At 42.8% G+C, this 144,179-nt stretch overlaps 3 protein-coding genes across 8 annotated transcripts; 1 reads left to right on the top strand and 2 right to left on the bottom strand.

The window, feature by feature from the left end:
- Positions 1 to 3,167: 3,167 nt before the first annotated feature.
- LEO1 (LEO1 component of Paf1/RNA polymerase II complex) lies at positions 3,168 to 20,509 on the bottom strand. 2 transcript variants are annotated; one of them, XM_078620947.1, is made up of 12 exons: positions 20,315 to 20,509; positions 18,255 to 19,016; positions 17,632 to 17,745; positions 12,798 to 12,895; positions 11,651 to 11,793; positions 9,746 to 9,830; positions 8,795 to 8,889; positions 8,031 to 8,165; positions 7,094 to 7,229; positions 6,794 to 6,983; positions 4,388 to 4,485; positions 3,168 to 3,376 (listed from the first exon to the last, which is right to left on the bottom strand). In XM_078620947.1, the coding sequence occupies exons 1-12, from the start codon at positions 20,376 to 20,378 to the stop codon at positions 3,260 to 3,262; spliced, it is 2,037 nt and encodes a 678-aa protein (XP_078477073.1). In that variant the 5' UTR covers positions 20,379 to 20,509; the 3' UTR covers positions 3,168 to 3,259. The 2 variants fall into 2 exon arrangements, with proteins under 2 accessions (XP_078477073.1, XP_078477081.1); XM_078620955.1 differs by having other exon boundaries at positions 17,632 to 17,739.
- Positions 20,510 to 26,249: 5,740 nt separating this feature from the next.
- Positions 26,250 to 56,868, bottom strand: LOC144737997 (secretory carrier-associated membrane protein 5B-like). Of its 2 annotated transcripts, none has more exons than XM_078620934.1 (7): positions 56,706 to 56,868; positions 43,495 to 43,557; positions 41,765 to 41,893; positions 40,864 to 41,020; positions 39,626 to 39,727; positions 34,478 to 34,595; positions 26,250 to 33,430 (listed from the first exon to the last, which is right to left on the bottom strand). In XM_078620934.1, exons 2-7 carry the CDS (start codon positions 43,499 to 43,501, stop codon positions 33,293 to 33,295), a joined length of 651 nt encoding a protein of 216 aa, XP_078477060.1. In that variant the 5' UTR covers positions 43,502 to 43,557; positions 56,706 to 56,868; the 3' UTR covers positions 26,250 to 33,292. The 2 variants fall into 2 exon arrangements, with proteins under 2 accessions (XP_078477060.1, XP_078477061.1); XM_078620935.1 differs by lacking the exon at positions 56,706 to 56,868 and adding an exon at positions 48,008 to 48,026.
- Positions 56,869 to 64,148: 7,280 nt separating this feature from the next.
- On the top strand, positions 64,149 to 132,629 carry TP53BP1 (tumor protein p53 binding protein 1). Of its 4 annotated transcripts, XM_078620910.1 has the most exons (31): positions 64,159 to 64,253; positions 66,048 to 66,131; positions 68,091 to 68,160; positions 69,613 to 69,794; positions 71,384 to 71,516; positions 72,117 to 72,222; positions 73,174 to 73,364; positions 75,183 to 75,303; positions 76,561 to 76,641; positions 77,807 to 77,910; positions 78,480 to 78,596; positions 81,638 to 82,278; positions 91,650 to 93,240; positions 94,602 to 94,718; positions 95,415 to 95,789; positions 97,827 to 97,869; positions 100,379 to 100,462; positions 104,607 to 105,103; positions 105,314 to 105,438; positions 108,203 to 108,349; positions 109,665 to 110,263; positions 111,041 to 111,301; positions 112,978 to 113,119; positions 114,519 to 114,789; positions 116,258 to 116,449; positions 117,902 to 118,102; positions 120,185 to 120,397; positions 122,366 to 122,457; positions 124,386 to 124,585; positions 126,422 to 126,564; positions 127,259 to 132,629. In XM_078620910.1, the coding sequence occupies exons 4-31, from the start codon at positions 69,621 to 69,623 to the stop codon at positions 127,444 to 127,446; spliced, it is 7,149 nt and encodes a 2,382-aa protein (XP_078477036.1). In that variant the 5' UTR covers positions 64,159 to 64,253; positions 66,048 to 66,131; positions 68,091 to 68,160; positions 69,613 to 69,620; the 3' UTR covers positions 127,447 to 132,629. The 4 variants fall into 4 exon arrangements, 3 of the variants coding, with proteins under 3 accessions (XP_078477028.1, XP_078477046.1, XP_078477036.1); XM_078620902.1 differs by lacking the exon at positions 68,091 to 68,160 and having other exon boundaries at positions 64,149 to 64,253; XM_078620920.1 differs by lacking the exons at positions 68,091 to 68,160; positions 76,561 to 76,641 and having other exon boundaries at positions 64,149 to 64,253.
- The last annotated feature ends 11,550 nt before the right edge of the window (positions 132,630 to 144,179 follow it).

Raw genomic sequence — 144,179 nt, 5'->3', positions numbered from 1 at the left:
TCTGGCTACACCGTATGCATACTCGGCTCGTGTAGACCTTCCTCTCTCGCTGGCTACACCGTATGCATACTCGGCTCGTGTAGACCGTTCTCTCTCGCTGGCTACACACTATACATTACTCAGCTCGTGTAGACCGTTCTCTCTCGCTGGCTACACACTATACATTACTCAGCTCGTGTAGACCGTTCTCTCTCGCTGGCTACACACTATACATTACTCAGCTCGCGTAGACCGTTCTCTCTCGCTGGCTACACACTATACATTACTCAGCTCGTGTAGACCGTTCTCTCTCGCTGGCTACACACTTATACCTTACTCTCCTCTACTCTCCATTACTCTCCTCTCCGGGCTCTATCTCTGCACCTTCGTCTTCATTCTTAGATGGTTCCACTTCTGCCCCCTGCTCCTCTGTGCATCACCTTATATACCCCTTCTTCCCGGGAGACGGAGCGGATGCGGACCTCAACGTCGGCACCGCTCCTCAGTTACCCAATCCCCACGCGCTATCCCTACGATCCGGTTCCGCTCAGCGCGTGTTTCCACTCCCCGATCAATCACACCGCGCTGCTACCCGATCACTCCCTCTGGGCGCGTCACCGGCACACAGCCAATCAGCAGCACTACCCCCCACCCGCGCACTGACGCCTGCTCCTCCCCGTCAGCGCGCGTCACCACACACACACCCGTACATACGCGCTGGCACACGACATATACACCCAGCGCGTATCACCACTACACTTGTACTGTTTGCCTTTTGGTGTCCTTTGGTCTAGCACTGGTGAGACCAAGCCATAATTAAAGAGGTTATCGAGGCCAATCAGTTTCATGGACAATGAACACAAAGCATATTTTGCATGTTTTACCACAAGTATGTGGTTAATGCAGAATTGATGCCTTGTCATAGGTGTCTATTTAATGTTTGAACTTAACACCTGTCTTTATTAAAGCCTCTCTTCAATCAAAATTTAACACTATTTTAGTCACATCTGATTACATTTCAGCACAAGTTGAGAATGATTTCCACATTTGGCACGAGGATTGAAACACTTGGAAGTGCTGCAGGTGATTTTGCAGCTCGTAGAATTCCTACCCCGAACACGAAACTAAAGTATCGTAAAACCATCATTCGTGACCTACCTGACAGGCAATTTAAACGCATTGTGCTTCAGCATGAATGACCAAGGCTGAGGAAATCATAGCAATGTATCTGTAAGATGTTTTTGGTTTCCGGAAACTTCTTCAGGAGCCGAATTCAGTTCCACATCGTGGCTGAACAACATGGTTCCAATCGTCGATACCTGAGACTGGAAACCATAAGGAAAATTATTCACAGTTCAATATGCTCAAGGCTTTAAAGGCCTCAACACAAATGTGCTATGTAATTTGGTTCCATGCATTGTTTATACTATAAATTAATAAGAATGTAATCATATGCATATCGTATGCGCTCCATAACTAATCTCACATTGTGCCGAGTCTGAAAACACTAGAGGTTTAAATTCTGGAAAGGCCAAGTGGCACTGGTTAGAGCACATTGTGAGCACTGGGTCATTCCAGTCACCTACATACTTTAAACGACATCCACAACTTGGCCAGGGGACAGCCCCAGACACACCAAGACTCCCACACCAGCACCCTTTTCAAAAATGAAACAACCATCAGAATTCAAAAGCACAAGAACAGTTAAGTTGTAAACCAGAATGTGGAACATTTTTTAATCAGTGTATAACAATACACACCCTACACTATTACATACTGTATGTCACTTATACGCAACTCTACACTGGTTGCTCGCCTACACACAACGCTAGCTGTCTGACACTGACGGCGCTGAACTAAGACAGCCAACTATGTCTAGCAGCGGAATTATCAAGTGGAGACGACAGCGGCGATGGCGACGATCTTCAGCAGCAGCGACGACAGGGATCCCACTCCAATCGACAGCCCAGAGCTCCCGCTCTGGGTCCCCTTTAATCCTGTTAGCGTGGCCTCGCTCCGCCCTGGCCACGCCCCCCTTCTGGAACCTACTATCGGGCTCTCGACGTGTCCCTTCCATAACCTGCTGTCAGGGCTGTTACAAGCTGCAGATTCCCTTCCCTACCAACAGCCAGAGATATGCTACTTTAGTGACCAATTCTATGTCACTACAAACGTAATAAATGAGACGGTGCTAAATACATGTATATCAATTAGAAAATTATTCAATTTCCATAATGGACATTTATATTCCAAAGTATTTCTTTAACTTATGGGTGCAGGCATTTGAGATAAAAAGGATCAAGATGGAAACAATTTATACCAAGGTGAATATTTATTAAGATTCATGTTTGCATGGTACACCATAGTTATAAAAGAAAAAACATTTTTACATAGTGGATCATTTTAGAAATGTTTTATTTGAACTGTGAATGCTTTAATGTGCTGTTCTCTTGGAAATTGTCTAATTTATAACTGTTTTTTATTCTATGGAGAAATTACTGAGTGTTCTGGAAATCGACCTGCCCACATCATGGAAACTGACCTGGTCAGCAAGATAAATACAAAGCTGTTCAACTACCCTGAGAAAGAAGAAATATGCTAGAGAACATACACAGGAAGCGTCTTCAACATCACCTGGCCACCAATTACACGGGTTGCACATAATATTGCCATTTCGCTAGTCTTTAATTCTAGATTTGAAGTTTTCGTGACTGCAAGGATTCATACTCTGTTTTTAAATCCTTTATATTAAGTTCGCTTGCTTGCGTGCTTGCTTGCTTGCGTGCTTGCTTGCTTGCTTACGACCGTGCAAATCTTTCGGTCGTTTTTTAACCCACTTCCCGTGATCCAATCGAGCTGACATTTTCCACACAGACTCGTTGTGCGCGACAATTAATGTTCGTGAAAATTTTTTTCCAAAATTTTACACTGTTTAGGGAAAACAAATTCAATATTTAATTACCAATTGCTTAATACTGGCAGACAATCATCTGACCCATAGGTGGCAGCCATCTCAAGCCAGAGGACGAGAAGACTCTAGCCGCCACGCATATAAAGGATTTATAGTGAAAAACTTTGTTTTTACGGGTTTACTTGTTTTTCGGTAAAGTCACGTAGGTACAAAAATTAAAATAAATTAAATCACGACGTTTCGGAGGCAACCACAAGCTTCCGTCTTCAGGTGGACGGAAGCTTTGTGTTGCCTCCGAAATGTCGTGATTTAATTTACTTACATTTTTTACCTACGTGACTTTACCGACAAAAAACAAGGAGTAGCTTGCTAGTCCTCTTCATCCTCCTCCTCCTCGTCGCTGATAATATATCTCTTCTGCTTTTTGTTGGCCTTTTCCTCTTCCTCTGCTTTACGCTTTCCCGATGTTCCCTCTTCCGTACCCTCCTGTGAAACGGTAAGGAACAAAATCATTGTTTTCACCCAACTGTAAAAACACAGCTCTCTCGGCACTTTCAGGGTCATCTTGAGTGAAGCGCACGTGTCAGCCTCGAAACAGGTTTGCGTGTACGCAGTTGTAATTGACATTGGTGATTGATGACGGGAAACATTCACTCGATGACAATGGATAGTTATTATAACCACATTTAACAAAGCACGGGCTCTATTTTATCAATGGTTCATGGTATACGTTTATACTTGCATAATGCACTTTCTATCAGAATAATTATTCATGTGGATCATTGCAGCACTTAAGCATTTTACATTAGTCTCTAAATGTCAGAGAATCAAGTGTTTCACACATTATTATAAATGATCTTCAAAGCTGCTCTTTTGGGATAGCCATAAGAAAGCACTGGTCCTTTCTCCTTCGCAATGTTTCACCTCCCACATTGGAGGCATCTTCAGGCAGTATGATCCAGCTATGGTTTTACTACTGCTTATATACAAGTCCTGGTGGCTTAAGGAATGTGCGATAATGATTGATTCATACTCTTCAATTGTATAGAATACACATCTACACAATAGATTACAAATCAATGATTATCACATTCTTGTGAGTCGCCAGGACTTATACATGCAGTAACAAAACCTCAGCTGGATCATACTGCTTTAAGAGATCTCCAATGTGAGAGGCAAAATGTTTCAGAGGAGAAAGGAGCAGCACTTGCCATGGCTATCCTAACAGAGCAGCTTTTAAGAGCATTTATCAAACATCAAGCCATGAAAACCTACATCAATGTTTTACATTACTTCAAACATACCTTGAAAAAACAAATGTAAAACATTCACATCAAACAGTATAATTAGAAAAATTACATGAAATGGATAACACCGAGTTATGCGATGTCATAGATTATATATTTTCTGTAACAATACAAGGATAATCTGGAGAAATGCTTTAATTATATAGATTTTTGACACGAGACATACAAGCTGTAAGCATGCAAGGCTAACCTCATCACTTTCAATTTTCTTGGCCTTGGCTGCACGAGCATTCTTATCATCTTCAGAGCCCTCATCACTGTCGGATGAGTAAATCCTTGCTCGCTCCTCTGCAATCACATACACGCAATGCAATGTCCTTTAATAACAAAAAGTCCGCGATCCGAAAACTCAAAGGTATGTGGATAGATAAGATTTGGTTCATGGTTGATAATTATAATACGACACTCCTTTTGTTTTATGTTACTCTACATTTACCCACACATGAAATATAACTTGTACAGTAAATGTGTAGTGTCTTCAAAAATCACTCAGACTGACACGTTGTAACAAGTCACCTGCTTACACTTTGACCTATTCTTGCACCAGTCGTAGGCACTCCTAAAGCTATCTGTACGGTCACTTAGATCTAACTATTATTTGGTTCTTTCGGTTAAGTCACGTCTAAAGATAAAATAATAAATTAAATTAAATAATAGAATACGACGTTTCGATTGCAACACAAGCAATCATCATCAGGTACAATGAAATAGCGACACAAAATCCAACCAGAAAACTATAGACAGACATATTAGCAGACAGATATCACCAAGATACATAGAGAGAGCAACACAGGTAACAGAGAGAGGTGGTCGTCTCTGTGGGGTGGCCTTAAATAGACATAGTTTTCTGGTTAGATTCCATGTCGCCACCCCATCACACCCGATGATGACCGCCCGTGTTGCAATCGAAACCGCCCGTGTTGCAATCGAAACGTCGTATTCTTCGAAGTCGAAGAATACGACGTTTCGATTGCAACACGAAACGTCGTATTCTTCGAAGTCGAAGAATACGACGTTTCGATTGCAACACGGGCGGTCATCATCGGGTGTGATGGGGTGGCGACATGGAATCTAACCAGAAAACTATGTCTATTTAAGGCCACCCCACAGAGACGACCACCTCTATCTGTTACCTGTGTTGCCCTCTCTATGTATCTTGGTGATATCTGTCTGCTAATATGTCTGTCTATAGTTTTCTGGTTGGATTCTGTGTCGCTATTTCATTGTACCTGATGATGATTGCTTGTGTTGCAATCGAAACGTCGTATTCTATTATTTAATTTAATTTATTATTTTATCTTTAGACGTGACTTAACCGAAAGAACCAAATAATAATTCCTGCAGTCACGAAAGTTCTAAAATTAAGATTAGATCTAACTACTTCCCACTCGTATCTACGTTACACCTAACTTATCCTGCCCTCGGCAGGTCTGCTCTCAGCGACTCCGCACACAGCGTCTCCGCACACAGTGTCTCCATACACAGCAGCTTCTACAACTCCACTGCTGCACTCACCTACGCTACCTCAGACCCGCTCACCCGTCGCGACCCACCAGAAATCCTCTCGTTCTTCACCAAGCACCCGTCGTTGCCAAAATTGCCGTAGTCATAAACAAAACGTTGAAACGTTGATCAGCACATATAGTGTAGAGCTCGTCGAGAGGAATACATTGCTGTATCGTTCGCCCTCAACAGACATAAAATGACGTCACAACGCAGTTCATGCTTATGGGACCTCAGGGTCCTGCCATAAGGTTCATATGTACAGTATTAGTAATTCGCCATGAGCTGAATTGCCGCACTGAATGGTCCAATTTCAGCATACACGTGGAGCGAGGCCGTACACCACAACCAAAACAATGACTCAGCCTAGTGGTGGCATGCGTGATGAGCGTTAGTACAGACCTGCTGCTTTGGACTTTACTTTGTTTATGCGCTCTGTGCAAGCCAACCCTCTCAGAAATGTCATTTACACCTACATCAAATAGTAATAGAAAGGGACTGAAGCATACATCCCTTAGTCTGCGAGACAAACCCAATATTTTGGATACAATTGATGCAGATGTGTCAATGCATATAGTGTGTGAAGAGTTTGGAAAACAAAACATTTTGGGGCAGGAGGCACTGGGAAGTACCATTGTACATAATTCGGAATATTGGATAATTCGGCAAGGCCAGAGCCCCATAATTGTCTAATTAACAAGGGTTTACTGTATCTGCGTGCAGTATTTTCACTATTTAAATAGTTGTATGCAGTGTATAACGTACTGTAACATTTGACACTGAAATCAAGCATAGCTACTTTTTTTGTCAAGCACATGGTTCCAAATGTCCAGACTGGTACAGCCTTTGGAGCGGTTTTGCTGGTTTTGCCAGATCGGATGTTGGAAGCCGGATAATCGCGCGCTGCGCTGGATAATCGATAATCAGCTGTAGTACATATGCACCGGCCATACATTTCGATGCCAATTATTGTAGATATAGGGCTGCCTGGAATTTATCCCAATGCCGGCCAGATGGAATCGACTATGACCAGAATGGCCAATGGAACGTAAAGCAATGAAACTGTTTATTAAAATGTGCACACACTACTGACCACGCATGTTGCCCTTGAAACGGTTCTTGATAGCAGCTAGGCTTATGGCCTCCTCCCCTTCCTCCTCCTCCTCTTCGAAGCGGTCCGACTCCAGGTAGTTGGAGCTCAGGCCCCGCATGTGTTGCTTTTCGCGCTGCCGCCGCTGCTGAGATTCACGTCGGATCGACGCCCGTAGACGCTCTTCTTCTTTCTGTATCAACACCAGTCAAGAATTTACATTAAGAGTATAAAGATACACCAGCTCATTAGCATTGATCCTTATACGCACAATGCACGCAAAAATATACACGTGTGGGTCACCTTAATCATCTCAGTCCGTTGGGACTCGGGGTCCTTCCCAGCGATGGGCAGAATTCTGATCTTCTGTGTTTTAGAGCAGCGGTCTGCCAGGGACAGCGTCATCTTTCTGTGCGTGGCGCTGTCTGTTGAATGAGGTCTGCGGTGCACAAATACAAATTACACATCAGTATTAAACATCACACCTCATTCAGTTTAACACGTAGGCTTTCGCGACCAATATTATTAATAAAAAGATTTTTGAGTTATTTATAAATGTGTCGCAAACCTCCACCACCCGACACGACCAATCAATACTACACCACACCAACAAGAATGGAGTTTGCAAAGAGTAGGTCCAGAATTGGTCTACATACCACTCGTCACTGATGTTAGCCGTGGCTAATAACCAAACTCGTTAATCCACAATTATACCGCTGTGCGCGAACCACTGTACAAACACACCCACCCTACAGTGCCATTAGATTATTAGACATAGATGTCAAGTTGAACACAAATTTTCTTGTTCAAGCAACCATTGCACCTATCTTCATAAATAAAGAAGTCCTCATCATCAGAACGCGTAAGTGACAAAGGCCGATTGTGCCAACCAATGTCCACGTTCCACTGTATATGAAACCTCGGCGAACCGCAGGGGTTACGTTCCTGAAAAATGCTATGTTGGGCAAAACCGGGTTCGGCAAATCATAGACCTTATGGGAAAAACAGGGTTGCGTTCGTGGGTTGGAAATTGTCTCAGTCTCAATGCTGCCTGTAGGTCACATTTCCTCAAATTAATTCAAGGGTGTCCTTCGACAAGAGAATGGCAATGTAGTTATTCAGGAACTGTTGATGAATTTGCATATTGTATGAGGTTGAGTGCTTTTTATATATAATGCATGATAACATACTTAATGTAGATTCACACCTCTGTGAAGAGTGGTAATTAAACAGTTCATACCGGAAGGTGAGTTTGGTCCGGAAGACTGCCTGCCCCTGCAGCCCAGTGCCCTGGCGAATGAAGAGATGGTTGTGGTCGCCTTGCAACGGGGCCTTGTGGACATCAAACACCTCATTTCCCAGATGCAGTGACATGCTGTTCACAACAGTGGATATTACACAGTTAAGCAGCAGACCATTATCCACATAACACAGATAAGTACTGAATCTCGTAATCAAATCCTTGACAAAAATGCTGAAAATCTGATTCTAAATAAAGAAAACCAAATAATATAAATGGCAATAAATTAACCATTGGATACCTAATTAATTTTTAAACCTCTGCTATAGTAGGACTAATAAATTATAATGAAATAAATGTCACACGCAAAGTAATTAGAGTAAGACCTCGGTTTATGACGGGGATGCGTTCCTGAAAAGTGCGACGAATATCAAAATGACGTAAATCAAAGCAATTTACAGGTAGATGGAGACGAAGGCTGAGGTCACAGATACGAGAAAATTTCACATCTAGGCCTGATTTAAAAATAGTTTTCTTTAACCTGAAAAATTAGAGCACATCCGTAAAGTATAGATAAGTGACTGGGCATAAGAATGTTAATCGATGCCAATTTCCCAAGTAAAGTTTGTTTACAAAAGTGGGAACATAGATTTAAACTGTATGAATAAATGGAACAAGGCTAGTTTAGTAAGGATGGGGCTGCTCTATGGCAGTCATCTCGGAAGACAAGTATAAGCAGTGTGACGTTTGTGCGGATCCAGTACCTGCCATCGGACCAGCGGATGAAGCGTGCATTACTTTCCTTCACCTCGTTTCCATCATCATCCCGTATCGTACGCCACCTTATTGTGTTTTCAACCTGTGGTATAAGAAATGAGGCACTCCGAAATGCAGATCATGTTTATAATTTCTTAATTTAACTAATTTAACTCTCATTCCACTATGGGCATGGCATGTGAATGGAGTAATTTAGCCTGGTATGGGCAGGATGTGGGTTCGATCCAGACCCTGATGCCTGTATATTTGTAGTCTGCATATAAATGCATATTAAGAAACATGCATTATATGTATTTGACAACTCTAAATTCCCACATATGAGGAGCCAGTTCGTTGAACTACCATGTGTGGCCAGGTCATCTCTGAAAAATAATAACTCAGAAGAATCTACCTGATCAAATAAAAAAAATGTAGTCTACAATAAATCCTATGTGACGGATCTTACACAAAGTTCAAGTAATAAAAGATGGGTGCCAGATGCAAAATAGATCCACAAATATTGTTTAATCACCTCAATAGTTCCCCTGCTACAGTGTTTACAGCTTCACAGATGATGAAAGTATCATGTCACGCATGTGATAGGTCCAAGGTAAAGAAACAAAATCAGTATAGTGGTATTCATTAAGTTTCTCCCATTGGAGGAAAGTACTGATTTCGGTCATGCACACACACACATATTTTCCTCTGTATCCCTATCTCCTCTTCAAGCAAGCCTCGCATACTTGAAAATCATGAGATTTGTATGTAGAGCTACAGGTTCAATGATATAGGCTCACCCAAATTAATTTAAGAATATCGTTATGGCATTAGGTATAATTGTGCAACAGGAAAAACCTTTCGCATGAATGAAATTGGTCAAACTAATTTTTTTTAAATTTTTAGTTTATTGTGACGAAGAACAAATAACAAACTAGATTAACGATCAAAACACCATTTACCTTCAATTTCAATCTCGTGCGTCCCTCTTCGTCCATTGTCTCATCATCTTCGAACTCATCTTCATAATATTGGGGATCAAATGGCCTGTTGAAAGGGATAAACATTAAATACACTGAGACCTGCATGCAATATGTACGCCATGGTGGAAAGATGTTAATTACGTCGCCTGGTATACAGGAGGTCGTGGGTTTGATCCAGACCCTGACGCCTGCTGTATATTTGAAGTTTACATATTCTCCTCGTAGTCGGGTGGATTTTTCTCCAGGTCCTCCGGTTTTTTCCTCCATATTTAGAAACGCGTTTAGAGTATTTAGCTGGTATAAACTGACCACGTGATAAGCCACTTTGTTGAGCTATCACAGGTCACTTCTGAAAAACAGCAATGTAGCTCAGTGGGCCTTACCTGGTAAAATAAATCTTTTTTTTAAGTTTAGTTTTTAATGGAGCATATGCTGTCCAGCAAGTACATTTCCATCAAATGTTTAGGTCATAAAAATGTAAAATACATGTTACAGTCATGAGAATGCACACATAAGAAATTATGTCCTGGATCCACCTAATATGATCCAAGGCAAAGTGCTGGAATTAAAAAACTAAATAAATAATGTATTCATGTTTAAGACAGCAGTACTGTCTGTGTTACTGTACGGGTCAAAGAGCTATACCAAATACATGATAAAAATAACTCCTTTATTTTCATACAAGGATGGGGTAAGTAATTTAGATGTACATTGAGAACATGGGGGAAGGAAACATGCATAGGTAAATAGAAAGTGTATGTTACGATGCATAGGGAACATGTGCAACAATGCAACGAGCTGATTTTCAAGTGAGGTATTATCAAGAAAAGACCTTGAGTTAAATGGTAGGATACTCTAGGATCGAACATTAAGGTTCAATGTTAACTGTGTATCAGTTTCAGGTTCTAGTAAAAGGGAGCGACGGGTGAGGCGTGGTGGATTAAACAGAATTATGATGCATTTGTGATGTTGGGTGCAGCTACTGACAGTTAACATGGAGACTAGTTAATTGAATTTTCATGAAACTCAATTCACATTAAAGAGGACTTCATGCCTTGATGGAGTAAAGTGCTAAATGCAATGAATACATTATTCAGAGGTTGTGAAGGATGCTTGGAATTTCATGGCAGGATAATTTAATTTCGAAGCCCAAGACAGAACGTGGTAGAAAAACATTGCAGACATAATGAAGAAAGGGAGATTACAACGATATATTTGTGGAATGGAGGGTTGGTTACCAAGGTAAAGACTCCGGGAGCCAGAGGATAGGCTACTGCAAGGGAGAATCTCGTAATTTTAGCAACATATGCAACCATTGCAACATTTCTCTCAAGGGTGAAATATTGTAATGGTTTTTTGGCAACATGTGTTGCGTGGCATCCATGGCATTACATAACTTCCTTGGTTCTGCCATGTGAAGAAAAAATATAAATATCCCTGTATATTGTAAATTTGACTAAAATTAGAACTTTGCAAAGTATATAAGTGCACGTTTCGCTAAAAATAGATGGCATCTAATGATTTAGGTTCAAACATTACTTTGCATCCAAAAAATAATTTAGTGAAATGTTTAACATGGTAATTTTAAATGAAGTGTTACCTCCTTGCCTATTCTTATTTCATAACATACTGCCTCAATACCATGGATGCCACGAAGTCATATTTAGGCTACCTACATAAAATATTTTAAGTAAAAATATTATCTACCCAAACATATTCAGAGATTAGCCTTCAGAGTAGATGCACTAGCTACATCATCACCAAGGCAGAACATTTTCGGAAGAAATAAATGCGACTTCGAATTAGTGCCAAACATAATTTAATAGCATGTCAATGATTGCTCGACGAGACAACATAACAGCAAGGCCCCAAGAAATCACGCACCTTGTTTCCACGCTGAGGAAGTTGGGAAGCTTGACAAAGTATAGCTCGTTGCCAAGGTCTGTGTTCACTTTGGGGATCTCTACCTCGATGCGAGTCTCTGGAGGAGGTGCCTCAGTTGGCTCTTGTTCACCATCTTCTCCATCCTACACACCAGCAGAAAGTGTGTAACACGTAGGTAGCACACACGAAACACACATGCAACCCTATTTCACATAAACACATAATAATGTATATGTAGTGACATAGCTGGATGTCAACATGCTGGGTGCAGTGCCAGCCCTAGAGGGGCCCGGTGAACGCCGAATATAATAGCGCTAGATGGCACCATGCTTTGCGTGCAGTTCCGCCCCGACAAGACAGAGTGTGTGGGTGCCGGCTGAAGGATGAGGTTACGTGAGGCTATGGCACTCTGGTTGACCTGGGAAGACACGTGACCAGTTAAGTTGACAAAGGGGCCCCAAGAGGGGGCTAGGGGTGGTCACGTGATTGGGACCCAGATCCTTCCCGAGGATTCTGGAAGATGGACGTGGCCAAGGGCGGAGCCGGCCATGCCACAGAGAATATATGCCGGGTCCCCGGGAGGGACCAGGGTTGTTGTTCATCCTGGAAGAACCCTTCATCAACGATCTCTGTTCAACGAGTCTCCAACACGTGGACCCGGGCCGAAGCTGTTGGTCCCGGTCCGTAGTAGCAATTTCGTTGTAATTAGTGTAGTTAACCTGGTGGTCACGACTATAGGTTGTTATTCTGTTAAGGGGAAAGTTACCCCGTGTGTTGGAACTGAATAAATGTGTTGCCTCCAGGTCGACGTCTGCGACTTAGTTGAACCCATTACATATGTAGTTTTAACTTAAATGTTTTTACTTTAAAATGTAATACTTTATATTTCAGAAAAATAAATCTCACATTTTGTTTAATTAAAACAACGGTAGAAAGTTGATAAATAATTCAACTATACACTGATCTGCAGGAAATAAGACAAATGCAGATTGTACATACCAGGAGCACACAGTGAGGAACACAAATACATCAGAAATTTGTGTTCTACCTTAAGACATCATTTGCAATAACGATTTCACCACAACTTTGCCATAAGTTGGCTCGGAGACAACTGTATTACACCGAATTTGCAGTTTTTGTTACTCACCAGTGGCCGACCAGGTGTAGCAGGCTTTCTTTCCTCATCGCTGTCTGACGAGATGTCATCCGCATCACCAAACAGGGTGTCCACTGTGGCTTTCTTATCTGAGGCAGGAGATGGGTGTTCAACAAGTACAGAAACATAATGTTGTGCACTGCAGTTCAATGGACAAGTATAATAATTAATATTTAACACTAACACGCAAGACACTTAAATGTATGAGAAACACTGCTTTTCCACATATATGCAAGCCCTAATATATGCTAAAGTATGGAAATCTATATATATAAAATCGCAAATCTGTCTGTCTGTCTGTGTGTCTGTGTGTCGCCGGACCATACGCAGTTTCATTGGACGGCGGTTGCCCCTGGCAACGGGTAGCGACGCATTCGCTGCCGGGTGGACGCCATTTTTAATTCCCGTTAAAAATATGCGCACGCATTTGTGGTATAAACTCGATATACCCAGCGTTGCCCGGGGGGGAAATACATTTAAAATCTTATGAAAACTTTCAAACATTACATACCAATGAAAAAAACAACTGTGTAATTACTTTTAAACCCGACGCGCCAAGAATCGATTCTCTGAATCGCGCAAAAGAATCGAAGGTTGTAGATTCCTTTAGATTCGGACGATTCCCGTTTACTATAAGTTGCTTAAAGTCGATATAAACTGCTACGAACGGGAAATATCCGGCGTTGACCGGGGCAAAAATGTAATTAAAAACTCCTGAAAAAATTAAAAAATAAAATAACAATGAAAATGAAACTCTATCATTCAAAATGTAAACCCCCAACATGCCAGGAATCGATTCTTTGAATCGCACAAAGGACTAATCGAAGATTGTAAATTACTTTAGGATCATGCTTCCTGTTTAATATAAGTTGCTTCTAGAGTTGATATAAACTGCTACGAATGGGAAATATCCGGCGTTGACTGGGGCAAACATATAATGGTGAGGGCGGTTGTGAGTGGCGATTGTGAGTGGTGATTAGTGAGTGGTGAGGGGAGGTTGAGTGGTGAGGGTGAGTGGTGAGGGTGAGTGGTGAGGGTGAGTGTTGAGGGTGAGTGGTGAGTGGTGAGGGTGTGATTGGTGAGGATGAGTCGTGAGGGAGAGTGGTGAGGGAGAGTGGTGAGGGTGAGTGGTGAGGGTGAGTGTTGAGGGTGAGTGGTGATTGGTGAGCGTGTCATTGGTGAGGATGAGTGGTGAGGGAGAGTGGTGAGGGAGAGTGGTGAGGGTGAATGGTGAGGGTGAGTGGTGAGTGGTGAGGGTGAGTGTTGAGGGTGAGTGGTGAGTGGTGATTGGTGAGGGTGTGATTGGTGAGGATGAGTGGTGAGGGAGAGTGGTGAGGGAGAGTGGTCAGGGTGAATGGTGAGGGTGAGTGGTGAGGGTGAGTGTTGAGGGTGAGTGGTGATTGGTGAGGGTGTGATTGGTGAGGATGAGTGGTGAGGGAGAGTGGTGAGGGAGAGTGGTGAGGGTGTGATTGGTGAGGATGAGTGGTGAGGGAGAGTGGTGAGGGTGAATGGTGAGGGTGAGTGGTGAGTGGTGAGGGTGAGTGTTGAGGGTCAGTGGTGAGTGGTGATTGGTGAGGGTGTGATTGGTGAGGATGAGTGGTGAGGGAGAGTGGTGAGGGAGAGTGGTGAGGGTGAATGGTGAGGGTGAGTGGTGAATGGTGAGGGTGTGTATATATGTAAGGTTATTAAGAAATATATTTTTCACCCGGGCAACGCCGGGTACTTATGCTAGTGTTTAAATAAAGGTATCTCCATACTCAATGAGTCTGAGAAAATGTTTGCAGTTCAAAGCGTTTTTTTTAGAAAGTCCACATTATACTGGTAGGAACGAAGTGGACCAGACCACCAATAGATTAATGTGTCCGTCCGTCCGTCCGTCCGTCCGCGTCCATCCGTCCGCGTTTGTCCGTCCGTCCGCGTCCGTCCGTCCGTGTATCAACATCGCCCCCTACTGCAAACACTTGGCATGACCCTGTCCGACAAGATGGCCGCCCGCTCCCCCTGCGATCTGTGAATTAAACAAGATGGCCGTCGCTTCCGGCGCATCACGGCAAAACTTTAAACTTCACTTCAAAATTACTTTACTGAAACGCAGCACGTTTATTTAAAAAATTACTTTACTGAAACGCAGCACGTTTTTTTAACACAGAGACAAGAAACATTTATTAACACAGAGACGAGATACATTTAATCGCCTTATTTGTGCACGAAAAGCACGGCGCGAGGCCTAGTGCGGCAGGCTTCGCGAGGCCTAGTGCGGCAGGCTTCGCGAGGCCTAGTGCAGAAGGTGGTGGTGGGGGGTGGTGGGGGGTGGTGGTGGGGGGTGGGAGGGCTGGTGGGAGGGGTGGTGTTGAGGGTGGTGTTGGGGGGTCTTTAAATCTCACAGCGTTTCTTGTCAAAACAAACACTTTTAATTAACGTTACACTAGAATACAGTAATTTTTTCTTTAACTCCTCTATACCCGGTCGATATCCCTGTACCGGTACTAAGTATTATTCCTACCAGCCCACCCCGCAGGGTCCTGTTTCACAGGATAATTTAACTGTAAACAGCTATTAAGCAAGCTGAAACTGTCATTTATCTACGGGAGGAGTAATGCATGTAAACATCAGTTCAATTACCAACCGCAAGAAAAAAAAATCCTGTTAAAACATGAGATGTGAAATCCTTATTAAACTCTAACATGAACACAATGATAACCAAACAAACGGCATGAGTGCAGTACATGGCAAACTTAATTAACTTCTCAAAAGATGTGTACACGTGAATATTGGAACAGAGCTGTTCATAAGTATAACCCGTAAAAACAAAGTTTTTCACTATAAATCCTTTATATGCGTGGCAGCGAACTTAATATAAAGGATTTAAAAATATATTCGCCTGTGGAGGACGCGGGGATCGATCCCGCGACCTTTGGCATGGGAAGCGAGGGCGCTACCAACTGCGCTACTCCGCCACGGCCTGTGGAGGGGTTACGCTCTGGGCTCTTATACTGTGACGTTCAGCCAAAGCGATGAATGAGTTCTATTTGAATATATGTAAAATATATTTTTTGTGCCTAAAAAGTGTAAAATTTTGGGAATTTTTTTTCACGAACATTAATTGTCTGTCACAACGAGTCTGTGTGGAAAATGTCAGCTCGATTGGATCACGGGAAGTGGGTTAAAAAACGAGCGAAAGATTTGCACGGTCCTAAGCAAGCACGCAAGCACGCAAGCAAGCAAGCAAGCGAACTTAATATAAAGGATTTAAAAATATATTCGCCTGTGGAGGACGCGGGGATCGATCCCGCGACCTTTGGCATGGGAAGCGAGGGCGCTACCAACTGCGCTACTCCGCCACGGCCTGTGGAGGGATTACGCTCTGGGCTCTTACACTCTGACGTTCAGCCAAAGCCATGAATGCGTTCTATTTGAATATATGTAAAATACATTTTTTTTGCCTAAAAAGTGTAAAATTTTGGGAATTTTTTTTCACGAACATTAATTGTCTGTCACAACGAGTCTGTGTGGAAAATGTCAGCTCGATTGGATCACGGGAAGTGGGTTAAAAAACGAGCGAAAGATTTGCACGGTCCTAAGCAAGCACGCAAGCACGCAAGCAAGCAAGCAAGCGAACTTAATATAAAGGATTTAAAAATATATTCGCCTGTGGAGGACGCGGGGATCGATCCCGCGACCTTTGGCATGGGAAGCGAGGGCGCTACCAACTGCGCTACTCCGCCACGGCCTGTGGAGGGATTACGCTCTGGGCTCTTACACTCACACGTTCAGCCAAAGCCATGAATGCGTTCTATTTGAATATATGTAAAATACATTTTTTTTGCCTAAAAAGTGTAAAATTTTGGGAATTTTTTTTCACGAACAATAATTGTCTGGCACAACGAGTCTGTGTGGAAAATGTCAGCTCGATTGGATCACGGGAAGTGGGTTAAAAAACGACCGAAAGATTTGCACGGTCCTAAGCAAGCAAGCAAGCACGCAAGCAAGCAAGCAAGCACGCAAACTTAATATAAAGGATTTAAAAAGACAATGCTGAAACTGTGCTTTATTAGCCATGTTACAATGGCTTGGGTTCTACCTTATTCATCAGCAGACATGATCAATCTGTGATGCAACAATTTACCCAGCACCTGGATGAGTGGACTATCTCCATGGTAAACGTACTTTCAGATGCATTTCTGCCCTTGAATTCCATGTCGTTATTCTCGAGAGACATGTCTTGCCAAAACCCACTTACTTTTCTTATTTTTCTCTCTCTCTCTCAATGTCATTCCGAGCATATCTCCATACTTTTTCATGCCCCTTTAAGATTTTATTATATTTTCCTCATTAATGTCCACATTTCGGATCCATATTTCACAAGTAAAATGCACCGAATCAACAGTTTCTTCTTTGGTCACTTGATACGTTGCTTCGCACTATTAAGTTCAGCTTATAAAATAACTTTTATCAGCTCTGTCCACCTCCCTTTTTCATCATTTTGATTCCAGTACACTTCAATAACTGTCCTAGGTACACGTTATTATTTTCCAGTTTAATCCTTCCAAACAATATCTAATTATCATGATCTTTATTTTCCTCAAATTATTCATGAGCACAACTTTGCAGTTGTCTTTATTGATATTTTCAACTTTTAACACACATTATTTGCTCGCTCCCAAAGGGAAACCACAGACAAGCCGGAGGCAGTAGTTTCTAAAGTTTTGTGTAGTTAATTTTCTCTAATGCCTTACCAGTGGATGTGTTCTACTCCACTCCTTAAAATATGATGTACTCAATGCTAGTGGCCAATGTGGTGACATCGAGATGTTTAGGAATGTACCTGCTGCTGTGTCAGAGTCGCTGTCAGAGCCGGAGTGCGTGGCCACGGTCCTCCTGGGCTTCCGTCCAATTTCATCTTCACTGTCACTACCACGCGCTGAGTGTTGCTCTGTATCTGCAAGTATGTGCGCATATGTACACAGGTGTATATATACAAGTCAAATAATATCGAGCAAGGTCGTAATTCGGTTGATATCACAATGCTAACAGCGTTATTATTTTCCATACCATGTGTGCTTTATTTAGGGCAAGCGGAGACAATGTAAAATTTGATAGAATGGGCACTGAGGGTATGAAACGTCCTCCAAATATTGTACAGTACTTTATAACTTGCTAATGAAATAAGTGTCTAAAAGCTGTGTCATGAAAAAGCTTCACAATTATATTTAACCACGTCATTACATTTTAATATTTGATGTTAAACTAAATGTTATTACATTATGAATTACATATTGTTTAGCAACAATTCGATTTTAAATATCCTCATTACGGTAATATGCATGGGTATATAAAGCATGGCTTTAAAGGCCAATAACTGTGAATATAGTAAGAATGTTAAACAGTTTTCAGTTAAAATCCTAAGAAACATATCACTCCATCAATAAGTCGTGGTGGCCAGTTTACCAGATATACGCCGACTGTCTTCATGTTCATTGTCAGAATGAGCCCTCTCCTCGTCAGACTCCTGGGCTTTCTCATCCTCCCCTGCAGAGCGGGGGCTCGCGTGCTCCCTGTCCGAGCCCTCGGCTGCTGATCTGGGGCTTGAGGGACCCCACAGGTCGCCCTCATCCACATCTGTATTCTGGCCCCCCTCACTGTGCCTGTCCTCCACATCCGAGGGACGGCCGTCCTCAGAGCGGCCGCTCTGTGGTTCTTCTGCATCAGAATGGTGGCCCTCGGACACGCTGTGCTGCTCCTCTGCGTCCGAGTGGTGGGTTTCCGAGCCGCTGTGATGCTCCTCCGCATCAGATTGATGGGCCTCGGAGCCGCTGTGGTGCTCCTCCACGTCTGAGTGGTGGCCCTCCGATCCACTGCGGTGCTCCTCCACGTCCGAGTGGTGGGCCTCTGAGCCACTGTGGTGGTCCTCTGCATCAGAGTGGTAATTGTCATCATTGTGTGCAGACGCGACTGACGCGGCTGACACGGCAGAGTGCTCGGAGTGGTTGTCACTGTGCCGGGAGGCAGCGTCTTCGTCACTGTCATCACCAAACAGCTCCTTGTTGCTGGGCTGGGCTGCTTGCCTCTCATCATCCTCGTCGTCTTCCTCCTCTTCACCAGCACCCTCCCGCTCACTCCCGCTCGCTGATCTCCCGCTCAGAGACTCCGCCCGTTCATGCTGTTGCTGCTGCTGCTGCTCATGCTCAGACTCCGAATCGGAGCCAAATACTAGGAGGGCATAAACAAAAACGAGTGACAGATGCTCGTGTTAATTATTTGTCATGTTTTTTTATGATTACATTCAAATTATTCACGTACTACAACTCTACTTGGCTATAATTATGGGAAGAAACATGCTACTTATAATTGTTAACTGCGATCATATCGCATGATGGTGATAAAGTTATATTTGTGTGTACAGCTCATCAACGATTATCCGGCGCGCGATTATCCCAGCTGCTTCCAACATTATCCGGCGGTCCTGGACCGATCCGGTGAAATCGGCACTACGTGTGTGGTAAAACAAGTAGCTATGCTTGATTTCACTGTCAAATACATTATACACTACATAACTGAAACAATGAAAATAATGCACGTATGTTTTCATGACTAATGACTACAGTAATACAAAAATGAAAATATAGAATGCGATCTGGCGTTCGCCGGAGCACCGGTCTAAAGGCTGCAGCAGTCCTGCGATCGTCAAACACACAAAGTTGTTGAAACAAGAGCGTCGTAATTCTAGATTTGAAGTTTTCTTTTTTTAACCTACGTGACTTTACCGAAAAAACCCAAGAGTAAAGAGCGTAGTAGTACATACATCATTACATGCAGTCTTGGAGTGGTACGGTACAAGTCACTTTTACCGGATATTTTTCTCTATTTACGTATATTTAATGTTATTCAAGAATGTGCAAAAGTAATCTATTTTAAATAACTTTGTGATTATCAGGCGTTTGTGTAAATTCCGGCGCCCCCTTCCCCACGAATAACTGATGACCTCCTGAACTCGTGTCCAGCGGTTATAGCGCTCCCCACCGACCCGAGTTCGAATTCCGCTCACGGCCAACACCGGTGATGATTATCTGAAGCGGTCCTTGGCCCTCCCCCAGGGAGACTCGGCCTCAAACGAGTACCCGGTGCGATGTGTAGTAAAACGTCGCCACGAGGGAGACAAAGGCGGTCGGGCGTGGTGCTGGCGTCTTGTGTGCCCGTGCCGGCCTTCATAGGCACTTGCCCCAACAGTCTATTAAAGATACCCGGGTGGGTGGGTGGGTCTTTGTCTTGTTTAGGACTATTTATTGTTCATCTCGAGGAGATTGTTTACATCTAGGACATTGTTTATTGTTTATCTCGAACACTGCTCCACGCGTCCCGCGAGGCCTGTCCGAGCACGGGCCCCGAACCCCGCCTTGCCTAGCCGCGCTACCGGGAGAAGCGCGGGTTCCCCGGCCGCGCGTCGCGATCCGAGGCGGGGGGGGGGGGGTCGGAGGGGGTCGGATGGGGTGGGGAGTCGTGGTGGTCACCATGGGACGCGCGCTCCGCCTCGCTGTCGTCGTCGCTGCCGAAGAGGCCGTGCATGTCCGCCATGGCGAGCCGTGCTCGTGCGACGCGCGGTGGGGAGGTTGTCGAGGCGGGAGCTTTCAGTGGTCTAGGCCACAGCGGCGCGGGATGAACGTCGCAGTACGCGACTCCTCGATTCTATGGCGATCGATTCTCGTGCGTCGACTACGGCTGCATCAATTACCGTAGTCGATCCATTATACTGGTAGGAGCCTCCTGGTTACACCAGCCCACAGGAGATTATTGTGTCTGTCGTGCAGGGAGGGGAGAGTGGGGAGGGGCTGGGTGGGGAGGGTGGGGCTGGGAGGGGAGAGTGGGGAGGGGCTGGGAGGGGCTGGGTGGGGCTGGGTGGGGAGGGTGGAGCTGGGTGGGGCTGGGTGGGGAGGGGCTGGGTGGGGAGGGACACTGGGGTTACAAATTAAGATTGGACACTGGGGTATTGCATGTCAGGGATTACATCCTTCACAGATAGGATCAGATCACATATTTGATGTACTGTATTGAATCGAACCTGGATCTTGTGTTTGCTCATGATTTTGGAAATCTTTTTGGTGACCCCTGCTATATATTTGATTTGGTCCTCATGTGGTTCTCTCCCAACGGTTGGGGTGACAGCTTTACGTATTGTGCAATCCGAATATCCATTCATCTTGAGGGCTTGGTGTACGTGCTCCAGTTCATTGAGGGATTTGTTTCCGTGCTCCAGTTCTTGTTATTTTATTATTTATTTGAAACAATACGCTTGAGTAGTCGCCCCCCTGCTGCTGCAATTTACACTGCTCCCAAGACAACCATGAGTCATCATCACCCCCTATGTCGCTACGAACATTTGCTCCCACAATTCTTCTCCATTCAAATATCCCACAACTTAACCGTCCTAATGCACATTTATAGCGGCACTCACTGCCGCCCCACGGCTGTAGCCTTGACAGCGCATCGGCATTGTTATGTCTAACAACCTGCCCTACGCTGTACAATAAACTGAAATTCTTGCAGCCTCTCAATCCAATGGGCCAATTGGCCAGATAGTTGGTCCATCGTTCGGGCATATTGTAAGGCCGCATGGTCTGTATGCACAATTAACGACGTCCCGTATAAGTAAAGTCTAAACGCTGTCACAAAATTCATGACTAGAAAAAGTTCCTGATGAGTCATGCAATAATTGTTCTCCGTGTTTGATAATGCTCTGCTACTATATACAACCACAAACTTCCTACCGTATTACTTCTGCAACAACACTCAAATCCGTGTCCAGAATAAATATTTGTTTAAATCAGGGGAATGCAATTATAGGTGCCAAAATGAGCCAATGTTTACCATCTGCTCCCCATTCTCCCACTTGAATTTACAGTTTTTGGCAGTCAAAACATGACATGGTCGTGCAATCGAGGTAAATGCCAGCACACATTGTATGTACTTGGATGTCAGACCTATAAATTGTCAAACCTCCATCGATGATTTTGGTACTTTAATTTTGATGGTTGCTTATTTAAGGTGCTGAAAACCCAATGTCAACCTGCTTAGGACCGAGTTCCTCAAGTGCTGCTAAACACGACATCGTCCAAATTTATTAAACACGTCTCCCACTGCAAATCCATCAAAACCAACTTCATTAACCTCTGAAAGGTAGCCGTGCCAAATTCAGGCTCATTGGCAAAACATTAAATGCGAACACTCCAGCTAGTGTCATACATGCCATGTTTGTACTTTGTTAACAGAAAGCCAATTGTAAATATCCTGATAACAAATCCAGTGCGGTAAAATATCTGGCTCCAGCCAGCGCATCAAGCGATCATGGGCAACAGATATGCATCCCCTGTCACCTAATTAACGACTGATAGTCAATGCAAAACTTAGTGGAGCCTTTTATTACGAGAATAACCGGGGCCCCCCACGGACTTGTGGATGGGAAAATAATGTCTGCCAGTAGCACCTCCTTTAACACATTGCAAAATGTTTTCCTTTTTAAGTACGGCTGTCCTGTATGCCTTCTGGCGTACCGGCCTTACAGCACCTGTATCATATGTAATGAACTGAGTTCTATCTAAATCAAATGTTGTCTGCCTTAACACATCCTGATTATCTTCCAAGTCTCGTAATTAACGATTCTGAACATCTGTGATCCCCTCCCTGGGCATTCATTAATGTATTCCCCCAGTTATTTCCTTAACCTTGCTTCTGCCCATTAACCGTGGCATTAACATCTCCCGACATATCACTCACATCCAATAAACAAACTCTTGCAAAAATTGACTCAGGCCCAATCCAATTCCAGAAATAACATAAATTCCATGAGAACATAGGGGTGATCTAGACTACCCGTAAGTTTGCCATTACTCACGTCCACACAAAGTCAAAGACCCCACCATATAGCCTTCAACAGACTGTTGGGGAAAGTGCCATTAGCGAACACCTATGAAGGCCGGCATGATGCATGACGGGTGGGTGGTCAGCACCATACTCGGCCATCCTTGGCTCCCGAGTGGCGATGTTTACACATCACACCAGGTACTCAGTTGAGGCTAAGTCGATTTATGGGAGGCCTAGGACTGGCTTAATCATCACTTGTATTGGCTGTGAGAATAGAACTCACCATCATGGAGGACCTTAATTATTGTGAGCAGAGAGTCAGGGATTCTGAAAGCATGAAGAACAACCCAGAGCCCAGGCCTACTGATGGTATCATAGGCCTTGACCAGGTCAATAAAGCAAAGATGTAGATCTTGTTGGAATTCCCTACACCTACGGATTGAAAATATGGCATCTGTGCAGGATCGTCCTTTCCTGGAACCACATTGGGGCTCCGCAAGCCTCTCCTCAGTGAGCTTGGCAAGACGATGTTGAATAATCCTTGCCAGGACCTTTCCCAGCACACTGAGGAGTGAGATGCCTCTGTAGTTGTTACAGTCTGTGCGGTCTCCCTTCTTAAAGAGGGGACCACTAGGGCATCCTTCCAATCCTACAGAACCCATCCAGTGGTCTAAACTGTTATTATTACGTCATGTAGAGCAGTTTGTGGACAAACGCCACCCTCCCTCAGCATTTCGCTTGGGAAATCATTTCTGCCCGGTGCCTTTCCTGGTCTCAAACTCTGGATCGCCATCTATACTTCCTCAACAGATGGCACCTCAGCCAGCCACTCACAGGGGGTCCCTACTTACAATAGTTGAGGCACCACAGCCTCAGCAGCATCATCCCCACTTTGCCCCATGATGTTTTCTAGGCTGATGCTCAGAAAATCTGCAAAACTGTTCCTTGGGGTGGGAGATTGGATCACCTTTCTTTCCCCTCAGGATGGTGATCGGTGTGGTGATGCAAGTTACTTTTTTGATGGAGTTAAAGAGTGATGTATGATCATGGGCCACTGAGCCAGACTCCATCTCCTCAGCAACCCACGACCACCACCCATTCTTGCAGCGCCTCACGGCTCTTTGAACCACCGAGCGAAGGCTGCGGTAAGCCTCCTCATTCTCTGACGTGGGATGCTGTAGACGATGAGGGTGGGCCTGTCGCCTTTTCTCTGCCAGCCTGAACACCTCCTGTGAGCCAGGGTGTCTGGCAGAGGCGGTTTCTTCATTAGGGCGATTGGGCAACGCACCACCAATGTCATTCAACCACAGAGTCACGCTAGCCGTCACTGTGCCTCTGGATATAGTCCAATCAGCGTCATGCTACGTTCTGTGGAGTACCGCCTCTTTTTGGGCGATTTCCCTCCAGCTGAGAATCGCCCCGAGTGGTCCCATAGACTTACATTCAAAGATGTTTTTTTTCGAACGGGGACGCTGCAATGCATTCTCTATGGCTTCCGGGAGGGCTCGCCCTAACGTGCTTACGTCATCATACGTGCTTACGTCATCATACGTAAGCACGTTTCATCCAACAATATAATTTGTCGCCACCTAGTGGAATCTTTAATAAAATAAACTTGAGTGGTTTGTTTTAATAGTGAGTATAGAAACAAACAAGATGTATTGTAAGAGACACTTTATTTTTCATTAATATTAAAGAAGTGAAGTTGCCTTTACATGCTTAAGCTGTTAATTTATCCATTGCATGGGTGGACCTTATCCTTATCAATCATCCAGACATTTGCCCCCCCTGAGAGATTTTGTAAGAGCCGCCACTGGTGTCTGGGGAGGTTTGGACCATGTACCTAAAGCAGCCACTGCAGCTGCATGAGCGACAGGCTTAAACCTCACCGATTTCCCCTTGACATCAGGAGTGGGGGACGATGCCAACCCCAACTGCAAGCATTGATGAAATTCTCACTTACAACTTTCATCAGCTAGCTGAGACCAGGCCACTGTGGAATTAGGGGGTTGTTTTGCCGGATCCATCACAAACATACACCAAAGCACACGCGTGCACAACCCCATACAAATCCTCCCCCCACACAGACACGCACTGTCAAATATCCCCCATATAACCTTTTAACACTGTTAGCAAGCACCTGGTAAGGTTAGCACCGCCCCAACTGGACATCTGTGAAAAAGAGCGTCATAGCTGATAAGATTCCTTCAGTGTAGATACATGGTATTCTGATTAAATACAAAGAAAACACACAAAACACTCTCACACACCTAGCACGTAGACATCCCCATGCAAATAACACTCAAACCATTACATACACACACTCATACACCTCGCACAAATAAATGCACACAATTAACACTCCAATTACTTTAAAAAGCATGTCTAAGATACACTTATACTCTTTGGGTCTTTTTGTAAAGTCACGACAGCTTTAAGTCAAGCTAAACTTACCTCAGCTATAGACTGACTGAATGAAGAGCGATGATTTTACAACATCTATCTTGATTTTAGGCTTTCGTGACTGCAAGAATCCATCCTCTTTGGTTCTTTCGGTAAAGTCACGTAGGTATAGCATCTGTTGCATCAAGATTGTCTTCATGACAGCTGATTGGCTGGTGTAACGGGTGTGATGATGTCATCTCTAGCAATCACTGCAGTGAGCCAATTTCCACAATCTTGCTAGGACGTGCAGTGGTACTCTGCATTTTCCACAACGCTGTTTCGGAGCCGACGAAACTCACTGCCTGGAGGATTCTGTGGATATCTTGCATACTCGTGTCCCAGGTCACTCAACCTTCTATTTGACATTCAATGTCTCTTTATATAGTCCCCAAGTACGAAATCCCTCTAGATCCTAAAATGTATAAATCTCGCAAGGGAAAAGTCTCTCTTTCCCACTATTCGCTCTCTTCTTCCCAATTGGTTCTCCTATGATCCCACCCCGGCAGATTTTCCAAGATTGGCTCCCTCTTGATGCGACTCCCTCTCCCCAGTGTAAGATGAACTCATGGCTAACTACATCCCCCCACTTCATTATCACCAACAACAATATCAATGACATCGGCCTTCAAGCCCCTCAATCGCAGTCGCTACACTATGGGTTATACAGTAATCAGTTTAAAATAGCAGTTGGGCAGAACTTTCAGAGGTGGGGAAGTACTGAGATATGAAAATCTGTCTGTAGCTATGTTCTTAATTAAATGAAATCATAAGGCAGGACTAATTGAGAAACGTTGAACAGGACATTTTGCAAAGACAAATTCTAGAGGTGGATAAGTAGTCAAAGAAGAGATTGAAAAACATATATAAAACTAAATATTTAATTGTACTTGATAAAAAAACGAGTCTGGTTTAATCAGGCATACGATCATAAAACGAGACGTTAGAAAATTGTCGAAGCACATCTTAGAAATCAGGTTATGCAACAGCTGGAGGATCTGGCAGGTCAAAAGAGGCGGAAATGTGTGGCGGCATTGCCATTAGCTAGGACTTGTTGACCTTGATCTTTATTCCATAAAGAAACAAACTTCAACATTTAATGTACCATGAAGAGGGTTATAGGTAAAAAAGAACACTTCAACTTCACACTATTCTGAAGCATTTATTACCACACCGTACAATACACCACACAACCCACGTCCATACACTTTCACAATGTGGAGAACGTGCAGGCTCGGGAAAAATAAAATCTAGGGAACACATTTTTTTAATCTACAGTTACATTTATTCTGCCAAAAATGTTTTTTAGAAAGGGTTTCTGGAAACAATATCATCGTATTTCAATGTGTAAGTGAGTATCTTTGTTATCACATAGCATCAGATGTTGTGCCAACAGTCTTTTTTATCCACCACCGATCACAATAAAGTATGAAAGAATTTACAATGGGTATAAATACATTATGTTCTTTATGGTCTAAAACAGCTGTAATTTATGAGTCAGAAAATGTAAATGTGTTTTGGTTTGACAGAAACTATCAACAAGTTGTACAGATATGTAAAAAACACTTATTAATATTCATACAATTTCCAAACTTCATATTTGGCAGTTTAAAAGAATGGGAAAATAATTTCACCTAGTAAGAATGTTTTTGTTTGGCAATTAAATGAAGGCAAATAAAGACTTAAAACTGAATTATCTTGCTGGCTTCCACGTGTAAATCCAAAAATTATCTAAATATAGAACTCCACAAGGCACGTAACATAACAGTATTAAACCCTTAACATGTTACTCACAGCATCTGCCGAAGATAAATTGTGTTTAAAACAGAAATAAAAACTATATAACATAAGCTGACAACAAATTTACCAGCTGTGGTTAGCATTCTTGTACTTGGGTCTTTCTAAACGATGCTGCAAGCCCTAGGTGTCAGGCAACCCTGGATACTACCCACCCCTAATTTAACTTAAAAACAGCGATGGTATTTCCATCCAGAGGTCATACAAAAAAAATGTGCCACCTGTAAGAAAAACATTCCTCAAATGCGGTGTTGTGGAATATTAATTCCCATTGGGTTTGTTTGTGGAATGGTTAGAAAATGACGTAGCACATTTCTGAGGTGTACGCTTATAGTATATAAGAAAATGTGTTTCCTTATTGTGTTCCAAGGTTTACGTTTCATACAAATTGAGATGACTCAGCACTGTAAACATGATATAAAAATGGCTCCTGCTTGAGTACAGTACTGCAACTGTTCTTACCATGCGTTGCCATACAAAGTCCTAGGCTAATGAATCAGACACCACCGTACTGTGCTGACATGATTCACGTTGAATGGCAAACATATTACTGTATTTCGATTTAAAGCTTTCGTGACTGCAGGGATTCATCTTCTTGGTTCTTTTGGTAAAGTCACGTAGAAGGGAAATAATAAAATAAAACAATAAAATAATTCTCACGACGTTTCGGCCACAACGCAAGCAACCGTCCTCAGGTGAAGAAAAGGTCTGTCGGAAAGACAGCGTCCGACAGACCTGTTCTTCACCTGAGGACGTGACTTTACCGAAAGAACCAAGAAGATAATACTGTATATGCACCAGCAGTTACACATCCTAATTATGGTCATGTAGGAGCACCTACAGATTCACACATTACAGAAACCTATTCAACCTTTGCAGTTGTACAATCATGGAGTAGGTTTAGAGTTGTCTTTTAGTTTGCTACGGTCCAAATTTGATCGAAGTTCCTGACCAGGTGTGCAAGATTCTTGCTTTCCTATGCTTTACCAAAGGCTTACAAAGTATAACGGGTGTAGTTACACAATCGAAAGTAGCAATTTTTAAAAAAAAAATATATATAAATGAAAACACATTTGACCATACCATCAGACAATCAATGCACGAGCGTCAGAAAACGTGTTCTCCAACCCGCGGGTTTCCCTGAACTGAAAAAATCCAAGAGCTGCAGTTGTTGACGAAGGAACACCATTAATGAACAACCAATTACACAGAATCTAAACTTGTTAGAAGAGCAAATTTGTAACTCTGAAAATCGCAATGTTAGGGTCTTTAAACTTTAACAACCAAACACAACAGCGAGACCGTATTCAATCTTACCAGTTGGACCACAATATAATCACATCAAACCTTACATAAGGACTATTCAATGTATTATCTCTAAACACCTATCACAATATGCTATACAAAATATGTATTGAAGACCTGTTACAATTAGCATTATTGATTTTTTATTAAAGTGTGTCATGATCAAACATGTATTGCATGTCCACACCATCTCACGTGGATTAACATTTTCCCAACAGAATGATAATTATTGTAGAACGTTGAAATATCCATAACTTCACAGCGTGCCATCACATTTACGCCAATATTTAACAATGCCATATTTACCAAGATGCACAGAACTTGTATAATTTTAGTAATATGTTAAGGAAAATAAATAGCAACCAAAAGATCGTACTCAAACATATATCAAAATAAGTTTTAAAGTAAAAAACTGATTTAGTCATGATATTCTTGAGATAGTGACTGCTGAACCAGAGCTATAAGGGTAGTTATCTTGTCTCAAAACTGGGAAAATTCTGCTGCATTGGGACTTCAAATATTGTTGGAATAACCTCATCTCATGAAATGCTTCTGTGCAAGCACAAGCATTGTATAGAGAATGGCAAGAATTTGCTTTCACACATTGCACTAAAAAACGTTTTCAGAATTTTTTTTTATCAGATGAGATTTTATAATGCAATAATTATTTTTGTTCCTTAAACTGACATTAATCAATGGGAAATTGTATTATGTAATATCTGTGCATAATATAATCAATGCACTTTCTACACATATGTGCACGTTACACTCCGGCAATGAGATTCAATTGTCAGGGTCTGCCTGAAATGGGTTAAATACAAGTTCACGTTTAAAAAAATAGGGTAGTTGAATGCTTACGTCCTCTGAACTGATGAAGTTGGTTTCAGGAGAATAATAACGTATTTTTTTACATTTTTATAACACAAAAGATTGAAATGAAAAGAACTATAAATTAAATTTCGATTTAAAGCTTTCGTGACTGCAGGAATTCATCTTCTTGGTTTTTTCGGTAAAGTCACGTAGAAGGGAAGTAATAAAATAATAAAAATAAAACATCAAACAATTCTCACGACGTTTCGGCCACAACGCAAACAGCCTGAAGACGGCTGCTTGCGTTGTGGCCGAAACGTCGCGAGAATTGTTTTATGTTTTATTTTTATTATTTTATTACTTCCCTTCTACGTGACTTTACCGAAAAAACCAAGAAGAACTATAAATTAAGTTGCACTGGATTTCTGGGATATATGCTGCATTCTACAATAAATTTAGCATATGCATGATGTGCATGAAAACAAGATTTTATATCTATGCAGGTTATATTAAAACAAATCCTAGATGGAAAAATCCTAGATGGACTTAAAAAAAAAACATGTTTTTATCAAAATAACTCGTTACCTTATAAGATTTAGACAACTTTATATGCAAATGGTACCATGCACTGTCATGCTTCCTACCTGACTAACCTACCCTAGATCAAAGATCTGGGACAAAGGTCCTGCTTGCCCATGCTTTAAATCAGAGGCTGGCAAGTGATGGAGACAATGCACATCTATGATGCGGTTATGACAATCATGCTCATACCCATGGTTGTCTTGCATTCAGCTGTCCTGTCAGTTTGTCCATGTCCACATCATAAAACTCATCCCTTTAGTTTGTTTTATTACAATATGCCGACTCTTCACAGAAATAGGTCAGTGTAAGCATTTGTATGTGTATTGTTGATGGTTTCAGTACACTCTACTTTACTTTACATACCGTATGCCTTCCTTGAAACTCAATGGACACTTTGACCAAAACAAATCCTGGCACCAAGCTATACTGAAAATGTTAATGTTTAAGATCTCTCGTTTCATTATTTATTTTTGATGAAATTAGAAAATGTTACCTTTTGTATTGATCCAGTTCAGTATACAGTTATACTCTATGGCAGCTGTAGAAAGGCAAAGGAATGATAGCGTTACCACCTGCGTCACATTACACACGTTCAGGCTCATGACTAAATATCAATTCGGCCCTCATCTTTGTCTATTTGTGAATACAGTACAGTGCATATAAATGTGCAAACATACAGTTTGTCTTTTTGACATACATTTATATGAGGATATTGTTTCATCATGCCTCGGGGTCAGATCACTCATACACATGTAATGTGATTTGCAATCATGCAAAATTACATTTGCAGGTAGGAATTTGGAACCAATTGTGGAATGGAACAAATGAGCATTCAAACACAAATTAAGTTCAAAGAAGAATCCAAGAAAACAAAAACTTAAGTCAGAATAAAAACAAATCTGAAAATATTAGAAACCTAAATATATTTTGGTAGAATGTTATTTTGGAATATTACAATGGGAACTGGAAAATATACAAACCAAAAATCCACATCAAACTGGAAATTAAACTGGGTTTCAAACCTCTCAGGACATGAAGTTAGCAGGACTACGTTTTCTATAAATTGGTGTAGTTGGTAAAAATAATATATTGTAGTTAACAAGCTGGTAACCCAGTTTATGAAGGCTCTCTATTTTTTGGAGGAAATAGAACGATATACTTTAAATAATTCAGATTCCTAAGAATCAGAAGGGAATTCCGAGCAATCAAAAGTTGGTCACCAGGTTTCAATGTTCATGTTTCTTATGTTGGGTGTGGCATGGCAACTGCTAATTTCCAAAAGTTTTTTTTCCCAATTGTAGCCTAATTATGCTATCAGTATCATGTCAATGGTATACAAAGTATCCATTTGAATTTCTCATACAACAGTGCAACCCTTCATGGTAGAGAAGGGTCCAGAGCAGCAGGTAACCAGAGCTACATCTGAATACATTTCAAGTGACCTGGTCCACACAGCAGCAGACAGCACTTTCCCACCCACTGTCACACAAGAGTAATTCATATTCGTTGCGTGACAGTCACACCGTTTTTTTAAATGTCAGAGCTGTAGTGTATCCAAATGAAGTTAATAACCTAATTTGATGGTTGTTTTCAGTAGTCATTCGTCTGATAGCATTAACGAATTGCACCTGAGAACCCAGATTATATACAGGTGATTATCTGTAAGTGAACCCAGAACCTCAGCAGAACTCAGGCCTCTGAACTACCCAGCCTACCTCAAACAATGCTAAACTTTAATCGCCATGTCCCACACCTCACATCCTTTCCAATAAAATACTACAAATGCTTATATACTTAATCATGTTATTTCAATAGTGATGACATGTATGTATGCTTTCTCGCCACAATAGAATCAGCAATGTGTGCTCTAGCAGCACACGTTAAAGAAAAGAAAGATTAAATGTTCGTGGCCGAGTTGGTTGTTTAATGTAACAATTACAGAAATGAAAGAAACAAATATGTATTCTCAACTATATTTCGATGTTGTATATTTCATTGCATAAAACTTGGGGCAAAAAATACAGAGTATGTTACCAGAAAGGATCACAGGTGGACAGTGGCCAAATCATATTTCTACAACAGCAGCAGCACCACATCAAATATGGGGAGATAAATTCACCATGTAATGGGATTTGTACCTAGAGATGTATAATTCACTCCTCCACAAGCTGTATTAAAACCAGAGCTGGGATAATCCCAATGACTTTCCAGATGGAATGCCCATCGCTTTCAAATTGTTGGCAATACATATATGCACAAGCTGTGCAATTTGCAGCAGAAGACATAGTAATCTAAACCAATCCAAGCACTTTGGATATTTGCAACAAACTAATATCTTTGCATGTTCTTACACAAAGACAAGGCTCTAATTTCTGTTAATTCATAGTCCCTATATATTGCAATGGAATGGTGTGCCAAAACCAGTATGTGCTTAAATTTGGCTTTACTTTAACCTGACAGCAGGTATCAAGAATGCCATTGTAAACTGTGACTATCTGTATAGAAGGCACATTACTGTTGCCATGCAGTTTCATGTGGACTCTGCAAATGTTATAAGATGTTGGCGTTGCCATTAAAACAGTGCAATTGTAAGTACTATACTGTATTGTTTATGAGTACATGGGTAATATGCGAAAATATTGTAATGGAAGGCTAAACTGCATCAGGATTTCTTTTTACAAATGATTTCAATGTGAACTGCAGCCATTTCAATCAGTAATAAGCCTTTTAATCTGTAAGCTATGCCCAGTGAATTCTTTTGAAGTGAATGGGACATGACCCTGGTACTTATTGTGCAATTATTTTTCAAGAGGTTGCTAGGTGGCAGACATCACATGCTGCTCTGGTACCTTCCCTACCATGTTGTGAGAGATTCAAATGGATAATTTGTATCCCATTGACGTGATACTGATAGCACTACTGCACAACAGAAATGCAGTCAGCTGTTATCCATTTTTCATTCCGAGGGTAGAAATATTCATACAATTTCTACATTTCATGACATTTGTTGATAAATTTCCCTATTTACACCCTCAAAGGATAAAATATAGAACTGTAATAACTTGCTGCAACTCTAATCTGCGGTTACACATGGATGCCACTATCTTTAATCAAGTAATATGTCTGCCATATAGTGGCAAATCTGACATATATTGTACATGAGTAGCAGGGTCATGCCCTTTTCACAAGCAATTTCCATTCAAATAGCACTGTTTTAGGTTACAAAGTTACTAAACATATATTTACTGTTGAAATAACATTGTTGTACTATGGCTCGCCAGATGAATAATGTATACATTTGAATATCAAAATCCCATCAATTAATTATATTTATTCCATTGGTCATTGGTGAGGTAAAAATACAAAAATACTTCCTAATTGCCTATTTCCAGTTAGATTAAGATATTTCGAAGGTGATGTTGGTTATAAAATTGGTCCAGTAGTTTAAATGACAATTAAAAATACATTTTAATTCAACATAAATTTAAGTATGCATTTTGAGATTCCATCACGAAGGATTACTTAACACCTACACAAGAGGATCTAATTAACGTCTTTATTGGGGAGGAAGAGGGTGGTTGGGGAGGGAATTAAATGTCACATCAATTTTAACATTTAAATAGGGGAGGACCACAGGACCAGCACATGTGGAACTCGGGACTGCGGCAACGATGGCCGAGTAGAGACCACTGCCATCAGAAGGCCTCAGGAATGGCTCCTGCAGCTGCATTGCGCGCCGACTGCTGCACGTATGGGTTCTTCCAGGCACCAGTGGAGAACTCTTGCTGTGCCTTGCCCACGCTGCCGCCACCCCCACGGTAGAAGGTGTGCACCTGCAATTGTGTGCAACAAGACAAAGCATCAGGCCTGCAAATGCATTTGGTAGCTTGGTCAAGACAAGCTCAACTTTTAGGGTTTTAATGATTTAACCAAAACATGGCTTTAGTGCGTGCATGACTTACATTGAAATAGTTACTCTAAAATTGGCGTTTTGTAATATTTCTAAAAATAGATATAACCAAATAGTATTTTATACAAAGCTGCAGTTATTCATTTATGTGCGTTTAGTCAGAATTTGTAGTCATATTTTTTCTTATGGCAAATTAAAATGACATAAAACAAATAATCAGAGGGCAGTTTAGAAAACTCCAAATGTTGTACTGTGATTATATGTTGTACTGTGATTATATGCTTCTGACTTCTCTGCTCCCCACCTTCACAATCCCACATCGCCCACATGGTGCGAGGATGCCCTCTTTCAGCAGTGGATTGATAAAATGTATGTATATATATCCATGTAGACTGATATAAAAACAATTTGATTCTATCCTGATTGCACTGTTGGAAGAGCACTGAAGGCAAAACTAGAGGGCTGTGACATGATATCCTGGTTCCTGCTTGGGATGGTGACTCAACCTATCATTTTTCCAGGGTCAAAGACACGAATACCACGTTGCTGGAAGTAAATCGTGGTTATCCTTGGGAGAGAATGACCCCTGCCATGAGAATGTGGAATTGGCATTTCCGGCTCAAGATCAACAGCATAGGCGAGTGCTGCCACATGTCTTTTTTGAGCGGATACTTTGACTTCTGAGATGCATTGGAAAATACTACCGTACGAAAAGGCAAAATAATTTAACATATCACTCAACTATTTTTCCACACACATACATTTTGAAAATCATCCAAACTTACAAAATAAAATATTCACTCCAGAGGATTGTTTTTGCATCATGAATAAGCATTGAGAGTACTTTAGACATTTTTTTTACAAACTCTGCAGTTGTAAAGTCACGATCACGAGACATTTGAATAAGCATACTGTTCATCAGAAGACATTAATCAAATACCTAGTATTCAAAAATATAACTGTGTCTCACCTTAATTAGAGCTAAAAGGGAGATTACAGCCAGCCCCGTGAACATGATTGTGGGAAACAGCATCACCACTCCTACACCTATGTTGGTGCCAAAGTAGGTGATGGTAGCTATCCATCCACTGCAGGGGCAAAAACAAATCACAACATTACAACACAATTCATTACACCAATACCCATTATGCTCTCCAGTTCTTTAGTATTTTGGTCATCACTCCATATTGTGCTGTAGCTTGAATGGCAATTACTATTATGTGAGATTAATGCTGTAAATCAGGAAAGTCACTCATTTAATTCCAAAAGGTGTAATGTTAAAGTTACATAACTGTGACAATTTTAATATCTCTTATACTAATGGATATGTATATATATATTCTCGGTATGAAGAGGAAAGTATCAATCATATACAGTCCTACTTTTATTTTTTAAATAAACAGTTCTGGGTATTTGTTGCATATCCTATACGAGAAAATAAACATTCAACCAGGTGAATTGAAATTTGCCATCATCTGTTTTGGGTTATTACATTTATATACCAATTTGTAGGAAATCAACAGTGGATGTCCTGTGAATAGGCTGGAACCCGTGAAAGAAATCTGGAAGTTTGTAGAGACCTCAACAATTTTTTCTCACAAAAACCAAAAGCTTAACAACATTCTACCACCTATATTTGAAAAATACATGAAAAATGGAATAATAAGCCAAATTAATGTAATGCCATAGTTTCATAATCAAGCACAGTGGGAATATTCTTCTGCATCCAATGCTGTGCAGACAAATAAAGCAAATTCCAATTCTGTGAATACATTTGGACCATACAGAACACTAGTCTTATCCATGTTAATGTGGGGGAATCATATCATAGATCCTATTAATCATGGGGTTATTCTAAGATTGCACTCCTCTTATTTGGGGGGTAAAACATGAAAGCCCACGGGTAAAATGTACTTGCTGCACACGACTCCTTTTAACCAAGAAAACATAATGAATAGGATTCGCATTTAAATAGCTGTGGGAGGTCTTTGATGTGTTTCTGTGCTTCTATGTCTCTAGCTCTCTCTGTCTTTATAATGTACACAAAAAAGTTGTGAATAAGATGCCATTCCGCAAAGATTTATGTGAAAAGTGATGGATAATAGTTGTGTGGATGCTTCAGCTACCAGGAGAAAAGAGGTCGATGATAAGACCATGGATAAGAGGTGTTTCTCCTGTATTTGATTATTGGAAATGCATTAAATTGGTTCCATAATTTCTACCGGGGTGAACATTAACTGTTCTCCAAGTCATCAATAAAAGAAATTAAATTCATAAAAACTGCATGTGGCCAACACTATTAAGGAAATTATTTAAATTGTTGCCATAGCTTGTACTGACTAGTCACATCTGCCACTGGAAATCTAAAACCCCAAACTATCTCATTTAATAAATCAGAGAAATATAAACATGCATATTAAGGGGTGCGTGGGGAGCAGTGGTACAGTGATGAGTGCACTGCACTAAGAACCCAGTGATACAAATTTGATTCCCACTCACGACCAATAACAGCAGAACATTTGAGAACCAGACTTGGGCTTGCCCCTCGGTCAACTCAGCCTTAAATTAGTACATAGTGCAGTGTGTAAACATCAGCACTGGGGGGAGGAAGGCAGCTGGGCATGGTTCTGACCAATGACCGCACCGTGTGTCGTGCCGGCCTAAATAGGTGCGTGCTCACAGCACTAGCTCAAACAGTCTAAGGTTAGATAGAGGATCTTTGTATTTTAATACAGCACCTACATGCATTACTTTTGAGATACTGTACATATACGAAAAATGGTATGCTTGTAAAGCGCAACATGTATAATAATGTGTTATTCTGAGACATTGTCTCTAACAATTATATTGGAGTTGGCATTACAAGGTACAATTTCACCTTAGGCTTGTACTTGAAAAAAAATGGAGGTTAACACAAAACAGCATTATAATGAGCTGCACGTTTCCTAATTACAACAAATTGCGCTGAACAAGAATACATCAATATCCCCTTGTATTGCTAAGTTGCACTGCTCCTTATTAAAACATCTTTGTTGTTGAAATAAAAACAATAATGCATAAATGCATTACTACATAGTTATTAAATAATGCTAATTATATATGCACCAATACATGGCCATTTCCATAAAACTTTTTTTATCCTAAATACTGACAAGCACTTCTATACTTTTATGGAAGTGAGATAATTTAGGCTTTGAAATAAGCAACATAATTAACACAAATGGTTGTTATTCATTTAAAAAATGTTGGTGCCATTTCAACTATAACAAACTCACAACCAAACAGTGTCAAGGGGTTGAACATAATTACCATCATTTAACGAGCATACAAAAATAAGATTTATTCCAAACTACATTCTGAGTGAAGTAAAACTAATATTTTACACGATTATATTTTTTTTTATTACAAGTCATAAATCTGTGAAGTGTATCATCTCGGCCAATCTTAAGAACACTGCTCGTATGCTCATTAGTGATAAGTTATGGTTTACCCCAGAGCTCAGGTCATGCACACCACACTGCAAAGTTGCCTAGGACCTCACCCGCACATATACTTTACCAATAGCCACATCCATTAAGTGCCAGTATGCTCAGGAAGAAAGCATCGGCCATCCTCGTTTGCTTGAGTGGAAAAATAAGTTACCGTCTTTGTTTCAATAAACACACGAATGCAGTCCTCAGGTAACAAATGTCTATACTCTTTGGTTCTTTCGGTAAAGTCACGTAGGTATAAAATAAAATAAATTGAATCACGTTTCGATTGCAACACAAGCAATCATCGTCATGTCCTCATCATAATACTACTGAGCCAACAATTCTGAAATCCAGAATTGAAATTTCGCAATGGCACTAGTGGTAGAATGATTAATCTCTCTGGCAATGTATGGATGGTAACGATTCAGTGATCAGATTGAATTGAATAATGTACTGTACATTGCACAATTATGGCGAATGGTAGGACCTCTAGTGGCAGCAGATCTCACGTGAACAAATATATAAATAAGACCTGAATCTGTACGTCTCAAAAACCTCAAGCGTACTCCTGACAAGGTAGGAAGCTGAAATGTGGGTACATAAGTAGCTTTTCGGACACAAACAGCAAGAACATCTGAAAATCCGAGATTTTTCATTTTAAGGCCCTCAAATCTCGATTTGAAGTTCCAGTGCTTATTTTTCAATGGGCTGCGATCACCATGCCATTAGCAAGTGTAACTGGTAAATAGGGGAAAACCTCGCCGAATGCAGGGGTTACATTCTTGGAAAATGCCATGTTGGGCAAAATCGTATTTGACAAATAATAGACCTTATGAGGAAAATAGGGCTTACAATCATTACCATGAAGGTGGGCAGGCCTGTGTAAATCTGTGTAGCCGAGAGAGCCATTCTCTGTTTACTTTGGGGTACGACAGGAATGCCCTCTTGCGCCTCCAATATTTAACATTTGTTTGGACCACATAGTTCTAAAAGCTTTCCATGGCTGTACCAGAGGAATTTATATCTGGTACAGGTACAATGGGAAGCTGATCGATGCCTGGATACAGTCAAGGGATGGATCTTTATTTGTCAATCAAATGATGATGCTGATGACCTGTTAATTACTGCTCAATCTGAGTAGTTGGGAGTCTCTGCTGCTGAACCTTGAACGGCTACTAAGAGGTGGGGCCTTACCATCAGCCCCACAACTAAGCACATGCCTGGGTATTCTATATAATCAAACACTCCACACCCCTCAACTCCCCATGAGTGATGGAGCAGTTGTGGAGAGAATTAAGGAATTCCCATACTTGAGGAAGTATGCTTAAGATTCGTTCTGGTTTGGCAGCAGAGGTGTTGCTCCAAATCAGTCTTTTTATGAGTTGCATAACACTGTGCAAAAGCTACCAGCCACAGTTATGCCCTCCCTTCTCTAAACGTTTCACATGGCCTCAAAGTGCATCTAGCCTGACACAAGCACTATGGTAATGTCACCACCACTCCTTGGCAAAGGACAATTGTTTTAAGGCTAGCCAGTCAAATTGTCTAAGTAACAAATTTATAGCCAAAGTAATTGGAAGTAAACGTAAGCTTATACATACATTATTTTTCATATGAGTTACAAAAACTATGCTAAGATAAAGTCATAAGTCTGTAGTAACGTAACTATGAGAATAAAAAAAGAAAGGAAACTATTTACAAAAACTTTGTCAACAAAATGTTATGGGTCTGACACACAGGCTCATCCATGTGGGATTGATAACGTAACACTTCTCAAGGTAGAGGGTTCCAGAACCATTGCCCATAAGAAATACCACTGGGCAATGGTTTATGACACAAATATGCTGTCTAATAAAGAAACGACCGTTTTTTTTCCCCAAAATCAACTGACTACACTAAAGTTTTATGTAGACTTAACACAAATTAAACGAAAGACACCAATATAATTTGCCCACATCCTCTGTTATATTATATTTATTATAGATGTGAATTGTAGAACTCCGGTTGTCACGCATGACCATATGACCATATAGCTATTAAAGCATTAATAGTCTACTTTTCAATTTTCACTGTATTAAGATATCCTATAAAGTTGGTGATATTTTTTTAATAAAGATTTAATATAATATAGAACGCAGCTTCACACTGATGTCAATGGAATGACTCAGAGTAGAGTCCAATTAGACGTTGAATCAGTCTGAATCAATTTGCAAGGTATTGCTTTGCATTCCCTTATCACATCAAGTGTTAAAAAATAATTGTCAGTACATTTTTCTTGTAATGCTTATCGTGTCGTTTATTTTCACGATTTATAGGGTTATTTCTGTGTTATAATATCTATTGACATTGACGCTCATTGTTGTAGCAACTGGCTGGACTTTTCAGCTTGCCAGATCAGGCTAGCATAGGTTTTACTGAGTTTACACACTTAAAGTGCTGTTATTACACACTCAGACTGGCTCTTGTATTTTAAATAAATCCAAAACGCATCATAAATTGGTGCAATGAAGTCATCGAATATCTGGTAAAAGAAACATAACCTCTTCTGACATTCACAAATATGTATTGACCCAATGAATCAGGGTTGGCAATGTTATATGAACCACTAATGTCCCTGGAAAATGAGTAATGAATGCTGCCCTTACCATACTCCCCAACCAGGGATGCCCACTGCCTGGATGATGTTCAGTACCACTTGCCCAGAGAAGGTGAAGAAGAACAGCATGTAGTTGAAGGAGCTGTCACTCCTGAAAAGCAACCAGACAATTAACATATTGACATATTAAGGCAATTTCAATTACTGTTGAGGGTAAAAAAAACGACAATTGAGCCAAGGTTGTCTGAGGGGTCATAGCATTGAACTGACAATGCTGAGATCTTGGGTTCAAATCTGGGAAGCCGACTGTAATTAAATAAGGTTCTCAAGTGTAGCAATTTGGCAGTCTTGTTCCAATTACATATTTACAGATGTTTTTGCTTAATTGCCAAAATTCAACCTCTGAAAATTAAAAAAATATTACATTTTGATTTGACTTCCAAAATATCTTGAGCAAGGCACACACTGAGGACAAGTGGAGAATTGAAGCAACGATATCACCTTCTGCAGGCCGTTCTCTAACAGATTCATGCACTACTCTGGGAGAGTTCAGAATGGACATGTCTTACGCCATGACACTGAGAGCACAATTGAAATACAGTTAGGAAAAATAATAAACAATGTAAAAGGGTTTAATTTACAGTTTTCCCTTTTGCGTGTATAGAGAGTATGGCATTCAAGAAAGACTTTTATCAAGGAAAAATACATTATTTCATAAGCCACAAATGTACATATCAGTCCTGATAATTATATTTTGAGGCGACAGTATAGGAAAATGTCAGATTGAATAAAGTATAAATATAATAAATATAAACGTCTTACGTGTCATAAATACAATATATCACATTATTATAATGTATCTAGTAACTATACTGCATTCAAAAAAGTTAATAAAAACCACCAATTCTACATAAAATGTGTACATCTATTGTATTGAACCAATGATGGTTTAAGTCTGAAATCTTGCAATGGTGTCGTATTGATGCAGCTGGGTTGTGCTGTGATAAAGTGCTTGAATAACAATCAGAAAGTTTTGGAATAAAAACCTCGGTGCAGGTCAACTTTGCTCATCACCTTTTCACAGTGGATAATATAAAGTACGAGTTTGTGTAAAGTAAAACGTGGATGTCTCATAGAGAATCTGGCCCTAATCATAGAAATATTGAATTTCCACCATGGGTTCGGAACTACCAAAGGAGATTAACAATACCCAAGTCCCATTTAAGAAGAGCAACACATCGTGTTTGTAATGAGGGTCTAAATTGTGAAGTTAAACTACTGTTTTACCTGAAGCCTTTGTAGACAGCTCTAAACCAGCACACGTAGGAGCAGGGAGTGAAAAGGATCAGCCACAGGATGGCCAGTCCGAAGTTGACTGCACTCCCTCCACCGATTAGCCAAGCCAGACATCCAATCAAATTCACCACCAGGGTAATACCATGCACTAGAGAAAACAACAGAGAAGATCTTTTAAAGACATAGCATAGTTTGTACAGTGGCTATTTTGTAAGCGTTTAATGTTTAGATATATGTAGTGGTTGAAGTATTATAAAGGGCATCAGATGGAGGTGTCAAGATGACATTCAATGTTTGAAATATAGGGGTACACCACAACATATAAGCATGTATCCTATAAGTAACGAAGTACTAGAATCGCTAGATTGCAGCACACGTAGGGGTCTCAGGTGAAAGGCATCACATTATCATTGGTTGCTTTGATTTAAGAGACGTGACAGCTTCACCGGTGCCGAGGGAAAGTTAGATACATTGGGATCTTATTCACCTCTCCTGACATTGTACGTGGGTAGAGAAGGTAATTCAACAAAAATATGTTTTGCACGATAATGTGGACCAGGTAGCACCCCAGTGCTTTAGGGTATTGGTATCAACCATATAGAGCAGACGTGTATCTACCAGACCTCTGTTCTGTCGGATGCAAATTGTCATGGAATTACAGATTATGTAATTCAATAATCTTTCTTCCAAACACTTGGGTCACCACTTACAGTAGGTGTGGGCAAATAAGACCGTGAGAGAGATACTACCATTTTGGGACATAATGATATGGTTATAGTGCCTTACTGTGTGACTGTAAACACACCCTTTACAAAACAATTAACATTCCCCAGTGGACTGCTCGTAAAAGAACTGTTCAAGCGGAAGCATTCAAGATCACAACACCACTTACTGATCCACAGGTAGTACAGCCGTTTGACAGACAGTCTGTGCGGCTCAGGGATATCCTCATTGAAGTCTTGATAAAAGCATGGCTTCAAGCGCACAAACTTTGGCAGTGGAGGAAAGTTGTTCACCCGTTCTAGATGGAGCACAGTTTTAAATGGTCATGTAAAATGGGGTTAGATTGGAAAATCAAGTCAAAGTTTGTAGCCTGCACAGATGAAATGTGTGGTTTCACAGTGGAAGATAAAATGAATAAAGATGAAGGAAAGTGAACATATTTCTTCATTACACTTCCAATTGTAAATAACTACCGCAGTGGTTGGCCAATGAAGTCTGTACATGCTGATGTTCATAGCTGGGTCTCCAGAAAACACCTTTGTTCAAATTTGAATGTGTGTTATGGATTGTACATTTATAATATTAATGTATATGAATACAAATATGAATGTATAGGAATACAAATATTTCCTTGAAGCAGAAAACTGTAGGACTTCCTCTTAATTTATGTAAAGTAACAATTATATAGGACGAGGGTATGAAAGCAAAAGTATTCATATATTATTTATGTTATCATAAATGTAAGTAATTACGATAGAAAATAAACATATCAACTTCTTTGTATCTTTGTAAAATTGTTTAATCATGACCACATTTGAAATATGCGATGTGGTTAGGTTATCAGTCAAATAAAGAGGTAGCAATTTACACTGTCTATTATTTCAAACTTATCACAATATATTTGGTCCCATTACTTCACGGACACAACTATTGTCTGATCACCTATCTTAATATGAATTCACCTGTGAAGTCAGCTGCTTTTGGTGAAGTGAAACACACGTCAAACCATTCCATGCAATGATTTACAGAAATAGACTGTGACCAGGGCCCTGTTTCAGAATGTCTATTTGAGTGGTTCTCAACATGTGCCCTGCAGACCACTGCGACCTGCAAGGCGGTGGGATGTGGTCCACGGAACTGTTGCACATTTTTTTTCACAAAACACCAGATATTTATTTTAATATACAAAAAAAGTGCTTTACATTTTACAAAGCTTTTCAAGTAGTTTTTACTTTTTTAAAAAAATGTTATTGGTGGTGCACAGTGGTCTGCAACTTTTTTTGTAAGGCTTGACAGTAATTCATGGGTCCAGACACATTGAGAACCACTGCTATAAAGCCTAGGCCACGAATACAGAGGGTAGATGTTTACCTTGTCATAAATTCACCTATATTGAAAATTTCATTAAATCTACCGCAGCTAAACTAATGTACAAGCATCATTCACATGCAATTTTGGATCTCCATTCCAACACAAACTGCACACAAAAGCAAATGTCTTCACCTGAAAATGTGGCCTATTGCAATGCATAATTTTATTATTAAAGGTACGAGGCAATCTTCCCTCATTTGACAGACATGTAGATTAAGTCAGATACATAGTCTGTTGTACCATATTTTCACAAATTAAAAAAACATGTTCATATATGATTAATAATTCACGTTTTTACGAGAAAAGGTTGCATTTTGCTGTAATTGCTGTTTTATGATGACCAATATGATTGATGAAAATAATCTGGAAGTTAGTATTGAGTAGACATTTTATTAAAGTCATTATATGTAAAACAAAATCTCTAGAATTTCACAAAAGGCAATTTTAAGATACTAGAACTCAAAACCCAGCATCAATGTGAGTGCTATGCAGCCCAATACATCACAGTTGACAAAAAAACATCCTCACCTGTCATGATGATCTCATAACCTGGTTACACCCAAAGTAGAAACGGTTGCAGTAAGGTTATACCTATAAAAAGACACACACACACATATTTAAGTTTGGTCATTGTTTAGTTGGTTGACATATGTACCTTTACTCATGCAATGAAAACATCTATATTATAAGCCATACAGTAAAGGTATCCCTCGATTTACAAACGTTCGGTTTGTACATGAGAGATGCAGCCATGTTTAGGAGGCATTCAATAAGAAACAATTGTAATTACTTGGACAAGAGTAAACATAACAAACACTAAAACAGCCATTAAATAATAAGGCAGATGAGTGGAAATTTACATTTGCAGGTTGGACCTATTTTTGGCACGAAAATGAGCTCAATGCACAAACTGCAAAGGTGCAAACATGTGCAACCACCAAGGGAAAATGATGACAGTACAGTGAACTAGCTACGGGGTGAGACATTACCAGCAATTAGTTTTAAATGGAACTACCATATATTACAAATAATTATAAAACACATAATTATAAAACACATTTAAACAAATAATAATTATCATCAATGATAATTACCATTTGTTTAAATGTGCCTGGTTGTAGATTATAATCTAGTTACATTGTAAATGTTTTTACGGCAGCGTAATACTATTTATTGTATTATTGAAAAGCTCCAAGAGGTTCAATTGTGTCCATTGTCCTGTCTATACCTTTCACCTCCAAGGGGCAAGTGGTGAATCAGTGCAAATGAATAATTAAATACTTTGATTACAGTACTATGAATGTACACAGTGCTTTTCAAATAATGAATCATTCCTACACGATAATCTACAAAGTTAAGTATTCAGGCCCCTCTCCACCACTACCGATTTCAAGAAGAACCCACGAAGCTCCAAAACACAATCTTCTAGTATCCTATATTAGACGTTAGGATCCTTCAAACAGTCATAGGATGCTTTTTCTTTCCAAGAGAACAATTCATCAATGAACAGTTCTAAATGTTGAGTTGTGATGGCATGCATTGCACATTTGCTCATGCAGTAGGCCAGTCTGGATACAATTTGGATATTAATTTGCCATTTCCAACCTCTCCCATATCATCTTCATTTAAATCCCATTTCTGTGCCCCCTGCTCCAGCAACCAAGCTCTTTCTGTCGATATCCACTCAACCTCCACTCAAGAGGTCACTCCCTTTCTTATGTTTCTATATCACTCCCGCTGTTTAAAATCCCTCTTCCTCACACCTGAATTCATCTCCATGTTCAAGGCCAGACTTAAGATCTTCATCTTCTCCCCCGCCTTTCATTGTTTCCCTCTATCCAGAAGTGTAATTTGCCACTCGCTTCTATTCTCTCTCCCCCCAGCCACATGTCTCTTAACCCACCTACAAAACAACCATTGTCATCGCAAAAATCCCTTTCCCTGATCTACCCTCCTTCCAAGCAAATAATGATTCACATGTCAACTCTGCTTGTAGAGCATCTTGAGAATCATAAAGATGTTTTATGAATCATACTGTTTTGTAAATATATTACAAAAATCATTGTGAAATATTTGTAATGATTTTTTTTAAACAGAAACAGTCTACTAACTAGCATATGCTAGTTACTGCAATTACATAAGACAACATTAGCACATTAAGATTTCCAAAACCTCATAGGGAAGGTGACTTATTTATAATATGGCTCTAAATGCGTTAGTTATCAGTGTTTCAGATCTGCTCCCATCTGTGAAGGATGTGATCCCTGACATGCAATACCCCGGCATCTACAAACTAAGCTGTGTCTTCAGCAGTAGTTACATTGGGAAAACTAAGCGAAATGTCTCGGACCGTATTCGTAAACATAAGGCAGATCTGAAACACGGTAGGACCAATATTGCAGCCCTGGCTGATCATTGTTTTAATGCGGTGGGCTCACACGAAATTGATTTCTCCAAGACGAAGGTATTCTGCAAACCCAATGGCTATCAACAAAGATTCGTAATGAAGCCATCCAGATATATAAACACAGACACAATTTCAACCGAGAAGATGGGTACAAACTGAGCAATCATTAGAAGGACGTTATTAAGCAGTTTAAGTCCTAACTTGCTGTGATGTTTCCATCCTACCTTCCGATGTTAGCAGTTGTTTTCGACTCTCTGATTTTACATTAACAGGTTCACACTAACACAGCCGCCGTTGCTCGTGTGCTCGATGTGGTGACGGCGGCTATGCGATCTTACATTGACATGCTAATCTCTCACAATACAATGGCCACCTCCGTGCCCTTATCGTGGAGGTAGCTCACAGATCTTACATTTACATGCAAATTTCTTACTTTAACATCACGAGCCCCGCCCATTTCGTTTATGACCCTTGAGCTACACCCATTTCAAACCTTTAAAACAGCTTTCCTCAGCAGCTTTCCCCCATCTATTTACACGCTTTCTATTAACTCACTCTATCTGTTGTTGTTCTCGTATCCTCAAATCTTGTAACTCAATTTTAACCCACTTCCCAATGTGGTATCGACTGAAAACTTGTTTTTTATATGTTGTGTTTCGGCTTAGGTCTAATTGTCTATGCTCAACTGACGTTGGCTGTAAATCACCACGGCCCCTTGCGTTATGCCAAGCGTTGCGGCCACTTCCTAGAGTCGTGGAGTTCTGCCATTACGAGTACGGTACATTTCATTGAAGTGTGTTTTTAAAAAAGTATTTTTAAATATTACTTATTTCTCCTGATGATGATTGCTTGTGTTGCGATCGAAACGTCGTGATATTTTTATAATTTTTTATTCACTTTATTTTCATTTTCATTTTATATTTATAATTTTATTGTTATTATTTTTTCTATCTATGTGACTTTACCGAAAGACCCAAAGAATAGTGACAAGGTTACACGGCAACACAGAGATAATAATATGAAGCTATCTGCTTCCAAAATCTGTGATGTTTACATTACATTGCACACGAGATGGTTATCAGTATATAAGCTTATCCAAAATTGGCAGTAGCCTAGATGCTAAAACTAAATATAGCATTTCGTGATTTCTTATCACCTATAATGAGTTGTCAGAAAATTAATTATCTTTGAGAACACACTTCTGTATTACATCAGTCTCTTTCCATAAACGGCCATCATTCTATCAAGGAGGTCAATGAGGTTATCACAGCTTGGTATTACGTTTTACTTTCATTGACGCTTTGGCAAAATGTTAACTAGCTCGCTTGGTATACTGGAGGTTGTGGGTTCGATCCTGCCTGTTTATTTGGAGTTTTCATGGTCTCCCCGTGGTTGCATACATTTTTCTCCGGGTCATCTGGTTTTTCTCTCCACATTCAGACACATACGTTGGAAAGTATTTGGCTGCTATAATTTCCACATGATAAGCCACTTCATTTGGCTATTATTTGTGACCAGGTCGCTTCTGAAAAAGAGCTATATATCTCATGAAGCCTTACCTGGTAAATAAAAAAACGTAGTTAAATACATTTTACCTACTATAATCACCCAGAAATGTCTGTCCGTCCCGCGCGTGACGTCACTTCACATAAGGCCCCCCCCCCCACGCGTGACGTCCCTCCACATGAGGCCCACCCCCCTCATTCATATTCATGAGTGGGTGGATTTTTACACTAATGCAGAGGAAGGTCGAGCTGAATTAAATAATTTATTACGCAAAGTTGCTTGAAATATGACGTTTCTTTACAGAAAGTGATGGTAAAAAAAAAAATCTATGCAGCACAGTGCTACATCCGTGCGTGACGTCACTGCAAAAGAAACCCCCCCCCCTTCATTAATATTCATGCCTGCGTGGAAATTTACACTAATGCACAAGAAGGTCGCCAACTCCACATGCCGCACCCCTCCCCAATAACCATTAGCAGGTGACGTCATTCCACATGGGGCAACGCCCCCCTCATTAATAATGATAAGCTGAACAATTTTTCTATTGAATATTTCAGATTTACTGCAATATATACCCGTCCTTGGACAGGCAAAAAAGCTAGTAGTTATATAGTTGACACCAGACTATAATATCACTTTATCCTACAAATGGTCTCAGGTCTTATTCAGGATTCATCACGGGGTGTCCACTTTAATGCCTATCAAAATAAACTGTCACCTTCAAATTACCTGCCCTTAACGGCCATCCTACCCATGACTGTCTTTCTACAAGGCCAATACTTTACTCTCTTCCCATGAGCTTTCGTCCAGACACATTTATCAAATGCCAACAGATTATTTTATGCCTGACTTATATGATGTAAATAACGTATAGAATGTAAATAATAACTACGTATATTCCTATTTAAATGCTTATATAGTAGCTAACCAACGGTCGCCCTCAACATCACCACCCCTAGATGCCCTCCCCCCACCTTCTGCGTGACAACCCCCATCTCCCCCTCCCGCCTTTCATACCCTTCCCTTGGCCCCCCTAGCTGAGCCCCCCCCACACACACCCGTGCGTGACCCCCTATGGCTCCTCAACAACAACCGCCACTGGCGGTGACGTCACCACGGTGCTTATACCATGCTAAGTGCACTTTGAAGTCAAGTGAAGTGTTGAAGGCCCGCTGGCAGGAGGTCGAGGAACAAACCCAGGTTCCATGGGTTGACTGACTGAGATGACTGGCAAATGCAGCAACTGTGCTCCCACTGTGCCAACTGTATGCATTTTTGCAGGCCAGGCACTCTGCTCATTGTTGCTCCTCTGCCCTCCACTGTTGTTGGAGAGCGACTGCCTCCACCTCCCCAGCAGCATCCTTCACGGACCTCCTCCATAGAGGCCGATCTTGACACTGCTGGTAACAGTCATCGGAAAATATAATCAACTCCACATCCTTCTGTATCACATCAGTCAATATCTTCTCTAACCCATGGCATGCCTATTTAGCACCATCTATCCAGCCAAACAGATGTTGCTTGGGCACGCCGTGGCTGGGCATGTGGCTACATGACCCATGGCCTCTCGAACACACCCCCACCTGTGAGGCCTCCTATGCCCCAACCTGCGTGCAGGTCACCCGCACGCCTCCGCGTGCCTCTTCCTTCCTGCTGACGTGACCGCACGGGTCAGGTTGAGGAACCATGTCCCTCCTGCTTACAGATGCCACACATGCGAGGTTTTTATGGCAATGGGGAGTCCACAGCAATGTGCCTCAACTGACACAAACACCAAGCCACAATGACGGCACATGCAGACCGTACGCTAATAGTGACGTAGCATGGAGACGCAGCACAAAGACAGTGCGCTAATTGCAGATTCGGCATGGCTCTCTGAAAGTAGGACTTACTCTTTAACTTCTTTACTCAGACCTGAGTGTATCCAATTTTTCTAAAGTGTTGTCTATTTTTCTTTCATTGTCGACACCTTATGAAGAAGTCTAAGGCAATTACTTTTAGGGTGGTCTCATAACAATAAATAAGCCTTTATGAAACAATTTAAGACTGTATTAAATAACTTCAGGAGTACCATTACAACCTTATAGTAACTGTAACAATCTTCTTTCCACTGTCAAAGGCTCATGCTACTAAGCGCCATCCCCATTTACATCACACACATGTGAAAGTTGTCTACAACTCTTGGCAGTAATGTACTGCTCATCAGTACTACCCACTGAAAATAGTGACCGTATAGCAAAAAAAGTGATATTTGCTCTTTTGTCCTGGGCCTTATTTTGGCTTTATGTGAACAACCTTCACGATAAAAAAAATTCGAATACATGTGATATTGCTACATTAAATACAATATAAAGGAACAATACTTAAAAGTAAAAACTCTTCTGCACAAACCTGGTTGTGACAGATTCTTCCTTTTACTATTCCCATGACTGGAGCGATGTTTCACTTCCTCGTAAAATAATTGTAAAAGTTTACTCTTTCTACTAAAAACTATACTGACCGAATGCCTTTTATTACAGTTCTCACACATTTTGTAATAGGTCTGTTTTTTATAGTCGTGTGGGCACCTGCTTCTGTCACTTTCGGACACTCTACCTGCAACTAAACTTTAACCAAGAAAACAGGCACTCCTAAAGGCTAAGGACATCTCTCTTATGAGATGTCTTATAAGCACACCCATCACTCTAATTACTGACCTAACTTAGGTTGTGCAATAACAATAATTGATATTGACCACTAATAACACATATGTAGTGAGTCCAACTGAGTCCACAGATGTTGTCTTGGGAGCAACACTATTTATTACACCAACTCAACACAACATAACGTAACCTACACTTTGGTGTTGAACGGCCATCTAACCATGCTACGGCAGAACTAGACACGGTTCGCTATCCCGGTGCAGACCATGAGCTGGGTCCCGGACCGCGTGGCTAGAGGCTTCTTCAACCCGACGTGGATCTTCTTCACCAACAACCCGAAGAACCCCGAGCCCCTCACGGGGCCCCGTTATATCGGCCTGGGCTGGGGTTGGCTCCGCCCCTCGCCACGCCCACCTTCTAGATCTCTCGAGCTCTTTCCCGAAGACTCCCGAGAGCTCCTTTATACCACGTGACCGCCCAGCGGCCCCCATGCACCGGTGGCCCCCCTCCAATATCATCCGGTCACGTGTCGGCAGGTCAACCAGCGTATCATGCCCCAATGTAACCCTGGCTGGCTGACACTCCCTCTCGCTCCCTCACTGGGAGCCCGCACCGCACACTGTACGTGGTGCCTCCGCGCTGACCAGTGCTCACCCAAGCCCCGCTAGGGCTGGTACTATGCCCACATAATGACAACCTATTATCCGCTATGGCTTCGCAAGCTCGGCACCACACAGTGACATTCACAGTCACTACACATATATAATTATCCATTTACTCCTTAATGAAAAGCATCCATCTCAATACTTATGTAATGACAGTAGAGTCAACCTACGGTGTGAGTGGACTAATATATTTCAATAAAATCGAATCTACTGTAATATGGACTCAACAACAACAAAGCAGTGGAATAGCTGAAGAGATTTCCACATAAAACACATGGCATTGCATCAATTAGGCACTGTAACTCAGACATGTAAGCTGCAAGGTTACCAAAATGTGAACATATTTCTCCATTAATGATTTCCTCTTGCAATATATAATGCAAGTCAGATTAAGTGTAATTTAATATAGATATAACTTCTACACAGACAACAGGATGTTTGACCCCATTGCAAAGTTTCTACAGTTGGTGTTGTTTAGGAAGCCTGGATAATGCCAACAATGCAGTTACTGTATACATGTGGGGGGAGCCAAAGTTGTCAGCTTCATTTATATCTTCAAAATTATTGACGGTGCAGTGGTTAGCACACTGCTCTATGAGTCATTGCCCCGAGTTTGATTCCCAGCCATGGAAAAAAAAAGCATTGGCAAGTAATATCTGAAGTCCTGGACCTCCCTTCACTACATGGATAAGTATGCTTGTGTGTACATGTGTTACGAGACAATACACATAAATGCTTGCATGTGTTAAGAATGAGGGCCTGATTGGTTAGCTCCATCTGCAGCAAAATGTAAACGTTGATGCCAGTGATACTCGGGTAAAAATCCCAAACCTGCACAACCTTTCCTGCATCAGGATTCGCTGCCGTGAGTGCAGGAAAGAAGCGCTCCAACTATTTGGCCCCATGGCACTGTGCGCCATATGCAACTTGAATTCGGACTTCGGAGACAGGTCACTTGATGGAAAGACTGTCACAAAAAAACAAATTAAACAAACTCATTTGTAATGATATGTGCCATCTTAAATTGACTGAAAGTGAAACATGTCAAGAACCCTACAAAAAAAGTATCCAGACTCAATAGGGCATGAATGCGTAAATAAATTATTACACAGTGTGGATGGAATCTATTACCATTTCAATTGACATCATTGGAATTGTTCGTAACCTAAATTTTGTTCATGAACTCGACTTGCTCATTTGGATGAGCATGTATTTTCTAGATTCTGGTCATAGTTTTTTTTAAGTGGGCAGGGCCATGTGGTTGAGTGATGCGAGTTACGCCATGGTGAGTCTTGTTGCTGTGGTGACCCCATGTCATCACCACTAGGGACGGCTGAGTGAATCGGGTCAGCACTCTATCACCACTCATTGATGGAGGCACAGTCTCACTATGAAGACTGAGGGGATACAAGAGCATGAGAATGACCTGAGAAAACCCCACACATATGGCACACGATTAACACACTGTACCTAATACAGAAGAATGCCATGACCAGGTGTGTAAAACTGCTGTGGTGTGCACAGCTGAAATAGCAATTGTCTGTTTGGGTTGATTCAGCTATTTGTTTGCCAATTCCATTGTGCCCAAAAATCCTGCATAACAAGCATGTTAACCATATTGTTTCGTGTCCTCTGAGGCCTTTAAAGACTTTTGGTTTCAATAAGCTTTCATCTCGTTTAAAAGATACATATACGTGTAGATAATACATATCATATCACTTATAATTTCTAGCTCTCTCTTATTCCACAACTGGATGAAGGCCTTCCCACAATGTGTTGGTTCTGAGGTTTGGTTGATCATACTTCACCATGTATGCCAGTGCAGATTGGATGGCAGGGGGGCAGCAGGACAAGTTCAGATATAACTCACCACTGATATTAGCCGTAGCTGTGATTCAAACAAGTTCATAGTGCAATGCGCGAACCACTATGCCATCACTCCATCGCATATACTGGGAGTCCTCACATAACATCGTAGTTGCGTTCCCAAAAAGTGTGACTTTAAGCGGAACATAAAGTGAACATATTTTCCCCAAAGGGAATAAAGTAAAGTCTGAGGTTACGTTCCAGTGTACATTTTCTAAGTTGAAATACAGCAACATAATAGAAAATAAGTACAAATAAAATAAATACAAATCGAGGTACAATTTTATAAGATAACACTCACCAATGATGGATGTGAAACGGGCGTATGGCCGTTTAAGACTCATAGTTCGAAGCGATTATATTACAACAGCACAATATAATGTTATCACTCTCAGTTCACACGCAACAATATCGCATAGTGTACCAAAGAGAGATGCCGGACCTATGCCGCATTGTGCTGCACATGACGATGCTCTCTGCCCCACAAAGTAGTTCGCGTTGCTAGCAGTGACGACGTAAACGCAAACATCATGACGTTATAAGGGAATATGTTCCCTATTGTATTGACAATAGTATCATGAAGAAACATTGATCAAATCGACATAAACGAGGCCTCCCTGTATACACATAAGGTTCATACAAAATGTCCATACTGGTCCGTCCAAGAGGTGGTCAATGAGGTACAATGGATTTTTGTATGCATCTCGGACATAAACAGATGGCGTTTATTCTTTGCACCCCTTGTAAATGTCGGTCTACTGGAAAAAGCAACCTTGTGCTTTTCTGTGCAAAAAGAAAAAGTGTCTCCTCACTAAAAAGAGTTTTGGTTGGAAATCACACATTCCCATGGCAGGGGGCAGTTAATTCAACCACTGCTGGCCTTCCATAAAGTGATACCTATTTAATAATCCGTGGAGGGATGAATAGATAAGTCACGCCCTGACTGGGATGTGAACTGACAATTGCCAATTCATGAGTGAAGCTCTTTAACCAGAGCCAATGGTATTGTTTAAAAGCAAGTTTTTAATACCCTCTCAGGTGGCCAATATTTATTTAAATAATAATTATTATTTTTCTATCTATGTGACTTTACCGAAAGACCCAAAGAGTATTTCTAGATTTGAAGCTTTCGTGACTCCAAGGATTCATACTCTTAGTTCTTTCGGTAAAGTCACGTAGGTAAAATTAATAACAATAAAAATAAAACAATAAAAATGGTATTGTTTTATTTTTATTAATTTTACCTACGTGACTTTACCGAAAGAACTAAGAGTATGAACCCAAAGAGTATGAATGCCTGCAGTCACGAAAGCTTTAAATCAAGATGGACAATAGTGATGCTGTAGAGTACTCCGGGTTCACCACAACACCAGAGGCTATAAATTGTGTTTGAGCTTTGATGCCCATTCTAAGCACGTTATCTTGACTTAATAGAGTAGCCCATTTTTCTAAAGCATTTACGTGTATCCTTTAAAAATTGTAGTGTCGCCCTTTATTGTAACTCCACATATGCCTGTCTGTCATAGCGACATAAATCCTCTCGTATACTGCGGGGCCCTCATAAACATAGGAATCATCTCTGCCTAAAAACAAGCCCAACGTGCTTTCTAGACAATGAAAATTAAAGCCAAATTTTTTGAGATTGCATACTGTAGGCCATGCATCACGCAATACATTATTAAATATGCTGTACAAGCTGATTTAGAATTTTTCCTCAGCGAGTACATTGCACAGCACTGATCGTGTGCATTACAGAACCTGCAAGCCACCATCATGGCATGCGTAATTCCATCGATACAATTATGCCCTGGTCAAGAGTTGGGTGGGGAGGTCACAGGTCATTGGTATGTTAGTTTTCATTGATTCAATTTTAGAAAAGCAGTCCAACCTGCTCTAGTTTACCTCTTTAACAGTGTTCATTGCGGTATGATTTCAATAGTCATCCTAGGTGAACTTTTTTGCAGTTTTTCAAGTTGTCATTGACATATATCTACAATTGCTTAGCAATGTATTTATGTGCTCAATACTCCCTGTCAATAACATCGCCAACCATATATAAAAGTCCATTCACTTTCAGGTCTGTTGTTGGCGACATCCACGCACCGTATTAAATACAAAGGTGACTTCCACTTTCATATGGCCTTTTTATGGCGACCTCAATATTTCGTGAATTTTACTCCAGCGATAAAAACAACCTTAATGCACCTCGTGAAACACACCAGTCCCACCAGCCACCCTGCTACTGCTGCTGCTATACCGCCACCAGGATGCACGTAGCCCTCGAAGGAGAGAGAGAGCGGCCTCCAACATCACGGGGTTCGGGGTGGGGGGAGCTGGTGCACGTCACAGAGAAATCCGCGTGAGCTCCGCACTCGATCTGGAAGTTTTCGAGCATTCAAACCCAGGTCTGGGGGGGGGGTCGACTTAGCGGGTTTATCGAATTCGAAATAAATGGTTGTTAGGGGCCATCCATAAATGACGTCACGCGATTGTGGACGATTTTTTACCCCCCCCCCCTTCGTCACATAGCGTCACAAAAAGTCAGACCCCCCCCCCCTCAAATGACGTCACAAAGCTCTGCCGCCCCACCCCCCCCAAAAATAAAACATGCTTCAAATCGCTTTAAACTATTGTCATTGTAGTGCGTATTTAATGTGGCGCTGCACTCTGATGTTGTAGGAGAAAACATTTATTAAAAAGTCTATTTAATAAAGTAGAACGTGTTGTCTATATTTATTTAAAGTTGTGCATTTTGATGTGAGTCACATTTCTCAACCCCCCCCCCCCCCATCGTCACAAATGTCTGATACCCCCCCCCCCCTAGGTGCGTGACGTCATTTATGAACGGCCCCTTATTTTGGTTGCAGACCCCTGACTTAGCCCAATTCAATAGTAGTTGTGGCGTGCGATGGATGCCCCCCAGCAAAAGGAATGTGGAATTTTCACCAAAGCTTTCCGCCCGTGGGAAGAAACAATTGCCGATTACAATCGGTACCAATTTAGCTGGAATTGTGCAAAGCTCCGAATTGGCAGTTTTGTCGCTTAACGTCGCATCGATTCAAGAGCCGAATGGCTCACAGGGTTATCTCCATATATAAAAGGCAAAGTTGTGATTGTGTGTCTGTTCAAAATATTTAGCGTATTTCCCGACATGCAACCAACTTGATATTTGCCATGTGGGTACTTTCCAGACTGTACACCATGCAAAATTATAAAAATACACTTGAGTTTTTTTTTGGGGGGGGGGGGGAGCTTAATAATGCATTTATTTTTTGCACAGCAAATGAGCTGTGACGTCACATCTGTCACGTGACCCACGCACGTGGAAGCGCAACGCATTGTAATGTAGTGGTGAGCGCGCTGCGCTACGAACCCGTGACGATTATTTTAATCTGTCCTGGGCCTCCCCTAGGTCGACTCAGCCTTAAACGAGTAACTGGTGTGGTGTGTGAACATCGCCACTGGGGAGACAAAGGCGGCCGGGCGTGGTGAATCCAAGTCCCGGGCGAAGCCGGGTAGTACAGCCAGTACCAAATAAATGAAACGGACCCGTTTCCCTTCATTGATATCTATTCTTGCGATCTCGACACGTGTATCGAATCGTCCACGAGAGAATCATCGAGGGTACGGTGTTATTTACACTATACACTTCGATAAAGGTGAATTATTAACTCGTGACGAACGCGACAGTTTCGAAAGCGGCGAAGCGGAGGGCTGGCGACGAGACAGGCCTCACACAACGTGGCAAAAAATAACATCTTACAATCAGAACACAGGCTTCGAATCGTGTCTAAACATCTTATTGAGAGATTATACCAATTGTTATGCCGACTCCCTTAAGCAACGAAGAGTTCTAATGAAGCCAAACTCGCCTCCCCCTGTCCCGTCACTTCTGCACGGTGGTCCAGATGTCTTGTGACCCACATTTAATTATCTAAAACCTATATAGTTTTTTCAAGATCTATTTAAAGCAAAAGTTGATTTGCAAAGAGGGGTAAAAAAACGTTAGGGGGTCAATTAATTTGGGGGGGGGTGTCACAAGACATCTGGACCACCCTGCTGTAGTCTGATGGAGGCCGTTAACAAGAGGGGACCACAATGCCCTTCCACAGGAACCTGTTGACGTTGCCTTTGCATGATGCACAGAACACAGCACACAGGATTTGCGTCTTGTCTTTAAACCTACGGTGGTGGGTGGAGTTTGTGTGTTCAGACCTACGCCGTGTCACATACGGGCGAATCTCCGTAATTTTCTACAGACGAATCGCATCCCTGCCACCGTGAACGACACGGGCAGCAACAAAGGCGACACACGAGACGCAACATTTATCGATTACAGCGGCTAATGGCTGGGGCCGAAGAGCCGAGTCGAGCCTAGACGCTCAACCGGACTGCGCTCGATGTAAACAGCGGCACCCCGTGCCAGGCTAGGTGCACGTTGAGGCTCGCTGGCAGGTCACGACACAGGGACGGGTCCAGGCGTTGCGGGTTAACAGACGGACAATCACCGTCGGATCTTACCCCCCCCCCATCACTCGCGTTCCACAACCCCAGACATCCCCGCGGGGCGTAAGGCGCGGCGCCTCCCTTCCCCACCCCACATCGCCGCCGTCTCTCCGTCACCGCGGGACTCTCGTCGTCTTCCGCTCTTACCCGAGCAGCAGCAGCGGCGATAGCGGTCGGGATCCTGTTCCCCGCGCGGTGTGCGCGGACGGCTCCTTCTACCACGAGCAGCAGCAACAAGTCCGGCTCCTCCAACAGCGAGCGCTGAGAAACTGCTCAGTGGTGGTGGCGCGTCACGTGAAAGACATCCGCGGAAGCGGCGGCCGATCCCCCCCCCCCCGCCGTCCCTACACCCCCCCGCCCCTCTCTACGCCCCCCCCCCGCCCTCCCTACGCCCCCCCCCGCCCTCCCTACGCCCCCCCCCGCCCTCCCTACGCCCCCCCCGCCCTCCCTACGCCCCCCCGCCCTCCCTACGCCCCCCCCCCGCCCTCCCTACGCCCCCCCCGCCCTCCCTACGCCCCCCCCCCGCCCTCCCTACGCCCCCCCCCCGCCCTCCCTACGCCCCCCCCCCGCCCTCCCTACGCCCCCCCCCCGCCCTCCCTACACCCCCCCCCGCCCTCCCTACATCCCCCCCCCCGCCCTCCCTACACACCCCCCCCCGCCCTCCCTACACACCCCCCGCCCTCCCTACACACCCCCCCGCCCTCCCTACACCCCCCCGCCCTCCCTACACCCCCCCGCCCTCCCTACACCCCCCCCGCCCTCCCTACACCCCCCCCCGCCCTCCCTACACACCCCCCCGCCCTCCCTACACACCCCCCCGCCCTCCCTACACCCCCCCGCCCTCCCTACCCCCCGCCCGCGGTCGCCGCTGTGTAGCCGTTCGGAATGCTCTGTTTGTTGGACTTTAAACGCGAGGACGGCGGTGGTGTTATAAAGCTGGCGGGCATGAACTATTTTGAGTACAATAGGGGCGTTTTTTTTTTAAAGCTGTTGTGTAATGTGATTTGCACAGTATATTTTACAAACGTGTTATATCATATTATTTTGGTCTTTCGGTAAAGCCACGTACATTTTTAATTTTTATTTTATTCTATCTCCGTGATTTTACCGAAAGACCCAAAGAATATGAATTCCTGCAGTCACGAAAGCTTTAAGTAAACTTTTATATCATGGTTAACGTTTTTGAAGTAACCAGAATGTAAAATGCTATTTTCAACCACAAGTCAATCAATCAATTAATAGCATGTTTAGAATGCGGTTGCCAGAACACCTTTTCACATCATATTACAACCGTTTTGGCATCCCTCCACTGGCTTCCAGTTTCATATAGAATATAGTTTCAAATCATATTGTTAACTTACAAAGCAGCGAACCATCTTTCCCCAGCCTACATCATTGACATGCTGCCCCCATATATCCCCTCAAGGTCCCTAAGATCTGGGGAGGCAGATATTATCTTCATCCCCATTGACTCCCATGTTAAAAGCCGAGTTACGTTTCAGTCACAAAATGTTCCACTCTTGAACAGCTTTTTTTACGAGAATAAAAAAACGGAACAAAACTTCAAATGTAACACCTAATGAAGAACCACAGTGCAAGATCCCCTATTATATCACCTCCTCTCTCCATTCAATCGAACAGCCCTCTCGCGCTCTCTGTGTTGTGTAGTGCACGACGACTCGGAGGAAGATCTTCTGGTTTGGGCTTACGCCGGTTTATTAAACACAGGTTAACACTACACATCAGAGATAGGTGTCCCTATACTTGGCCCTTCACTCGGACCTCTTGGTCCCTAGCTCGGATATCTCTAGGCCCAACACAGCCCGACCGAGGAGAGCAGCACTTCACGCAAACTTAGCCGGCTCTTGCAGACCCTTATCTGTCCAACCCCTGGCTGTCTCTTCGGCTCCCCTTCAGCCGCTCACCATCCCCGGCTCCCACAACAACCCCACTTTCATCACGGGGTCCCCCTTAAGTATCCCCCTTGGCATGACCTCATCGCGCTTCACCGCGCGTATGACGTCACGTCGCCAACTACTCCTCTACACATGTGTAAGGACAGTACAGGGCCTCGTGGCCGTAAATAATAATTGACGCGACGGGAACAGACAGGGTCAAGTAAGGCTAGTACGGGACCTAAGTGGTCGTAAATAATAATTGAGGATACAGGGACAGACAGGGCCAAATGAGGTGAGACAGAGCTCGGGAAAAGGGGCGTGGTCGAGTCCGAAAGGGGGATAAAAGGCAGCGTGGAGCAGGGTTCTGGGCTGCTGCTATGGGGGTTCGAAGAGACCGTCGTTGCCGTCGTCATCTTGAAGTGGGTTGTCTTCATCATCTTGGAATGGGGCACCTTATAGTTTTGGAAGGCTAGGGAAGGTTTATATATTCTCTCCGTGGCTGCTACACCTTCGCTCCTATCTAATCAGCCAACTACATAGGGAACGTCGTGTAGCAGTTACATAAGTTACCCAGCTGTACATAGTCACTTGCGGTAATCCATTAAAATATCAGTAAGTCGGGCGGACCTTAATAGATAGTAAATATATATAATTCAACAAGACAGTGTCTCTGAGTGCTATATTACACATGTGTAATGACTGAAATTAAGAGACACCCCAAAGCAATGTTCAGCCAAACAATCGTTCAAAAGATAGGCCAGGGCCTCCTATTAGTGGAAAGAGGCCCCCACAATGATTGATCAGGAGGCGGGGTTTGAAGAGATTGGAGGATGTATTTCAACGGGAAAAAGTGGGAAACGGTGGAATTCGGAGGCGACAGTTGTGAACCGTTGGAGGAGAAGGAAAGGGATTCGCTGCGGTAAAAACAGTGAGGGAAAGTTCGAGAAAGGGGGTTCAAGAAGGATAAAAGGGGAGAGCAAGAGGAGAGGGGATGTGGGAGGGAAGGGACGAGTTTCAAGAGCAAGAACGAAGCCGGGCATAGCGTTGTGGTTGTGTCTAAATAAAGAGCCTCTTAGTAGACAGTCGTAGGTGTCATTTCACATTCACACATATCTCTGCCCCCCCCCCCCTCCTCTTCTAGACCAAGATCTCCCGTATAGCCTTAACAGACTATTGGGCCAAGTGTTGTTAGCGAGCACCTATGAAGGCCAGTATGGCACACGAGGGGTGCTTTGCCAGCACCATGCGCGGCTGCCTTTGTCTCACTAGTGGCGATGTTTACACACCGCACTCGGTACTCATTTGGGGCTGGGTCGACCTAGGGGAGGCCTAGGACCGGTTCAGATAATCATCACTGGTATTGGCCGTGAGCTGGAATCGATCTGGGGTCGCCGGGTTCATAGAACAATGCGCCATAATGTTAGCCATGGCCTAGAATCAAACTCATGTGGTCAGGTGTAATAGTGGAATGTTCTAACCATACCGCGACCGCTCCCCTGCACGTGACAAAGGAATTTTCAGTCATATGTGCTATACGTGTACAGTGCAATATTACATCTCAAAATAGTCCATTTAACTGTGTGTGTTCCTAGTTTAATTGTTGCGCAAACATTTTTTGGCACATTTTTTAAAAAGAACGCATATACAATATAGAACAGTAGCCAACAGGGAATGGAGACAGGTGGTAGGGGCTGGTAACCCCTCCACTGTCAACTGAATCACCACAAACCCACGAATATAGATCATAATAAGCTTGTGCTGGAGGCCCAGCGGCACAGGCATCTATGACATCTCCTGGCAAAACCACATTTGGTGGAGCAAGGAGACTGACCTCCACCCTCGGTGTTCCTCTAGAAACAGCATAAAACCACTGCGGGTAGCCACATAGAACGTTCAAAAGCTCACAGTGGAGGAGAGGCTGCCAATCCTCTGTCAGAGGCTGGACCGTTACCGCCTGGACCTTTGTAGAATACAGGTGTGGTGGACTGGCTCTGGCTCCAGTCATCACAAGGGGATGGACTTTCCTGCTTCTGAAAAAAAAAATGAAGGGTGTGTGGGAACGTGGAAGTGAGGTCTGGGAAGCTGAGTCTCATGCTATTGTCGGCTCGCCTCCCCACCAAAGATGAACATCAGTTAAGAGATGCAGGCAAGGTTGATGACTGAGATACCTTTTTTGACCTCCTATCACAGATACTGGCTGAAGTGGCCCCTCGTAATAGAGTCATCCTGTTGGGTGACTTTAATGCCTGATTGAGTCATGACACAGGCACTTAGGCTGGAGTGATTGGAAAGCATGGGCCAGATCAGCTCAATAACAACAGTAGCATTCTGCTTGACTTCTGTACAGCCCATGGCCTTGTAATTACAAACACGCTGTTCTGGCATCGACACATCCACACAACATTATGAATGCATGCTGTGTCCAAGCAAGAACATCTGCTGGACTACATATTGATTCCACATCGGATGCGGGGGGCATGTTCTTGACACCAGGACCTACCATGAAGCTGATCTGTCCACCGACCATTGCCTTGTCATTTGTAAGATGTGCCTGCCATTATTCCACTGCATTGGATATCCACCTAGGACTCCATTCAAACGCATAATAGCCTGGTATCAACTGATGAAAATTGTAAGCGAGAATTTGATAATCGCTTGCAGTTGGTGTTGGCATCGTTCCGCTATCTGCCTGATGCCAGAGGGAAATGGATGAGGTTCAGAACTGTGGCTAATGCATCTGCAATGGCTGCATTGGGTAAACAGTTTAGATATTTTCAGAAACCCTGGCTGATGGGGGAGGTGTTTCGGCTAGTTGAGACAAAGCGAGAGGCTCGCTTTCACCATCTACAATATCCCACGTTGAAAATTAGGCGTACCACAGCCTTCGCTGGGAGGTTCTGAGATATGTGTGGCACTGCAAAGATGAGTGGTGGTCTTGGGTTGCTGATGAAAATGAAAATGGCTCAGTAGCTCATGATCACAAATCATTCTTTCATTCCATGAAAAGTAACTTCCAACGCCACACATATTACCATTCTTAAGTGAAAGAACATGTTTGCAGGTTTGCTGAGCATATTTGTGAGGTTTTGAGGGATGGGAAATCCCTAAGCTAAGATAACATCATGGGGCAACTATCGATGACCCTGCTGGGGCTGCTATGCCTCAAATATTTGAAAAAGTAGTCACCCCCTGCGAGTGGCTGGCTGATGTGTCATCTGTTGAGGAAGGACGAATGGTCTGAGACCAGGAAAAGCACTGGGTAGAGATGATTTTCCCTATAGGATAATCACAACTGTCTGGATCACAGGAAAGGGTTCCACATGATTAAAAGGATTCCTTGGTGAACCCCGTCTTTAAGAAGGGGGGCCATACTGATTGTAACAACTACTTGGGCTTCTCCCTCTTCAGTGTGCCATGAAAGGTCCTGGCAAGAATTATTCATCATCTCCTTGCCGGGCATGCTGAGAAGCCACAGGATATGTCTGTCGCACCCCAATAAGCTGAATTGAATTGGTCAATTTATCGTCGCCGTCAGTCCATTCCGTGCAATCTCATCAATGTTCTTCCCCCACTGGCGCCTCTCCTCACTTCCTCCTTGAGCTCCCTCCTCCCCTCTTCCACTTCAAACTCGGTCTCTGGAACTCATGGTCTGTTTGCAATAAAACTGCTGCCACTCTGGATGCCTTATCCTTGATGATCTGGTTCTCACCGAACTTGCATTTTCCCCATCAATACTGCTATCCTTGCTGCTCTCCTATTCACTGTTTGGTTGTTCACTCTTATCACACTACTGGCAAGAAAGGTAGTGGTGTTGGCCTCCTCATACCCTCTTTCAGGTCTCCTACCCCCTTCTCTCTGTGTTATCCCTTCCTTTTCGTCTTTCGAGTATAAATTCTCTCCTTTCATCTTCCCTAATTAAATTTCTATCCTTATAAATTATCGCTCTCCCTGTCCCCCCTTCATCCTTTAACCATCTTGACTGCCTGCTTTCTTCTATTCTAACTGTCCCCCATTCCCTCATTCTCTTGAGTGAATTTAATCTCCATCTCAATTCGCCCTCCATCTCAGCAGTTATTTTCCCTTTAACCAGCTCCTTTAATATACACTTTTTTAAACTCCCCCCCGACCCATACATCAGGCAACATTCTAGACTTATTATTTCGTTCTTTCGGAAAAGTCACGTAGATAGAAAAATAATTAAACAAAGAAGGTGAATTAACAAAAATATTGATTAAAAAAACACTAATGTAGACTGTAGCCTGGTTCTTAATCGGAGTGAGTGTTCTGGTAGTCTATAATGTAGACTCTAGCCTGGTTATTAAGTTTGATGAGTGTACTGGCAGTCTATAATGTAGACTGTAGCAATGGATATTAAGCTGGGTGAGTGTACTGTTAGTCTATAATGTAGACTGTAGCCTAGTTCTTAACCTTGGTGAACATACTGGCAACCTATAATGTAGACTGTAGCCTGGTTTTTAACCTCGGTGAGTGTACTGGCAGTCTATAATGTAGACTGTAGCCTGTTTTTTAAGCTGGTGAGCGTATTGGCAGTCTATGATGTAGACTGTAGCAATGGTTATTAAACTGAGTGAGCATACTGGCAGTGTATAATGTAAACTGTAGTCTGGTTATTAACCTGAGTGAGCGTACTGGCAGTCTATAATGTAGACTTATTCTGGTTCTTTCAGTAATAAAAATAAAATAAAAAATAAAACCCACGACGTTTCGATCGCAACACAAGCGGTCGTCATCAGGAAAAGGAGGGTTAACCTCTAAAGGCAAACTGTTTATAAAGGTTTAGAGATGGGCGTAGCCCAAGTGTGTTCGCAGTATGGGCTGGGCAGCTAATGTTAATTATTACTGCACCACCGCTCTCCACATACACACATTAGTTTTTTTGTGGTTCGAATATTGCCTTGTTGTTTAAGGGGCCGTCCATAAATGACGTCACGCACCTAGGGGGTGGGGGGAGGGGGTCAGACATTTGTGACGATGTGTGACGAGGGGGGAAGATTTGAGAAATGTGACGTCACATCAAAATGCGCAACTTTAAATAAATATAGACAACACGTTCTACTTAATTAAATAGACTTTTTAATACATGTTTTCTCCTACAACATCAGAGTGCATCGCTACATTAAATACGCACTACAATGACAATAGTTTAAAGCGATTTGAAGCATGTTTTTTTTTGGGGGGGAGCAGAGCTTTGTAACGTCATATTTGAGGGGGGGGGGTCTGACTTTTTGTGACGCCGTGTGACGAAGGGGGGGGGGTCAAAAATCGTCCAAAATCGCGTGACGTCATTTATGGACGGCCCCTCTTGAGCGCTAAACGAGGTCTCGCCCGTGACCCGCAAGTGAAAGAGCCACGCCCCTCTGCCGGAGGTGGGGGGGGGGTCGCACTGCGCCTGACCGAACCCCCGGCCCGTCGCCATGACCACCGCAGGAGATGACCACGTGTGAGCAACGGCGCGCGTGGATTGGCGTCGCGCGACCCCCCCCCCCCGCGTCAGTGGGCGGGAATCTTCACCACATCCCCCCCCCCCCCCCATTGACCCAGTATAGACCGCTGCGATTGGTTGTGTGGATGACCGCGCGCCAGTCTCAACCAATGAAACGTCGACTCTTGAGAGATTTGACCAATCGCAGTCGTCGTGACCTCGAGGAGCGAGTGGGGTTGTCTTGGGGAGGGGAGGGGGGGCGGTGTCACGCCGAGTCGAGCCGCATTGCATGGCGACCGCACGCACGAATTGCCGCGAACGTAACATGCCAGGCAGCCGGCGACAAAAGGCGCGGTAAGGCGACCGAGGCGGCGCACCGCGTCCGATGATTTAATCGTCCGTGTCTTTCGACGTGAGCCGGAGCGTGTGCGTAAATACGACGCCGGGGGTGGGGGGTGGTGCGCGCAGCCTCGATCCGCATGGGAGCTCAGTAGTTTAGCGCCCATTGTGAGGCAATGTTGTGAGGCAATGTTGTGGCTGACGAGGCGCCGAGCAGAGGTCGCCAAGGCAGCCGGCGTGGGGTTCGGCAAGCTTCACCCCCTTAGCCAGGTCACAGCGCACGCCTGCTGACATCGTGAATACTAATGCATGTGCAGTGTGCAGTCTTAGTGTATTATGCGCTGCTTGCTAATTGCGTGCTCGTTGTTAGCTCTTATGTGTGCAGGGTGACGGCACGATTGTAATTAACCTGTCCGTTACACCGTTCGTGATGATAAATGACGTCACGCACCTAGGGGTGGGGGGGGGGTCAGACATTTGTGACGAGGGGGGGGGGTTGAGAAATGTGACGTCACATCAAAATGCGCAACTTTAAATAAATATAGACAACACGTTTTACTTAATTAAATCGACTTTTTAAATGTTTTCTCCTTCAACATCAGAGTGCAGCGGGACATTAAATACGCACTACAATGACAATAGTTTAAAGCGATTTGAAGCATGTTTTATTGGGGGGGGGGGGGGGCATAGCTTTGTGACGTCATATTTGAAGGGGGGGGAGTCTGACTTTTTGTGACGCCGTGTGACGAGGGGGGGGTCAAAAATCGTCCAAAATCGCGTGACGTCATTTATGGACGGCCCCTTACGGCCTGGAGTGTGAAGAGGCGTGTCCACCTGGGCTCCAGGCGAGGCGCTTCGTGCAAATCGTGGAGCACTGAAGCCAAGCAGTGATCTCACCACCTTAAAAAATAACATTCGACCTTACTTTAGGATGCACTTCATAGGAGTCATCGGTGATATGTGAAAGCATTTTCACGCCACGCTTCAGATGATCCACTTTAAGCCTTGACATCCTGACCTCGTCTGAGAGGTGCAGCCGGTGCCAACGCACGCAAGGGCAGTGCAAATATTCAGCTGCCAATCAATACTGTTCATGTACACGCCTTAGACGAAAGGCACGTCATCTTAGACGCTTCCACAAGCATTGAGGGTTACTTTAAAAAACACAGCAATACCAAACAAAATGTATCTGCATGAATGTGATTTAGACATTATTGGAATAAAATATTTGGCATCGCCTTTGTTCAGTGGTGTGGTCGCAATTATACTTGCGAGTATACGATGATAGGTTTATTATTTAAGGCCATGGTTGTGGCCTTGGAGATTTTTTTTGCATCTTATAACTGCCTAAAGGCTGCACGCTGGGGATTAAAGGTGAAGTCTAAAAAGCTAAGTTCATGGCAGTAATGAAAAGGGGTGGTCACCTTTACAGTTAAGATGTCAAATATATGGTGCAAAATATATTGGAATTGTGATGAGGCGGCCAAGGGATTTGTTGCGTTTATCATAAACCTGGTATACACTTGTATAGGGAGTGGTGTTTTAATGGCCGGTGTGACATCACGCAATTTGCGTGGCAGCCAATGATCAGATGAAAATATTCTCAGTTTTGTCCTTTCTAATTTGTGAATTTTAAGTGTAGAAGATGAAGTGAGATGACCTCGTCCCTTGCTTGGGCGTGGGTTTAATTAGGATTCAGTTTTATTTACCGTGCAGCAGGCAGAATAAGTAAACAAGGTCAGTCTTATCATGTATACATTAAAAAAAATGTGTTTTACATTGCTTCTGGATGTCATTGTCTATTTGCAGGCGGGAACACGCATACTAGTGGAGGCACAACAGAAAAGTCGTCTTCAAAGTGCATCTAACAAGTTTTGCCGTTCACAATTTTAGGTCAGTAAAAAATTTCCTATTAAATTACACTTTTACTTTTATTTGTGAAACAATACTGAATGAAGTGCATATGGCACACTATTCACGTATCAAGAGTTACAAAATATCTCAACAGAGATAGTGAAAGGCTTCCCTGCTTGGGTCATTATCGTGTATTCCTTTTCATCTGCAGATTATGGTGAAAATACCAGTATACACAGTGACGTACTTAAGATTAGAGTGGGACTGCAATTATTGAAAATAAAAATTTCACTGATACAGCTTACAGAACTAGAAAACGTTTCTCATTAAAATACATTTGTAAATGTAATACTACAAAGTAGAACCTCCAATCTGTGAATATGTGCTGGTCAGCTGATAATTCTAAGTGGAATCTAAGTAAAGAATGAGTTATCTAATGGGCCTTAATGTTTTTCAAGAAGATCTTTAAGGTGTCAGCTACCTTGTAGAGTCAGTGGTGGGGCAATGTTTGGCCTCTTTAACCGAAGTATTAGTAGTAGTGTTGCAACCAATAATTTACCATTTTTCATTAAGTTATCCTGCCCCTTGAAGTGCAACATAAATAGTGGGCGAAGACTTTGTCGGAGAGGTTTTATAATGGTGGTTGAATGAACAACTAACTGCACAATGCAGCATATAATATTCTCCCACAATATACAACGACAAGGTTGGCCATACACTTGCTGTATATGACGAAAACATTATCAGATGGAAAATTGTGTGCAGTGTGGAAAGAAATACGATTAATAACAAATGCAAAATTGAATTTCTAGATGGTCAAATGGCTTGATTGTTTCAATAAGATCAGTCCTCCCATCATGCCTTCCATGTTACATGACATCACCATAATTCGACACAGCCTTGTTTTAGATCATCAACCAGAAAGGGTGAACATTTTATCCAGCAGCAGGACAACGAGGCAACTATATACTGTACCGATTTAATAATTTGTAACACTTTCTCTTATGGCTATATACAAGATTTAAGCTTTTTGGCAGTCTATAACTCACATTTTGCGTATATAATTACTCATTATTTTCAGCTTGAATGCACTTATATGATGAGTTTCTCATTATTTACAGAAAGTCTTCAACTTGGTTTATTGTCGCACATTGTCCCCACAGTGCTGAGTAAGGAATTGATCACTAAAGGGTCTTGATGTATAAGGTAGCAGAAGACAATAATGGCTATATGGGAGACCCTTGAATATCGCAGGTTTATCGTTCGTTGTTTTGACCTTTCCAAATTAGGTATCATGGGGATTAGTTTTAGCCTTTCGCGGGTATATACTGTACATGTAAGTACCGTATCATTGGCTAAAACCGTGGTGCGGGGCGGCCGAGGAATTCGAGGAAGTGACTCCTCAACCTACGTCGTGCAAGCATCTTGCGGACAAAGACCCCGCTATAGCCTATTAACAGTGCTGTTAGCAAGCACATATGAAGGCTGGCACGGCACACGGGGTTGGTGGCCAGCACCACGCCTAGCCGCCTTTGTCTCCCTTGTGTCGACATTTAGACATCGCACTAGGTACTCATTTAAGGCTGAGTCGACCTAGGGGAGGCCCCCCGTGACTGGTTCAGATAATCATCACTGGTGTTGGCAGTGAGGGGAAATCGAACTTGGATCACTGAGTTCGTAGCGCGGCACGCTGACTGCTACACTACCGCTCCTCTAAGCATCTCGTGGACAAAGATCCCCTGTATAGGCTTAACAGACTGTTGGGGCAAGTGCTATTAGCGAGCACCTATGAAGGCCGGCACAGCACACGAGGGGGTGGGTAGCCAGCACCATGCCTGGCCACCTTTGTCTCCCCAGTGCTGGTGTTTACACATTGCACCAGGTACTTATTTGAAGCTGAGTCCATCTAGGGGAGTCCCAGGACTGGTTCAAATAATCATCACTGGTGTTGGACGTGAGCGAGAATTGAACTCTGTGGTTGCCGGTTTCGTATTGCAGCGCCCTCATCCTTTGCACTACCGCTCCCGACTCAGACAAACGCGCACACACCCACTTTGGATCATCATCCGTAAGTACAGTATTTATACTATTGTCTAGGAATGTTTTTTTGGAATGAGGTGGTGAGCAATTGAGCCCATGTGATAATGACCAATACAAAATACTTTAATAAAAAATGCGATTAGCCTGTATTTTACGGTGATTGGTAGCATTGATGTTTCCATGACCCTTCATATATTTAATAAGTTATTATTACAGGGTTTTTCAAACTCCAGTCCTCGCAACCATCCATGCAACCATCCATGCTGCATCTTTCCGCGTTTACCAATTTACTCCTCAGATTTATATACAAATTAACTTGTTCCACACTGCACACGTCCGGTGATTGTTTAAACACTCTAAGCAATTAACACTGTCTTTTAATAGATCCGATTGAAATCTCGATGCGTGAGCATATACGTGTTCCGTGTGGGTGTACACGTGTTACACATGACGCAGACTGCATTAATTGTGTTGCGCATCAAATGGGATGTGTTTTACTATTTTGTAAAAAAAATTATTTTACCATTTAAGACCCACTCAATTAGCTATATAGCTTTTTTTAGAAGCGTCCTGGCCACAAATTGTAGCTCAACGAAGTGGCTTAACATGTGGAAATTTATAGCAGCCAAAAGCTCTAAACAGCATGTATCTAAATGTGGAGAGAAAACCTGGAGGACCCGGAGAAAAATCCATGCAACCACGGGAAGAAACATGAAAGCTCCAAATATATAGGCATCATGAACCCACAGCCTCCTTCATGCCAGGCGACAGAATTAACATCTCGCCACTTGGGAGCATTCAGAATAGAATCAGTTAATTGGTATTTGAATAGGAAGTAAATTGGTCACCGCAGATATGTTGTGTGGTGCGTCACGAGGACTGGAGTTTGGGAAACCCTGTATAAGTGCATTCCATCTGAATTCTGCTCACATCTTTAGAAAACTTGTACATGACGTCGGCAGGGGTTGGATTTCTTAGCATGCACTTTTGACCGTCGAGAGTAAAAGATGGTTATTGTTGCTATTATTCGTAATAAAGGTTTTTTTTGGGTTAGATCATGTAAATATAAATGTGTCATTAACTCACCACCACCCGACACAGCCAATGAGTCAGGTTTGTCACATGAAGAAAACGTGGCAATTATTTACTGCTTCAGCACACCAGTGTGTTGGAGAGTAAAAGCACAATATTTACAACATTGGATTGGAGAGTAAACCCACAATATTTACGTCTTCCATAAACACTTGTATGCTTAGCCAGATATTTACCTTGGCTTGCAATATTACAATGTAATGCACTTACCATTATAGTATCTAGGATTGGTGTTCCTAAACCAAGAGTAGAGTGAATCCGTCATTTTTTTCCGGAATATATTTCATTTGCTTTTCTTTTGAATGATTTGCGTTTATAAGTACCTATGATAGGGGTTTACACGAAACATGTCGCACTCCCTGTCATCTGCTCGGCTTGTTGGCTGCAGGGGACGGCATGGATCAAAGTGGGAACCCGGCCGACGATGATTTTTCTGAGAAGGAGGTGCCATGTCTTATTGTGGAAGACTCGCAGGAGATGCTAACATCAGGAGAAGCTGCATCTAGCTACCAAACACTCATAACGCACAAGCTTACAGCTCTACGAGAACAGCCAGTCAGCCCTGAACTGGTGACTATTATTTGGACTCCTGCACACAATAAATGCTTTTGACTTTAAGTTCTGTTTAATGTCAACTGGTGCTATGTATTGTATTTTAATGTGCTGATATATATTCTTTCCAGTGGAATTTTGGGTTCTGCTGAATGCATTGTGTGTTTAAAATGTGAACCTGACCTTAAATATTGTCCAGCTGCCTTGTAATGTATAGGGCATAAGTGATGTTATTCATAAATATGAAAATAAAATGGCTCCCCGCTAACGTCTCATTTAAGTTAATTGCTGCCTTGAACTTTTGATATGAATACTAATGACAAGTTATTAATTGCAACTCCCTTTTTCTGTGTTATCTACAAAATATCTTTGTAATGCGGTCACCTACATATTCAGAAGTTGGGAAAGGATTCGATTTTTTTTTGCTGTCAAAAATATATGCCACATTTACATATGCAGGGCCTTTCATTTAGTATGTACGCATGGAGGGGAAGGGGGGGTTAACCCCGGCAGACCTGGTCTTCACCTGAGGACGGCTGCTTGCGTTGTGGCCGAAACGTGAGAATTATTTTATAATGTTTTATTTTTATTATTTTATTATTTTATTATTTCCCTTCGACGTGACTTTACCGAAAGAACCAAGAAGATGACAAGTCCTTGTTTTTGCTGCTCATACCTGTATTTAATATTTGTAGTCTTTGTGCAGGTTTCTACTATTACAGAAAATCAAGATTGAAAACGTATTTCATTGCAACTTGAATGATTGTTAGAAAGTTACTGGAGAATAATATTAGATGGGAATAGGTTTTCCCCTTTTTTTGGCAACAAACAGGTGTTAAAATGTTAGAACACCAAACTTAAACCTTTTACAAGGAATCATGTCTGCATTAACCGCAATGCTTGTGGTCAGAATGCAAAAAAACATACTCTGATAATATATGCATTGTCTTTGAAACTGATTGGTCCACACCAGAGACAGCTTTCTTTTGAGCCACAAGTTCGTGTGGTTAATGCAGACAGGATTCCTTGAATAAGAATTGTTTGGTTTTTTAACATCTTGACACCTGTTTTATTGCCAGAAAGGGTAAAACCTATTGTTATAACGTCTATTTAGTTTAGACTAGGCTGCCCTGTGCTGCATAGTTGAATGTTGCATATTTAGTTTAATGTTGCATATTTGATTAAGCACATGTCAATAATACACCAATTAGATTTAGAAGCCAGATTATTAAGATTGTATTTTTTTTGCACGTGAAACCGAGTGTAAAATAAAAAATGACACAAAAGAGGACAAAGAGAGCAGATACATCGAAACACACTGACAAAGGGAGAAACAAAAATAGACTTAGGGATAAAAAAAACAGACGCATGCAGATTGGGAGAGGAGACAAAAGATAGGGAAACAGGAGACAAAGACAGGGACAGTGAGAGCCAAGGGAGATAGACTTGCTAATTTGTTTACATAATTTCAGTAAACAATGCGATTGTTTTTTTTTAAATGGTCCTAGAAAATAAGTTATGGTGGGTACAACCTCAACAATCAACTTCTCATGAATGTCAGTATTTTTGTTATGGAAATCAAAGCTTTAAGGTTGTATATTTTTCAGGCACTACTGTCCACATCTGGAATGTCTGGACATCAGAAGATAAGCACAGATGTGCTTGATGGAGCACATAGGCCAGACCCTGCACCCTCAGAATCGTGTAGCTTAGAATTAGGCACTACGCCTCATCTTAAAGGTAAGCCTGGACATATAAGCAGATTGCACCTCTGATAATAATAAGTAAATCAGTTTTTAAATGTCATGACCTTGGTCTTCAGCCAAGAATTGTTTTCTGTCCAGTGTTTCTCAGCAGCATCTTTTAAGCAGGTAAATGTTGAAATTGGCTTGAATTGTCAAGTCCAATTATCACAGTGTTGCCTTTTAAACAGATGCTGCTGAGGTTACCTGGTGTTATAGATAAGAGCTCTCTGCACACACTATGGGGATATTCAGCACAATATAGAAACAATTGATAAAACAATCATGCAGTCTTGGCGTGTGGTATTATATGCATGGCAAGGTGTCCGTCATTCACACCATTTCACTTGCGTGACATTCTACAGGGTCAAGGGAGGACTTATTCTGACCAATGAATCCAGGCACTTAAGTTATTGTATTTTAACTTTGTTTAACCTTTTGAAATACAATTCCATCGGCCTATTTTACTTCTGGACATTCTGGACTATTATTTTCCAGCAGCATTTGTTTAAGCTGACAAACTCGACTTTGATTTCAACTCTTGAGTCTCAGCGGCAGAATGTGGCATTTTTAAACAACTGCCTTTGGATTTGTGCAGATAAGCAGACATCTGTTGTTAAAGATGCCTACGAGCAGCCTGCCACTGAGGTGGTGAAACCCAGCAGTGTCGAAGAGGCCTCGTCTGCCGGCTCTACAAAGAAGAGGTACACATTTTAAGTGTATATTGCACTGCTGTTATACAGATTAACGAAATTTTAAACATGAGATACATGACTCTTGAGAAAATTACACTAAATTTAAAATGGGGATATTTAGAAATGTAAAGTTAGTGAAATATAAGCTGGTATATTGTTTTTGTGTAGTATCTTTTCTACGAACAAGTATGGCCTTATTAAATGTTTCCCAAAAGACACTTCAAAGGGTCACACCTGATCTAAATTAACTGAGGAAATTGTTTGCATCACAATAGTGGAGAAGAATAATGAAGACCAGTTAATATTGAGCTGAGTATACTTTCCATATTTCAGCTGTTAGCTTATTCCATTGATGCAATATAAACATCTCAAAGCCAAACATATGCGATTAGGCAGGGGTGAAACAGTAGTGACTTGGTAAAAAAAAGAAATAGGGATTAAAAGATACACTCATGACAAGAGGTAGGGGTAGAATATGGAGAGGTGAATGGTCAAGTAGTAATGGCCATGAAGGATGTTGATGATACTTGATCTACAGGTTGATTTGGAGCCAATAGATCACCTTTTACATGCTTAAGCGAGAATTCTGGCAGGTTAATTTTGTATTTTCTTAATCTCAACATGAAAGCTCAACTGGAAGACATGTCCATAGTAAGAGAAAATATGTGGGTCACAGTAAGGATTAATTAAGGTATTTACAATTGCCAGAGATGTTGCCTAGCTTGTGACATAAAGCGAATATATTAGGGCTAGATACTGTATGTAGCCAACCATGCTAATCTGAGCATGTGTCATTGCCCACTTTTGCCTTTTTTCAAAAGTAAGAGCAACTGAAAGTGTTTTTTTTGATTCACTGAAAAATATAAATCATATGCTGCCTTTTGGGTTCATCTCGCATTTGAAAAAAATGGAAGGTAAACCGTTGTGTGGCTTGTGGCTAATGTAGTTTGTGTGCAAAAGCCTCCGGCCTACCCAGGTCTACCACATGGCAGAGCGGACTGTGCATATGTTGCTGCATGGGGGACTGAGGCTGGAGCCATCGGAGCACGCGCCTTCCACTGGTAACGTGTCGGGAGTAGTGGAGTTGACCATGGCGGGCGATGATGCAGAGAGGGTGGACGAGTCCTGCACACAGGAAGACATGTTTGAATGTTAGTAAAACAAATGTCAGTTCTCATGATTGAATACCATAAGTTGTCTCAAGTACCTGCTTGCTGCATCAATGCACAGACATTGTGAAATAACCTTTGTGGTCCTGTGCATAATGCCACACCTCAGGTGTACACATACTTCATTTTGTATTTGCAGGTACACATTTACAGCAACAACTTTCATATGTTTTATCTGTATAAATTGAATGCATTAGATTCCTCAAAGTGCAGATTGGTTCCTCAAAGTGATGAAGGACACTATTTGCCGAACTCCCTGTGTAACTTGTTTAGGGAGTGCAGAGGGCCGCCAAAGTGGTATAGCTGTGCTTCTGTCGCAAATGTGTATGTGTTCATGCATGCATAAAATGTATGCACATTGTATGCCTACACGTGTGTTTTTTATGTTACATATGTAGTGTGTTCAACTGAGTCACAGACGTACTCTTTGGAGGCAACAAATTTATTAATACCAACACAAGGGGTGATTGCCCCTTAACCAGATAACAACCTATGGTGGTGGACCAGCAGGCTAACTGCACTAATTACACAGTAACTAGCTACAACGGACCGGACCACAGCTCGGGTCCAGGTCCACGTGTTGGAGAGTTTTTTAGGACGTAGAACGTAGAACGTAGATTTTTTCACGATGACAACAGCAGCCGGTCCCTCTCGGGGACCCGGCTTATATCCTTTGTGGCGTGGCTGGCCCCGTCCTTAGCCACGACCACCTTCGAGAACCCTCGAGCAGGATCTTTACCCTGACACGTGACCACCCCTAGCCCCCACCTGGGGGCCCTGTGTAGACTTTACCGGTCACGTGTCCTTCGGGGTAAACCAGAGTGCCATGGCGCTGAGTAACCCCATTCCCATGGCCGGCACTCTCACACCCTATCCTGTCGGGGTCGGCACTGCACACAGAGCGTGGTGCCATCCAGCACTCCCAGTCAGTGCTCACCGAGCCCCTCTAGGGCCGCTACTGCACCCACATATACGTGGTGCCCACGATGTGAATACATCGCACGCTGTGCTTCTATAGGGCCGGCATTACACAGTGACATCCGCGATGTCACTACAGTTGTATTAAAATTGATGTAATATAATTTGTAAGGCTATAGTTATTTTTAAAAAAATCGATTGTCAATTAGGTGCTTTTTAAATTGTTGAGAATTAAACCTAAATTGGAATGTTCCAGCTCTGACATAAATAACGGTGTGGTGGTGTGGCATGCACAGACAATTAATGGCATGTACTAATTGAATGAATATCTTCATTATGAAACATCTGTTATTTCTATGGAGTTGTTATTTTTTGGCTTTATAAGCTTTGTTAACATTTTTCTATGACATTCCACGTATTATGTATAAATATCACTGTGCTTATTAACATTTATAAAACTATATATTTTTAAATGAAATGTAAAGCTGTTGGGATAAGCATAATACAATATAATTTATCAAGGATAGGTCATACATTTAATGTCTTGATATTTTAAGAACATTTTAAATATATTGGTATTGGCCTGCTGAAATAATGTGACTTCATTTTGTGGAAAGTATTGAGCATTATAGACCAAAATTCATTCTCGTTGCATTTTTAAGCATATTTAAACAACTTAGATATGACACCGCACCTTAACGTTTATTGTGATGCTTAAGAACGTATCGTAAAACATGTCCTTAACAATAGGCTTGTGCGTATATTATTGATGTGAGTCATACATGACCAAACTTGCATACAAATTGCATGTGGTGCGTCCTCTATATAAGAACCATTATCACAAGTTGAAATGCACTCATGTGTACCGCATGTTGCTGCCAGGTTCACAGACCCTTGAAAGTCAGGCCAAGCCACTTTCTCCATGCTACACGCCCGTGGACTCCCTGAGAGTGCTTCACCTGTCTGGACACCAGCCCCTGGCCTCTGAGAGCCTGTCGACTGAGTAAGAACTGTATACACAAGGCTTTATTCATGTTGTACATGTTTTGCTGTTAATGTTTACTGGTAAGCAAAATGCATCTAACTTTTTGTTTAGGTTTATATTGTCGGTTTTCAATAATTAATAGTTTTACGGGTATGATATTGTAATAGATAGCATGTGTGTATTTGCACAACGGCATCTTGCCAACTGCTGTAATTCACAATTAGCGAAACATACTTCCAGTTCAACTGTCACAACCGGAATACAGGAATACCTTGCACTTTCGTCTGGTTAGGGACCAGAGCATGGACGAATGTCAAAGCAGAGCTTTTATTTAGCTTGCAAATTTATTATGGCCAGCGAAAACATACTGTGCAAATAACTACAGCAAATATAAAAACGTGCATCCAAATAAAAGAAAAATAAACTTAATAAATAAACAACTAAATACATAAACAAAAAACTAATAAGCAAAACTAAATAAATGCACCTTCAAATATATGTATTGTGTAAGTGGACGATGAATATATTGGTGATTTAGGGGGAATCTAGATTCATAAAATAGGAAGGAGAAAATTGGTGAGGATGAAGTTCATCATCAGAACCGGAAATCAATCTCTTTATTTTGGAGAAGGGGACTTGGATGGAGATCTAACAGGGGCTGGGGCTGATGTTGATGGCTCGGAATCTGAAGGGTTAGGGGGAGGGATGACTGGCGATGGTTGTGGTGGTTGCTTCTTGAAAAAGGAAACCAAGCAACTACATCATGAGGCCTCCTTTGCCAGTACCAAAATATTATAATAGGGTTTTCCCCATTTTTTCTGGCGACAAAACTGAAACCTTTTGCAAGGAATCGTGTTTACATTAACCACAATACTTGCAGTCAGAATGCAAACAAAAAAACAACACTGATAATTTATGCATTGTCCTTGAAACTGATTGGTCCACACCAGAGACAGCTTTCCTTAGAGCCTAGTCTCATACGGTGTTCGACCAGATGACGCCAAAAGGCGCACAGTTCAATGACAACGCACTATCAGAGTAATGAGGGCTCGGGGTAAGCATCTACATCATGAAGCTTCCTTTGCCAGTACCAAAATATAATAATAGGGTAATGTCCTCGTGACTTCGCCAAGAATTTATAGAAAAGTACTAGCCCTTCTGGTGGCAACCTTTGGGTAATGGAGTCTTTATAAATATCCCTATCTGGATGATATTCTCACCAGGGAGTTGTTCAGGTAGGCCCTGTTGCTCATTGCCCAGCATGTTTTTCATCAGCTGGTCAAACACAGGATTTTGGAGGCTGACGCCATCCAGTGGTGCTGGGGGGCTCACGCATAGTGGCTGTTCCATCCCAAGGTCAGTGGGGGCTTACGTCGGACAGTATAACTACACTGGAACTGAGAGCAATTTTGAACACTTACGAGGCTTTTAGTCATTAACCAGGAGGAGGGTCCTTGTGCGCTCTGACAATGTCAAGGCAGTGGCAGTGGTCAACCATCACAGCTCGCTTCACTTTCAGAAGCTGATGCATGTTGCATTGGAAATCTTTTTCTGGGCTCAGCCACTTTGGATATCAATCACTGGCAGCAGTCTACCTCAAGAACATTACCAATCTTGCAGTGGATCAGATGAGTAGGTGGAGGTGAGGCAGCCTTCATAAAAGTCTTCTCTATCTGGCCTGGTGGCAACCGGAGAAGTACAGGTGACCCCGACTTACGATGGCTCGACTTGAGAACCCCCGTTTTTACGACCATTCTTGTAGCAGGTAAGATTCCCACAGTAACGACCAAAACTCATATTTACGACCGCCTAGGGACTGCTACTGACGCTGAGTCGATTGACGACGAGTCTGGCATGTTCTGTATACGTGACAACCCTTACTAGTTGGCTGTGTCGGGTGGTGGCGGGTTTTAATGACACATTTATATATTTACACGATCTAACTCAAAAAACCTGAATTATGGAAGAGGAAATGTGATGCACGTGCAGAACAGTACTTAAGGATTTCAAATGTAAATGTTTGTTTTTGCTTAATAAATGTTTATAAAAGTTACGTTAAGTTACAATAATTTTTTGTTATGGTTATTTTCATTTATTTTCGTGGCCAATTTTGGTATTTTTATGGCATGTAATGGGTTTTCAGGAACGGAACCGGAATGTAAAACATTGCGCATATGGGAGATGAGGGTTCGACTTACAACGGCTCGACCTGCGACTCGTCCAGGAACCAATTAGGTCGTAGGTGCGGGGTCTCCTGTACCTAACAGAAATGACTTGGGTGATGCCAAGTCCTCCAAAAAATTGTCTGATTAATCAATCTGACAAATGATTAACCACTTTTTTTATAGTAGCGCATAATACAGTGTAGCTTTAGATGTGGACGTAGATCAGTAGTTTGTCAGAACTGGTGGTTTCTGAGATGATTACTCGAGAATTTCCATGGAGAAGTGAAATTCTCGGAAGCTCTTTATTGCAGTTTTTCTGTGATTTCCATTGTGTTAATGTGAGATTTGCATTGCAGGTGCTCTGAGGACATGGTAGCTCCCTCTCCCAATGCCTACCGCTCCACACCTATCATTATACCATCCTCCCCAACAGCCCATGATTCTCAAGACAGCAGTCTGGGTAAGGACTTGATTTATATGTCATTGTTCATGAATTTGGTATCTTGAAAAAAGCTCAATTTTTTGTTATTAAACAATGACAATATGGAAGAGGATCACCCTGTACTTTGAGTGCATGGTTTGTTGCATTTATCAAACATTCAAGACTGAAAACCTCTAATTACTACATACAAATGCATTGATAGTGTCCGTTTACAAAGGGTGACATGGTTAAAATACAGGATATTTACCTTCCCCCACAGCTCCAATTAGCACGGTTAGCTATGTATGGTGCGAAATAAATTCAACATACAACATGGCAGCTATATGGAAAACTGAATGAATAAGATGCAATTTTGTACCAAGGTATAACAAAGTTTAAAAAACTTAGAACATTAAAGGTTTACACTAGATAATACATATCTGAATTCGAATAAAATAAATGTGTGATATGATGTCACTTGTCATACCCAACCTATTGTTGAACACTTAAAGTGAGCTCTATGCATGTGCAATGCAGCACATTATTGGCTGTAGTAATACAGGTGGTTGTAGGAATACAGGTGCAATATTGATCATGCCTTTTTGCAGATATGGAGGAGCCCATGGATGTTCTAGCTGCTACATCTCCTCACTGCAAGTCTGATGAGCCTATGGAGACGCAATCCCCAACCTGCACCACTCCTCTTCCGGCCGAAATTCCCAAATGTAAGCAGATATGTTGGTACATTTGATTTATATATGTTTTGAGAAATGTATGGTATTCTGCTTTGGAATAAGTTTACAGCAAAGCTTATTTTCTTCAGAATGTTTGGTAAAGCAATTGATACTTAACAAGGAAGATTGTTGTTTGAAACATTGATCAGGCACTGTTTTCCCTTTCACGGGCACTAACACTAATGTACCCAACCACCTTTAGAGATACATTTTTTACTTTCCTTCATAAATGCCAAGATTCGGAGGCAACATTAACCCAACTTGAACTGTGCGTTATCCAAAAACACTTAATTGGCTTTGGCTTCTATATCCTCGTAATAGATCACATATACATTGTTACCATTGACATTGTTTTTCTTCATTTTCACCAGAATACACCATGAATCACTTTTATATCACTTCCTTTATTTAATTAATCTAAAATACATATTTCTTCTCACGAGTTCGCTATCTCCTGTTTGCATTTCTTTGTTTTTAGCTCTGATGCCTCTCTAACATGCAGTGTTTTTCACACTGCATATCCATCCTCTCAAAGTACCGTCTCATCTGTTGTCTCACTGTAGCTCTGTCTCATCAGATGCAATTTCCTATATTTATCATTTGTTTCTTGTCTTTTCGTTCTGGTATCCCTTCACCTCTCTTTTGTTGTACATGGATTTTTATATACTGTTATGCATAAAAATAAAATATATTATTTGGTTCGAACTGTCAATATTTGGTATTCAACTGAGTTGTAAAAAGTGCTCTTTGGGGAATCCCAAGTTTGCAGGGTGTCACATTGAGACTACTGATACCAGCTCAGGCTTAACACTAGGGGACTACGCAACACAGTTAGATCTACACTTCATTAATGCGGGACACCAGACTAGGATGAAGCAGTTTCTTTGTGAGATCTCGAAGCACATACAGGTGTAGGTAGAATTAGAAACTCAGACAATGCGGAAGTCATCCTGGGAACCAACTGATTTGGAAATGTTGGCTATAGTTTGCATTCACAATCATGTATGGAAAGCATGGACCAGTAAGCTAATTATTCACGAAAAATATACAATCTATGGTATTGCTTTTATGTTACGTAATGTATTTTAATGAATAACAATCGTGTTGTATACACTTAGACTTCGCTTAGCGCTTAACATGCGTTCCTAGAGAAGTTAACTCGAATCATATCAGCACTCAAAGGGGTCATTATACCATTGTATATATATAGGAAGTAAACGCACATCGGCGGGCAGGCATGTTTTATAAAGGACTGGCAAGCGCTGCTTGGCTCAGAGCATTCGTCGTTCTCATTGGCTGAGCGAATGTAAACAAAAATGGCGGGTGCATTTACTTGACGCTGTGTGTTCTCACTCGTAAAAGCTTTTCATATTTTTGGATTTTCTTTTTTTTGTAAAAAAAAATCTCCAGGACAAAGAACGATATAACGAATCGGCGTTCTATGGCGTAGCGCTAAGCGACATCTGTTTGTATTGTGTAATTCAAAGACAAAATTGCGTGACCATGCCCAGAACTGATTATGGAACTTCTGTTGGAAAACAAAATGGAACCGTATTATTTTGTATGCAGTAAAATCCCGGCTTGCCAGATCTCATCTTTCGCTGCACCATTTCTGGATAAATAATTTTAAAAATTCCCTGCAGCATTCAGCACCAATTAGAGCACACGAGTTGCAGTGCACGCACATGTTTTGTAACTGCATGTTGCTCTGTAGCCTCGTCTTGCCTTCTGCTCCTCCGTGTTCTCTTTCATCATCTCACTTTACTTTCATCCTTTTTTGTCTTTTTAAAATTCATTTTCGTGTGTTTTTATTCAATGTTTTTTTACTTATTGGAGGGCACCAACACACCTTAATGGTAGTACAGTGCAGTCGATTTTGATTTGCACTATACATGTGTTTTATAGTCTAAATTATCATTACAATGTTTTATACATTGTAAATATGTAACTTGAATTTTGAATGCTGTCTATGGTTTATAGAGCAATTTAAGTGTAGTATTGATTTTAATTATTTTTGTGGCTAGTCACACTTTTCAGCTAGCCAGACCAGTTCTCCCCCCTGTTAGTCCGGCTAGCCGAGGCTTTACTCGATATAGATTTCTCTAAATGTTATTTTCGGAAATTAGTCACCAGAGAGGTGCAAATGACATGACAGGTAAAACCACTGTGGCTGTGACTGGATGTGAATACTTTTGGCGCTAGATTGAAATTATTAATCCACCCAGAGACATCTTCAGTTTGACATTTGGCATCTTGTTAATTAGCTGTACACGAATATATTTGCCTTAAATTCCCACTTCCAGCAGGAAGATGGCGTGTCAAGACGATTTTGAGCTTCACGCCATTTATCAGCCATTTTGCTTGTGACTAGCAACAGTGAGCACATCATCCAAAGTATACATGATGGTACTGATGTGTGCATTCATCTTGGTGGTGTTGCTTGCATGTCTTGGTCTAATAGTGTCTGCATAAATCATTTGGAGAGTGGTCAAATGCCCTCTCCTCATCTGATGGGGCAACATAAAAAAAACATCGCGAATTCTATTTCACGCGACTTCCCAGTCAAAACACCAGATACATTAACAATATAGAGATAAATAAATAAATGCTATTTGAGTGGACGTCAGCCCACATAGCCACAGAGCCACTTTGCAGCCTCCTCCTCCAGCACTTGCACGGCAACCAGTGCGCCCGGCACTCCCTGATGCACTTTACAGCCAAAGCTGATCTGTGCCATGGTCTCCTGCTCCCCTTGTCACACCAGAAGCGGGTTAACTCCATTATAACGCAAGCTTGCCATGACACAGAGTAACCAGTGGATGTTGCAACCCCATTACAAAGCTCTGAGGTCCCTGGATGATTCAAGGGCATTTTTTCTCTCCAAACCCATATCCTTAACCCCGTTCCTTGCAAAGATAATTAATTCAATATTCCTTCACGGTATCATTGACAATTCTGTATTATAGAGCTTTTTCCATATTTGAAGCTACTTGTGCGATTAATATTAACAGAAGTTTGCCATTGTTTTACAGGCATACCTCATGTACAAGCCACTGCTGCACAGGCAGACAATGAGATCAAGCCTACTGTTCCGTTGTCACCCAAGCCAGCATCTCAACCTGCTCAAGGGGTACTCAAGAATCCTGAGGAGGCACAAATGCAGAGAGAAGTGCAGACACAACATGTGACACAGGCTCGGCAGACATCACATGCTACCCACGAGGCAGACACTCAACATTATACACAACAATTGCAGACACAAAAAAATACCCAAGAGCCACAGACACATAACATGCCACAGCCTCAGCAGGTTACACAGGATGCAGAAATGTTAAAGGTTTCTCAAGATGTACAATTATCGCAAGAATTACAAGAGGCACCACAAGATGAACAGGCTCAGCCACTGCACACTGAGTCTCCTGAAGAGGAACTAACACACCTGAAATCACAGACCAAACAGGCTTCTCAGCAGCCACAGACACACCCAATCACCCAAGAGGCACAAGAACACCACAAATCCCAGGAGGTGAAAACACACCAAGAGGAGACACAAGAGCAAGAGAATACAAAGATACATCAGTCGCATAATGTAGCCCAGGCGGCTCATATTCAGGAGAAACCATCCTCTCCAGTTGCCATCTGTATTCCTCCATCAGAACCCGAGTTCTCTCATGTGAGTATAACATTGCGTTTATATATGTTGGAACTTTTATTATAGCAGTTGTATTATGTGATTGCATCATAACGAACTGTAATTCATAAAATTTTGGTTTGGCCAAATTTATTCTAACATTTTTATTTAAAAAAGCCTTCGTACAACATGCAACCAACTCTACATTAAGTTAGCAATGATATCCCATATTCTGTCAGAATACAATTGATTTTGTATAGTTGATATATAATACATGTAGGCTTCACAGCCAATATGATACGTAATGTTTTTTTTGTTTAGGCAACATGATGATTTGGCCAAAATTATGTTGTATGACCATCCACTGCTCATCATGGTCAAACAAATGAAATTCTCAAATGTGCAAGCATATATTGTGCCAATCATTGTATCAGCTTACCGGTTAGTTGAAAAACTTTTGACTAGAATGTAACATTTTTGATTTAAAGCTTTCGTGACTGCAGGGATTCATATTCTTGGTTCTTTCGGTAAAGTCACGTAGAAGGGAAAAAAATATATATATATATAAAACAATACAATTATCACGACGTTTCGATTGCAACACAAGCAATCATCATCAGGTGTGAAAACCACAGCAATTAGATGTAACTTTTTGCTTGAAACTGTGGAAAACATGTTCAGGACAAAACCCTGCAATTCAAAATAATCATGTCCACTGACCCGAATTAGAAAGTTCGTTCGTTTCTTAATCCGCTTGTCCTGGTGAGGGTCACGGTATTGCCTCCCTCCATAATGTTGTTTAATTTCAATTGTTGGTTCTGATATTCAATTTCCTGTACACGTGAACTTCTCTTCCTGCAAACGTCATGAAGTCATGGCACATTGGTTATTATCGAGACATTCCACATTGCATGATTTTTCTATTGGTGTGTCATATTGACCACCTGAATTAACAGGTTGGAATTTGAAGGAAAAAGATGGGTGTGAAACGTTTGTTGTAAAAAGTTACGTGTCCGAAATTGACTTGCCAAATGCATTACTCCCGTAAGCTTATGAGGCCCGTTTTTTATTCTGATTAATAAATATGCGTGAAAAGTAGTGTGTACAGGAGACCCTTGAATATGCCGGGGGTTACTTTCTTGGAAAGTGCCACGAAAGCCAACACCGCGGTATTCAATACTTAAGCCTTCCCGAAATGATAGGGTTAGGTACAAGGCGACAAAAAATGGACACATTACAACTAAAATAAGTACGAAACTGTATGCCAAAAAAACAAACAAACTTAATATTCGAAATTATTTATACATGTGTAGTGGTGATACGCGCTGGGTGTATATGTCGTGTGCCAGCGCGTATGTACGGGTGTGTGTGTGGTGACGCGCGCTGACGGGGAGGAGCAGGCGTCAGTGCGCGGGTGGGGGTAGTGCTGCTGATTGGCTGTGTGCCGGTGACGCGCCCAGAGGGAGTGATCGGGTAGCAGCGCGGTGTGATTGGTCGGGGAGTGGGAACACGCGCTGAGCGGAACCGGATCGTAGGGATAGCGCGTGGGGATTGGGTAACTGAGGAGCGGTGCCGACGTTGAGGTCCGCATCCGCTCCGTCTCCCGGGAAGAAGGGGTATATAAGGTGATGCACAGAGGAGCAGGGGGCAGAAGTGGAACCATCTAAGAATGAAGACGAAGGTGCAGAGATAGAGCCCGGAGAGGAGAGTAATGGAGAGTAGAGGAGAGTAAGGTATAGTGTGTAGCCAGCGAGAGAGAAAGGTCTACACGAGCTGAGTAAGGTATAGTGTGTAGCCAGCGAGAGAGAAAGGTCTACACGAGCTGAGTAATGTATAGTGTGTAGCCAGCGAGAGAGAAAGGTCTACACGAGCTGAGTAATGTATAGTGTGTAGCCAGCGAGAGAGAAAGGTCTACACGAGCCGAGTATGCATACGGTGTAGCCAGCGAGAGAGAAAGGTCTACACGAGCCGAGTATGCATACGGTGTAGCCAGAGGGAGATGCAAAGTCTACACGAGGCGAGTGGAGAGTGTAGCAGAGGCGCAGAGTCTACACGAGGCGAGAGAGGAGTGTAGCCGAGGCGCGGAGTCTACACGAGGCACAGAGAGCCGGCAGCACAGAATCCAGAGTCAAGAGAAGCGCATTGTGAGAAGAGAGGCCACGCGTTGTATTGTTACGAGTCAAGATTTAATAAAAGAAGTGTGTTCCCGTCAAGGAGTTTCCTGCCGTCATTTTCCAATACTTCATCTGGCGTCAGAAGTGAAACGGGCTTCCAAGTATGGAGACGAGGAAGACCCGTAGGACCCACGGGATTGACCGCGAGGAAGACCTGGACGACTCGGGGCCGCTGGTGGCGGGGGGTGAGGAAGAGGACTTGCCCACGCTGCAGGGTCCGTCGACGGCGCCGGCCGAGCGACCGGGGACAGACGCCGGGCTTCGTGAGGCGCACTCCCGACTGGCGGAGCTGCTGCTCGCCACCGCGTCCATCTTGGCGGAGATCAGCTCGTCGGGAGGAGCGGGGACGGTGGGGGACATTTTACAAGGTCGCCCCGCAGATTCCCGCCAAAACGAATGGGGGATTCCCGCCATTGCGCCTGGGCCTACTTTTGGCGGGAACGGCGAGCGCCACGTGGTGGTGGGTTCCCAAGCGCGCGCATCGACGTCATCAGCGCGCGAGGGGGTCCGCCATCTTACGTCTGCTGCTGGAGCCGCCATCTTAGACACCGACGGACAGGCGGAGAGGAACCACGAGGCGGATGACTTCATTTTTCAGCAGCGCCTGCCCACGTTGTCAGCCTTCAAGGCGGAAGGCGGAGACTGGGGCCAATTTCAGCGAAGGTTTTTGGCCCATCAAGAGATGTCAGCGTGGTCCGATGCTACGGCGCTGCGGGCATTGCCCGCCATGCTGGACGACGATGCGCTCGCGGCCTTCAGGGCTGCACGGAAGTCGGACCGCTCCACGCTGAAGGATGCGCTGGGGTTGTTGGCCAGGGTCTACGGGCCTCCCTCTACGTGCCGCCACCAGTTCTACGCAAGACGGAAAGCGGCCACGGAGACCGCGCTGGCCTATCGCACGGCGTTGCTGGCTCTTGCTGATGCTGCGTTCCCTCGGATGGACGAGGAGGGCCAAGACGCGATGGTTTTGGAGCAGCTGCTCAAGTTGGCGCAGGACCTGGGGGTCCCTATCAACACAGCTGACGAGATTGATATTTCTTCTTTGAGAGTCGCCACGAGTATTCAAGCGCACGAGGCCCTACAACGGAAGCAAGGCGTTGGTTGCAACGCTGCTGTCGTCGCAGCCCCGGGTTTGGTGGTCGCCGAACCCCAAGTCGTCAGCCCACGAGAGGAGGCGTTCGCCACGGGACGACCAGGGGACTGGAGGCCGGGGGCCCGGTCGCCTCTGCGATCGGGCCGAAAGTCGGAGCAACCAAGATCTACTCCGACCCTCGTCACGTGCTATAACTGCGGCCTCCGGGGCCACGTGGCGTCCGGGTGCCGCGCTCCGCGGCAGCGCGCCATGGGAGCTCGGCTGGACGACGACCGAGAGCCCAAGTCATCTCTACAATCCCCGGCAAGTCGCGGCACCTCACACGCTCGGCCTGTTTATTCGGCACACATGGGACGCCGCGTTGCGGCGGAGGAGGGCCGGTTAAGGTTCGGGGATTCGGTTCGGCGAGGGGGGTTCGGCCGGGACCAGGGAGACATTGAATGGGCGGAATTGGGGCATAGAATTGTGGCTGCTTCGGCGGGTTCGTCCGTTGTTACGGGATCTATTGATGGGGTTGAGATTAGGGTGTTAGTGGACACGGGGGCATCGGCAACTATTATATCGGACCTCATTTATAATATTCTTCCGGTCCAATGTCGTCCGCTGCTTCCAGTGGATGTGCCATTTTACGCCGCTAATGGGGGATCGTTGGGCATTATCGGTCAGGTTAGGGCGTCCATTTGCATTGGAGATATCAAATTGTCGGGACCCGTTTTCGTTTCGTCTTCTTTGGCAGTTCCGTGTCTTTTGGGCACTGACTTTTTGGCTAAAATGCCCATTAAAATTCTTATCGATCAACGATGCATTGAACTGCCATCGGGTCGCCGGATTTCATTTTTGACGGGCCCTACTGACATTCGGACGGCGTGCGCTACGATACAAGCGGTGGCGACGCAGACAGTGCAAGTGCCCCCGGGTTCACAGATGTTGATTCCCCTCCGGTTGCGGAAACCATGGGTGAGGGAGGCTTCGGGACAGAGTATGCTTTTGGGTCCTTCTAACAAGGCTGTCGGGGGTCTTGATTTATCGGTGGCTCACACTTTGGTGCGGGCTGACAGGGATCCGTTTGTGATGGTTTTGAACGCGGGGTCGCGACCAGCTGTCATTCCGCAGGGCACCGTGCTGGCTCACGCGGCGCAGGTCCCTGGGGATGATGGGTTGGTTGCGCAGGTGGGCTCGAGCCCCGCGCGGAACGTTGAGCCAAGGGAAGACCTTGAGTGGGTCCATTCGTTATGTGCCGCCTCGGACGATTTGTCGGCGGCGCAGTTGGGTGCGCTGCGCGAGTTGCTCATTGAATTCTCTGATGTATTCAGTAAACATAAGTATGACATTGGGTGCACGGATTTGTTGCACCATCACATTGAAACAGGCGATGCGGCGCCGGTCAGGCAAAATCCCTTCCGACTGAGTCCCGTGGAGAAGGAACATGTTCAGTCGGCTGTTAACGATATGCTAGAAGCCGATATTATTTCGCCCTCCTCTAGCCCGTGGGGAGCGCCTATTGTGCTGGTTAAGAAGCAGGACGGGTCCCTGCGATTCTGCGTTGATTTCCGTCGCCTGAATAAGATCTCTGTGGCTGACGCGTATCCGCTCCCCAGGATGGATGAGTCCCTCGATGCATTGTCTGGTGCGCGATATTTTTCGACTCTTGATTTGTTATCGGGGTTTTGGCAGTTGCCGCTCGACGAAGAGTCGAAACCTAAGACAGCATTTCGGACTCCAGGGGGGCTGTTCCAGTTTAACCGGTTACCCATGGGACTTCACTCCTCTCCAGCGACGTTTCAGCGACTTATGGAGCTGGTTTTGTCGGGCTTGCAGTGGGATACATGCTTGATTTATATGGACGATGTCATTGTTTTCAGTAAAACGTTTGAGGAACACCTCCGGCGATTGAGAGGGGTGTTCTTGCGAATGCGATCGGCTAAGTTGAAATTTAAACCGGCCAAATGTCACCTCCTTCGTAGGTCCGTTAGATACTTGGGTCACATTGTCGATTCTTCGGGGATCTCCACCGATCCCGCGAAGACGGATTGTGTCGGTTCGTGGCCGACACCTACGTCCGTTTCTGACGTGCGTAGTTTCATCGGGTTTGCTTCTTATTATCGGCGGTTCGTTGAGCACTTCGCCACTATTGCAAAACCCTTGCACGCTCTAACGGCGAAGGGAGTGAAGTTCAAATGGGGACCGGAGGAGGAGGCCGCGTTTCGCTCCCTCCGGGACGCCTTGGTGGGTGCCCCACCCTTGTGTTATCCCGATTTTGCCAGTCCCTTTTTGCTGGACACGGATGCTAGCAACACGGGCATTGGGGGGGTGCTATCCCAAGTCGTTGGGGGTGTCGAAAGAGTTGTCGCCTACGGTAGTAGGGTGTTGTCTCCGGCGGAGCAGCGCTACTGTGTCACCCGTCGCGAGCTGCTTGCCATTGTTTTTTTTGTGCAGCAGTTTAGGCCATATCTTTATGGTCGTCACTTTACAGTCCGAACGGACCACGCGGCGCTACAGTATTCATTGAGGGTCGCCCAGCCCTCGGGCCAGTTGTCGCGTTGGTTGGAAGTCCTCCAGGACTATCAGTTTACGACTACGTACCGTAAGGGGTTGCGACACACGAATGCCGATTGCTTGTCGGGGTTGCTGCCTTGTGATGAATGCGCGTGTTTGTCGGGATCGGCGCGCTGTAAACCGACGCTTGCGGGGGAGATGGGGGCACTGGCTGCGACAGCGGGCGCACCGATCGGGGATGATTCCACTGCCTCTCAGGGTCGGGACTCGCTGCTCTCGCTGTCGCTCAGCGAATGGGGCCGCCTCCAGATGGCGGACAGCTCGCTGCTAGCATTGCGCCGCAAGGTTGGGGGTCCCGAGGGGGACCAGGAGCGTACCGGCTCCTATGTACTTGAGCGGGGCGTGTTATTGAAAGGGGACAGTTTGTCCCGGCGGAACGCACTCGTGGTGCCTTCCGCTGTGAGGGGGAGGGTTGTCTTGGCGGCACACGAACGCCTCTTGCACTTGGGGGTTAACAAGACGCTTGCCCTGCTTCAGCGTGACTATTACTGGCCGGGAATGGGAAGTGATGTGGTGCATATTCTGAAGGGGTGCGTTGAGTGCGCCAGGCGTAAACCACCGGCCGTGGCAGCTAATCCACCGCTGCAATCTATTCAGGTCTCGCGTACCAACGAGCTCGTTGCACTCGATATTTTGGGGCCCTTCCCAGTCACGCCGAGAGGGAATAAATATTTGTTAGTGGGGGTCGAATACTTTACCCGATGGCCTATGGCGTGGCCTCTCGCTAACCAGTCGGCAGCGGCTGTGACGGATGCCTTCGTCCAGGGCTATGTCCTGGACAAGGGGGCTCCCGAACGCCTGCTGACCGACCAAGGTAAAAATTTTTCGAGTAAATTGTTGCAAGAGGTGTGCGATCTGTTGGGTACCAAGAAGGTGCGTACCTCCCCGTACCACCCGCAGACTGACGGGATGGTGGAGAGACTCCACAAAACCTTGACTTCCATGCTGTGCCAGCAGGTGTGCGAGGCACATGTAGATTGGGACCTGCAGGTCCCGGGAGTCCTTGCCGCGTATAGAATGGCCCCCCATGCAGCTACGGGGTTTTCCCCATTCTATTTGATGTACGGTCGGGAAGCTGACCCGCCAATAGAAACGCAACTTGGCCTGTCCGCTCCACGAACTAATTCTAATTTGGCAGAACATATTAAGTTTAATATTCACAAGCTGACAGAGGCAAGGGAGGCCGCGCGGCTTAATTCGCGGGCTCGCCAAATTGCTAATGAACGGTTGCGGGCACGGAAGGTGTCCATGCACGAATGGAAACCAGGTGACAGGGCCTGGCTGCATTGCCCTCAGGCACCCTTGGCTACGTCGCCTAAATTGTTGAGACCGTGGAGGGGACCCGTGGAGGTCGTGCGCGTTGCACGGCCCCAGTGCGTTCAGATAAAGTGGGGAAAGCGCCGGTGGTACGTTCACCCCTCCCGACTGAAACCGTTCTCGCCTCCATATGGCCTCCCCTTGTGTCGTGATGGCCGGGCGTGTGACGTGACCGGCGACCCAGAGGGGGAAATGTCTCTGCCTGATCCACACGTATTTTCGCCTGATCTGCTCCCAGGTGTCTCGGAACTGACAGCTGCCGATCACCGGCGGCCGGTTCTCCGCGGCGGGGCCGGCCCTTTCAGGCCCGTTCCGCGCCGTCTGGAGCAGCCGGAACCGCCGGACGGTCGTCAGTGTCCCGCCCCATACGATGGACCAGCCAGACGGACTCGCGCCAGGTCGTGCTACTTTGCATGACCTGCCTCGTGAGGAGTCAGGGCAGTTGGAGCGCCTCGTCACTGCGTGTAGTCGCAGGGACGTGGGGCGCGTTCGTTTCGAATTTGCTCGTATCGTGTTATTGTTGACTTTTCGGGTTCATTGTCAATCTGTACATAGTTATTCTTGTTGTTGTTGTTGTTGTGTTATGTTACGGGGCACACTCGGGGGGTTACGGGGTTTTTTTTTGTTGGTTGTCGTTTTATCGTCGCGGTTGGTTGTTGTTAGCAGCCGGGCCGGCTGCGAGCTATGTGGGAGGGGGTGATGTAGTGGTGATACGCGCTGGGTGTATATGTCGTGTGCCAGCGCGTATGTACGGGTGTGTGTGTGGTGACGCGCGCTGACGGGGAGGAGCAGGCGTCAGTGCGCGGGTGGGGGTAGTGCTGCTGATTGGCTGTGTGCCGGTGACGCGCCCAGAGGGAGTGATCGGGTAGCAGCGCGGTGTGATTGGTCGGGGAGTGGGAACACGCGCTGAGCGGAACCGGATCGTAGGGATAGCGCGTGGGGATTGGGTAACTGAGGAGCGGTGCCGACGTTGAGGTCCGCATCCGCTCCGTCTCCCGGGAAGAAGGGGTATATAAGGTGATGCACAGAGGAGCAGGGGGCAGAAGTGGAACCATCTAAGAATGAAGACGAAGGTGCAGAGATAGAGCCCGGAGAGGAGAGTAATGGAGAGTAGAGGAGAGTAAGGTATAGTGTGTAGCCAGCGAGAGAGAAAGGTCTACACGAGCTGAGTAAGGTATAGTGTGTAGCCAGCGAGAGAGAAAGGTCTACACGAGCTGAGTAATGTATAGTGTGTAGCCAGCGAGAGAGAAAGGTCTACACGAGCTGAGTAATGTATAGTGTGTAGCCAGCGAGAGAGAAAGGTCTACACGAGCCGAGTATGCATACGGTGTAGCCAGCGAGAGAGAAAGGTCTACACGAGCCGAGTATGCATACGGTGTAGCCAGAGGGAGATGCAAAGTCTACACGAGGCGAGTGGAGAGTGTAGCAGAGGCGCAGAGTCTACACGAGGCGAGAGAGGAGTGTAGCCGAGGCGCGGAGTCTACACGAGGCACAGAGAGCCGGCAGCACAGAATCCAGAGTCAAGAGAAGCGCATTGTGAGAAGAGAGGCCACGCGTTGTATTGTTACGAGTCAAGATTTAATAAAAGAAGTGTGTTCCCGTCAAGGAGTTTCCTGCCGTCATTTTCCAATACTTCACATGTAAAAATCCGAGACAAACATTTCTAGACAATAAATAGTACAAATACTCATTAAATACTGTACTTACTGATGATGATCATGATGATCCAAGGCAGGTGTGTATGTATGTGTTTGTGCGCGAGTGGAAAGTGGTAGTGCTATCATTAACGTGTTGCGCTACGAACTGGCGACCCGAGTTCCATTCCCGCTCACACCCAACACCAGTGGTGATTATCTGAATTGGTCCTGGGCCTCCACGAGGTCGACTCGTACTCAAATGAGTACCTTGTGCAATGTGGAAACATCGCCACTGGGGAGACAAAGGCGGCCGGGCGTGGTGCTGACCACCCACCCCCTCATGTGCTGTGCCGGCCTTCATAGGTGATCGCTAACAGCACTTGCTCCAACAGTCTGTTAAGGCTACACTGGGAATCATTGTCTTTGCCCGTGAGGATGCTTGTACGGCTAAGGTAGAGGTGCCAATCCATGTCTTTCCCCACAGTTTTAATTTTAATATCGAGGTAAATGACCTGAAAGATTTAGTATAGTGGTCTTGAAGAACAAGCAGATCTTAGTTTTTTCTAATCATATATTTTTATTGCTAAAGTCTTGTAATCGTACCTTGATGTTAATTCTCACGAATTCACTTTCCAGGACATTTTTATCCCAACACCTGCAGATGGTATCAATCCCCCAGCCTCCAATGTTCTAAAGCCTGTGGACACACCATTGAAAACGGAGCCAATAACTACAGTGCGAAGTGTATCGGATGGCAATCTGAATACCAGTGAAGGAGGAGACGCGTCTTTCCACTTGCAGCTTTTCAGTGAAGAACACACGGAGTCGGACCACCTAGCATCCCTGCAGCAGTTTATATCTATGCAGGAGTCTCAAAATTTGCAAACCAGCCAAATACCATCAGACAAGCTGGACACAGACACCAAACACGTCAGCCAGTCCGATGTAGTTGAAGATAAAAACAACCAACCAGAAGCAACAACCAACCCTCTGAATAAATCTGAAATGGCTCTAAAGCATGGGCGAGGTGATCCATCCAAATTGGCCAGTGACACGAAGGAAATACAAATTGAATCTGGGCCATCTGTTAATTTGCATTTATGCTCAACTGCAAAAGAGGACACTTCCGAGGATCAGGACAGTGAACCAAATGAAGAAACACAGATTGATGAGGAAATGGAGGAGGCTCTGGATTTCGCTGGGAATAATTCATCATTACTGGAAAAGAATACTGATTCTCCGTTACAGGTGATGGAATCTAAGGTTAATGAGCCTCAAATTAGTTGTCCCCCAAATAAGAGCGAAGATGCTTTAGGAAAACATGGTATTGATAAAGAAACAAAGGTAATTGCCATTATTCCTGCATTAGAGCCTAGCCATAGTGATTGTGTTTCTTTAGAACCTAGTAATGTAAAAATGGATCAACCTGAACAAAATAAAAATTCACAAACGGAGCTTACAAAAAGTTCAGAAGCAGTTGAAGCCATGCAAGTTGAAAAAGTTATCGATACCAACACAAGTTTGTCATCACAACCAAAATTTAAATGTCTAGAAGTTATTGATGAGGCTACTGTCAAAAATCAAGAGCCTCGTAGCCCACTGGAGGTGGAGGTAGATGGTTCATCAGGGGATTGTGAAGATGACACAGGAGCTGATGTGGCTCTCCACCTGTCACTTTCAGAATCCCAAGCTGAATCACAAATAACCGATTCATCAGTCATCGTGGACAACAGTGTCGGCAACTTGTCAGGCAAAAGCATCCAAAATGGGAACTCCACGGCACCAGTCGATCCCCTAACAAGGTCACTGATTTTAAATGAAAGCGGAACGTCTGAAAAATGTAGTTTGAAGATAATTGACAACGAAACCCAAAATACAGAAGAAGCCGTAGTGCTTGAAAAGCACGCTGCAGAAAGTCAGCATTTCCAAAGCGAACCTATAACAGCACAGCCTAAAGGGTCTGATCAAGATGTCTGCTCACAAAGTAAAGCTGTGAACAAGGATGCAGAAGAGATGCAGATATCACAAAACAAACCAAGGTTGGAAGAATCTGAAGGTGGCTTTCAGGGTAGAGCTGTGGAGGCTGAAGTAAGAAATGTCCTGGAACATGAAACATCACAACAACAAGCAGCAGGGACAGCCAAGCTGTCCTCGTCTGAAGATGATGCTGATAACTCAGTAGTAGAAGAGACCAATAAGACTAACCTATCCTGTTCATCATCTAATGGTATGCGAATACATTCACAGACATACAGGTGTGCATTTCAGTTTTGTGTGTGGATGTGGGTATGCACATGCATAGAACAGGCGTTTAATAACTGAAAATAATACATTGCAATCTAATCAATTAAAAAAAGGGGAAATATAAATATACCCATATTAGCACTTTCATTGCCTCTTTATTTTTTTTACATTGCTTAACATTTTCATTTGGTTACTGGCACAATCTTGTCCACAACTGTATAAGCAACAATAAAGAGGGTTTTCAGAGCAATATTAAGAGCTATATTTCCCACAGTTGGATTGGAGAATGAGGTTATAAACAAATTAGGAAAAAAAATAGTCGTCTCTTTATTTCTTCATAGCATAGTCAACATAAAATGAACATTAATTCTAGAAATAATTGAAGAGCATAACAAATAAGGCTACAAAGGTGTATTTAAGATGTATGAGGAAAACAGTCACATACAAGCGATTTTCTATAAAATAATTGTTGGAGGGACACATCTGGAAAACAAAGCAGTTTGGGGCCCAAACGATGAACTAAATAGGCAGATGACGAGGTGTTGTGGAGGCTTTCTAAATTGGGGTTAAATATTGTAGTTATCAAAATTTCTTGTCGGTTTTTCTACTTCATTCCTTATGTGGAGAGACATGATTATGTATATTCTGCGTATCTCTTTGGTTACTTACATTCTCCAGAACACATTGTGAAATGCATATGCATGCAACTTCATAGCCACCCACAGCCACTGACTTGTATGTCGTCTAAATTATGGGACCTGGGGCCTAACTTAATTTTGGAACAAGGGCTGGTGGATTCAATGAGTATTGCTGACGTGACCCACATGGGTGTACAATTGGATGAAACAAAAGTAGACGCTGTCTTGATGTTTTCATCTTCTCTATATGAATGCAATTTACAAAGGTGCCAAAAGGGAAGTGGCTTAATTGCCAATTTCAAAATCATCCCTACACATGGAATTCTCAGCAATGACAACGCTGTAATGCTAACACATATTCTGTTTCCTCCTCTCAGATGGGACTGCTGATTTGTCTGTAATGAGACTTCTCCCAAGTTATAAATTCATAGTTTCTGAGAAATGAAGGGAACAAGTGTGAAAGGAAATTGTGTGACCTTTCAGTGGGGCGTTTCTTTAATTTAAGAATCAGGCTTATTAATTCTGAATAATTTTTTTTTGGAAAAACCTGTTTTGCTAAATTATTAATATATTTTTTTTAAGTTTCGTGTCTCTACTTTCAACATGAATAGTTTTGTCATACATGTCAGCTTTTTTGTTTAATTATAATTTCTGCATGATCACTATTGCATGTGCTTCTTCACAAGTTTTGTTTTATTGTGTACAGAAGTGCAGTTCCACTTTACTTTGCCAAAAGAGGGTGAAGTTATCCGGCTGCAGGCCAACATCACCCCACCTCTTATCCGGCAGATGCGACTTGCTCCCCGACACAGCACACCCATTGGTGGGTTACTGCTTCTAATAACGTGTGATATGATCACTAACATTGACTGGTGTTGGGTAACCGATGTGCCTAATAGTTGTACATTGAGAAAGATAAGCAAAAATACTATCTTTTAGGCTTGTATGGGCAATTGTAGAGCGATATTTCAACACAGATTTGACGAACACAAGTTGTAATTTCTGCATACCGAAGACACTGTTGAGGCTAGCATACCAAGGAATCAAATTACTGGTTGACATTTACTGTCCAGCAAAGATGTTAAAAATAATGAAACAGGATAGACATGGCAATTAAAGATTGAGGGCAGTGCCTATGCTTGGTAAGGCAGGATACCATGTAAAACAAACCTTGATTCCGGTGACAATGATGAATTGTATAAGTTATATATTATAATGAGCCATGAAACTTATCTAGTTTTTCTAGCAAACAAAATAATTAAATAACCATTCCCCGATTATATATCACTTTTAACACAAGCACTAAAATTATTGATGACTAATTAATTTGCATATAACCAACCAAATTACCTATTTGATAACATTTAGCTCCCTTTAAAAAAAAAAATGTCTGCACACACCAAGGAGATGAAGAATAACATACACTTATTTAAATCAAATTACCTTTCTCCAAGGCAAGAATTGGGCCAAATATATCTCCCAGAAAAGACTAACGATGATAATTTATTTTTTGCCGCAGGTGGTTCAGAGCCTCCGCGGGCCCCCTCCGCAGCAAGCGACGTAGTGGCCGGAGATGACAGCAAGAGAAACCTTTCACAGGAGGGAGCCCAGCCTAGCCCTTCCTCTCAGCGGAGCCAGGGTGCGCGAGGGGACCTCACCAGCCAGGGCGGGGTACCTGAAAGCCCTTTAACCCCGCAGATACAGGGTAACCAAGAGGACGTGAGCTTTCCAGAAATGCAAGGAATCCAGCAAGAGGAGAACCGGTGTGTAAGGGAAGAGAAGACGAGAGAGCAAATAAAGGGGAATGAGCATGAGAAGACTTCCCTAGAACCAGCACAGATAATCACTTCAACACCCATTGACAATGAGGAACAGCCCCACTTCAGCCTGAAAAGTAAGTCGTTGAGAAATATAGACGATAAGCGATAGCTTTATATAAGCTTATACTTGGTCATACAGTTCTGGCAATGTACATTTTATCAAAATAAAAATCTCACCATATTCTTCATTAACACTGCATCATAACAGGAAAATGTATAATAGGCTGATTGTTTTGGGCACTGGCCATTCAAATCATATAAAGGGCAGAAAAACTTGATGGTTGGAGATTGCACCCTCAGAAAACTGGAAAGTGTTAAGAAAGTTTACAAATGAAGCTTTTTTTACTAGCATAAACAGCTTGGCATGAGTAAACATTCCATCGTAAATAAACCCTCTACATCTAACAAATAGTGTATCTTGCATCACGTACTCTAAAAAAGCAGCATTGTTAGATGTCATTAAAGAATTGCATCGTGCGAAAGCCATGTCCACCAGACACTCGGCAATCTACATTGACTTGACAATCACTCAACAGATATACCAGTCACCTATAACCAAGTACATTCATCAGACGCTACCCACACTCAACAGTTACCTACTCAACTGATGCCTGAAAAAAAATCAAGACACTCAACTTACCCGACATCACTCACACAATACTCATAACTCAACGAGAGCAGACATTCACCAGACACCCCTCACCTGGCACTCACCTGACTCACACCTCTCATCAGACTGTAACCCACTCACCAATTACAAGGCACTTTTACCGGGTACTCACCACTTGTACCTGATATTCACCGCACACCGCACACCACTCATACACCACTCACTCATACACCACACTCCAGACATTTATTATACACCACTTGCTCGACACCCGACTCTCACTAGACACTCGCCTGACATCTCTCACCATAGGCATTTCTCAGACAGTCATCACTCTCCTATTACATTTTGTAAAAGAGGTTGACTCCACATTCAAAGGTTTCATAAGCATATGCAGTAGTGTGTTTTAGCCAGCAGGTGGCGTACCACTCATTCTAGATGTGTCAAGACCATAGACCTCTGGTTTCTGCTCACATTGAGCTCATTTGATTATGCATGACTAAAATGCTAATGTGAATGTTGTGACAGCTCGTCCTATGGACACATCCAGATAATGAGGATAAGCATTGTGCATCCACCTCTTCTTCCCTTGGCCCAGCCCCCTCACTTGTGAGCTCCATCCCTTCCTCACTGTGACTCAGCCTCTTCTCCATTCACCCTGTCCCTCTCCATTGCCCCCACATTTCCCCAGGGTCGTCCACCACCAGGGTCACAATTTTTTCACCTAATCTCGTGGTAAATTTTATGTATCGTCAAAAACACGAGCTAAATTTGTGTATAGTCTTAAATTATGCCTTCAAATTATTAAATATTTTCTGTTTACCTGAAGTAAAAAAAAAGCAGCACCAGGGCCAGCAGAGATTATCATGGGACCCAGAATTTGGAGAACTTGAATAGCTTAGCTAGACATGGCAGACTTTTCTTTCACTCTCTTACCTTCTATTGTCTTTTTCGCTGTTTCACAAAAAAAATACTTGTTTACGACACATGCAGAGGTCATCAGATTCATTGTCAGGTATAACATCACCCCTGTGATCCCTTTATGCACTGTGGTCTCGAACACAAATGTGCAGACGCAAATCCTTAATAATATACACTGACTGTGAAAGGAATGTTTCTGTAATATATAATGTTTTTAATACATCGCCATCAGCCATAACCAGCCCACGACTAGATGAAGTCATCCCAAAGCCTGCGCCATCTCCAATGGGCCTACAATGCAAACATCCACCTCGCACCAGCAAGGGAGTGGATTTTATTGCTCCATTTTTGCGATGACCATCCCCTCGGAAGCATTCCCCCCAGTGGATGCAAATTCAATGTTATGCTTGCGCACAGGCCAAAATCCCTTCCAGGCCAAGCCCAATTACTGGACAGCAAAAAATGCCTTCAATCTGTGTATGTTCTCAAATATGTTTGTTAAAGAAGACATTATTCAGTACCTGCGTACACTTTTATTACGTAATGTTTATAATGTTATGTAATGCTTTTTTTTTTTCAGAACCAGAAATACAAATGGAAGAGTTCATAGAAGATGAATCGAGGCGAGTATTTCAAAGTTTGTTGTTCAACCTTAGACTTGCTATAAATGTTATTCTCATTATATTAATCAATTAACTATTTTAAACCTTGTTTGAAAGCATCGCATTAGCATTGTAATCTGCTTGGCACAATGAATCGAAAAGATGACGCAATATAAATAATGCATTGGAACGTATATGGCAAGTCCTCTGTTTACTTTGGGAATGCGTCCCTGGAAAATGGGACATTCGTCACGACAATGTAAATCGAAATCTATTTTACTATTGACATATACATTTTGGGTACATTCCTGGGGGTAATTTTTTTGTCAATTTGCAGAAAAAATATGAAATAAGTAGGAAAAAAGATAACAAAAGATACCCAAATTGATGTTATAACACGTTTAAATAAGTGATGTAAGGGTATACAAAGCACTCACCAGAGATGGCGGAGATTGTAGGGGCTAGTCCTGTATAGAGAGGCTAGTAATGCTTGGGTGCCCGTGTGGGGGCACTGTACCAAGTCATCACGTACGCTGCCCAAACAACTGCGTTGTTTGAAATGTAAAAAAAAGTGAATTATGCATTTTAAATCAAATTACGTTCCCTATTTCGTTGGCGATGTTTGGAGTGAAACAATATAAATAGCAACGTAAATATAGGCTTTACTGTAATAAATTAATCCCAACCATGCGGTCACCAGTGTAATTTTGTAAGAAAGCATATGCAGGTAAAATTACCCACAACCAACTGCCCGCATAACCATACCACAAAATAAAAATCACACCGAATCCATAAAAAAGTCTAAAGGCATTATGTTTTACTTGAAAGATTTGTGTAGAAATACATTTATGTCTCACATTACTGTACCCATGTTTAAACTGCAAATAGCCAAACAATATACCTGGCCATGTATGCAAAACTTAGGAGCACATGTGAGGCTCCAAATCGAATCACCAGGCCATCCTTTCTACATAAGTTTCTTATAGCAGCTAGATTCAGTACATACACATCAAAGAAGGTCTGGACCAATCGGAATGGCACCCATCCATTGACAAAGATGTGGAACAAAACCCATTTTTGCATATTTTTCTCAAACCCCACAGTTTGCAATTTTATGTGCTAGTCATCTACACACCGGCTTACACTCAGGATAAATAAAAATAGATATATAAAAATGTGTTCTTAATGAATATATAAGTACGAATAACTGGTGGTGGTGCATGCCTATAATCCAGCACTGGAGACAAGGGTTGGTTGATTGCACAAATGTTGCAAAATTCCCTTCCTGTGAGCATCGAGGTAACATACCCTGGCTTGTCAGAAGGTGGTACAGTAAAGTGCTAATATAATCTCTCCTATATAGGATACATTGTTGCACCCTTACATGTGTGGATTTTCTCCAGCTGATTTTATTTCCTCCCACATGTATAAACGCATTCATTGACTGAAAACATTTTAAGATCTAAAGAGTCTTCGGCCGTTTTTTGGTGCCAGCTCACCACCTGGTTGCCTTCCAGCTTGTCTGGTTCTTCAGAAATTGTGAGATGCAATTTACATGTACAATAATATCTAAACGTAAACCATTATGAATCAGAAGGCATCATTTTTACCATAATTGTGTAGTCCACGAATTTATCACAGATTAATTTAGCCGCTAGTCACGTACCGTGCCTGTCCTCAAATCCGCAAATATTTAATGAATTAATGGCATCACGCAGCTAATTCCTCACAATCCGCAGCACACCGCATCTCCATGAACATATTTCTCCGGATTATAAATCTAACTTACCACTTTTGACAACTTTGACGCTGGCATTTGGTGTTGAAAAATTGGCAATTTGTACTTATATACTTTATTTTTTTGCATTTTAAACGACTTGCTTACATTTTTCTCCATCTTGCACTTATCTTTTTTGTATTGTTGATGTAACTTGCTGACCTGCCCCTACTGAACATCGGTGAAACAGAGCTTCATAGCTCATTGTATTCCTCCAGGATAAATAAACATTCCGATTCTGAACCTCCAGGGTGTGCCGTTGATTACAGGATCTGTGTTGTGATCCCCCAATATCACCACATTACTGGAGGACTGCTGTAGTTTTGAGCTTTGATATCTTTTCCATGATTAAGTTACCAAATTTTGTGCAAAACACGTGAAATTTGAGGTTATTAATATGGGCTTTCTTGAAAAATATTAATAACTGACTTTTTCTAAAGTTGAAATGATTGATAGTGTTGATTAAAAAGTTCTGCCATTTCAGGAGAAATCACTTTGTGACCATCATACCATTCAAATGTTCACAAAGGCATAACATGATATTAAGTAGTATATTTATCCATTTGAGCCTATCTACCTAAATACTACCCACATTTGCTCATTATAATGAAGTCTCATTTGCTCATTATAATTATGTCTGATGCTGTGCCCTCGTCTCAATCGTACAATTGTTTGACATCAACTTTCAAAGGGTCTGTACTATATACCTTTTGAGGCTTGCTTTTTATATGCTATTGGCGAATGCTGTTGCAGGCCACCTATGGTGCAATCTGCGGCCCGTAAGGGTGGTGAAGATGGTACTGTCATTGAAACAACCAACAATGCTACATCTTCTAGGTATGGTCTTGCAAAATCCAAGTAAAAATCTATTGTGTTGGTGAGAAAAATGTGGTGTGTGGAAATTGGTTTGCATCATAACCCTATCATTGTGTACCATAATATGGTTGCATTTTAAGACTTGAATACCATTGACCGATAATCACTTTAACACATTTATAAATAACAAGCTCAGTATATTCGTAAATAACACTCTTAAAATGTAAACATAATAGATTATGTTTTGGGGAATGTCCTGTCTTCACAACACATAAAGAGGCCAGACTGGAGGTAGATAACGGCTGGAAACAGAACTTTATACCATAGGGCCTGATAAGAAGCCTAGGGTTTGGAAGACTCTACAGGGGAGGAATGTGCCAGACACTGAGAACTCCCCCGAGACATTCTGTACTTGCTTCTCAAGAGGGTTTGCTGCAGTCTCAAGCTGGAGTCGTTGGAGGAGTCCCTGGAGGATGAGCCTCTATTCTAGAGACAAGCCCTATAAGCACTCCTCACTTTCTTTTCTGGTGTCGTTCGTCTTCAGACCAAGAGAAAATAGGCCAAGCCTTCCAAGTTGACGATTTGCACACCTTTGCATTTATGCCATCCGTGGATGCAGCCATGGTGTCCAAGGTCTTAACTGGCCACCCCACCCTGTAGGATGAGAGATTACAGATCATTCCTGATCCTATTGAAGGCCTTTTGAGTGTCTACGCCCCAACACTCTACTCACCTCCAGAGATTCATGACCAGTTCTATGAAGATCTTCACAATATTATTCACAAAATCCCCAGCTCTGAGCACATGTTTCTGTTGGGAGACTTCAATGCAAGGGTTGGGGCTGACCACGACGCGTGACCCACATGCCTTGGCTATCATGGCATCGGAAAGATGAATGCCAGTGGCCAAAGACTACTGGAGCTTTGCTCATACCACAATTTCTGTATCACAAACTCATTTTTTCTCACAAAATCATGCAATAAAGTATCATGGAGACATCCAAGGTCTCTTAATTGGCACCAACTGGACCTCGTCATCACCCGACGAGCCCTCCTCAACTTAGTTCTCATCACACACAGCTACCGCAATGCAGTCTGTGACACCGATCACTCGCTGGTATCCAGCAATATCAGACCACGCCCCAAAAAGATACACCAGCTCAAACAAAAGCGCTACCTACTCATCAACTCTGCCAAGACCTCCCTCCCACAACTCACTCAATCATTCCAACACAGCCTTGAGCAGTCCCTACACGACACACCAAATGGAAGCGTTGAGACAAAGTGGGCGTATATCAGAGACGCCATCTTCAATGCAGCCATCAATACCTTCGGCAAGCAGACAAGGCAGAACACAGACTGGTTTAAGGAACACCTGGCTATATTGGAACCCATCCAAGCCAAGCGCATTGCGCTCCTGAAGTACAAGCAAGTTCCAAGTACAGGATCATTAAGGGCTCTGAAAGCTGCCCGCAGTGCAGCTCAAACAGCCGCCAGCCGCTGCGCCAACAACTCCTGGCTGAACCTCGGCAGTAGGATCCAACTCGCCTCTGACACTGGTAATATCCGTGCCATGTATGAAGGAATCAAGACAGTCTTTAGTCCAACCATCAGGAGGACTGCCCCCCTGAAATCCAGCACAGGGGCCATCATCCCTGATAAACAAAAGCAAATGGCCAGGTGGGTAGAACACTACTCAGAGCTCTACTCACGAGACCAAGGTGTGTCAGAAGTTGCCCTTGCTGCTGTAAAGCCCCTACCAACGATACACGAACTGGACAATGTTCCAACCTTGAATGAACTTGACAACGCCATCAACTCACTAGCCAGTGGCAAGTCCCCGGGACAGAACGGCATCACACCTGAGGTACTGAAATGTGCGAAACCCGCCATCCTCACAAAACTCAATGAACGTATCTGCCAGTGCTGAGAAGAAGGAGCAGTGCCGCAAGACATGAGAGACTCCAACATCATCACCCTATATAAAAAGAAGGGTGACCGTGGGGACTGCAATAACTACCACGGCATCTCCCTGCTGAGCATCGTGGGGAAAACCTTTGCCCGTGTGGTCCTCAGCAGGTTACAGATACTAGCTGAGAGGACGTATCCTGAAGCTCAGTGTGGCTTGAAGGTCCACAATTGACATGCTCTACTCCTTGCGTCAGCTACAGGAGAAATGTCGAGAACAGAGAATACCCCTCTACTTGGCATTCATTGATCTTACAAAAGCCTTTGACCTCATCAGTAGGGAAGGCCTCTTCAAACTCCTCAAAGTGATCGGCTGCCCACCGAAGCTGCTGGCAGTCATCTCCTCTTTCTATGATAATATGAAAGGAACAATACAGTGCAGCGGCACCACCTCAGAGGAATTACTCATACTCAGCGGTGTAAAGCAGGGTTGCGTGCTTGCCCCAAAAGTATTTGCCATCTTTTTCTCACTTATGCTCACACATGCCTTTGGGACAGCAGAAGAGGGAGTCTTTCTCCATACAAGATCTGATGGCAAACTCTTCAACCTTGGCCGTTTCCGATCCAAAACCAAAGTACGCAAAGGCCTCATCAGAGAACTCCTATTCGCTGATGATGCTGCGCTGACAGCTCACACAGACCAAGGTCTGCAGACACTCATCAACCACCTTGCCAATGCCTGCAACAACTTTGGCCTGACAATCAGTCTGAAAAAGACCAATGTCATGGGCCAGGATGTCAGAGACACCCCTTCCATAAACATTGGCAGCTACACCCTGGAAGCCGTTCAGGACTTCACCTACTTGGGTTCCACCATCACCTGCCATTGTTCCTTGTCACAGAGATTGACAAGCGCATTGGGAAGATGTCTACATCTATGTTCAGGTTGACCAAAAGAGTGTGGGAGAACAAATCCCTAACGCTCAACACCAAAGGTGTACCGGGCCTGTGTCCTTAGCACCCTCCTCTATGGGTCTGAGTTCTGAGCAACATCCGCCCATCAAGAACATCGACTAAACACATTCCACCTCCGATGTCTCAGGCGCATCCTTGGTATCAGATGGCAAGTTCGCATTCCCAACGCCTCAGTCCTCAACTTGGCCAATATTCCCAGCATGCACTCTCTACTCGGTCATAGGCGCCTGAGATGGCTTGGACACGTTCGTCGCATACAGGATGGCAGAATACCCACGGATGTCTTGTACGGCAAGCTGGCATCAGGCACACGGGCCACTGGTCGCCCAGTCCTGCGCTTCAAAGATGTCTGTAAATGGGACATGAAGAGCTGCAAAACCCAACCCAAATGACTGGGAGAAAACAGGCCTCAGGAGAGGCGAGGAGAAAATACACACTGCTTGGCAGACGGAGGGAGCAATGTAAAGAAAAAGCAATAAATACCTCTGGAGCTGCCACCGCATTCACTTGCAATTGCTCTGGCAAGGATTGCCACTCAAGGATTGGCCTACTAAGTCATTCTAGGCGCTGCAAAACCTACAGCTGACCTCGTAAGGTGTAAAAGAATTGTCTCTTGATTTAGACACACAAGCCTATGATGATGATGACTTCGGACAAACAATTGGGTGCTGCGCTCTGTATGTTTTAGTTCTATTTACATATCTCAGCTGGTTGGCACACTTCACAGCAATTGTTCGTGTATTAGTTCAGTTCAGCCATTAACCGCTCTGATATTTTACTCCACAGTGCCTATTGCACATGGGCATTTGTGTGCTCGATCACACAAGGCTGATGGCTGTTTTGAGTTCTACCCTCTTTTGTGGTCTGCACTAGGCCGTTGCTAGGTGCTAGCCCCCTTATTTCACCCTCTCTCTTCATCCTTTCGTTCTTCAGAGAGATTGGTCTAGTTCTGTTTCGAACTCCCATTATATCATCACAATCTGGCACTCATTGCTACCTCCGAAAGCTGTCTACATCATATCCGTTACCCTTAGGAATAATACTTACATGAAATGAGGACCAAGCTGTAGATGCCGACAATGACTGCCAAAAACTGTTTTTTCTAAGGTACACAAACTCATTGCTCTTTCTTTGTAATTTCCAGCATGCATCTCACCATCCTCCTTTGTACTTTTCAGCATTTTATGTGTCATTGGTCTTGTTTCTGAAGCATTTGTCATGTACACGATGAATGAAAATTAATGTATTATTTGCTTATTCATGCCCATGTGTGATTCGTTTAGCTTCAAAAAAATCCAAGGATCCGAGGAAGCTAGTGAGCAAGAGATACTGAAGATTTGTGAAGGGACAGAAAAGCCACAAGTGGAAACTTCTGATTCCCACGCTCAAGATCCAGTAACCCTGATTGCCCCCTCAGTTCTTAGCCCAACTGAAGGGCAATTTCCTCTGCCCAGATCCTGCCAGAATGAGCCCATCCGACAAAAAGAACAGACAACTGAACCAAATCCTCTGGATGAGCAAGAAGAAATGGAAGTTAACTCTTCAGCAGTTAGGAATGAGGCTGTAGACCCTGGATTGGGAAAGGTTGAATCTGAGAAGAGTGCAGCTGATAATGTGCATGTTGGTGAGAAAGCTGCAAGTGGAGTTGGTTTGGAGGAGGAAGCTGGCATGACGGAGCATGCTGCATTATTTGCTCAGACATCTTCCTGCACATCTGGGTTATCGGAGACAGCTGGTCAAACCAAGGAGACCCAGACAGAAAGCAGAGTGGGATTTAATGGTAAGAAGCAGTTTTTAATGGTAATTCAGATTTTTTTTACGTAACCCTTCCAGTGGAATCCTATGCCTACTGTTACATTTAATATGGTTAAAATTCTGTAAATATTACCTGTTGTAACGCTTTATGACATTTTTCTCATCTTGACAATTGTTAGTTTTTGGTAAAATGTTGGTAAAAAATGTAATATGGCTGGTGTAACTTTGTGTGCAGTGGGAGTTGAGAGATGCCTGGGCTTGACAAAGCTACGGAACATTGCTGTGCAGACGAGGGAAGATGGAGAGAGTACAAGCCATGGCACAGAGGGGGAGGCCGATACAGTCTCTCTACACAGTCAGGTAACCCTCAAGAGCCTGATACAGTCTCCTTTCAGAGCCAGGAAACCCTCAGTCGCCTGATACAGTTTCCCTATACAGCCAGATCATCCTGATTAGGTTCTCAAAGTAAGGTCTTGGGCCGACTACAGCTGATCCAGAATGCGGCTGCCAGGATGCTCGCACGAACCTCATCCCGTAAGCACGTTATTTCTATAATAAAATATCTACATTGGCTTACAATTCAATTTCAGGTACAATTTAAAGTATTGCTGCTAACATTCAAGGCCTTAAATGGCCTTGCACCATTTACATGTTTAGTGACTGTGAATGTCACTGTGTGGTGCCGGCCTTGTGAGGCCACGGCAGATAATATGTTGTCATGTGCAGCCCGGTTACTGGGTGTAGTACCAGCCCTAGCGGGGCTTGGGTGAGCGCTGATTAGCGCAGAGGCACCACGTATAGTGTGCGGTGCGGGCTCCCGGTGAGGGAGCGAGAGGGAGTATCAGCCAGCCAGGGTTACATTGGGGCATGATACGCTGGTTGACCTGCCGACACGTGACCGGATGATATTGGAGGGGGGCCACCGGTGGACGGGGGCCGCTGGGTGGTCACGTGGTATAGAGGAGCTCTCGGGAGCCTTCGGGAAAGAGCTCGAGAGATCTAGAAGGTGGGCGGGGCGAGGGGCGAAAACCAGCCCCAGCCCAGGCCGATATAACGGGGGCCCCGTGTGGGGCTCGGGGTTCTTGACTGTTGGTGAGTGAAGATACACGTCGGGTTGAAGAAGCCTCTAGCCACGCGGTCCGAAACCCAGCTCGTGGTCCGGACCGGGATAGCGGGACCGTGTCTAGTTCTGCCGTAGCGTGGTTAGATGGGCGTTCCAACACCCGAGTGTAGGTTACGTTATGTTGTGTTGAGTTGATGTAATAAATAGTGTTGCTCCAAAGACAACGTCTGCGACTCAGTTGGACTCACTACAATTGCATTAATGTGTGTGCAAACGTACATTATATAAGGAGCTTGGTGATTTTTCGCCACACACCATTATTGACAACGTTACTTCATATTTGTTGACTGTCTTTTCACCTGCTTCAAACTGCTTTAAACTTCTAATTTAACCTGTAGATTAATACTTAGCCTTTTTTGTCAGAGGCACTATCATCATTTACTGTGCATTTTTCACTCTTTGTACATTTTTAACTATCACCTAGCACTATTTTTCTCCCAAAAACAAAATCGTGGGCTTGGCAGACGGTGGCTGAACACATGACGGAGGAATTTTCAGTGGTACGCGGTGTGCGCACATACAATGTAATATACATCAAATAATGTGTTTTCACCACGTTCATTCCTAGTTGAAATATAGTGCAGATTTATCATGCAATTTTTTTAAAGAATACATTTGCGAAATATTAGATTTGTAAGAAATATGTTTCCTAATTAAGCAGCAAGGTATATGTGAAACAACTCATTTTTAGGTAACTTGTAGTGGAGGATTACTGTACCATCTATATGTCTACTGATGTTTTTTCTGTCTAGAATACCTTTGAGATATTGTAGATTCAAAGCGTTACTTAGAAAAACACTTGCTTTGAGAAAAGTGGAAAGGCTTTCACATGCAGAAGGTTAAAGATATTTAGCTTGAGTTATCTAAATTTGTGCCTTAACACATGTTTTGTATAGTTGCTAAATTTACGTATTACAACTTGTATGCTTGACCAGTATACTCGTATGTGTGTTGTGTCTTATGGGGATGCCGCATTATCGTACCAAAGCATTTAAATAAAATGAAGAGTTTAACTATTGTACATGTTTTACCTTTGTCAGTGTTCCCGATGCAGTTTATTACACACTTTTATTGAACTTGCCTTGTCTTTATATTCCTTCAAATCTTTTGACGCCCAATATCTTCGGATCTACGAAGCCTAACGAGCTGACATTTTCTACAAATCTCGCGTGACAATTCAAGATTTCATATTAAAAAGTTTCTGTTCCCCCCGATTCTGGGTCTATTCGTTTTTTCCTTAATTTTAATATTTAATAGTCGAACATTCTGCCCCCGTATTTCAAATCACGAATGATCGCGCCTGGCTACTCAGGGAAACGTCTTGTCTAATCAGAGCTGCTGTTGTTCGGGAGCCTATGACCAATGAAAGGAGCGCTTATATCGCCACTCGTCATGAAGCCGGAGCGGCCGCTGTGGTTCCCTCTGCCTTAGCGGAGGAACAACAATTATAATAATAATTAGTACCATCGCTATTGATGAAACAATTATATAGCTATAATAGTAATAAATAATCTAATTTGCTTTGTCACGCCCATTTCGACGCTCTGATCGCAACATGGTTATGCACAAGTTAAGTGAGCAGGTAAAAACCGTGACCATGATTTAAAATAGCAGTTAAATAGTTAAAATAGTTTTCACGGTAAAAAAATAGGCAAAAAGCAAGTTTTTCAATGCACATACTTTTATTTGCACTCAAAAGTAGAAAACACATTATTTTTCCCCCAGAATTAATCACATTTGATGTGCTAAATAAAAGTGGGTGGCTTCCTTTCGAAATGTAGAATTTGCTTCATGCATGCCACCCACTTATTTTCTACTTTTGAATGCAAATAAAAGTGTGTGCGTTGAAAAAGTAGTTTTTTTACGAAAATTTGTTGTCATGTCGTCTCCTGTATGTATTCTGTTGTGTCTTGTGCTAAATTTGTTGAAAGTGATGTGTGATTGGCATTTGAATGAGCACATTCCTGTTTGTACGCACGTGTGTGTGTGCTGGGGTGCCAGGAGGAAGACAGTTTGCCCTTACCAGCGCCAGCACCCGGGAGGCTGGTGCACAGGCACGTGCGCACAATTCGCGAGGTGAAAATCACTCGTGTCATCACCGACGTCTACTACGTCAATGGCAAGGAGGTGGAACGGAGGGTCACTGAGGTACGTCATTCTTAAATAGTGTCACACAGTACAGAAACATGCTGTGCGGAAATGTATTTGCAACATAAAGCAACTAGAATGTAGAGTTCAGTAACATTTTTTCGAACGAAGAAATATGTATGCTATATTTAGGCACGTATGATATTGGTGTGATTGGTTATCAATCTTTACAACCACAAACCTTTGAATGATTTTGATCCATGCAAAATGGTTGGTCCAATAAGAATTAGCTCTTATGTCCTGACATTACTGACTGACCTTTCTGAAAAACGCAATAATTTGTGAAATGGTATCATGAATATGCAGCATGGATGCTGTAACAAAAATAACAATTGGGAAAATTACAACTGTACTATCAGATTTCACCTAAATAAGAATAAGGCCAACAATGGGTCTGGCCTTTTAGTATTGGGGAAATTCAATTATTGCAAAGGAGCAAGCAGGCGCTTACAAGAAGGGCAGTGTCTCCGTTATTAGTGAGGTACTGTTATTGGATGGCATGTGTGAACATATATCGCTTAAAAACATGGTTGGGCCTAAACCACTTTCCTGCCAAGTTCTGTGAAAAATAGTGTTTGATTGACAAACATGTTTTAAAATGAGCATTTTAGGACCTGTTATGATATTTAAATATTACACCAAAATTGAAACATGAGGCTTAGCTCACATTTCAATTGATCATCTGTATGCATAGCAGGAAGGGTTTTAATTTAAACCCAACACTTACACATGCTGAAATTGTGACCTTTGTTAAATTTATAGCAGAAAAGAAAATGTTAAAGTGGATATCAGTTTTACCATAATTAAATAAACAAATGATTTGGTGTGGCGGTGGTGCACACGCACATATAGTACAACACTCTTAACACATTAATCATTATAAAATAATGTCAGCTAATTTATCACTCACTCAGCTGTTAAAATACATGCTTAGGCAATTTATAAAGAACAAAGCTCCTGACACAATACAGTGGCTCTTTATGAAGAAGAAATTAGTGCCTAAATCTTGATCAAAACAAACAAATATTGTCAATCAATGAGAACATTTTACGTGCAAGTTGAAAAGATTGGAATGCATATTTTTAAGATTAATGGATGAAACCAAACATCTTATGCTCTAACAGCACAATGGAAGGCCATGCCAGATGGGGAGGTTTTTCTGTAACGCCTTTTTTACTTTATCTTGACCTGTGTGAATACATTTTTGCCTAAACCTACATGCAACTGATGAGGATTCTCACTGACTTTTATAGGTGTTTTATCGTCTAACCATGTGAAAATGTGGGCTTTGTGATTGTGTTGGTTTTGATTGCAGGAAGCAGAAGCACCAATTGTGGAACGGCAAGAGTATGAGCAGAGCACAACATCGCCCTCCCGCACCGTGAGCTCGCTCACGTCCGGTGACCTGGCTGACGTCAGCTCATTGTCCACCAAGGTGTCCAACGGGACGGGCAGCCTGCAGAGGACTGGCAGCAGCACGTCTGGTGGGGGCCACTCGAGTGTCAGCCTCAACCGCTCCGGTAGTGGGGGTACATTAGCAGATCCACCCAGCACCAGCCTCCAAAGGTCAGGGAGTGATGGATCTGGTGGCCACAGCAGCGGGGGCCTCCACAAGCCATGCGCAGCAGCAGCTGTCGGTGGGCACAAGTCCACAGACAAGGGCCACCACACCTCCAAGAAGGACATGGAAAGGGAGAAAGACGTTTCCACAAACATCCGCGGCAGTGGTAGAGCTGTCTTTGAGGACAACAGGGGAAAGCTGAGCAGTAAAAGTACACTTCTTAAAGTGCAAGCTGGGCGTGGCTGTGAGGAGGTCTGGGGCGAGGGAGCACGAGTCGGATACTCCAGACAGACTCACAGCATGCCACGGACAACGCGGGGCAAAGGCAGGGGCCGTGGCCACCGTGCACCGAGGTATGTGTTATTACCATATCTGTGCTCGTATTCATTCTGCATACCCAGCATGTCACTGCTGTCTTATTCCATGCAACAAAATATTCGGTTTAGAAAATCAGGGAATTCATTACAGGGTCTTTAATCACTCATCAGGTGTTGTCAGCGGTGGTCACTAAACACTTTAAATAGAGGCCAGTTTAATTAGTATTATGATGGTTGTGACTAATGGCACATGAAAGGCTGGTCACAGAGAAATGTGTCAAGAGCTGATTGGGTTGAGAAGTAATTTGTGGGTGATGCAGATAGCATTGTTGTTATAGTGTATAATTATATTATATATGCTACAGATGGGCCTTATCATCAAGTAGACAATTCAAGACAAATATTTAAGATACTTGCACATATAATGAGATCTACAGATAGCACAGTAGCACAATACGAGAAGTGCAATAGATTTGTGTTGCTTGGCAGTTACGTAATATAATATGAAATTTATTATGGGAAATAATTTAGCATTGTTGTTTCAGTACATGTTTACAAATTAACAAACTAACTGGACTATTAATGAATACAAATTTACTGCGGCAATACCAAGCACAATAATACCGTATGGTATACTTAGAAATCTTTACCTCTACTAGCAGACTCATGCCCCAGGTCACTTGCAAATGAGACTATCTTAGTCTCTTGATTTCTCACCAGGTTAAACAAAATAAGATGTGATGTAAATACTAACCTATTTGAAATGTGTAGTATCTTGTTATCAATGTGTGCGTACATGTATTTGTGTTGCAGGAAGCGTTATCCTTGGCAGGGTCCACGAAGTGTTGCTCCAATTATGTTTTTGGAGCCAGATACTGAATGGGAAGAGATTGCAGGTGATGGAGATGCAGGGGATGAGGACGATTCGGATCCAATTGAGCCAGAGCCCACAGCAGAGTGGACACTAGTAGCAGACCGTGGTCCCCAAGCCAAGAACTTAAAGCGTGCGACTGAATGCAGCATCATACCAGCAGCTGCCCGGGGAAGCTCTGATGGAGACATGCAATCAGATGGGTAAATGTGAAACTGCACAGTCACTGAAATTAATTCAGTAGTCGCCCTAAAGCTGTGGTAGTAAGAATATTTTAGAATGCAAGCAATTAATAAATTAATTGGGTTTCAAATATGTAATTAAATACTTATTTTATTTACAAATGTTATCTTTTACTCTAAGGCTTTTGATGTGGGAATAATATGTAACAAAAAAATAATATTGTAATGTGGAATACCATATCTGTAATATCAGGTTTTCAAAAAAATTCCCCCACCCCTTTCCGATTGACACCTTAATTCTATGAACACATTTAGTGCATGCCAGTTTATTTCTAGCTTTGCTATATTTTTCCTCAATGCATTCTCGTTAGTCCTTGGCATCTGTTAGTTGTGCATATTAACCTCGATAATTAGGTATTTCATAATGATTTTCTTTTTGTGATTTAAACAATATTCAAAATTCTGAGCATAGTTTGATGAATAAAAATGTATTCTGAATATTGCGGTGAATGTAATGCATCTAGTGATTTCAGGAGTCACGTGAACATTTCATATAGTTACAAGAAATGTAAACAATTTATTCTCATACAATTGTATAAATCCATTGTGAAACGAGTAATTGATTCTAATTGATGAATCAACGCATTGTTACATGTCTATTGGTAGATTTTGCCAACATATAAAAACTATCTAAGTAAGATAATGTAGCAGTTATATTGCTGTTTTTCCTAAATTGCTTATGCATATTTATCTAGCTAACATTTTTTATCTACAAGGTACACTTCTAGTGCCTGGTTCATCTGTTTAAAAATGTATTTGCCAGTCATGTTTGACATCAACATGCCAATGACTGCATCACCAACAATGCAACAGATGGACAAGGTGATATGTTTGGTCTGTTTTGTCTTAGATGTGAATCTGGCCTTTGGTGTCCCACGATCTGGTTTTAGGTTTTTTACTTTGTCACTGACCTCTGGGTGGGCACTGGAGTGCCTGTATTGATAACCTGCTGCCATCCATCTTGCACAGAATCCCCACTTATCCCAATGCATGTGTCTCAGCTACATTAAAACATGCTCACAAAGCCAGACTGCAAACTTTGCAATCAAAATGTTTTACCTTTTCTAAAGCATCCTTGATTCTAGTTACCGGCTGAAATAACCGCTGGTAACCAACTAATACCAAAACAATGATGTGATTGTAATGAAGACTAAGCATAAGCAAAACATATGCGTTTGTGGTTTACTCTGGGAAGTCTTGACCAACTTCCAGAATTACCTGTAATTACTAACAATATTGGGAAGTGTTGATTGTTGATCCACTGGGCAATGGATACATCTGTGTTTGATTTCCAGTCACATCAACATTAGTGATATATGAACGAGTCCTTCACTAACCCACACTGACCAGTGTGGTGAAGTATAATCAAACTTTTATTTAAAATTTTCGTGAGTGAGGAATTCATATTCTTTGGTTCTTTCGGTAAAGTCACATAGATAGAAAACAACAAAATATATAGGCTTTCAATAGGTTGACAAACAATTGTTAAATATTTTTTTATACTAACAATATACCTTGCTGAACTATTTATCCATCTGCTGAGCTGGGAGGATTTTTCTTTGACAAACTCTCTACTGGGCGATATTGGTGTGATAAAGAAATGCCTCTAATTGGAGTGATGCTTTGCTTATTCGCAGTGGAGTCATCCCGGGCCCAGAGTGGCTAACCGCCGACTCCAGGGGCCCCTGTACAAGTCGAGCTGCGTTGGCTGCTGCCGGGCCCTTTCGTCGCTCTTCCCTGCAACGCTCAGCCTCGCCGCTCATGAATCTTCAGGCAGAGGTGAGACCTCAATGTTTGAAATGGCTTTGTTTGCTTTGTCACACCGAGAATGTTTTCATTTATATTTTATGTAACTTAAAAGGATTGCCACATTTATTTGAGAGTAATCTGGGTTACAGATATACAGGAGCAAGAGCAGACTGATCAGTGAGCCCCAGTATTTCAATTCGAACTCGACTTCTCATGTGAAAGCTGTCTAGAGTCACAGTGTGAAAACGAACTGGAGTAACAGTGTGTAGTGAGTCCTAGGAATAGCAGTCTAACTCTGCTTTCCTTGCAACCATTATCCAGTGTGACAGGGAACAGGGAATCCCAGGAATATAAATACAAAGCAGTCTATTACTTGGTTACATTTTAGGCATCACGGTAGACCACAGGCTGGGAATATCAGGTAGTCAGGGGCCCTTAGCCACTTCTTGCTTTGGTGGTACTCAGTCGTGCGTGTGAGTGAGTTACATTAAAACTCACCTTTGACATCAATCGTCAGCTTTGGAAAATGTGACCCTGACATCTGGCTCAGCTCGAAGTTGACCCTATGTGCGGTTGACAAAACGACTCGCCTATGGAGTCAATCATCATTTTCGGCATGTTTGATCCTGGTGCCTGACTAGCTTGGCATTGACCCCTATGTGCTGGTGACAAAGTGATTCACCTTGGCAGAGTCCATTCGCCTCTGCTTTCATGCCTCTATAACCTGCACCAGTGTGGAGGTTTTTCTTTATTGGGTGCAATTGTGAACAACAGCCATCTAATCTAGTACATGTAATACATCTAATCAGCATAATCATTGGTTCACTGCAGCCCAAAGATTTACTCCTACAAGACGTTTGGTGAAGTTAGGAGATGTCCATGTGCTCAGAATTTGAAAGCCTGAAATCCGGAATCGGTGATCTCGCCGACAATGTGTTTAGGGAGGGGGATCCACGCCCATGGTGCACCCAGGAACTTTTCTGCATGAGCTGTGCCCTGGCACCCTGGGCCTGTTCTGTTATCGCTGTCCCCTGGCAACGCACCGTTGGACAGCAATGCAGCCATGTTTTTACCATGACTCTAGAGTTAAACTAATCTTATTGGCTAGTTTATTTCAACTATATAATTTTTTAAACGAGGGACACCTTTTATATGCTTTAACAACAGACTGTTTAGCATAAACAAAATGTTTTAAGATGTATTAATTCATATTCTTGGTTCTTTCGGTAAAGTCACGTAGAAGTGAAACAATAATATAATAAAAATATAAAACAATAAAATTCTTACGACTTTACCGTAAGAACCAAGAATATGAATCCCTGCAGCTTTAAATCAAAATGTATTAATTCATTTGAAATATCGATGGTTAAGATAAATATCTGCAATGCAATTGTGAGTGTGCTTTACTAAAAGACATGTAATTCCGCAGCAAGATGTGCCGGTGGTTACGGTAGCCGGGGAGGGCAGCAACAGCGGCAGCAGCAGCAGCCTGGTGGGACTGCGCGTCGTGGCCAAGTGGAGCTCTAACGAGTACTTCTACTCGGGGCGGGTGGTGGGCGAGCGTGAGGCCGGGCGGTGCCGTGTGCGCTTCGACGACGGCTACGAGTGCGACGTGGCGGGCCGTGACGTCCTGCTGTGTGACCCTATCCCACTGCACACGCAGGTCACGGCGCTCTCCCATGACGAGTACTTCTCCGCAGGTCAGGAAGGGCCCAAACACGACATGCTACACCTTGGTCTTCGGAGCTATAATCGTACACACTCGACTTTGTATTCTGAGGACTGAGTCATCAGATTTATAGTTTTATATATTGTTTCATAGTTATGTAGTTATTCACTGTGCTTCTGTTGTATTTACAGATATCTCATGTTTAATGTTTCCACACCAAAAGTCAAATTCTGGCACCAAATTAAGATTATTTGGCCAAGAAATTCTCCAGAATAACCCCACTGAGTTGCCTAAAAGTTCCCTAGTTAGCTGCTTTACATGTCCTTCGTTGCCTCATTGATATTCAGGAGATCTGTTCTGAGTCTGAAGCCCGTATTCATTCTGTCCTCGCTGGGTATAATTGACACTGGTTTGCATTACCCATATCTGAATTACATGTTATTATTTGGTTGATGTATAACAGTTAAACTCATTTTATTTCAGGTGGTAACCTGGAGCTTGAACTCAGGTCTCGGAGAGATTTACCGAGGGAAGCAATTTTTTTGAGGCAGATAAAAACCAATGCAGCATATGCAGTGTACTCTGTTTGTCCATCACCATCTTTTCTGCGAACCCAAATATCCACAGGAGCAACAGATCACGAGTTATTTAGGTGGTATACTGTCCCTTAAGGATGTTTAGATATAAGGACTGGTGCAGAAATAACTATCGTGTGACTGCAATATCATGGCAACAGGAACGTTTCTGTGCTGTGGTGGTGAGTCCTGTGCTCATTCGCTGTAAACTGCATCCTGCACGTCATGGAAGTGGTCCCTATAATTAAAATAATAAAATATGAACACTCGTCACATCACCCAAAATCAAGTGACTTCATTAAACATAGGAGCTATTCAGCTTATGTCACCCATATGTCTCCAAAGGAGATATGCAGAATGTGATCAAATCGCCCGAAAGTTTGCAATATACAAAATCAGTAAAGCCCTCACACTGTCGAGGTTGGGCAGTGCACTTTTAAGCCAGTGACTTGCAAAATAGTGATGTGTCGTTATGTGTATGGGACACCTAGCTTAATACATTATTAGCAGTACAGCCAACTCATTCCTGAATTCTGTCTGGTGGGGTTAATGATCACCCCCTTGTATCCATGACATTTCTATGGAGACTTTGCTTTACTCTCAAAAGAAAAATTCTACTAATATAATAGTTTAATATACAAGATTGGAAGGTTAAACGATAGTTTTGGAGACTAAGGTTTTCTTGGGCAATATAACAATTCAAGCAAGTACAATGTATACAAATAATACCAGCACTATCATACGAGATACATTGGTGTAGATTTTTTATCGAAGTAATCACTGCTAACCAAAACAATACAAAAATGTAAGTGAATACAACAACCGTGCGTATCAGTTTCATCTGAGACTATACTTTCAGCTTTACCCTGCGTAAAATGTTGCTCATGCATTGCCCCTTGTCCTGCTTACCCCAATTGTGCACAGGGTACATCAAGGGGCACCGGAGGGAGGAGGACGAGTTGTACTATTGTGTGGAGAAAGACGGGCGGCGCAAGTGGTACCGGCGTGTGGCTGTCATCCTGTCCAGCGAGCAGGGCGACCAGCTCAGAGCACAGTACAGCCTGGACCCGCTGTGCCCACCCACTCCACACAAGCGCATGGCAGATGTCAGCCTCGGTACACTGGCCTAATGCGTCATTTGTAACTAATGATAAAAAGAGCTGCCAAATAACAGGCGAGTCCGGAAGGGATCATTCCAAGACTTCCAAGGTTTAGCAATACACATTGAGATATTTTAGTTATTATACTGAACAAACATTGCAATTTTGGTGTGTGTAGTGTATAGTAGGGTACCTGAGGATATCCAGCAAGGGAGAAGGTCATAAGACGTTATGGTAGATGGAACTACATTTGTTGAAGGTGAAAAGGTACCAAGATATCCTGAGCGATAACATATCCACATGTTTAGTTGAGGTCAGAGCTTGTTAGATTATGCAAGATCACCAAACAGCACTGATCAGTGGGGTGAAAATATGGGGAAGTCTTCCTCCAGCAGTGGATTATAGCAATGCTGTAAATTCCTTTGGTTATTATTGCACATGGGTTAGGATATGTAATGGAATTAAGTTCATGGCAAAAAAAACGCTTAGCAATGTGCTAATAGAGATGGAAGTGATTGGAGTGGGGTGTCATTTGAAAATGTAAGGGGATACGGATTATAGAGGTGGAATACATGCGGCATGAAATATCCTGCGACAGTGGATGTTCTCAAAATAGTAATACAATTGATAGTAATCGTTGATTTGATATGTAATCAATTAGAGGAATAACATTGCACCGATTCATAGATTAATATTAAGTTGTATGCTAATGATGCATGCATTGTTTGTGTTAACATCTATAACATGGAAAATTAATTTGTATTTGATAAGTAATCAATATTTTTTGGTATTTTATTGTTTCACAACCAGTAATGCCTGCTATATTTACCACATTGTAAGAGAAAGTTAATTGTTAAAGAAAGTGTATTATTTAATACAATTGTGTCCCTGAATATTGACAATACATCAAATCAGCAGGGAAATAGATTTCTATTCCTCTAGAATGTTTGTTGAGGTGTGTGTTTTTGGTTGAGCATAGTTTTTGTGATTTGGAAAAGGAACTTGGAGATTATTTTTCCAGTGGAAGGAAAGGAGATCAAGCAGTTTATCAAAAATGGTTATTTATTTTGAAATTTCACTTTCAGATGTGAAGGGAAAGATTCATAGTGATGTTCTCCAGTATTGCTGTTAACCTGTAGAATATTTTCCTCGGCTGAACAGATTGTGATAAACCTACGCAAGAACCAAACATGGCATATCTTCAATATTATAAAAGCATGCTCATTTGAGGCAATTAAATTAAGCAATGTTAATTTTCCTGGCTTAAATAATTAAAATATGTATTAATTAAGGGTTGCCAATATTTGTCCTCATGTACATGAGTGAATCTGGGAAATAGGGTTATCAGGCACAAATAGGGCATTTTACTAATTGAAACCACTGGGAATATGCATATACTGTTGTATAGCAATGTTAGTGTTCAAAGGTTGACATACTGTAAACTTTATGGTGGAATGCTTATGTTCAGATAACCTTGTGGAAGGCAAGAGGCAACGACGGCTTGGAACAGCAGCAGAAGGTCGGTCTCCGACCACACAAGCTGCACGGCAACCCCAAAGTCCCCGGGTCGTGCCCTCCACTGGCAAGCGAAGGCTGCAGCTCACCGACCAGAGATCATCTGATGTCGGGTCGCCAGCTAAGCGAGGCCGCAAATCCACCAGTGCCAAGCGTAAGTCGAGCAACAATGATAAGGTTTATTTATTTTATGTATGTTGAACTTCTTTCACACCGTACGTAGCCAACCGTGTTAATCGGAGGTGCGGGGAAAGGACGACAATTTTAACACATAAAGCAGTTCTAAAGAAATGAATTTTCAATCTAGATATAAAAGTGCAAAGCTCAAGTAGCTTCCGAATATCGGAAGGAAGAGCGTTTCAGATAGCCGCAGAAGCACATTTGAAAGCGCGCGATGCAGTGACTGTCTCTGTATGATGGCCAGCCGAAATCCGCTACGAGGATGACCAGAGTTCACGTGATGGTTTATGCTCTTTGACATGATCAGCAGGTATTGTGGTTCATTTGTGGCATACACTTTATATGTAATCAGTGCAGCCTTATAACATTCATTCAGTCACCGGAAGCCAATGCAGCTCAGCTAGGACTGGACGGACACGGTCTAATCTTGCAGTAACTGTCACGACACATGCCAGATAATTTTGTACACGCTTCAGCTTGGTAATGCTTTTTCTAGATGTCCCGTAGAGTAGTGAGTTGCAATAATCGAGCCTTGTCAATACTATCCTACACGCCTCCATGTTCGCTGTCACTACTCAACAGTGGTCGAATGTGTCGAAGAGCCCTGATATGAAAATTGCAGGACATGACTATTTTTTTCAGGTGGTGATCAAACTACGTATTCTGGTCGAGTCGATGCCGAGGCTCTTCAGATGAATAGAAAACTGAATCTTGGAGTCTGCAGCCCACAACACCTGATTCTCCCACATTTTTTTTCGACTGACCCTGAGTGCCAACCAGCAGGACCTCCGGTTTTCCTGGATTAAGCAGCATTTAGTTTCATGCAAACCACGCGTGCACCCCTCGCGTACACCGCTCGGGTGCAATCTTCTAGGTTACTGAGGCTCTCCATATCTTACTTTAGCAAGGTAAAAACACAGACTATATCATTGTGAACAACTTTAGCAGAAATGTGATTGTGGACATGTATATATAATCATGATCAGTTCATGCATTGCAGAAATGTAAGGGATGCGTTCCTGGGATATGCTACTCAACTCGAAATGACTTCAAGCAAACTCTAATTTCCCATAAACATGATTCAAATCAGTGGTTGTGTTTGTAGCAGACATTACTAAAAGAAAATGCGTGACTAAATGTCATAAAATGTAAAAAAAATATTATAATTTGACGTACATTTTCACTCATAAATTCAAATGATTAGATAATGCTTAGCAGAGATGGTTTAAGAACTTGCTGATTGAGGCCTCTTTGGGTGAGCAATGGTGGAGTTATGCAAAGGAGTAGGATAAACTGCCTCTTCATCTGACGAGGAAGCTGGAGGCACAGGAATATTCACCAGAGGAAGCTGGCTCTATCCTGGGCTTTTCTCCAGACCTGGCTTGATTGTAGAGCTTTTATAAAATCTGTCCAAAAACAGCTGGACATCATTTTTCTTATACTGGTACAGCTTTTTATAGCAGTGAATGCCAGTTAATATTCGTGGTGGTGGTGGTGGTATCATTACATCGGTCTCTTCCTAAGCTCGTTGTTCCAGCTCCATTAGATCCTCATTTGACAGGTCCTCACCATGGGACTAAAGCAATTCCACCACGTCCAACTCCTCCACATTGTCGAGTCCAGCTATTTTGCAATGTAATCCTGTCCTGGAACGTATATGCGAAACAACGCATATTGTGGAGAGATCTAGAAGGTGGGTGGGGCGAGGGGCGGAGCCAGCCCCAGCCTGCGCCGATATGACGAGGGCCCTGTGAGGGGTTCGAGGTTCTTCGGGTTGTTGGTGAAGAAGATCCACGTTGGGTTGAAGAAGCCTCTAGCCACGCGGTCTGGGACCCAGCTCGTGGTCTGGACCGGGATAGCGGGACCGTGTCTAGTTTTGCCGTAGCGTGGTTAAATGGGCGTTCAACACCGAAGTGTAGGTTACGTTATGTTGTGTTGAGTTGATGTAATAAATAGCGTTGCTCCCAAGACAACGTCTGCGACTCAGTTGGACTCACTACACACATTCTGAATTGTGGAGATTGTAACTTTTTTTTCAATTAAAATGCCATTTCAGACTCATCATCAGGAGGCTCCAGCCCATGTAAGAGCATTGGCAGGCGCTCGCCCACGCACAGCCTCACGGAGGAACGGCCAGGGCCACAGGCGTGCCTCAGCTCTGAGCTCTTTTGCGGCTACAGCTTCGTGTTGACAGTGTCCACCCCTGCAGATCGGGTGTACTGCCGACCACCCCGCTTCTCCACTGATGAGAGCTCGGGCACTGAGGAAGGTAAGCTGGACAGCTTTGCACAAGCCGGTTACCGCTGTGGTGATATGGCTTCGCGTTCGCAGCTTGTTGCAGAGTTTCACTGCCCGAATCCAGTAACCTCCCTGATTAATACTGTGAGTTTATTAATCATAATACGATTAAAAGTAACCTATTCCTCAACTTTCCTAGCTGACTGCTGGCTGTGCTCCTCTCCACCCCGACAATAACTCTGTTGTTGCCACCGAAAATAGCTGGGTATCTGGCTAAACATGAGTTTCCTTGTAACAAATAAAGATTGGATTGAATTGAAATAGCAGACGAAATTCAGCAGACATGATAGATAGTGACACCAAAAATTAATGCGAAAGACTGATGAGGTTAACTTTCAATTTCTCCAACTTTTAAATTTGTGCCATAACCATCCTGTTAATGTTATTCTTTTGCGAGAATTCTCTTTAAATCCTAGAAAATAAAATAAAAACTTGACATTATATATTATCTTGGCATTTTATTACATAAAAAAGCAGTTTAACACGGGCTTTTGCGGCCAATATCCATAATGAAGATTTTTTTGGGTTAGATCGCATACATATGAATGTGTTGTTAAACCCACCACTACCCGATACAGCCAATTTAGTAAGGTTTGTCACGTAAACAAAACGTGCCAATTAGTTACTACTTAACCACACCGGTGTGTCGTAGAGTAAACCCATAACATTGAAAACTCGAGTACGACGTTTCACTGGTAATTACAACCAGCTTCATCAAGTGGTTAACCAGAATTTTGAAGAAGTCTGAAAAAGCAGATTACATTTAGTGCTTTGAGTACAGGATTATGACAATCACGGCTGTCTCTTATTTTCAATTGGAGAGCAACGAGTTCTCTGTTAGTTAAATTTAAAAATACACACCGTCTTCACAGTGAAAGTTAAAGATGCCGTCACCGCATTCAGAAGGACAGGCCGTTGTGTGCTGCTGTCATGGTCCAAATTTGGCAAATTTGAAATATCGCCTGAAGATTACTCAATTGGAATTATATATAACAACCATTGCCCCTATGACTCATGAAAAAGAGTCACAAGACTGATAATATATTGGGCAAACAAGTGTAATAAATTGTTTAAAAAAAATGTAACCCTCATTACTATTCCTGTAATCAAAAGCATGCTAAAATATCCAGCAAAATAACTGCACTTGTGGTTGAAAAGGAGTACTTGAATCACACATTTGACCGTAAATGATACCCAGTGTCCCTGAGTGACACACATTACTGTATCAATCGCTATTTGGTATTTGTTTTATTAGAAGTTGCTACAAGTGTAATGACAGGGTTCCATCTGTCGGCCTGGAGGGGTAATCGGGGGTATGGGCAAGTTATATAATGACTAACTGGAAGGGGGGCGTATTGGGGCTAAAGGTGAAAGGCGGAGTCAGTCGGGAAGCTCCGGGAACCTGCTCGAAGGTTCTGGAAGGGGGCGTGGCCGGAGGCGTGGCTTGGCCTTGCCGGGAGGTATATAAGGCGGACGGAACCAGAGGTTCGGGGCTGTTGCGGGTCCTGGGTCCTGACTTGCGTCGCTGCTTGCCGCCATCTCTCTTCGTCGTCTGGCCGCGTGGCCGATCCTCTGCACGGCTCTCATCGTTGTCATCGCTACGCTAGTCAGACAGCTGTGTAGTTAGACGCCGACGATGGGGTTGTGTAGAAGGGTCGGCTATGTGTAGCCATGTAGATACGTTCTGTATAACGGCCAGTGTTGTGCCCAGTGTGAGAATAAATAAGAAGCTCTCTACACGACGTGTCTCGGAAGTCGCTCACTACGCATGGGTAGTGGCTTCATCTCATAGGCCATTTTTAGATTTAGGCACTCTTATACATTAATTTAGATCATTGAGAATTATTATGGGAATAAACCAGTTTCAATACTTTAATCCATGTGCTTAAGTGGGATATTGTCCAGCTTACTAAATCCTTTTGTGTCTTCTTGGTTCCAGAGCAAGCAGCAGTGCCGTATGACTACGCAGCAATTGAGGCTCAGATTCGGGCAGCAGGAGGCACCGTCCTGCAAAACCTTAACCCGACCCTGGTGAGCATGCTGTGTGCGCACTTTCTCTCTGGTCAGGTTGTAAGGTGTGGACCACATTGTAGATGTGGGTACCCACTATTAAAGAGCATATAAAATAGTAACATTCAGTAAGCATGTGCTTTTCAGTTGCAATGTTGCCTTGAAGTAATTTTTAATATGTAAAACTTGCAATACTTCACACTGGAGCTACTCATGCCAAAAAGTAATTGTATAAATATTTGTTTTCAAATCTTTATTATTTTTATTAATTCAGTGGCCACTGCCAGAGGCTTCTTCAACCCCTCTTGGGGTAGGAGGGGCAGGGAGAGGATGCCTTATCGTGTGTCCCCCGGCCACCCAGCAACTACTTTCTTTAGATTTCTGGGCTAGCGCCCAGAACTCCAGCATATCTGCCACACCGGGAGAGTTAATACAATGTTGCACGGTGCCGGCAGAATAATTTTAGCATGCATCGGCTCCTGGCTTACTCTCTTATACGGAAAAACCCATTTAGCCAGTTACCCAGATAGTTTGCAAGGGAAATCTGTGGCTATTAGCATAGAACAAGAATAACAACATCAACGTCATACGTACAGAGCAACATGCAACAACAGAACAAAACCCATCAGGGGAACACCTCACTTCATGTCACGTAGCACTGCATTTAACTTACCTTCAATTAGTTCAAAATCACTGCTCTGATACTTGATTTTCTTCTGCTTTCGCTCGCTGGGGTTGTAATCAATTTGAATTCGATACAATGTCTGGAAAATCACGGAGAAATTGATATATTTTATCAAAAATTTGACTTACCTTTTGTTTCAAGTGCTAAAGAAATAAATAAAGACACCAAATACACTTTGTTGCTGCGTAGAATAATTTATTTGATGAACTTTCAATAAAGAAACGTCAAATTTAAAGCGAATTTGCATTAAAAAAAGTATTGCTTATGATCGTAATGACGGGGGGGGGGGGGGGGGTGCGGCATGTGGAGTGACATCAAGGTACAAGTACTGCACTCAATGAAGTGTCAGTGGGGTGGTAATTGATGATGTACAAATATAGTATGTTTGCAGTGTGAAAAGACAATACTGTTCTCAAAAAACCATTGGAGTAAACATTCAGATATAGTTTAATGGTTAAAAACATAGAACTAAAAAAATCTACGACATAAAAGATATGGAAATGCTTGTTTATGACTCATCTAATTATTTGATGGTTAATACAAAACCAAAATTCAGAGCATAATTGGGATAACTTGCAGGTATATGACTCATTTCTGGCAAGATCTGGTAAAAGTGTGGATGAATAGAACCCTTGTAGTATAGGTGTTATTATGTAACATGACTCATATGCCTGTATTTATAATTAACTATTAGGATGTTATATTTGATAGAAGTGAAAAACTGAAAATATTAAGTGAAAAGGGTAAAAAAATGCAGTGAGAAAATAAATGTGCAAATTAAAACTTCAGCAATGTCACATTTGAATCCATTTGTAAATGAAAGCATAGACTAATTGTTGAAAAATCCTCACACCACGTGTTTTTTAAATTAATATACTGTGGTGTAAGAGGATGCCTTGGTCATGTTTGTGTCATCTTGTAAAGAACAATTGTATTTGTTTTTGACGATTGCTGGTGCATTGTTCTTGTCGTATTAGAGGTGGTGCCAATTCAATTTTTTTTTACAATCACACTAGAGATTCACAAGCAAAATTGTTATTACCCATTGAGATGACATAAAAATTGAGTCATATCGCAGATTTCATAGTTTTCATATTGGCTGAGCAACCCTTCCAGTTGTAACAAATATATAAGTCCTAATAACGAGCAAATTCATGCTCTAGCTCAGTATTGAACTGTGAATACCTTTGGGTACACTGTCAATTACCACTATGATGCTGAAATGAGAATCTGTTGTGTTGTGTATGTGCGCGCGTGTGTCCAGTGCACGGAGCTTTCACTCTGTTTCTTGGTGTGCGACTTCCCGTGTCGCTCACGCGAGTACTTGCTGGCGCTAGCGGCTGGCATACCCTGTGTGTCGCACATGTGGGTGCGGGACACTTGCCTGCTGAACACCCAGCATGACTACCGTAAATACATGCTTCCCTCTGGCTACAACCTCACTGCTGGCTCCATCAATGAGTGGTGAGCTCATGATCCCAAAGTCTGCTCTTTTTACAGTTTTGCTTATGAATTATTGGGGTTTCTAGCCATGGTTAAATGTTTAGTATATACCCATCAATATTTGTTTTGCAAATCTAACTGCTAATGAGACTCAAAAGGTTGAACGAATCCAGAGTTTTCTTGTTTAAAAAATTATACTGATAATATTCATCGTGAAAGCACAATAAAGACTGATAGACAAGAAATATGTTTTTACTTGGAGAGATGGAGGTCTTGTTGTTATTTGATGTTGCATGATGCTCTGCAAAAATGCATGATTTTGTGTATGCTGTAATACCCCGATTTACGTCCTCCCGTTTTATGTACTTTCACTATAACGTGCTCAACTTATTGATACCCAATCTCTTTTTACTTTGTGGTACATCGCTATAACATACTCGAGATTTACGAACTTTACTATTCATATCCACATTTTTTACGTTCCACGGCAAACATTCAGGTGCAAGATGTCCTGAGGAGCCCTCAAGCATATGCATCCCTGACTACAATAGTCTCTTTCGTGTGTACACGTGTAGTGAGTCCAACTGAGTCGCAGACGTTGTCTTGGGAGCAACACGTTTTATTAAATTCTTAGCACGACATACTCCAAGCTATTAACACAACATACTCTCGGGCGGTGACCACCCAACTAACCAGGCTACGGCGGAACTAGACACGGTTCCGCTATCCCGGTCCGGACTACAAGCTGGGTCCCGGACCGCGTGGCTGGAGGCTTCTTCCAGCTTGACGTGGATCTCCTGCTTCTCAAACAGAAAGAACCCCGAGCCCCTCACAGGGCCCCCTTATATCGGGCCGGGCTGGGGCTGGCTCCGCCTCACGCCCCGCCCACCTTCTAGATCTCTCTCGCCCTTGCCCTGAAGGCTCTCGAGAGTTCTTCTCGGACCATGTGACCACCCATTGGCCCCCTCCACCGGTGGCCCCCCTCCAGTATCATCCGGTCACATGTCCCCAGGTCAGCCAGAGTATCATGCTCCCAACGTAACCCTAGCTGGCTGACACTCCCTCGCTCTCTCAACGGGAGCCCGCACCGCACGCTGTGCGTGGTGCCACACGCTTAACCAGCGCTCACCCAAGCCCCCACTAGGGCTGGTACTACACCCCATGTCCGGGGTGTACACACAACAGTATACATTCCGCTGTGGCCTCGCAGGCCCGGCACCACACAGTAACATTCCCAGTCACTACACACGTACTCTATTAATGTTTTCCCCCACATACCATCTTTATTGAGACTATTTTTATAGAAGAGTAAAAATGTTTTATATGATGAACAACTAGTAATAAAACATAGTAGATTAGACAAGGTAAAATATCTTAATGTATAAATAATATACATGCACTGTTCACACTGATGGTTGTACAGTATAGATTAGATACGCAATGGGTTACTGAGCATCCTCTGTTTATCCACTATATCACGTTACGATCCATCATCCCATTTCTTTGCTTCAATTTAAGTACTTTGGATTCACGTTCTGGTTTTCAAGAACTCATCCTGGGTGTAAACCGGGGTATGCCTGTATCTTGTTTTTGTATAAGATTGTATTTAAAGTGTTTGAGTTTCCAAACTTTTAACTTACTAAGTTAATTATGTATTAGTCGTAGTGTAGGGGGAGGTCAGGTGGAGCCCCAGCTTGTATGGATTACATGATACGTGTCCATCTGTGTGCATGTGCGTGTGTGTGTGAGATGTATAGTACGCCCAGCTAAGCTCTCTCCACACCCATTGTTAATAATGCCACATAAACTAAATAATTACCACTTATCTGTGATGTATGTCCCTCACTTTCTGACTAGGCACGGACAGAAAAATCTCTTTGAAGACACAAGGGTACTGCTGGTGTCCGAGGATCACGAGAGCTTCCTGGACCTGTGGTCGGAGATTCTTATGGCGGCGAAGGCTGCTACAGTCACCTGCCACAAGCCCACCCCGAACAATGGTAAGCCTCAATGTTACTTATAAGGGTGATTATAGATTTTAGCCTAAACGTTTAAAGTGCATTCAGGCCCTGTAGTTCAATCACTGTTTCCCAGACAGTATTCTACAGGAACCCAGCACTCCCATCACCTAATGTGTGCAAATAAAAAACCCACAACCCTGACATTAATAAGAGTATGATTGCCCCATTTTTAATATTGCTTATTTTCACATTAGCTGAATTTTTACTTGGAAGGGAATATTTGCAGACAATACAGTCACAAATAATAACTTGCATACATGCGGATTCAAATGTAAAACTTCTATTTTGAAATGTATTGTTTTTAATAAAAAAAAATCCCAGAGCCATTTTACATGTTTTTTGGTTTTGTGTTTCTGCAAATGTGCCACTTTATTGTGGCTTATGTCACCTGAACATTGAGAAATAAAAGGCAATTTTGCGCATCATGACCAAAACTTTTAGTGCTTGTTGCACAATCTGCACTTGCAGCAATCGTTCAATCCTGAAAAGCGACTGAATGCCAGTGATAGCATACTCCCATTTCAATCCAGATAATATTATATTGTGCGGCATGTATTGTCCATGTATATAGCATATACAAATAACTGCATTGTTGCACTTGAACATATGTGTGCGTGGTGTTCCAATAATAAAAAGGTCATGTATAATATTACATGATGTGTGCCGTCTTCAGATGTCGCAGTGGCCAAGTACGACTTGCTGGTGTCGGACGCATCATGCCCTCCCGGCATGCTGCATTGTGCTGCTGCTCTAGAAATGCCCGTGGTGTCCTCTGAGTGGCTGGTGCAGTGCCTGGTAACAGGACACCGTGTCCCCTTCACCTCCCACCCTGCCTTCCGGCATGACCACCGCCCAGTTTAAGCCCCCCATCACTACTTGTAGAGCCATGCGCAAGTTCTCACAATGCATGACGAAGAAGACAGATTGATAGGTTAGTCACATATCTAAATCTGCAAATGATTTTTATGTAATATTTTATTTTAACTCCATCTCCCCATTTACACACACACACATTGCACAACAATGAAATTATTTTAACTGTTTGAGTTTTATGTAAGAAATAAGCTAATTCCGGCAACACTTTTGCATAACCTTTTGCCACAACAAGTAAACAAAGTTAATCTAAGCTATAGGGTCTACATTTGCACTGTTTAAGAAACTTGCCCAACTCCAAGATATCTTTTTACACTCATTGATTAAAACATTCCACCACAAGTGTTATCACTCGTTGCATTCACCCTATTTTAGCCTGTAATGTCAATGTGAAAACATACCTAACAATTTATATGAAAATTGCGGTCTGTTTAAAACAAGCGTTCATTGATAAGTATGACTGACTTTTATATTTTAAGTAACTACCGTACTTGAAATATTATGTGCATTGCTGTGGGGTATTTGCCTAAAAAATTACGCATTTGGAGTGCATTTACACAATCCAGTTCTATTTGGGCATTTGCTGCCTTTAAGATATAGAATGCAATGCTGTGCACACTCGCTAGTCATGCAGTCGCCTAAAATTATTGTCGTAATGGCCCTTGACTTTATTTCACGTATCAACAAAATTGACTTACCATTTTGAGCCTTTTAACTATTTTTAACCGTGCACTTTAAACAGTTGAGGTGTATTAAAACACACAATGTGAAAGTTTAAATAGGTTTCATTTCCTGGTGGATGTTTTTACAACCACAGGGGCAATTAGAACAAGATAAAAAAAATGCGTCACTGTAGGAAGATGACATAAAAGACCGTGATTGATATTTTGCATTTTGGCTATAAAACTTAACAGGTGTTTGAAATGTTTTTGGGTCTTTGTTATTTTGCAAAAGACTCGTTTATTAGACATATTCTGTAGGTGCTTCACTATGCCATTGTTTAAGTGACTAAAAGTAGTTCATTATATGCCTTACTGAAAAACGTGTACATTTGCATAGAGGGACCAAGTTGTGGGTGAATAATGGTTAAGACTTGATATGTTGCATAATGGTTCTCTGCAAAAATGGAATCATTGTGTTGATAAATCAAGGCCGCCCAGGTTTAGCTGGGTGACTTATTGAGGTGTTGATTATTGCGCCACCACGATAATCATGCACATAAAACTCATCTTTATCTAACATTCATTGTGTACGAAATGCTTTTTAGATTGCTACATACTGTGTTTATGAATTTTTTATTACCAGGTTTATTTGTAACCGTATTAGTTTACGTCTGAAAACTGCTAGTGATATAATTGGTGAAACTATTCATATCTTGACTTAAAGCTTTCGTGACTGCAGGAATTTATATTCTTTGGGTCTTTTGGTAAAGTCACGTAGATAGGTTCAAACAAAACAAAAAACTACGACGATTCGATCGCAACACAAGCGACCGTCATCATCATAGTTTTTTGTTTCTTTTATTATTTTTTTAACCTATCTACGTGACTTTACCGAAAGACCCAAAGAATATAAGCTATTAATATGTTTGTGTGTATTCGTTTTTTGCATGGTATTCCTAGGTAAGATGTGCGTAATATTGTCAAAGTCTATAAATCAGCTGTGTAACAATATCGGGTAGTTGTTTTAGATGCTCCGGATGTTACTTTAGTTATAAGTTCATGTAATAATTACAGGTTTACTGTGAGGAATTACACTTTTGCTTTGTAGCTGTCTATACTGTGAAGCATTTTTGTGATGATGTGCCGCTGTTGCTTGCTCAATAGCTAAATCTTTGGACCATCTGTGCATACATGGCACAGAGAATCTACTTTCACCAAAATTATTTCTTTTTAAAGCTGGCTTATTTTGTCTGAACCAAAAGTTTAAAAAAATTAACAACACTTTTTTTATTGTTCTTTTTTATAAATGGTTTCAATCACAATGCTATCTGATACATAATCCATAGCTTTACATACTTAGGTATGAAATCCAGCCCATCACTTTGTTATGTCTACTCCACGATTTTTTTTTCCAATGTTAAGCCTTTTATCCCACATGGAGACACCTTAACTTTATAGTTTGGATGTAAATTATGCTGAAACAATAACCCAAGAGTTTAGAAAAAGACTGACCTGTGTTGTAAGAGTAGTCATTAAAATTGTCTGTAGTGTAAACTTTAGATAACTAAGCAGTTTAAGTGTGAGACATTTAAGATTGCAGTTAAAAGTTCGAAATGTAAACGTTTAATTCTAATTTTATATTTCCCCATTTTTGCCCGTCGCTGCCAGTGTCGACAGCTTGGTCCTCATTTAATACGTTCGCGTTATCCCACAGGGCCACAAACGTGATGCAGAGAAGGCTCTTTTATTTTAACTGTCTGCGAGTCACCCAAGAGATGGAAGTTTGCCCACACTCCCCGAGTCCCTCTTGTACTGCACGGAAGGAGGGAGAGAGGCTCGCCTCATTTCCCCAGTGTTTGCGGTGCAGATCCTGCCACTGGTGGTGGCGGTGCCAAAATCTGGAGCCACTGGAAGCCTCAAAAAGCCTCCTCTGAATCACAATCGTGACCCTTGTTAGAGAACGCTAACATATGGAAGGACCATGCTGTGGATGCTGGAAACGTCTCCTAATAAACAGTTTTGCCAAATGTTCAGAATTAGGCAAAAGGACGATTATAGCTGCTTTCTTTAAAAAGAAAAAGTTCAACGACTTACATTTGAAAAGTTTTAAACGAAATTGTGGACAATTAATGTTCGTTTTTAAGTGCAACCCCTATGTGCATCCCTTGGCAAATAGGACATTGTGACAAAAAAATTACCTGCATGGAACATGTCTTTGCATCTCAACCAACCATTATTAAACTGGTTTGGAGGATTGTAAAAAAAAAATACTTGAGTTATGTATTGTTGTTAATCCATGTTGCATTTTTAACATAAATAGAACTGCTTTTAGAGACAACAATATTGCAATTTTAATGTGCCAGGGTTATTAAAGGTAATTTGTCCAGCAGTAATGTAAAATGTTGTACTTTATAAGTTCAGTGTTTATTATATTCATCAGTCATTTAAAACTATGTTAAGTCCTTATTCCCCCACAATGCAATGTTGAAGTTAAAATGAGTATATACTTGTAATGTATGCCTTGTTAATGCAACAGGATTCTTAAAATATGTTGTATAACCCTTAAAGTTGGTTAAATGTGGCCTTGTACGAGATTAATGATTACAGTTTAAGTTTAGGGTCGACAATTTGGACAAGTACTTCATATACTTGATTTGATATGGAAGGTTTCATCAATTTGAATGCACCTAAATACCCAAGTATTATGTTTCGTACGGATTATCAATCATACAAGCCGTCCATTAAATTGGTGGAAGGCTAGTTTGTGTCTGCCAATTGTCTCTTCAACAGAAATGTGATCCTATTGCTTACTCTTTGGTTCTTTCGGTAAAGTCACGTAGGTATAAAATAAAATCCTATTGCTTGTTAAAGGATATACTAGGCCTGCATGTGTGCAAGCAACGTCAATAAATTAATGTTTGGCAAACAGGCATTGGTGCCTTTGAGCATCGTACATGAAACAGTCGTCACCCCAACAAATGCTTGGCGGGTGGAGGCAACAATTGATGTTGTGACCGACAAGCTAGAAAAATATTGTGTATGCATTGCAGATTGGCCACTATTCAAATGTATCATTAGGCAGGTATCCATACAGCAAACAGTTCTATTTCATTTTCTTTTATCTTTGACTCGACATTTGATCACCGTTTTCTGCTTGAAATACATGTCATTTCAGCCCACTTATTTATCGTACGACCTTTATTGGAATACCGAGGAATTGAAAATATGTTGCACAAAGCCAGTTGATTGCTCTCTACATATGTTTGGTAAAGACTTTTGGTACATATGTAATTTAAAGCTGTTTACACGTGGTTTACTTAACAGGTATAGATGCCCTCGTGCTAAAAGCTGAGAGAAGATTATTGTGGCCGAGCAGCTACATGGCAACACTTAGCTCGTGTTCATTGATCATGATTTAAAAATAGTTTTAGCAAACAGCTTAATATGAATTAAACTTGGCTTTTCTTGTCCCACCTGTTGCAACAAACAATTTTTCTGCATTGTCCCAATTTGCAACCAATGTGCATTTTTATGGCAATCAGTTAATTGCCGAGTACATTGCATGCATTTTTTGCATCCTATCATATTTAACCAGTGCACAATGAACAAAAGACAAGTGAAATATTTCTACAAATTATAACGTTTTTTTTCACTTCCTTATTTACCAAAAAATATAATTTCGTAATTGAAAATCCCTAACAACTTCCTTTCCCCCTTGCCTGGTTACCACAAAGCAAAACAACTGTAAATACGCAATTGAAATGCCTTATGTTAATTTGTTTATATAAATTACACATTGCAAGGTTATCCTGATGTATTTCTTAATGATTGCATTGATTTATGGTTGCCATAATTGTGGATCCATTCATACTTATATGCCTAAGCCAATTTGTGTATCTCATACAAAATGTTCTTTTATAACATCCTCAATATTTTGTGCAAACATGAACATTTTTAGTCGTATGCTGAGTAAAAATCGACGTGCAAAATTATATCTACCAATTATAATTCACACTTTTAGCTACAAATATATGAAAAACCCCTGTTACAACTGGAAACACTGCAAGTTCGTTTGCCGTTATGAAGAGTACATTATTTTCTCCATAGAGTGCTTTTTGTGTATGCTAAAGAGATATACTTAACGGTTTGCCATACCAGACGGAGATTATCATAACCTCCGCACAGTTGGCTAACTACGGTGCGAAAGAAGTTATACATACATACCTCAAGCCTTCCACCAATAGAAACCACTGACATCCGCAAGAATCTCTGCTTCAACTCTTGGATGCTCCTGTTTGTACAATTACTTAGTACAATGGAGGATTACCCGAGTTTTCTCCAGTGCCATGTGAACACAGCCAATTTAAATAGTGGCATCGTATGCATCTGCTGAAATTGTTTAATCTGTGCGCCGTTTTATAAGTAACTTGCAATCGTGGTAATTGCTTATGTCGGTGTAAAGCTTGCATCGCAGTACATGTTTTGGAGCCATTAAATTGTTACAACTCATTTGTTTGTCGGTTTTGATGAGCGGCAAAATAAATACATTTAGGAGCCATCCATTTAGTACTTACGCAAAAATCTGTCAACTTGACCGCCCCCTCTCCCTATACTCCCACCTGCGTACGTACGCTTGACGCACCCCCCTCCCCTCCGAATCCTATAGAACGGCCGATATTTAATCCACGCAGAAACGATCAAGGATTATTAATAATATTAACGTGTTTAAGCAAACAGATAGTCCACCGTCGGCTGCATTAAAGAATGAAGTTGCGTACCCTGGTCACTTATTTTGCTGAGCTGCGTGATAGCTGCAGTCAGGGGCACGCAAGTGACACCTCTCCCACAGTCCCACTTATCTCGGTAGTACTTGTCTGACAGCTGAAGAAACTGAACTGTGGCTCATTTGAAGGCCAATGTAGATAAATTATCGATGCTTCATATACAAGCTTACGCATTTGGGTTACCCCCACCCCTCCATGCGTACGTACTAAATGGATGACCCCTTAAGGAAAGTCATTAATATATTTCTGAAGATAAAACTCCCATTTTCCACATAAAAGGGGATGTGATGTGTACAATATTTGGAGTAAAACCTCTCAATTCGCGGATATTTATTTAGCGAAATTAGATCATTCACAATTTTATTTTTGCATACCAGTTTAACTTGCATTTTTATTTTGACTATTCGCGATTTCGACACCATAGCATCAAGGGGGAAGCGTACTACGAGCGAGTACCGTAGTCGATTGCGGGACCACGTGGCGCGATCCACATGCTAAAGTTTTTACTTTTCAAGTGCCGTTGACTGTTGTGCTATTTTTTGCCATGTGTTTTAAATTTCGATCATTGGGTCTAAACTTCAAGCGAGTGGCTTGAGTGAGAGCAAGAGTAAAAGGCAGAAAAAAGTGACGAGTTTAGCCCAGTAAGTAGAGTTGTTGGATAGACTTGTACGTGGTGACAGTGAGTCTTCTGTTGACTGCCTTTATATGGTAAACGGGTCAGCAGTCAAGACATCTAAAGAAAATCGAGAGGGCAATTCGGGAAAGTGTGGCGACAGTGCACCGATGACCGCCAAAGTAGTGGCATCATCACATCCCCAGCATCACCTGCACCTCCGATTAGCAGGGTTGGCCACGTAGGGTGCGAAATAAATTCAACATACAAGTTAAATTACATTTCAAAATGTACATTATAATGTATTGATTTGTTTTATATTTCGTGATCTGTATTGAACAATTTAAATGGCTTATGTGTACAGGACAGGATTAATCATATTAAACATTTTCTGCTACATGTTCAGTCGGACACAGGAACCTAACCCCCTTTTCCCCATATAAATATAGTATCTACATTCGCGAATTATATTTTCGTGCAGATTTTCAATAACCTAGCCCTCGTGGATGTCGAGGCCGTACCTATTTCATTTGGAAAATTCCAATGAAAAATATTTAAATGAGTGCTACAAAGGCAATAAATATAATGCAACAATAAAAAAAATTAACCCGTAAAAATTAAGTTTTTCACTATAAATCCTTTATATGCGTGGCGGCTAGAGTCCTCTCGTCCTCTGGCTTGAGATGGCTGCCACCTATGGGTCAGATGATTGTCTGCCAGCATTAAGCAATTGGTAATTAAATATTTAAAAAAATTCCCTAAACAGTGTAAAATTTTGGAAAAAATTTTTCACGAAAATTAATTGTCACGCACAACGAGTCTGTGTGGAAAATGTCAGCTCGATTGGATCACGGGAAGTGGGTTAAAAAACGACCGAAAGATTTGCACGGTCGTAAGCAAGCAAGCAAGCGAACTTAATATAAAGGATTTAAAAAATACGACTAGAGTAAGAAATAATACATTCTGTTAATTCAGAGTTATGTCTGTTCAGTTAGACTTATGGGGCCATTTGTATTCTATTTTTAGATGTTACACTTAAATCTTTGCAAAATAAGCTATTAAATTAGACATCTCAATGTTACACCTTAATCTATATTTAACGAGAAGTTTATATATTGACAGACTCGTCTGAGAGCATGTGGTTCTTACGAACGTGTGCAAAGAAGGCTTAAGGTGGTCTCGAGGGGGCCACCCCTGCCACCTGACTCCGCCCTCTATTGAGAAATGTGACGTCACATCAAAATGCGCTACTTTAAATAAATATAGACAACACGTTCTACTTAATTAAATAGACTTTTTAATAAATGTTTTCTCCTACAACATCAGAGTGCAGCGCCACATTAAATACGCACTACAATGGCAATAGTTTAAAGAGATTTGTAGCATGTTTAATTTGGGGGGGGGCAGAGCTTTGTGACGTCACATTTGAAGGGGGGTCTGACTTTTTGTAACGCCATGTGACGAGGGGGGGGGTCAAAAACCGTCCAATATCGCGTGACGTCATTTATGGACGTCCCCTAAACCCTCGCTATGCGTGCGTTCTTGGTTTCGAGAGTTTCGCATATTCGCAAGTTACTCAGTGTATACTAATTCCCCATTCGCCAGACTGCAGTATTGGGGAGTGTTAGGTAGTGCCAGGCCGCTGGCACCGAGGATGCAGACTGTTGTTGTTGTTACATTTGAAACTGCCGAGATTAGACATGCCCCCTCGGCTGTACGAGTCGTCCTCAAGTCTCGCCGTAATCTCGCTTTGAACTCGCTATTGCATGTTACTTTAGACGTTCTTGGTCAACTCGTCTATACATTTTGGTGTAAACGAGCCCATTGAAAAGAACGCGAACGCAATCGGGGAAAGTGTTGTGGCAAGTCGCTCACCAGAGTGCCAACACGATAACAACTTCGCGTTGTTATCAAACACCTGCGTCTCACGATGAGCCATCCTCCTGAATTCCTCACCACCACCTACAATCGTCAAATCATCATCCATTCAAGGCAATACAACAGAAATTAATGTTGTATTTATTGTAGTCATTGTAATTAAACATTTGATATCCCCCCCCATGTTCACTCGTACCAGGAACGTAACCTCATTTTTTCCCCAGTGGAACAAGGGTTTCTGCATTCGCGAAGTCGGCATCTCGCGCGAAGTGTTTTCAAGGACAGTGCACATTATCAGAGTTATGTTTTTTGTTTGCATTATGACTGCAGGTATTGTGGTCTATGCAAACATGACTCCTTGTAAAAAAAGGTGTCAGTTTTGTTGCCAGATAGAAGGGTAAAAAACAATTATCATATTTTTTACTGGCAAATGAGGTTCCAATGGTGTTTTCAAGAAGTTAACCCTCGCAGATCGAGGGTTGACACACAATCACGTCGGCTCATGAGCGCCCCAAGGTGGACGGCCTTGGGTACTGCAGGGAGAACAACGCGACCCGCTGCCGTTGAGTGGTGAACCAGTGCCTGCGGAAGATGGCATCCACAAATCCCACTTGCAGCATTAACTGAATCTCCAGCACCATATGCCACGGAAAGGGCCCTCCACACTCTCGATGTGACGAGAACCCCTCACGTTTTACCTACAACGGACCATTGGGGGTAATGCAGCCTCCAAGGCACGAATCTCAGTCTGGATCCGCGACTACACCCAGTGTTACAGGGTCGAAGGAAAGACGCCCTCACATTCCACCAGAGCAGTCACAACATCTTGGGCAAGGGCTTCCAGTGTTCAATTGGAAGCCATGCAAGGCAGCATACACATTTGTCCGTCACTTTCGCCTTTACACTTGAGTGTCGCAAGAGGATTCCTTTTGGAGGGCAGTCTTGTCAGCTGCCGTGTAGGAGGGGCCTGTCCCTCCTCCAGCTGATCTTTAAGATGTGAGGAAGAGTCCCGTGGATGGTGGCATTGACGAAGAAACATGAGGTTTTGAACCTTGGTAAAAAATAGTTTTAAAGTCACTGTCGCCATCCATAGGACTCCCCTTCATTTCAGAGGGGTCCTGGTGTTCCTCCATTGTTGGGCGTTAGGCACACGTTAGTTCAGTTAGTGGATCAACACAACGCTTTTATGTTCAATCTATTTTCTATTTCCTCGCTTCCTCTCAGCTGCATATCTTGTGTTCTTGGAGAGCTGGGCTGCCGTTGCTATGTTTATTCCTCTACCCAGGGATGGGGAGTGGATCCCAGAGAATCGATTCCCAATTACGTGAATTGATGTTTCGGAATTGATTATTTACGGCACGGAATGGAATGAAAATTAAAATATCGTTGAATCGATTTAAAAAAAAGAGAATCGAATTGGGAGCGCCACTTAAATAGCCACGAGGGCATTACATGTCCCGTCACGACACTGAGATTGAACCGTGCGAGAGAGCGTGAGTAAAAGTGAGAGTGACCAGTGTGAGAGAATGAGGGTGTGTGAGTGAGTGTGTCAAGTGAGTGAAAGTGCAAGCGAATGAGAGTCCGAGTGAGTGCAAGTGAGATCGAGTGAAAGTATGAGTGAGAATGTGAATGAGAGTGTGATAATGTAAGTGAGTGTAAGTGGAAGTCTGTTTCAAAACCACAAGAGTGTGAGTGAACGAGAGTGAGTGCGCAAAGAGTAGGAGTGAATGTGTGAGTGAGATAAGAGTGAGCATGTACGTATGAGTGATAGTGTGATAGTGGGAGTGCGTACATGTGAGTGTAAGTGAATGCGTGAGAATGAGTAAATGTGAGTGAGAATGAATGAGAGAGTGCGCAAGAGTGTGAGTGAAATATGTGTGTGTGTGTGAGTCTGACAAAAACAACCACCACGTCCTTGATGGTGCGGTCGGAAAAACTGCGGTGAGCAATACCATTGCGGAAAGACAAATTCCAATCGGCTGTTCCCCTGATGGCCCTCGTAGTTGACACAGCGGCCAATGGGGGCTCTGGATGGGTGCGAGGGGTGGAAGACCCCTCCTTAAAATTACCACACAACCACGTTTTAAATATCAAACTAAGCTTGTGCTGGAGGCTCAGGCGTCTATGACGTCCCCATGGCCAAACCCTATTTGGGGAACCCAGAGACTGAACCCGCACCCTTGGGGTTCCTCCAAAATTGGCAAAAAGCTACTGAGTGGCCACGTGGAATGTTCGTATGCTCACTGCGGAGGAGAGGCTGCCACTCCTCTGCCAGGAGCTGGATCGGTATCGCGGATATCTCTGCGGTATTCAGGAGGTCCGGTGAGATGATTCTGACTCCAGTTACTATGAGGGAAGGACAGTCCTCGACTCGGGACAGGAAACTACCAAACAACAGGGAGTAGCTCTTGTGAACAAAATAATGAAGGGGTCATGGGAGCACAGCGATGAGGTGTGGGAAGCTGTAAGTCCCAGGCTACCGTGGGCTTGCCTCTCCATACATGGGAGGTGAGGAATGGTGGTGGCTCATGCCCTCACACGAAGATGAACATCAGTGGAGAGATGCAGGCACGGCCGCTGAGTCAGATGACTTCTATGACTTCTTGTCACAGGTGCTAGCTAAAGTGGCCCCTAGGGATAAAGTCATCCTGGTGGGTGACTAATTCCCTGGTGGGTAATAACGCAGGCACCTCGGATAAAGTGATTGGAAGGCAAAGGCCAGATCAGCTCAATAACAAAGGTACAAGGATGCTAGACTTCTTTGTAATTATAAACACGCCGTTTCAGCATCGGTGTATCCACACAACACCAAAGACACGTCATCCAAGTAAGAACATCTGCTCGACTATATAGTGACCGAATAGCGGATACGGCCCCATATCCTTGTCCTTGACACCAGGACCTACCGTGGAGATGATCTTCCCACTGACCATCGGCTTGTCATCTGTAAAATACTTATACTGCGGTGGTGGGTGTCTACCTAGGACCCCATTCGAACCCACAGTGGCCTGGTCTCAGTTAGCTATCATCGCTTGAAGTTGGGGTTGGCATCGTCCTCCTGATGCTAAAGGGAAATTGGTTAGGTTCCGGACTGTGGCTCATGCAGCTGCAATATCTGCTTTGGGTACGTGGTTCAGACCTCCCCAGAGACCCTGGCTGACAGAGTACGTGTTGCAGCGAGCTGAGAAAAATCGACTCGCCCACTGACGCTGTCTGCAGCATTTTTCGTTAGAGAATGAGGAGGCTTACCGCAGCCTTCGCTCGAAGGTTCGGAGACCCGTGCAGGGCTGAAAGAGTAAGTGGTAGTGGCGGGTTGCTGAGGAGATAGCCTCTGCCTAAGTAGCCCACTAATACAAATGACTCGTTAATTCCATCAAAAATGCCACTTGCAGCACTACACATATCACTATTCTTCGGGGAAAAAAACGGTGATCGGATTTCCGACCCCCAGGAACAGGTTTTCTGAGTATTTCTGTGAGGTCTCACGGGAGAGGAAATCACCCAGCCCAGATAACATCATGAGGTGAGGCTTGGATGACCCTGCTGGGCTGCGGTACCTTAAATGTTGGAAGAAGTATTCTCCCCCCTGTGTGTGGCTGGCTGGAGTGCCATTGCCACATGTTGAGGAAGTACAAAAGGCGATCCAGTCTAATACCAGGAAAAGTGCCAGGCAGAGATGGTCTCCCAAATGAACTGCTGAGGGAGGGTCACGTTTCTGTGCACGCTGAACGGGTTCTGCAGGATTGTAAGGATGCCCTGGTGTTCCCCCTCTTTGAGAAGGGGGACCGCACAGACTGCAACAACTACAGGGGCATCTCTCTCCTCAATTGGCCGGGAAAAGTCCTGGCAGGCTTATTCAAAATCGCCTTGCCAGGCACGCTGAATAGAGGCTTGCGGAACCCCAATGTGGTTGTAGTCCAGGGCGGTCTTGTACAAACGCCATATTCTATGTCCGTCTGCGACAGCAGAGGTGTACGGAATTCTAACAGGACCTACATCTCTGCTTTATTGACCTGATCAATGCACCTCCGATTAGCACGGTTGGCTACGTACAGTGCAAAAAGTTCAACATACATACATGATGCCATCAATAGGACAGGGTTCTGAGTTGTTCGTGCTTTCAGACTCCCTGACTCTGTGCTCACAATCATTCAGGGCTTTCATGATAGTGGGCATGCCCGGGTAAAGCTAAGTGGCTAGGAATCAGAGCCATTCCCTGTTCACCTTGGGGTGTGATAGGGATGTCCTCTGGCTTCTACATTATATAACATATTTTTAGACCACGTAATTCAAGAATCTTTCCATGGCTGTACCGGAGGAATATACATCTGGTACAACTACAATGGTTATTGACCAATGCCCAGGTGCGGTCAAGGGATGGCTCCCTGTTGGTCAACCATGTTATGTATGATGATGATCTAGTGATTACTGCTCACTCAGAGAAGGAGTTGAAGGCACTACTGCTAAACCTGGAGTGTGCTACTCAAAGGTGGGGCCTTACCATCAGCCCCACCAAAACAAAGCACTTCCCTGGGTATTTATGTCATCAAACACTACTCCCTCAACGATGGCGTGGATGGGACAGTTGCGGAGAGAGTGGAGAGGAACAAATGGACTGATGTGATACAGGAGGATATGGAGATGAGTGGACGTTCCGATGACTGGTACCAGCGGCGTCAAGATCGGCCTCTGTGTAGGAGGCTCGTGAAGGACGCTACTGGGCAGTTGGAGGCAGCCGCCCTCCATCAACAGCGGAGGGCAAAGGAGCAACACTCACAACAACGAGTGGAGCGTCGGGCGGCTAAAACACAGCAAGTTGGGACAGTAGGAGGCACAGGTGGTGCATCTGGCAGTGATTTCAGTCAGTTTAACACGTTGGCTTTCGCGACCAATATCATCCATAAGAGGTTTTTGGGTTACGATATATTTTAGTGAAGTGAACTAGGTCACACTTCTAAATCACTAATGTTCTTAAGCGTAAAAATGAGTAACAGTGTCTCTACAGATCACTGGAATATAATCGACACATTTACACAGGAATCAGCTGATAATGTATTTAACAAACTAACACTACCCAAATTAACACATTTGCTAGACTAACTAACTCCCAACAAAAAATGAACATTTCATAAACGAAACGGTTATCAACAAGACTAACGTTGAATTATCAAGCGATATGGTTTCAGTCCTGTCTAAAGGTCTTAACTTTGCTGTTGCCCCACGTACAAACCCTGTCGATGAGATCATCGCTGAAGTGAAATCAGCAGTTAGATATCTCCCTCATAATCAAGCTGAGATGACTAGGCACGAGGTTGCCAAAATTATTGAGAACAGCAAAGTGCCAAAAACAAATATTAACTTCAGTGAAGCAAAAGCCTTAAGAGAATTGAGAGCAAATAAATATATCCAAATTCTTGCTACTGATAAGGGCCGATCAATTTTTGTGATGCCCCGTGAGGACTATGATAATAAAATCAAAGATTTACTCGATGAGACCCAACCAGCACCTTGGAACGTAAAACAACGGCAGTCATTGGCAAGTCATCAATTCCCAAGGAAGAGCAATACCTGATCAACCAAGGGCATCAAAACCACCAAGACTTTATGGGCTACCAAAAATTCACAAACCTGATGTCCCATTAAGACCCATAGTACAATAGGTTCTGCCACGTACAAAGTAGCGCAATACGTAACGAAACAAATACCTCTTCGTTCATCAAAAACTTTGAACATCTCGTAAATATAATTAAAGCTATTAAGCTCAATCCTAATGATATTCTCGTAAGTTTTGATGTGACCTCTCTGTTCACGAGGGTTCCGGTCAACAAATCAATTAAATTACTCGACACTCTGGTAACGAACAACGGTTTAGCCAAAGAGACTAGCTGAACACTGTCTAAAGAACACTACTTCTTGTGGCAACGTGACTTCTATAAACAAAAGGAAGGAGCAGCAATGGGTTTTCCTTTGTCTCCTGTGATAGCGAATTTGTACACGGAAAATTTTGAAACAAAAGCAATAGCTTCAAGCACACTTAAACCATCTGCTTGGTTTAGATATATGGATGACACATTGGTGGTCTGGCCACACGGCAAAGATACACTGAACGCATTTCTAAATCATCTCAACTCGCAAAACCCATCCATCCAGTTCACCATGGAAGTGGAAGCTGACAGAACTCTACCATTTATGGATATTCTGCTCGTGAGTGTGTGAGTGAAAACTTCAAGCATCAGATTGAATGTGTAAGTTCGTACTAGTGTGGATAAATGCGTGAGAGTATGGGTGAGGGCATATGAGTGTGAATGAATGCGAGAGTAAATACGAATTGCGGGAGAATGTGTAATAGTGAATACGTTAATGCGTGATAAAATCCGCGATAATGAGTGAATGTGTGAGAGTGAAAATAAATGTGAGAAAGTGTGCCTGAAGAGGTCAGTGAATGAATGGGTGACAGCGATGGCGTGAGAGAGTGGACGCATGACAGTTAATGCAAGAACGAGAGTGAATGTGTGAGAGTGAGTGTGAAAGCGAATGCGAGAATCCGAGTGAAGGCATGCCAGTGAGTGTGAAAGCATGATAGTGAGAGCAAATGCGTGAATGAGAATGAATGCATGGGAGAAAATGCGTGAGAGTTTAAATGAATCCGTGAGAGGGAATATGTGAGAATGAGAAGTAATGTGTGAGTGTAATTAGGAGCAAGTGAGAGTGAATGATTGAGAGTGAATTCCTCAGAGGGTGCGTGTGTGCAGAATGGGTTGAGCGTCGATACATTAATTAATTAATATGTTTTGATATTTTATATACAGACAGTACTCGACTTACGAACACCCGCACTTACAAACTAGCTTCCATGAAATATATATTTTTTACATTGACTTAAAACGCGAACTTGTACTTGCAAACTGAACCGCAAAACTATTTTGTCCAGCGGTGCGATCCTCCGCAAGATGTAATCAATCAGTCCTGTGCTGGGAGTCAGTGTGCGTGTGTGTGCGTGTGTGTGAAAGTGACCGTGTGCATGAAAGTAAGTGCGTGCGTGTGTGTGCATGCGCGCGTGTGGCCGCGTGTTCTCCCGTGTGTGTATGTGGGGAGCGGTAGCGTAGCCCTTAGTGCGCTGCACTACAAACCCGGCGACCCGAGTTCGATTCCTGCTCAACCTCAAATGAGTACCTGGTGCGATGTGTAAACATCCACACTGGGGAGGCAAAGGTGGCCAGGCGTGGTGTTGGCCACCCACCCCCTTAGTGCCATGTGCCGGCCTTCATAGGTGCTCGCGAACAGCACTTGCCCCAACAGCCGGTCAAGGCTATATGGGGAATTCTTGTCTTTGTTTTGCCCCGTGTGTGTGTGTGTATGGGGAGCGGTAGTGCAATGGTCAGCACACTGGGCTACCAACACGGCGACCGGGGGTTCGAATCCCGCTCATGACCAACGATTATCTGAATGGGTCCTGGGCCTCCCCTCGGTCGACTTAGCCTCAAATGAGTATGTGGTGCTGTTGTGTGAACGTCGTCTCTGGCGAGACAACGGCAATCGGATGTTGAGTTAGCCACCCGTTTAAACAGACAATCCAGAGCAGGAGGTTGTGGCAGTATTAGTGAAAAATGACCGAACTTGCATACAACTTACTACTGTATCTGACCCGGGCACTTGCATGTATCGTGACAATACGTTATTATCCGGGTAACCAACATTTGACTGATGTTTTTCTATAGATCACCAAATAGCAAAATAACAAACCAATCACTGGATAGAATTACATCACCCATTCCAAAAGGTGAACTATTGTCGTAGGAGAGCTCAATTAGAATTGTCTAAACCCATCACATGATGCATTAAACTTTACAGACCGGTAGAATCTAAATCAAATCAATTGAATATTTCAACCAGTAGACCCAATAAAAAAATAAAAATAGATGAACTCGCCAAATAAGAAATGATTTGTTTTTCATATTATCATCAAACTTCTAAATCCACCAAAACCCAACACTATTCTGGCAAACGTTGAATTCAGTTTAAAACAAAGAAAATAAAACATTTCTACCAAAAAAACTCCTACTGGATGGCTAAAAATGTTTCACTAAACAAGCCATTGTCAATGAATGTAATTATCATTTGACACACCAGAGTTAAATCTCTCCAAATACACCACTGTTCACAGCACTCACTTCTTCCTCCGTATGCACCAACCCTAAAGATTGTATTGAAAGTCTTTGGTGCTACTTCTCGTTTAGTCCCATATCTTAACTGGATGGACTGCATTAGCTAGCATCAATTAAGACATCGTCAGCCATGGGAGAAGACGAGTTACCTGCATTTTCACTTGTGGCTGTGGCAGATTTCATCTAGAAACCCCTCACACACATTTTCAACCTTGCACTTATTGAAGGTACATTTCCACTGGAGTGGAAATCCACTCTTATTCGTCCAGTATGTAAAAAATGGCTCCAAAGAAGATCCTAATCATTATAAACCAATCTCTATTTTCTCACCAGTTACAAATATTCGAAAAAATACCTGAATCACTAATACATTGCTACCTAAAAAGTCACAATCTCACACAAAGAGGGTGAATGCACCACCACAGCTATTATGGATGTCTCTTCAGTAACCTGGATACAAGCTGCTACTGCTGTGTACTATGTCTTGACTTATCAAAGCCTTTGCCACTGTTGACCATGATATTCCACTCACAAGACTTGGTCAACTAAACATTTCAGACAGAACGATAAAATGGTTTAAGAGTTACCCTCTCAGATCATTCTCAAAAGGTACAAAGTG

This window comes from Lampetra planeri, chromosome 3 (genome assembly GCF_965212315.1).
Source record: "Lampetra planeri chromosome 3, kcLamPlan1.2.h2, whole genome shotgun sequence".
Taxonomy (NCBI): domain Eukaryota; kingdom Metazoa; phylum Chordata; class Hyperoartia; order Petromyzontiformes; family Petromyzontidae; genus Lampetra; species Lampetra planeri.
The sequence above is the reverse complement of the archived record's forward strand: the minus strand, read 5'-3'. Positions and strand labels throughout refer to the sequence as shown.

Excerpts from the sequence above, each read along its gene's own strand:
- TP53BP1 (XM_078620902.1), top strand. The coding sequence starts at position 69,621 with ATGGATCAAAGTGGGAACCCGGCCGACGATGATTTTTCTGAGAAGGAG. Across the intron at positions 94,719-95,414 it reads CCGACACAGCACACCCATTG|GTGGTTCAGAGCCTCCGCGG; the intron begins GTGGGTTACTGC and ends TTTTTGCCGCAG. Across the intron at positions 126,565-127,258 it reads CAAGCCCACCCCGAACAATG|ATGTCGCAGTGGCCAAGTAC; the intron begins GTAAGCCTCAAT and ends TGCCGTCTTCAG.
- LEO1 (XM_078620947.1), bottom strand. The coding sequence starts at position 20,378 with ATGGCGGACATGCACGGCCTCTTCGGCAGCGACGACGACAGCGAGGCG. Across the intron at positions 9,831-11,650 it reads TTCCTCAGCGTGGAAACAAG|GCCATTTGATCCCCAATATT; the intron begins GTGCGTGATTTC and ends CCCTTTCAACAG. Across the intron at positions 8,890-9,745 it reads GCACGAGATTGAAATTGAAG|GTTGAAAACACAATAAGGTG; the intron begins GTAAATGGTGTT and ends CTTATACCACAG.
- LOC144737997 (XM_078620934.1), bottom strand. Across the intron at positions 41,021-41,764 it reads GCTGTACTACCTGTGGATCA|TGCATGGTATTACCCTGGTG; the intron begins GTAAGTGGTGTT and ends TGTTTTCTCTAG. Across the intron at positions 34,596-39,625 it reads ATCCCTGGTTGGGGAGTATG|TGGATGGATAGCTACCATCA; the intron begins GTAAGGGCAGCA and ends TTGCCCCTGCAG.